General features: G+C 45.8%; 5 protein-coding genes, 1 non-coding gene and 2 pseudogenes across 34 annotated transcripts; 3 read left to right on the top strand and 5 right to left on the bottom strand.

Annotated features, from left to right (window-relative positions):
• The first annotated feature begins 24,764 nt into the window (after positions 1 to 24,764).
• On the top strand, positions 24,765 to 25,479 carry LOC114495470 (annotated as a pseudogene).
• Positions 25,480 to 38,610: 13,131 nt separating this feature from the next.
• On the bottom strand, positions 38,611 to 40,824 carry LOC114494927 (annotated as a pseudogene).
• Positions 40,825 to 64,648: 23,824 nt separating this feature from the next.
• On the bottom strand, positions 64,649 to 68,976 carry ZBTB9 (zinc finger and BTB domain containing 9). 2 transcript variants are annotated; one of them, XM_036023958.1, is made up of 2 exons: positions 68,749 to 68,976; positions 64,649 to 68,591 (listed from the first exon to the last, which is right to left on the bottom strand). In XM_036023958.1, exon 2 carries the CDS (start codon positions 68,508 to 68,510, stop codon positions 67,107 to 67,109), a length of 1,404 nt encoding a protein of 467 aa, XP_035879851.1. In that variant the 5' UTR covers positions 68,511 to 68,591; positions 68,749 to 68,976; the 3' UTR covers positions 64,649 to 67,106. The 2 variants fall into 2 exon arrangements, with proteins under 2 accessions (XP_035879851.1, XP_035879852.1); XM_036023959.1 differs by having other exon boundaries at positions 68,812 to 68,975.
• An 894-nt stretch (positions 68,977 to 69,870) lies between these two features.
• SYNGAP1 (synaptic Ras GTPase activating protein 1) lies at positions 69,871 to 101,227 on the bottom strand. 19 transcript variants are annotated; one of them, XR_004902709.1, is made up of 21 exons: positions 101,028 to 101,129; positions 97,776 to 97,897; positions 95,081 to 95,186; positions 89,007 to 89,098; positions 88,503 to 88,624; positions 86,571 to 86,724; positions 86,256 to 86,354; positions 84,190 to 84,816; positions 83,907 to 84,051; positions 83,576 to 83,720; positions 81,816 to 82,052; positions 81,494 to 81,695; positions 81,108 to 81,286; positions 80,368 to 80,409; positions 78,918 to 79,977; positions 78,369 to 78,542; positions 76,527 to 76,738; positions 75,411 to 75,514; positions 74,510 to 74,589; positions 72,414 to 72,531; positions 71,650 to 71,778 (listed from the first exon to the last, which is right to left on the bottom strand). XR_004902709.1 is itself a non-coding variant. In XM_036023938.1 (20 exons), the coding sequence occupies exons 1-20, from the start codon at positions 101,092 to 101,094 to the stop codon at positions 74,438 to 74,440; spliced, it is 3,921 nt and encodes a 1,306-aa protein (XP_035879831.1). In that variant the 5' UTR covers positions 101,095 to 101,129; the 3' UTR covers positions 74,157 to 74,437. The 19 variants fall into 19 exon arrangements, 13 of the variants coding, with proteins under 13 accessions (XP_035879832.1, XP_028366458.1, XP_035879829.1 ...); XR_004902706.1 differs by having other exon boundaries at positions 75,411 to 75,501; XR_004902707.1 differs by lacking the exon at positions 72,414 to 72,531 and having other exon boundaries at positions 71,648 to 71,778; positions 75,411 to 75,501.
• A 2,124-nt stretch (positions 101,228 to 103,351) lies between these two features.
• Positions 103,352 to 104,979, top strand: CUTA (cutA divalent cation tolerance homolog). 5 transcript variants are annotated; one of them, XM_036023956.1, is made up of 6 exons: positions 103,352 to 103,470; positions 103,876 to 104,084; positions 104,260 to 104,319; positions 104,431 to 104,476; positions 104,593 to 104,642; positions 104,757 to 104,979. In XM_036023956.1, exons 2-6 carry the CDS (start codon positions 103,903 to 103,905, stop codon positions 104,881 to 104,883), a joined length of 465 nt encoding a protein of 154 aa, XP_035879849.1. In that variant the 5' UTR covers positions 103,352 to 103,470; positions 103,876 to 103,902; the 3' UTR covers positions 104,884 to 104,979. The 5 variants fall into 5 exon arrangements, with proteins under 5 accessions (XP_035879849.1, XP_028364664.1, XP_028364662.1 ...); XM_028508863.2 differs by having other exon boundaries at positions 103,359 to 103,605; XM_028508861.2 differs by having other exon boundaries at positions 103,391 to 103,667; positions 103,815 to 104,084.
• Positions 104,980 to 105,077: 98 nt separating this feature from the next.
• PHF1 (PHD finger protein 1) lies at positions 105,078 to 110,567 on the bottom strand. 2 transcript variants are annotated; one of them, XM_028508859.2, is made up of 15 exons: positions 110,036 to 110,567; positions 109,123 to 109,297; positions 108,949 to 109,030; positions 108,726 to 108,821; positions 108,197 to 108,297; positions 107,948 to 108,096; positions 107,678 to 107,773; positions 107,419 to 107,487; positions 107,166 to 107,289; positions 106,988 to 107,055; positions 106,716 to 106,820; positions 106,404 to 106,590; positions 106,221 to 106,315; positions 105,870 to 105,950; positions 105,078 to 105,716 (listed from the first exon to the last, which is right to left on the bottom strand). In XM_028508859.2, exons 2-15 carry the CDS (start codon positions 109,279 to 109,281, stop codon positions 105,428 to 105,430), a joined length of 1,701 nt encoding a protein of 566 aa, XP_028364660.1. In that variant the 5' UTR covers positions 109,282 to 109,297; positions 110,036 to 110,567; the 3' UTR covers positions 105,078 to 105,427. The 2 variants fall into 2 exon arrangements, with proteins under 2 accessions (XP_028364660.1, XP_035879846.1); XM_036023953.1 differs by having other exon boundaries at positions 105,870 to 105,947; positions 110,036 to 110,271.
• Positions 110,568 to 111,229: 662 nt separating this feature from the next.
• On the bottom strand, positions 111,230 to 122,911 carry KIFC1 (kinesin family member C1). Of its 5 annotated transcripts, none has more exons than XM_036023948.1 (11): positions 122,476 to 122,649; positions 117,977 to 118,117; positions 117,733 to 117,832; positions 117,173 to 117,226; positions 117,002 to 117,052; positions 116,401 to 116,801; positions 115,038 to 115,817; positions 114,101 to 114,391; positions 113,939 to 114,012; positions 113,694 to 113,810; positions 111,230 to 111,421 (listed from the first exon to the last, which is right to left on the bottom strand). In XM_036023948.1, the coding sequence occupies exons 1-11, from the start codon at positions 122,485 to 122,487 to the stop codon at positions 111,418 to 111,420; spliced, it is 2,025 nt and encodes a 674-aa protein (XP_035879841.1). In that variant the 5' UTR covers positions 122,488 to 122,649; the 3' UTR covers positions 111,230 to 111,417. The 5 variants fall into 5 exon arrangements, with proteins under 5 accessions (XP_035879841.1, XP_035879845.1, XP_035879840.1 ...); XM_036023952.1 differs by lacking the exon at positions 122,476 to 122,649 and adding an exon at positions 122,671 to 122,911 and having other exon boundaries at positions 111,235 to 111,421; positions 113,735 to 113,810; positions 116,401 to 116,798; positions 117,977 to 118,114; XM_036023947.1 differs by having other exon boundaries at positions 111,235 to 111,421; positions 113,735 to 113,810.
• Positions 122,912 to 134,183: 11,272 nt separating this feature from the next.
• Positions 134,184 to 134,315, top strand: LOC114495862. The gene has a single exon (XR_003684526.1). It is a non-coding gene; the product is annotated as a small nucleolar RNA SNORA51 (small nucleolar RNA).
• Positions 134,316 to 141,283: the final 6,968 nt, after the last annotated feature.

Here is a 141,283-nt window from a genome sequence, read left to right as displayed (position 1 = left end):
CATCTCACAGCGTTCTTCCCCTGAGCCCCTGCAGCCCTCATTCCCGGGAACTCTTTCACTGGGCCCTGTCTTTTGTGGTTGCTTAGCTTTTATAAGAATTCACTTTTCAGAATCCCGGCCAAGATGGAGGTGTAGGTAGACACACTGTGCCTCCTCACACAACCAAAATAAGGACAACAACAATCTAGAAACAAAAAACAACTAGTATTGACAGAAAATTGAATTGTATGGAAATCTGACAACCAAGGAGTTAAAGTAGACACATTCATCCAGACCAGTAGGAGGGGTGGAGTTGGGCGGCCAGGCAGAGAGGGGTCACAGCAAAGTGGTGGCTGTCGGATCCCAGGTGTGCAAGGCAGCAACCTGTGCACCCAGGTGCACACCGCCAGTGAGGCGGTGGATTGTGGAAGGCTGCAGCACACAAGGCGGCTGGCGGACCGGGCGGTCCCACATTTGCTCGCAGATAAACCAGGCAAAACTGGGGAGTGGGACAGACCACGCAACCCAAGGTCCCAGCTCAGAGAAATAAAGCCTCAAAACACCAATTGAAAACACCTGCAGGGATTGAGGTGCTGGGAGAAACTCCCAGCCTCACAGGAGAGTTCGTTGGGGAGACCCACAGGGTCCTAGAATGTACACAAATCCACCCACATGGGAATCAGCACCAGAAGGGCCCAGTTTGCTTGTGGGAAGCAGGGAAGTGACTGAAACCGTCAGAGAGCGAAGCAAGCATCATTGTTCCCTCTCAGACCCCTACCCCACATACAGCATTACAACACAGTGACTGGATTGCCCCACCCTGGTGACACCTAAGGCTCCGCCCCTCATATGTAGCAGGCGCGTTAAGACAAAAAAAAAAAAAAAAACCCAAATAAAAGAACAGATCAAAGCACCAGGAAAATTACAACTCATCGACGAAGAGATAGCCAACTTGTCAGATGCACAGTTCAAAACACTGGTAATCATGATGCTCACAGAACTGGTTGAATTTGGTCACAAATTAGATGAAAAAATGAAGGCTATACTAAGTGAAATAAAGGAAAATGCACAGGGAACCAACAATGATGGGAAGAAACTTGGATTCAAATCAATGGAGTGGACCAGAAGGAAGAAAGAAACATCTAATCAGAAAAGAATGAAGAAACAAGAATTCAAGAAAATGAGGAGAGGCTTAGGAACTTCCAGGACATCTTTAAATGTTCCAACATCCAAATTATAGGGGTACCAGAAGGAGAGGAGGAAGAACAACAAGTGGAAAAGTTATTTGAACAAATAATAAAGGAGAACTTCCTTAATCTGGCAAAGGAAATAGACTTCTAGAAGTCCAGGAAGCTCAGAGAGTCCCAAAGAACTTGGACCCAAGAAGGAACACACCAAGGCACATCATAATCACATTAGCCAACATTAAAATGAAGGAGAGAATCCTAGAAGCAGCAAGAGATAAGGAGACAGTAACCTACAAAGGGGTTCCCATCAGACTGTCAGCTGATTTCTCAAAAGAGACCTTGCAGGCAAGAAGGGACTGGAAAGAAGTATTCCAAGTCATGAAAGGCAACGACCTACATCCAAGATTGCTTTATCCAGCAAAGCTTTCATTTAGAATGGAAGGGCAGATAAAGTGCTTCCCAGATGAGGTCAAGTTAAAGGACTTCATCATCACCAAGTCCTTATATGAAATGTTAAAGGGACTTATCTAAGAAAAAGAGGATAAAAAACATGTATAGTAAAACGACAGCAAACTCACAATTATTAACAACCATACGTAAAACAAAAACTAAGTAAACAACTGGAACAGGAACAGAACCTCAGGAATGGAGATCCATATAGAGGGTTAGCAACAGGGGACTGGGAGGAGGAGAGAGTGGGAAAAGGTACAGAGAATAAGTAGCATAGATGGTAGGTAGAAAATAGACAGGGGGAGGGTAAGAATAGTATGGGAAATGTAGAAGCTAAAGAACTTGTAAGCATGACACATGGACATGAACTAAAGTGGGGAATGTGGGTGGGAGAGGGTGTACAGGGTGGAGGGGAGTGGAGGGGGGAATGGAACAACTGTAATAGCATAATCAATTAAAATATATTACAAATAAATTTTTAAAAATGCACTTTTGAGCATACTGAGGGCAAGACCCATGTGAGGGTCTTAGCAAGTGGGTTTACCTGGCATGGAGTAAACCCGCAATAAGTGTTAGCTATTCCCATCTCCCCTGCCACCCATCTATATCCCACGGCGCCCACAAACCTCAGTAAATTCTCACTGAATATCCTTTCTCTTGATCTGGTGTTTTCTAAAAGTTTGGCTTACAGAAAAACCTAAATAAAAAAAGCATTTTATGGTAAAAAATGTTCATCTGTGACAAAATTGCAAAGAACTAAAAGTTAGGACTATTTTAACATTAGGGAAATGGGCAGTTTTTGTGTTTTGTTTTTTTTTAGATTTTTTTTTATTTTCAGAGAGGGAAGGGAGGGAAAAAGAGAGAGAGAGAGAGAGAGAAACATCAATGTGTGGTTGCTGGGGGTCATGGCCTGCAACCCAGGCATGTACCCTGACTGGGAATCAAACCTGCAACACTTTGGTTCGCAGCCCGTGCTCAATCCACTGAGCTATGCCAGCCAGGGTGTGGTTGAGCAGTTTTATTTATTTCTTTATATTACACCTTGGTTCAAAAAGGATTCAGGGTCTTTTACAGTGGCCTAAACCAAGAAGCTAGATGAAACGTATTTAAAACAAACAAGAAAGGCAGGCAAAGGGAAAAACAAAGATGGCGGCAAAGTGAGAGGGCTAGGAGTGGGTTTATTATTCCCATTCTAACATCATGTATTTTGTCCCGTATGATTTGCTCTAAGCTTTCTAGCAGCCTATTCAACTAAAATTCAAAACTTGTAAGGTCCGTAGGCCAAAAACTAAGCAATTGCTCTAGAAAAGTTAAACTCTTCTTGAAAGCAAGATCATAAGAACATCCTCTTTTGAGTAGAGAGAGCGGCTGCGTCATCAGCAAGCACCGTCCTCCACGGCTGCTTGGAGAGAAAACAGCATTTAGTCGAGGATCCGCTGAGACACAACTCTGTCCCCATAATATGGAAGGGCCATTTTCCGAGCTCAATCCAGGTGATGATATGAAATGAATAATGGGTGATAATCCAGTTAATGGACTATCACAATGCGTGTCAGAGTATGGTGGGGACGCGGATTGGGCGTTTACGTGAAAGCATTAAGCGGAAAAACTAGAGAAGACAAAAACTACAAACATAGCAAACTATGTGTAGGAAATTATTGAAGTAAAATTCACTAAAATATTAACAGTTGTGATTGCTTTTTTTCTTTCCACTTTCTTTAAATGTCCAAGGGAAATACAATGGAAAAAAGGGCTTTAAAAGATGATTCACACAAAATCTGAACCGGATTAAGCCAAGCCTCACGTGAACGCCGCCTTGCATTCTCACCCGGGAGGAAACCTAGACCAGCGCCGTACCCGCCGTCCGGGGCGACTCCCAGACACTGAGTTCCGCTCCGCAACCTGAAGAGGGTGGAGTCGGCCGGGGGCGGGCCGGGGGCGGGGCAGGGCGGGGCGGGCCCGAGTCTCCTCGGGGGCGGGGCCGAGGGCGGGGCTGACGCGCCTTCACTGTGTGGTCGGCGGGTGGGGCGGGATTCCGCTGCTCCACGCGACGTGTTCCGCGGTACGCTGTGGAGAGCGGGCGACCTGTACCTTATCCTCTGGTCTTCCCGGTCCGTTGCCGAGCCGTGTCGCAGCGCCTGAGGTGAGCGGCTGCGGGTCCCGAGTTCCGGCGGGGTGGACACCGGCTGCGCATTTCCTCGTGCCCGGGTCGTCGGCGGCCCTCGACCGCCTCTTCTAGTCCCGTTCACCCCCCTCTCTGAAGCCTTCACCCCTGCGTGTACTTCAGGAGAGGTGGGAGGTGGAGAAACCTCCTGTTCCCGGAACAGGTGACCTCCGAAGATTTGGACGTGGGCTTCAGATACGAAAGGTGGAAGCCCCTGGACCGCCCTCGGAAGGCGTTACACGGACGTGATGCTAAAGGATTGTGGGAAAGTATCTCACCGACTAGGGACTCGCGTGTGACCCCAGTCCGCCGGACTGGAAGGCTTAAGTGCAGTGTCTGCCTCACCAGCCTTCCTCCGCAATCCCCTTCCCTGTTCCGGAGCGTCGCGCTGGAGAGCCGAACGTGTCGGGATAGACACACCTCTGAGCTCAAGTTTCTAGTTCGTGTTTCTTTTACTTTCCTTAGTTCTTTATATTACGTTTTTTAACTGTAAGATACTCTTTTCTTATTTTATTTTATTTTATTTTATTTTATTTTAGAGAGAGGGGAAGGGAGGGAGAAAGAAAGGGAAAGAAACATCGATGTGTGAGAAACCCGTGGATGGGTTGCCTTTCACACGCTTCCAACTGGGGATCTGCCCCGCAACCCAGGCATATCCCCTGACTGGGAATCGAACTGACCAGCCCTCAGTCCACTAAGCCACACCATCCAAGGCCTCTTTAATTTATAAACGTATCCAAAGTTTGAAAACTTGGGGGATCTCAGGAATCCCAGTAGTCAGTGAATGCACTTCTAAGTATTACATTTCCAGGCTTCCTACACATCCACTCTGACTGCTTCTCCAAGGGGGGCAGGGTATGGGAGAGGTTAGTAATTCTATTTATGTTGGCTTCCTCTTTCTTAGCCTTCCCTCTCATATCTCCAATCACCTCTGTCACAGGAACACATATAACCAGTTGGGAAGTGTTAAACTGACAGTAAAGCAAAATTTAGAGTTAAAGGCAAGTGTTTACCAAATGTGTTTAAATACAAGCAAGTGAATGAAGAACTTTAGGTTCAAAGAGCCAAATAATCTTTATTTCTGAGAAATCTCAGTTTCTCATTCGATGAGTATTTGCACATTGTATTTTGCTGTCACAAACCAAGTGGGTATACATATTTGAGTGTTGATCTATCACCAAAAGATTGGAATTAGGTAGAAAAGGAGTCCCCCACCTCAGGTGTTGAAGAAAGTATGTAAGAATGGGATGGAATTGAACTCCATCCTTGATAAGACAGTGTGGTAGAAAAGAGGTTCCCAGATATCTACAAAGGAAAACTGAAATTATAGACCAGGCTCTAATTCCCCATTGTATTTCTGTAGTGATCAGCAGAAAAACCTTTAGAAGCTTTTTTACATTAGAGTGGACCGCAAGAAAGTGGAAAGCTGTGAAATGTACAGCTCGTCATGGGGAGAACGGGAAGAAGGAAGTGAATGGGGTATCTAGAGCCAGTTCGGAGGAACCAAAGAGGACCACAGTTAGCTTGCTTGGGGCTATGAAATTACTGGGGCTCACCAGCAGACAGTTGTCCAGATACCCTGATTCCTTAACGTGTTGACCCTGTGCCCACAAATAGGATGTTCAGTTTATAAAACTGAGGTGATAAGCCGTTTGGAAAGAGGGGAAGCTTTGTGTATCTGAGCTGGATAAAAACTATAGCCAAATGCATGAGTGCAGGAATGCCCTTGGGGCCCCTGGCCTGGTCTGCCTTCAACTTGTACTGATTACACTAAGTAATTTTAAAGGCTTATGGGTTCTATTGTTAAAAATATAGGCTCTTTCTAATTAGTTTTCTCCTGGTTGGTCTTATTATTACCAATGTTTATCCAGCCTTTTTCTCTCAGGTCTTGCTCTGGTTCAGAGTTCCTGTGAAGGAAGGCTTAAAATGGGTTTCTTTCCACTTTCTTCAGTTACCATGGACTTAGGATTTCTAAGCGAGCAGATGTAGCATTTACAGTTCATATGTGCTCTATTTAGCAACTGCATCTTCATTTTCATTTGGAAATGGAAACAGAATAGAGAATGGGACTTTGGATCTGGAACTCCCAAATTCTCAGAACCCTCATGTTCAGATAAGCTTCACTGTGGATCCAGTGGCCCCTGTTTTGACAATGGATGGAGACAAGGTGTCTGGATGATGGCGATGGGAACTACACCCTCCTTTCTCACCTCTGCCCTCCTAGTGAAATCATGGAGACTTCTCATCCATGGAAATGGGAAGAGGACCAGGAAGTTATCTTAACAGGAATGGCTATTTTGCCTCTTAAAGGTAAAAACCTTCCCTGGCTGCTTGGAGGCCCAAGAGCCTGTGCCTGTTCTATGCTCTCCTGGTTGCGCTGGCTGGGCCCCGGCCCTGTTGCAGGATGGTTGCACTGCCCCGTGATCCACACAGTTCGGGCGTCAGTCCTCTCCATAGGATTGCTAAAGACAAAAGAGTATCTTTAACCTCCACATTTAAACAATTGGAGCTTTATTGCTGATAAGGTTAACTTAAACATTAAACTGTCAAATTCTCTTTAAAAACTAAATCCAATAAAGTTAGAGGTTTTTATTCATTTTTACCTCCATGCTCTTATGAGTTTGGAGGTTGCTAATGACCCTCTCCTGGTTTAAGAATGAAAGATCACAGCTTCCAGAAAACCTAGCATATCTATTTAAATAGTGCTACCAGGACTACATATTATTAAATAACCAATTGGAATTATAGACTTTAAAGATCATTTTCCCAGGGCATAGTAACAGTCTCTGAAGTCCAGAAGTCTCGAAAGACTCCTTAAAAAATAACATTGGTGAGAGCATGTGTATGACATTGAATAGTATTTGCTTTCCAGCAGCTGAGATTTTTTTCACCAGCAGTTGGGAAGACCTTTTCAAAGCCAGACTTGAAATTTTGTTAGTATGGGAGGAAGGAAAAGAGAAGCAAGTCTGAGAAGCTCAAAATTTACAACATAGAAGAGAAAAGGACTGAATAGGATAATTACCAAATTGAACATGAGGAATTTCCCATCTGTACAATCTGAAGGATACTTGTTAGGTAGAATGCACATCAAATATAAGTCCCAGCTGGTCCCAGCAGCTCATGTGGCTTTTGAGCCATTGACCAACCTATAACCCCTGGGATCCAGTGAGGGAAGGGGAGAGAGGCTGGCCGGTAGGACAGCCCCTGACCCCTGCTCAGACCACTTGTGAGTTTCTGAACTCCCACTTTCCCTTTCTTTGTTACCTGATGCTCCTATTGGAATGGGACAGAGAAGCTTGCTGGCCATTGGGGCTGGCTGTACAGTGGCTTGTACAAGTGGGTCACCACAAGTGACACAAGGTCTGGCGCTCAGGCTCACACCACGAAGTTCACAAAAAGTCCAGTGTAATAGCTAATCTGCAGTGACCAGGACCGAACCAGCAACCGAGGCATGTGCCCTGACCGGAGATCGAACTGGCAACCTTTCGCTTTGTGGGATGCGCAGCCAACTGAGCCTTTCCAGTCAGGACCTGAATGATAATTTTTGAAAAATTACTTGCCCTGGCCAGGTGGCTCAGTGGGTTGGGGGATTGTCCCATGCACCAAAAGTTTGCGGGTGTGAGCCCCAATCAGGGCACGTACCTGGGTTGTGGGTTTGATCCCTGGTCAAGGTGTGTATAGGAGGTGACCGATCCATGTTTCTCACATCAAAGTTTCTCTCAATAAATGTATTCTTGGGTGAGGATTAAAAAAATAAATAATTACTGCTTATTTTCTGATTATAGAAGTAATTATTGTTCATTATAGGAAATTTGGAAAATACAGAAAAATAAAAAATTTACAAAAGTACAAATTAAAACAGTTCACTTCTAACTGCATTCTGAGACAACTTTATGCTTAGGGGTTCTGCCAGGGTTTTTTTTTTCTTTTTCTGGAAAAAAAAAATCACAGCTGGGATTATATAATACATCTGTTTTGTAATCAGATTTTTAAAATGTCCTCTATTGTGCCCTGACTGGTGTGGCTCAGTTGGTTGGGCATTGTCCAGCAAAACAAAGGATCGCCAGATTGATTCCCGGTTGGGACACATGCCTGGGTTTCGGGTTCAGTCACAGTTGGGGTGTATGTGGGAGGCAGCTGATTAATGTTTCTCCCATTGGTATTCCTCTCTCTCTCTCTCCCTCCCTTCCCCTCTATAAATAAATATATAAAGTTTGAAATGTCCTCTATTGTGAACATTTCCCCATGGCAGTGTCTACTGTGTTACATCATGTTTTATAATGGCCTCATAGTCTTCCACACTATAATGAATTTTGTTCTTAGCTGATTTTCCTATTATTGGACATTTATGTAACTTCCAAGCTGTTATAATTACCCAGCATGCCGATTTACAATGAGAAATATGTCTGGCGAGCAAACAAGACTATTGCTGAAAGTTGGTCACACATCTCTTCCCTGTAAGAAAGTATGTGGGAAATCAAACTATATCAATTCAAAAAAGGGGTGTTGGTCTTAATAATGGGTCAGCAAGCTATATGATAGCTGTGAATGTGTATTTGGACATGTTTGAATATGATTGTCTACACTGCAGCTTGCCAAGTTACATCAGAGATAGCGCCTGAATCATGCCTGTCAGGGTCTCCTTAGCTACTCCTGTAGAGACACCCCGCAGTGACTGGGTTCTGCAGGTGATTCATCTTGTTGCTCCTGACACTCTCCTGAGTGCTGGTCACCATCATCCCTCCACAGACTGACACCAGAAAAATCTTACGTGATTGTCCATTATATGTACATGCTACCTTGTAATCTCTCCCCCAAAACTGACATCTCATTTCCTTACGTGGAGAGAATCCATATCTTTGTAAAATCTAAGTATTTAATTGATGAATGTGTATTAGCTTTACAAACTGTTAAATGAATACATAGACTGGCAGAACACAGTATCCTTTTCTCTTGGAGACATTTGCAAATTGATTTAATGTGTGTGTATAATTTTTAAATTCAAGCAAAGACTTTGTTGACTGCTATATACAGTCATTCAACTTTTTGTGTGTATATACCTAGTGTGTATCAGGGACTATTTTAGATGCTTGGGATCATCAGTGAACAACAACAAAGACAAAAAACCCTTCTTTCATGATTTTATACACTAGCGGGGCGGGGCTTAGATGTGACTGAATGTCACTGTGTGGCATCACTATACTAGTGCCTGCTCAGCTGCTCTTGTTACAGTTCTAGTTTAGTGCGAGTCTGCCAGTTTGGACTGTTGTACAGACATTATCACTTCACTATGTTAAAAAGACAAGTTAATGGTTTAAAAAGATTTTTTAAATTTACTTTTAGATAGAGGGTAATGGAGAGAGAGACAGACAGAGACAGAGACAGACAGAGACAGAGAAACAACAATGTGTGGTTGCCTCTCACCGGCCTCCCACTGGTGGGACCTACCCCAAAACTCAGGCATGTGCCCTGACTGGGAATCAAACTGGCAACTCTCTGGTTCGAAGACTGTCACTCAATCCACTGAGCCACACCAACCAGAGCTTTAAAAGAATTTTTTTTGAAATGTTCTCATATATAGTGTGGAGAGTAGAGCAAGAAAGAAAATGAGAGAAGGAATTGTATGCAATAGGATGCTGAAGTGTTTCTTTAATGTGTGTGTGCAGGATTCTGGATATCTATATGCAGTTTCGTTTTGCTGTGCCTGTTTAAAGTGTTTCTAGAGTTGCCTCTGAAGCTGACACCTATATGTAGGCCTCAGGTGAGATAAGTCTTTACCTCCTGAGGATCTTTGAAATGTAGCCAAAAGTTGTTTAGTGGAGTCTGAAAACCAAAAGACTGACTGCTCAAGCTGGTGAATAGATATTTAATAAAAAATGTGGCCCTGGCTGGTGTGGCTCAGTGGATTGAATGCTGGCCTGCCAACCAAGGGGTAGCCAGTTTGATTCCCAGTCAGGGCACATGCCTGGGTTGTGGGCCAGGTCCCCAGTAGGGAGTGTGTGAGAGGCAACCACAGATTGATGCTTCTCTCCCTCTTTCTCCTTACCTTCCCCTCTGTCCAAAATAGATAAATAAAATCTTTTTAAAAATGTATGTGGCCCTAGCTGAGTAGCTCAGGTGTTTAATTCGAGTTTTGCACAGATATGCCAAGGTTGTGGGTTTGATACAGGGAGATCTGGCCAGACCACGGGGCAGAAGAGGGGCCACACGAGGGAGGGATTGCAAGAAACGCTAAAGGCTGCAGGGGTGATGCTGGGCAAGCGTAGCCTGTGACAGATTTCTCTACTCCTACGCTGAGAGGGGATTCCTGCTAGGAGTTTGCGCAGGCTGGTGAAGGTGATTTGACACAGGGAAAACCCCTCCTACTCCCTTCTGGAATATGGCAGGGAGGGAAGGTGCTGACCTGCCAGTCTAGCCTGGTAAAAGGATGAAATTGGCTGGGGAAGCTGGACGCTTCCGGAACTGATGGAATTTTGGGCCCGGGTTTTTAAACAGAAAGGGTGGGAGAAACGTGCTCTTTCCCCTGGTTGGAAGCTAGCGAAAGCTGAGCCCTGCGCGCCCTGGGGATGCTTGCCTAGGCAGCTGCCCGCGGGACACCACAGCCTGTTCCACGCTGTATGGATGGCCTCGGACTGTGGCCTTCTCTTCTAGAATCTGTGCACGGATGTGTGGGCTGGAGAACTCACGGGCCCCGGGGGCTGGGGCATCCTCGAGTGCTGGGACCTCACAGGAGAGAGCCCCCGCACGACTAGCTGCAGCAGTTGGCAGCAGCCGCGGGCCTGGGTGAGGGAAACTGTGGTGTAGTGATGGCGGTCCCACACACATGCAGACTCCAGGGAGGGAGCTTGAAGCTACAGTGCCGTCTGTCTAGCAGCCTTGGGCTCCAAAGAGGACAGATAAGAATGCAGCGGGATTTCTGGACATTTTTTGGTTCTGGGAGCGACTGGGTTCTGTGTGAGAATGGCTTAGAGCTAGCAAGTCCCCCATTTCTCCAAGTGGTGCAGCATTTTAATAAAGACTGTTTTCTTTCCCCACCAATCATTGCCTAAATCTTGTGTTTGGCAGCAGGTAGCCAAACCCCACTTTTGTTTGGTAACTAGTTTGCACCCCTGTCAAGGTACATACAAGAAGCAACCAATGAATAAATGAATGGGTGAAACAAGTTGACATCTCCCCACCTCTGTCATTAATGAAAAAGACAAAAAAAAAAAAAACCCTTTTAAAAATGCATGTGATGTGACCTGGGAATCTTTTGAACCTTAGGAGTAGAAGGTGTGCTAATTATACTCAGTGGGAGATTCGTTGTCATCGCTGGTCAAGCTTCACTTTATTCTGTATTTTCTTCTTAGCCCATTCCCACTCCCTGGGTAGACAATTCTTTATCCTGTTCAACATGTAACTTTTTGTTTATATTCTTAAGAAAGACATAAGACATACTTTTGTATAGGATACATATATTTTTGAAAATAGTTTTTATTATAAAGTCAAATTTGTGCAAAATATAAAAATTCAGTCAGCAAAGAAAGGCATAAGAAGAAAATTAAATTTACTCATAGTTCCACCAAACTATGAGCATTTTGATGTATATACTTCCATCCTCCAGACATTTTTAACACATATATGTGGCTACCTATACTTACTTAAAGTGAAATGATTATGTACAGGGTGGGGCAAAAGTAGGTTTATAGTCATTCATATGGAAAATAATGCAATAATAAATAATAATGCAAGAATAAACTGTTTTGCATACTCACAACTGTAAACGTACTTTTTCCCCACCCTGTAGAATTTCTAATAAAAAAATGGCTGTCTGTGCTCTTGCTTGCTTAGGGATTTCTTTTTTTTTTTTTTTTTTTTAAGATTTTGTTTATTTATTTTTAGAGAGGGAAGGGAGGGGGAGAGAGAGAGAGAGAGAGCAGTTGCTGGGGGTCATGGCCTGCAACCCAGGCATGTGCCCTGACTGGGAATCGAACCTGCGACACTTTGGTTCGCAGCCCGTGCTCAATCCACTGAGCTACACCAGCCAGGGCTGGGGTTTCTTTTTTAAATTTTTATTTTATTTATCTTAATTAAAAAATTTTTGAAGTATATTTTATTGATTATGCTATTATATTTGTCCTATTTATTTTCTCCCCTGTACTCCCCTCCACCCTTTACTCCACCCCCACATTCCCTCCCCACTTAGTTTATGTCCATGGGTCTTACACATAAGTACTTTGGCTTCTCTACTTCTTATACTATTCTTAACCTCCCCCTGTCTATTTTCTACTTACCAATTATATTTCTTATTCCCTGTACCTTTTCTCCCATTCTCCCCCTGCCCCCCCCCCCGCCCCGCTGATAACCTTCCATGTGCTCTCCATTTCTGTGATTTTGTTCCTGTTCTAGTTGTTTGCTTAGTTTGTTTTTTAGGTTCATTTGTTGATAGTTGTGAGTTTGTTGTCATTTTACTATTCATAGTTCTGATCTTCTTTTTCTTAGATAAGCCCCTTTCACATTTCATAGAATAAGGCCTTGGTGATGATGAACTCCTTTAACTTGACCTTATCTGGGAAGCACTTTATCTGCCCTTCCATTCTAAATGATAGCTTTGCTGGATAGATAGCTTTGCAAGATTTTCTCATAATCTTGGATGTATGTCCTTGCCTTTCATGACTTGGAATACTTCTTTCCAGCCCCTTCTTGACTGCAAGATTTCTTTTGAGAAATCAGCTGAGATCTTAGGGGGACTCCTTTGTAGGTAACTGTCTCCTTTTCTCTTGCGGCTTTTAAGAGTCTCTCCTTATCTTTAAACTTGGGTAGTATAATTATGATGTGCCTTGGTGTGTGCTTCCTTGGGTCCAACTTCTTTGGGATTCTTTATGACTCCTGGACTTCCTGGAAGTCTATTTCCTTTGCCAGATTGGGAGAGTTCTCCTTCATTATTTTTTCAAATAAGTTTTCCATGTGTTGCTCTTCCTCTTCTCCTTCTGGTACCCTTATGATTCAGGTGTTGAAATGTTTAAAGTTGTCTCAGAGGTTCCTAAGCCTCTCCTCATTTTTTTCTGAATTCTTGTTTCTTCATTCTGTTCTGTTGACTTTTTATTTCTTCCTTCTGGCCCAAACCATTGATTTGAGTCCTGGTTTCCTTCCTATCACTGTTGGTTCCCTGTACATTTTCCTTTATTTCACTTTGTATGGCCTTCACTTCTTCCTTCATTTTGAGGCCATACTCAACCATTTCTGTGAGTATCCTGATTACCAGTATTTTGAACTCTGCATCTGATAGGTTGCCTATCTCTTCATGGCTTAGTTCTATTTGTGGAGTTTAGATCTGTTCTTTCATTTGGGCCATATTTCTTTTTCTTGATGTACCTGTTGTAAGGGGTGGAGTCTTAGGTATATACTAGGGCAGGGCAACACACATGGCTGCATTGTGGTGCCATGTGGGGAAGGGGTCAGAGAGGGAACAATGCCACTTGCTCTGCTCTTGATCTGCTTCTAGTCACTTCCCCCACTGCCCACAAGTGGAGGGCTCTTCTGCTGCTGATTCCTGGGTGAGTGGGTTTGTGTATGTTCTAGGATCCCATGGGTCTCTCCAACAAACTCTCCTGTAAGGCTGGGAGTTTGTTCTGCTGCCACAATTCCCACAGGTTTTTATAGCCAGAGGTTTTAAGGTTTTATTTCCCCGCACTGGAACCTTGGGTTCCGTGGCCTGTCTTGCTCTCCACTTGTTCCTTTCAGTTTCTCTGCATACAAATGTGGGAATGCCCAGTCTGCCTGCCACTACCTTGCCCACCTAGTCCACCAGCTGCTGCCTTGCTGCACATCCTCTGTGCCCTGGCTGCCTGCCTCCACCCCTCCTACCAGTTTAGATGAATGTTTCTTCTTTAACTCTTTGTTTGTCAGATTCTCATACAGTTTAATTTTCTGGCAGTTCTGGTTGTTTTTTGTTTTTAAATTGGTTGTTGCCCTTCTTTTGATTGTACAAGCAAGCAAAGCATATCTACCTATGCCTCCATCTTGCCCGGAAGTCACCTTGTTTATTTATTAATTTTAAAAAATTTTATTTCTTGATTGATTTTATAGAGAGGGGAAGGTAGGGAGAAAGAGAGGAAGAGAAACATTGATATAAGAGAAACACTGATTAGTTGCCTCTTGTATGAGCCCTGACTGGGGACCAATCCTGCAATCTAGGCGTGTGTCCTAACCAAGAATTGAACCAATGACCTTTGGCTTTTCAGGACTGTGCTCAACCAACTGAGCCAACCAATCAGGGCTTATTTATTAACTTTTAGACTGAGAGGAAGGGAGAGAGGAAGGGAGAGAGAGGGGGAGACATCTATGTTTTGTTCCACTTAGCTATGCATTCATTGATTGATTCTGATCGGGGATTGAACCTACAACCTTGGCTATCAAGATGACACTCTGACCAAGCTATGTGGCCATGGCAGGGAGTTCTGATTTCCAGTTGTACATCTGATGTGGCTCTTTCTCAGTAGTAAATGCTCATGGTAGAGGTTGTTCGGTCATGTTAAAGAAGTCAGGAGGAAGGTAGTTCCAGGCAGTGTGTGGCTCCATGATGCCTTCTGTGCCCCCCAGGCTCCTTTTCCCCCACTGCCATTCTTAGCATGTGGCTTTCAGAGATCACATTATGGTGAAAAAAATGTCCACTGTAGCACCAGCCATCACATTCACATTCGAGGCAGGAAGAAATAGGAAGCTAACTAAGTCAACTCCCCTTAAAGCAGCATTCTCAGAATCAACAGGGGATTTTGTTAAAAAGCAAATCCCAATTGTGTAGGTCTGGACTGTTGCCCAAGATTCTGCATTTCTAACAAAGTGCCATACTTTTAATAACAGGGTTTGAAGCGCTTTCTGGAAGCTCTGTCCAGTGACTCTTGATTTCATTTCATTGGCCAGAATTGTATCATGTTGCTGGCCCTGGCTGCAGGAGAGGCTAGAGATGTGGTCTTTTATCTGAGCACTTTGTCACCCTGAATACAAATGTGTTTCTTTTAGTAGGAAAGAAGAGAGTGGTGTTGGCAGATTACTAGTAGCTTCTGACAGAGTGCTCAGGCCACGGTGGAGAAGAATTTAATTTAATCTAATTTAATCTTTTTTGGAAAAGCTTTTAAAAAAATCTGTCCCATTAATAGTTACAGTTCATTTTTGGTAGTAAGTATGATTTCCATTGCCTACCCTTTATGGAAATTTTTTTCCGGAGATGTTCTCAGTGAAACCAAAATAACTTTGTACTATACATGAAGTGATGGGCTTTTCCAGATATAAATTCTCTCTACTATAGTTTTTCCACTCTGATTTGTGAAATAGGTGGCCTTTAGGAGGAGCTGAGATGGACTAAGAGAGACCAGCTCTCCTGCATGGCTTTCCTTCCCTGGTCATTGGGAGTCTGTCAGGGTGTTACAAAATCCAAGTTCGTGTGCTCGACGCTTTCAGAGCTCGGGGTAAGGGAAGGTTTATTGATCAAGAAGGTGATCATATAGAAGACAGGAGACCTAACATGCCTCAAATCCATCCTGCCTGTTGGACTTGGTTAGGGGTTTTTAAGGAGTTTGGGGGAACACATGTGTGGAAGTTCTGGTGGGGCAAGTTTTAATTGGAGGATCTTGGAACTTGACCATTTATGGTAAATGGTGTTAGCACTGGGTCTTCCTAGAGAATGGACCCTTGGCTTCTGAAACGGTTCCAGTGTTCAAGTTCAGTCATGTCCAAGTCTTTTGGTTCTGTGTGTGTGCAAGGGGAGGGGCAGGCAGTGGTGAAGGGTCTAGACTTTGGTTCCAGGTGCAGCTGAAGGTTAAAGTCCTTTCCTGTGTGCATGCTTCCAGGCTGCATAACATGCAGCTTTGGCCAGCTATCTCTAAAAAACAACTCAATATCTTGTTCAACAGGATAGGATCATCCATCTTCAGCAGGTCTGTGGTTACTGACAAATACACAGAATAGGGGAACTGCCTTATTTTTTCTATCTTAACTCAAACTTCCCTAGTCTAGCCACTCATGGCCCCACAATATCCACCCTCTGCACAGGAAAGCCACAAGGCAGGCCAAGTTGTGGCAGCTGCAGCCCCAATACTGGAGTCTGGTAAGACTAGCTTCCCTCTGCTGTCATTCACATGGCCTTGCCTTGCCACCCAAATAAGGTTTGCATTTTTTTCCTGTGGTATAATAAATATATTGGGACTTTATCCTTGACTCATGGCACAGAGCTCTTGGAATTTTCTGAGTGGTAGGATTTTCTTATTACTTATAATAAGCCCCTTTTGAGTGTATGTGAGTTTATGCTAATGAGATGACTTTGAGTGGGAACCCCGGGTAGACTCAGGATGGGGCTGGTCACCAGAAAGACCTAGTGATTGGAGGGTTGGAACTTCCCCCCAACCTCCTGACCTCTGGGAAGGGGAGGGGGCTGGATATTGAGCTCTATAAAAACAATGAGATTAGATGAGCTCTTCTGTGTTGGTAAACAAGAATGCACCCACTTGCCAGGAGGGTGGCACCCCCTAAATCCACTGGGGACAGAAAGTTCCTGCCACTCTGCCTATGTATCTCTTCATCTGGCTGTTTATTTGTATCTTTTAATATCATTTGTAATAAGCTGGCAATAGTAAGTAAACTTTTCCTGAGTTCTGTGCACGGCTGTAGCAAATTAATGGAACCTGAGGACGGAGTCATGGGAATCTCTAGTTTACAGCCAGTCAGTCAGAAGCCCAGGTGACAACCTGGACTTGTGATTGGTGTCTGAAGTAAGAGAGCCTTATAGGCCTGGGCCCTTAATCCCTGGGACCTGATGCTGTCTCCAGGTAGACAGTGTCAGAGTTGAGTTAAATTGTGAGGCACCCAGCTGGTGTCTGAGAATTGCTTGGTTTAGAACGCTCCCATCCACACCCATTTGGTGACCAGAGGTATTGATGGTAGAAGAGGAAAACAGAACTCCCTTGCACTTCCTTTGCTGTGGCATCTGCTGAGCAAGACAGCCCTGACCATTTCCTTCCCTGCTGGAAGAGTCTTCCTAGATGTGGTCCTTGGCCTATTGTCCCATACTTTTCTTGCTCATCAGACACAAACACATACTCAAAGCCTCCTCTTTACCCTGCTGAATCTGGTTGTCCCTCAGGGGTTATTCCTCTAGTGGCAGCAGGAATCATGTGTTCAAGGTATGGGTGACCTTAGAAGATGCATGAGGCCATGGCCATACATGGGGTACTGGCACTGTCTGATCTCTCCAGGAGGCATCTCTGTTAGGATGTGATGATAGAGATTTTTGGGCACATGATCTGACTCAGTTCACCCATTGCTAACCAAGTTATTGCTTCCACCCATTTGTTTGTATCCAGGGTCTAGCATGGGTGTCCAACATTTTGGCGTCTCTGGGCCACACTGGAAGAGTTGTCTTGGGCCACATATTAAATACATTGAGATCCATAATAAAAAATATATCATAATGTTTTAAGTAAATTTATGATTTTGTGTTGGGCCGCATTCATAACCTTCCTGAGCCATATGCACCCCGTGGATTGCAGGCTGGACACCCCTGGAAAGAGTTCATTTCAGTTTTAGTCTATGTGTCCTTGCAAGCTGCATGCTCCCTCCTGATGAAATGTGGACTATTTCTGCTTCCTGTTAATGTTGGGTTTTGATATTTCCCTCGCTGGAGATGGGCAGCTTTCCTGTGCTCTGAGTCTGCCCTTGCTTCTCCAATCCAGATGATCCACCTTTGTATTGAAGACCCTGCCTGTGGGATGGTTACTTTGTCCTGAAATAGCCGTCCCCTTACAGTGCAGCCCTGCCCATCTGCTTCCCCAACAAGCCCTTCGGTTGTTTCCCCAGTTGTACCGGTTTCACATTGACACAAGGGCTGAGGCTCATTGCAGTCTCTGAAATGCCCTTTCCTGTTTTCAGTGCTATGAACAGAATTTCATTTTTTCCAACCTAATCTGATCATTATCAGATTAGCACAAGGGGAAGCACAATGAGTACCAGATCTGTAGGCAGCTAAGGACAAAAAGCTTTGCTCACACAGGGGAGGGAGGGAGGATCCATAGCCCCCTCCTTGTGCAGCTCCTTCCCTTGTGCGTTGAAAGTGTCTGAGAACCCAGGGCAGAACACTGGTTTTGGTGATTCTTCATTTTCTCTTGGGCTGTAAGCCACCAGGTGGAAATCTGAAAGGAACCCCATGTTAATACCTTACAACACATTCCTTTGCTCTGGTTGCCATCTGCACAGAGAGACTTTGGCCCTCAGCTATCTCCCTTTATGTGCTCCCTTGTTTTCTCGCCCCTTTCCTTCGGGGGTTGACTTCCTTTATTTTCCAGGTATTTTGTTTTGGTTTTTGTTCCCTTCCTCATACTCTCCTTTGTGTCTTACCAGTGTCCTCAGCCTTCTTTGTCCACTGGCTTTTGGCGGTGTCCGTTTTGCCTGTTCCCAGTCTTCACTGTTACAGTTGTAACGATGAGGGTGGCACACTACTATTCTCTCTTTGTACATGATTATTCTGTTTTCTCAAGTTGATTTTTTCTCAGAATGGGGATCAGGTCATGTGTTTTTATTTGCCAGATGGTGAGAGCAGAGCCAGGAAGGTGGACTCCCCCTGAAAGTATGGCATTTCTGAGGTCACTAAGTGTGGAGGGAAGGTGTTGGCAGAACTCCCAAAGGTTGGGCTCCAGATATCCAGTTTTGAAGAATCTTGCAAATTCCAAGAAACCACAGGCATCTTAGAAGAAAGCATCCTCCAAGTGTGATGTGTGCAGTAATAGACCCACAAGCACGTCACAACCTACTGCTCATAAGAAAACGCACTGGAGGGAGGTTTGTGCTCACATGTCCTGCAGCCCAGATGACTTCTCAGGGGAAGAGTCTTGTAGTTAGGAAGTGTGAGAAAACGTGGAGAAACAGACACTTGTTCTCACCTTCACACCCAAGAGAAACCCCAGGCTGGCATAAACTGTGGGAAACTGTGTCCAGGGCTGTGACTATCCACAGCAGGGAGAAGGCCTTTGAGTGTGAGCAACGTGGCAAAACCTTTAGCCCTACCTCACAGCTTACAACACACATGGGAGGCAGTCAAGTGCTGAGTCACTGAAGCCACTCATTAGTACTTCGTAATGGAAAAGGCTCCATGAATGTAACAAGTGTAGGAGAACCTTCCAGGACAAGGCCCTTGCTCCCCATCAGCAAGCACACACGTGATGGAAGGAGCGTATCTGGATATCTGCAAGGAGGGTGGAGAGGCCTCTTCTCAGGAGAATACTTTTATTATTGATCAAATGGTTGTTGATGTAAGAAATGTTCAAACCTGTAGAGAATTTTTATGAGTTTATTTGAGCCAAACTGGTGATAGTTGCTGGGAAGCAAAATCTCTTGGATTAAGAAAATGCTCTGGAGAATGGCAGTTTTGCAGCTTATTTTATACATTAGAATAAAGGAAGAGATGCAAAAGAGGTTACACAAAATCCACTGGTGGCAGATTTAATAGATTAAGGTGCAGGGCAAGAAAGCAAAGTGGGGAGAAAATTCCCTGAGACTGGGTAAAGAGTAAAATGGAGGGACACATACTTCTTTTCCACTGGTGGGTACAGAATAGTTCATGGTTAACATGTACAGCACACGGAGATGGTGTGCAGGGAACAAGACAACAGTGAGGGGCTCTGTGGTCTCTGCTCTGGTGCCTGTGGTTGTGCCTTGAGGCATCTGGAGAAGGAGATTACTCTGACATTTCAAAGATATGTTAGCTCAAATGTGAAACAGTAGTCAGGCTCACTTGAGGTACAGGCTGACCTTTGCCTGGAAGCTACAGGCTTAGGGCATGACTCCCCACCATAATTTGCTTTTAGTTAGGAATTTTTATGTTCAGACCATCCTATGTGGTTACTCTCAGTCTCTGAGTTTGTAGGGCCCAACACGCTGGCCTCCTCTGAGCTTGTCAGGTTTATGATGTGGCCCCTTTTTTTGTCCACTCAGTGGACACTAGAGAGAAGCTGATTAGAACATAAAGAATGTAGGAAAAAGTTCAGAGACAGTCACACCTATTACATGCCAGACAGTTCACAGCCTAAATAGGCCATGTGCATCAGGCATAAGTGTGGAAGAGCTTTGATGTGTTACACTGTGAGGAAGGAGGAAGGGTTCCTTTACCCTCAAGTTTCTTTTGGCTGGTCTGATAATCACATAGACATGAGACACATTAGCAAGAGAAAATAAACAAGTTTAATCACATACATACGTATGGGAATCCAACATACGTGAGAAGTTCAGAGACAAAAAGGAACATGGGTTCTGACATTCTGAGCTAAGGTGAGGTGCCTTGGGGGCTTCAAAGGGCCATCACAGAGAGAACACATGTTAGTGATTAGTAGTTTTCCCTGCCCTGAAGATAGGTCAAAAGAGGTTATTTCCGGTAATCTCTTCTTATGGGCAAGGCTCTTAACTCAAGTTCTTCTAGGTAGTTAAGGAAGGGGCAGAAGTTTCTCTTGAGCCGGTAGGTGCTGCTTTTAGCATGAAATGATCTGCATACCACTGAGGCACATCTTGGTGGCTTGTTCTGAACCCCACAGTACTAACTACACTGTGGAGTTCACAGTGGCGAGAAGCCCATGAGTGTAAAAGCCCCCAACCCTTGGTTCCTCTGAGGATTCACTCTGGAGAAAAGCCCTTCTGTCCCAGGCGAGAGTGCAGGGAGATGTGCCAGTCCCATGTCATCATCACCTATCACAGTATTCATACCTTTGAAGGAGCATTAAGGATCCAGAGTGGGAATGCTTTCAGCCAAAACTGGACACTCAGGACCCATCCAAGGCCACACAAGAGAGAAACCTGGAAGTGTCACAGATGTTGGAAGGCCCTCATGAAGCATAGAACCTTATTAATCAAAGCCTCCTCTTGAGATCAGGAGGGAGGAGGAAGGTTGTTAATGATCGTGGAAACCTTCATGAATGTAATAGGATTCACACACTTTCAAAGCCCTTGAGTGTGATAAATGGGAAAGCAGAAAAAATTACACTTTGCCCTGACTGGTGTGGCTCAGGTGGTTGGGCATTGTCCTGTAAAACAAAAGGTTGCTGGTTCGATTCCCAGTCAGGGCACATGCCTGGCTGTGGGTCCGGTCCTGGTTGGGGCATGTGTAAGAGGAAACCAATTGATATTTCTCTCACACATCCATGTTTCACTCCCTCTTTTTCTCCCTCACTTCCCCTCTAAATAAATTCTTAAAAAAAAAAAATAAGGTCACATCTTACTCTATTCCAGAATAGATTTAGAACAGACTGTGCAAACAAATCATGGAGGGGCAAGCCTTCACTGTACCTTATTCAAATGTTCCAAAGCCAAGTCAGCAAGCTGTTTCTGTACAGGGCCAGGGAGTAAATAAGTTTTTCTCTGTGGGCTCTCTGGTTTCTGTCACAGCTACTCGGCTCTGCTGTTGGTGCATGGACAGCCAGATGGTGGGGACACAAATGAGCATGGCTGTGTGCCCGTGAAACTTCCTTTACAAAAACAGGTGGCTGGCCAGATTTGACCCAGGGGTCATACTTTGCCAACCCATTCTAGAGAGAAAGCCTTGCTAGAAGCCTTTCTAATCAAGGACAGAGTCACATGGACTGGATGTCTTCTGCAGAGAAATCCTAGAGGAGCATGATCAGTGGAATGAGCCATCGGGGACCTCCCACCTTGTCAGGGGGATTAGGAGACACATGGAAGATCCAGAGACCAGGTTCTGCCATAAAAAAGCTGAGGGACTAGCACCCAGTCACTCAAAAGCCACAGGGCTTTATGAGAAGAGCAGGAAGTAAATCTAAAAGTGATTTTGAAGTGAATATGGTAAACACATTTAAAATGGGGTTTCTACCTTGGCTAGGTTGCTCAGTTGGTTACAGCATTTTCCCCTACACCAAAAGGTTGTGGGTTTGATTCTCAGTCAGAGCACACACCTAGGTTGCATGTTCGATTCCCAGTTGGGGCATATATGGGAGAAAACTGATTGGTACTTCTTGCTCACATATATGTTTCTTTCCCCCTTCCTCTCTCTCTAAAAATCAATTAAAAATATATCCTTTGGTGAGGATTAAAAAATAGATAAAATAACCCTGGCTAGTGTGGCTCAGTGGATTGGATGCTGGCCTGAGACCCAAAGGGTCTCTGGTTTGATTCCTAGTCAGGGCACATGCCTGGGTTGTGGGCCATGTCTCTGGTAGGGGGCACTCAAGGCAACCACATATTGATGTTTCTCTCCTTCTCTTTCTCCCTCTCTTCCCCTCTCTCTAAAAATAAATAAGACAAAATCTTTAAAATAAATCAATAAAATAGGGATTCATATAAAAAGATTCACTCTTTCTCCAAAGAGTTTTTGAGAGCCCCTTGTGTGCCAGATTCCTGCAGAGGTCAATCCCAGAGTGTCTACCATGTGGATGGTGTTTACAGCTGTGAAACTGGATGATTTCACCAAGGGGATCTATGAAGGTTGAGCTGGGGCCTCTAACATTCAGAAGTCAGGTAGAAGTAGTGGATCCAGCAGGAAAGACTGGGAAAGCATCCTATGAGGCAGGAACACAGCATGTGGGGTCATGAAAGCAGAGAGGGAGGCATCTGAAGGATGGATAGCCACCTCCAAGTGCTGCTGTTGGGTGGGGTGGAGCAGGACTGGGACTGCACCACTGGATCTGTCACAGTTGGTGTGTTAGTTCCCCTGGGGCCACCATAACAAATTGCCACCAGCTGGGGGGCTTAAAAGAACAAATTTATTGTCTCACAGGTCTGAAGGCCAAATGTCCAAAATCAGGATATCTGTAGGGCTGTGCTTCCTCCAGGGACTCCAGGGCCTGATCCTTTGCCTCTTCCAGCTCCTGGTGGCTCCAGGTGTTCTTTGGTTTGTGCCTCCATCTTCACAAGGCCCTCTATTCTGTTTCAGTGTCTCTTAGGACACTTGTCATTGGATTCAGGGCTCATCCACTAATCCAGAATGATCTCATCTCAAGATTCTTAATTGCATCTGTAAGCACCCTTTTTCCAACTCAGTTCACATTCATAGGTTTCAGAGTTAGGATGTGGGCACACCTTTTGTAGGGGCACCATTCCACTGCAGGTTTTGTTGGTTCTGGAGAGAGCGGGGGCAGAGGGAGCGCAGACAGCAAGCATATCTAGAGCTAGAGGGTAAGACTGAGTCACATTTGCTCACTGAAAGCAAGGATCCTGCTATACTCAACTCTTCAAGTTGGATGCAGCATTCCACACACATTTTCAGAAGAGGGGAAGGATGAGGTGGGGAGGGGATGTGTCACAGTATTCCTGATACACAGCTATGGCCTTTCTGGAATCAGCTGTTGCAGTGGGTGCACTGCATCAGGATCTCTAAAGGCCACACAAGCTTGCCTGGGGGTGAGAAGATAGCACTGTCAAGGCTGGTGGACAGGAGGTAGAAGAGGTAAGTTCGAGCTGGCATGGGCACCTCTGGCAGCCTTCAGCCTGAGTCAGGGACTTGCAGAAATCAGATGCCTTCCGGCACTGAGGCAGCATCCATAAAACAAATGCATGATCTCCCTGCAGCCACAAGAAACTTGTCCTCACATAGCAAATCCCACTTCCCAAGCTTCCACTGGAAAGAAGCAGTCTCCTTGTATGCAGGGCACTTGCCTAGGCTTGGCATAAAGCCAGCGTCCAGATGGCCGGTGGTAAAGCCCACCCCAGCTCTTTTGCATATAATTTCTTAAACAGGGACACACAGTGGTGTGCTTTGAGTAATGGTGGATTGAAGACATCTCAGCCTTGAACAAAAGAACTTAACAAGGTGTTAGGAAGGAGCCTGGGCCACAGGATGTGTAGCCAAAGATAGTGATGCCAGGATGCCAGTTACTCGCTGGAAAGGGGTAGCACCTTTAGGCAGATGGTTTGGGGAGAGGATGCATTTCAAGTCTAGTTGAAACATATATTTATCAAACAGGTTTTCTGAGACATCCTCCTAAGTAAGTTGTTCTTTCTGTTCTTTCAACCCACTTTTTCTAGGGGGAATGAACTGGAGGAAAAGAGGAGGGAGATATAATCAGCTGTCTCCTGTATCTCTGGAAAGGGCTTTGCTCTGAGGAGATGTCCAGGAGGACCACTGCCATGTGCCACCTGCAGGAGCTGGTCCCTGAGCTCTGGCCTGGGCACCACACCAGTGGTGGTGGGAGCAGCGGTGGTGTGGAGGGAGGGTGGCTGGCCCTCTCCTGGAGTCACTGAAGATGGGGTGTGTGCAGCCCTTTCCCACAGGTTTACCTCACTGGCCTCTGTTGTCACCACAGCAATGACTCACCACCTTCTAGTTCTTCCCCTTCTCTGCCCTCATTCCCAGCCTGAGGAAAGCCAACGTGAAGTGTTTCCTTGCAGTCGCCTTCTGTCCCCTTCAGCCAACCGCAGCTGAAGGAACGTTGCAGGGATGGCAGTGGGGTTCCCCCAGCACAACGTAAGCCCCCTCATCCCACTCCATTCTCTGCAGGTCACTGTGCTTCAAATCATGTGATTACAGCAAACATTTCTACTGATTTTACATGTGCTGCTGGTAGTGTGTTTATACACCAGTATCCCACTACAGATAAGATGGGCCAGGTACTCAACTGTTTCTGCAGTTTGTCGTCAGAAATGAAATTACTGGAAAGGCACACTTTCTTTTTTTTTTAAGATTTTATTTATTTATTTTTTAGAGAGGGGAGGGAGGAAGAAAGAGAGAGAGAGAGAAACATCAATGTGCGGTTGCTGGGGATCATGGCCTGCAACCCAGGCATGTGCCCTGACTGGGAATCGAACCTGCGATGCTTTGGTTCGCAGCCTGCGCTCAATCCACTGAACTATGCCAGCCAGGGCAAGGTTCACTTTCTATGCCATGTGCTTCTAATGTATTTTGTAATCAGAATGAGAAACTAAAGCTTTTTTCTGGTCCCCCCAACCCAGTGCCACCTGGCTATATGAGCTCCAGGCTAAGCTGCTGTCATTTCCTTCCCAACTCCTTCACGATCATCATCCAGGACCTCACCAGGCACAAAGAGATGTTCTCCCACATCCACAGCATCTGGGAGATTGCAGTCAGACTGTGCCTGGAGCCGGAGGGGAAGATGGTCAGTAGGACAGAGGTGACATGGATGACTCACTCAGTGGTGGAAATGCCTCCGCTGAGGACCCCAAGGGCACAGTAGTCACTGGTGTTGGTATTGTCACAAACCATTATTTGCAGGAAACTCGCTTCACAAAAGAAGCCTACAGGAAGCACATCAAAGCCCTGGCCAGGTGGCTCAGCTGGTTGGAGTGTTGTCCTGCATACCGAATGGTTGCAGGTTTGTCTGGTCAGGCATACTGGAGGCAGCCGATTGATGTTTCTCTCTCCCCCTCTATCTCTAAAATCAATGAACATATTAAACCATTACAAAGATAAAGAAGTACATCAAAGATTACATGAAATCAATCAAAGGGAAATGAGAAAAGACCAGAAAGAGTAAAGCCTTTTATGACAGGGGCTGCAGAACAAAGTAAGCATGCCATTGCTAATCTCAAACATTACCAGCTCTTTATAGGTGTAAATATGAATCGAGATGCCATGGTTGTTCTGTGGGACTATGGTTGAGCGTGCTGGGACCGTGTATATGATTCTCAATAAGGATGGTTTAGAAATGGACAAATGTTAACAAATCTGGCAATTTGGATCTATCATCTGTCAGAGCCTACTTTAAAAAAAGAACCCTTCCCTCACCCCCACTTCAATAACTAGAGGGATCAGGGAGCCCCATATCCCAGTGTGGGGTGGGGGTGAGGGGCTGGGCACACAGATCTGCCCCCAAACTGAAGGTGACACTGGTATCCAGTGGTGGGAAAAACAGGTTTATGAGCCTCGAAACCCCCTGAGATGAGGAAGGAATATCCATAAAATCCAGGATTGCTAGAAAGCCACAGACTTGCTTCTCCAAAGTACTGAATAGAGAATGGAGAATACAGAATCAGAAGTGCAATTCATAGCACTGGGAGTGACAAAGGAACAGGCCATGTGTGCATGTCCTGAAAACTGGAAAATAGCCACATCATCCCAACGTGTTACGTTCCAGGTGCTGAACTAGGCAATTTGCTCTTATTATTTCATTTAATCCTCATAATGACCCAAGAAGACAGGTATTACCACCTTATTTTGTGGAGGAAATTCTCGTATGTTTAGCATGTGCCCCAAGTAACACAGCTGAACCGGGTTGTACCCGACTCAGGAGGACGAACGTGACTACTATGTCAGCAGCTTTCGAACTTCAGTTTGACTGAGACCCACAGTAAGAGACGTATTTTAGATCTTAGCCCAGCACATGTAGATGTGCATGCACTTATTACCTCTGTGTGTTCCCTAATATTTTTAATTCTATTTTTTACACTTCATTTCAAAGGAAGTGCTGGTCATGACCCACTAAATGATTTTTATAATTTGTTAATTGGACAGGACCCCCCAGCTGGAGAAAAAACATTGCCACATCAGGCAGTGGACCCCAAAAGAGGGCTTTCCTAGACTCCCCTGAATTGCTGGGTGAAGGGAAAATACCCTCCTTGGATAAACAATGAGAACTGTCAGCTCATGTTCTTGAATGAACTGGTCCTGATAAACTCCATCACAACCGAGAGAACTTGCCTCCCAGACTTTTGAGGAGGAGTGCTACACTGACGCTGGCAGCAAACTGTGAACAAATAATTTAAAAAACAGGAAGGGGAGCTGCATGCATTCCCAAGGAACAATTCAGGCCAGATTGACCTCCTCTGTGTGAAATACTTCCAAGAGTACTGTAGACACGATGTACTTGAATTTCAGCAAAATATTTGACTAATTTCCTAACAATCCCAAGGATAATTTGGAAAACAGAGGATGGTTTGTGGTTCAGTAAATTTATTCCTGTTTGACACCTATCCCAAATAGGGCTCAAAAGAGACAATTAGTGAGGGAGTTCTTTGTCAAACCAAAAACACTGAACAAGTGTATGTTATAATTTCTAACATGTATTTAATTACATCTGTCTCCTCCATTTGAAGGTGAACCCTTTCAGGGAGAAGAACTCATCTCATTTGCCACCTCTGTCTTCCCAGCACTGAGCCCAGCTCAGGCATTGCATGCTCCTTAAGAACATTTATGGAACTTCTGGCCAAGATTGAGGTGCAGGTATATATGCTTTGCTTCCTTGTACAATCAAAAAAAGAGACAACAACCAATTTAAAATAAAATTTAAAAAAAAGAAAAAACGGAACTGCCAGAAAAATCAAACTGCATGGAAGTCTGACAACCAAGGAGTTAAAGAAGAAACATTCATCTAGACCAGTAGGAGGGGCAGAGAGCCAGGAGCCAGGGTGGGGAGGACCCCCCGCAAAGCATCACCTGGAGGACTTGGCAGTCCCACATTAGCATGTGGATAAACCGGGAGGAACAACTGGGGAGCAAGACAGACCACACAACCCAGGGTGGGTCCTTTGTGACAAGTATCACAAAGAAATAAACATGCAAGTCTAGGAAGCTCAGACAGTCCCAAACAAGTTGGACTGAAGGAGGAACACAGGAAGACACATCATAATTAAATTACCAAAGATGAAAGAAGAGAATCTTTTTGTTGTTGTTGTTGTTGTTGTTCCACTTATTTATGCATCATTGCTAGATTCTTTCATTAAGTATGCTTTATTGATTATGCTATTACAGTTGCCCATTTTTCTCCCCCTTATGCCCTTCTGCCCTGCACCCCACTCCCACAAGCATCCTCACCCCCTTAGTTCATGTCCATGGGTCATACATATAATTTATTTGGCTTCTCCATTTCCTATATTACTCTTAACCTCTCCCTGTCTATTTTGTACCTACCATTTATGCTTCTTATTCCCTGTACCTTTTCCCCCATTGTGTTTTCTCCCCACTCTCCACTGATAACCCTCCATGTGAACCCCATTTCTGTGATTCTGTTCCTTTTCTAGTTGTTTGCTTAGTTTGTTTTGGTTTCTGGGTTGTTGTTGTTTTTTTTGGTTCATTTGTTGATACTTTTGAGTTTGTTGTCATTTTGCTGTTTATAGTGGGTTTTTTTTTTAAAGATTTTATCTATTTTAGATGAAGGGAAGGGGAAAGAGAAAGAGGGAGAGAAACATCAATGTGTGGTTGCCTCTTGTGTGCCTCCTACTGGGGAACTGGCCTGCAACCCAGACATGTGTCCCGACGGGGAATCAAACCAGCGACCCTTTGGTTCACAGGTTGGCACTCAATCCCCCAAGCCACACCAGCCAGGGCTGTTCATAGTTTTGATCATCTTCATTTTCTTAGATAAGTCCCTTTAACATTTCATGTAATAAGGGCTTGGTGATGATGAACTCTTTTAGCTTGACCTTACCCGGGAAGCACTTTATCTGCCCTTCCATTCTAAATGAAAGCTTTGCTGGATAGAATAATCTTGGATGTAGGTCCTAGCCTGTCATGATTGTGAATACTTCTTTCCAGTCCCTTCTTGCCTGCAAGGTTTCTTTTGAGACCTTTCTTTTCAGCTGATAGTCTTACCAGAACTTCTTTGTAGGTAACTGTCCCCTTTTCTCTTGCTGCTCTTAAGAGTCTCTCCTTATCTTTGATCTTGGGAAATGGAATCATGGTGTGCCTTGGTGTGTGCTTCTTTGGGTCCAACTTTTTTGGGACTCTCCGAGCTTCTGGAACTTCATGGAGGTCTATTTCCTTTGCCAGACTGGGGGAGTTTTCTTCATTATTTTTTCAAATATGTTTTCAATTTCTTGCTCTTCGTCTTCTCCTTCTGGCACCCCTATGCTCTGGATGTTGAAATGTTTGAAGTTGTCCTGGAGGTTTGTAAGCCTCTCCTCATTTTTTAAATTCTTATTTCTTCATTCTGTTCTGTTTGAATGTTTAGTTCTTCCTTCTGTTCCTAATTATTGATTTGAGTACCAGTTTCCTTCCATTCACTCTTGATTCCCTATATATTTTTTTAATTTCACTTTGCATAGCTTTCACTTTTCCCTCTGTTTTGTGACCATACTCGACCATTTCTGTGAGCATCCCAATTACCGTTTTTAGAACTCTGCATCTAATAAGTTGCTTATCTCTTCATCACTTAGTTCTACTTTTGGAGTTTCAATCTGTTCTTTCATTTAGGCCATATTTCTTTGTCTCAGTGTATCTTTTACATTGTAAGGGGTGGAGCCTTAGGTATTAGTCAGGACAGGGCAACTCACATTGCTGTGTTGTGGCACTGTATGTAGGGGAGGTATCAGAGAGGGAACAGTGCCACTTGCTCGTCTCTTGTCCCACTTTCAGTCACTTCCCCCATTACCTACAAGCAATTTGGACCCTTCTGGTGCTGATTCCTGGGTGAGTGGGTTTCTATACAACCTAGGACACTGTGGGTCTCTCCAACAAACTTTACTGTGAGGCTGGGAGTTTCCATTGCAACACCCACAGGTCTTTACAGCCACAGGTTTGAGGCTTTCTTTTCCCATGCTGGAACCCTGGGTTGTGCGGTCTGTCTTGCTCCCCAGTTGTTCCTCCCGGTTTATCTGCATGCTAATGTGGGACTGCCAAGTCCTCCAGGTGCTGCCTTGTGGGGGTCCTCTCCACCCTGGCTCCTGACTCTCTGCCCCTCCTACTGGTCTAGATGAATGTTTCTTCTTTAACTCCTTGGTTGTCAGATTTCCATGCAGTTTGATTTTTTCTGGCAGCTCTGTTTGTGTGTGTGTGTGTGTGTGTGTTTAATTTTAAATTGGTTGTTGTCCTTCTTTTGGTTGTGTGAGGAGACAAAGTGTATCTACATATGCCTCCATCTTGGCTGGAAGTTCAGGAGAGAATCTTAAAAGCAGCAAGAGAAAATGGGATAGTTACCTGCAAAGGAGTTCCCATATGACTATCAGCTGACTTCTCAAAAGAAACCTTACAGGCAAGAAGGGGCTGGAAAGAAGTATTCAAAGTTATGACAGGCTAGGACCTACGTCCAAGATTACATGTTCCAGCAAAACTATCATTTAGGGTGGAAGGGCAGATAAAGTACTTCCCAGATAAGGTCAAGTGAAAGGGGTTCATCATCACCAAGCCTTTATTATATGAAATGTTAAAGGGATTTACCTAAGAAAAAGATAAAAACTATGACAGTAAAATAACAACAAACTCACAATTATTAAACTGAATTTTAATAATCAAAAACCAAAACAAACTAAGTCAACAACTAGAACAGGAACACAGTCACAGAAATGGAGATCACATGGAGGGTTATCAGCAGGGAGCGGGAGAGGGGAGAATGGGGGACAAGGTATAGGTAGTAAGAAGCCTAACTGGTAGGTACAAAATAGACGGGGAGGTTAAGAAGAGTATAGGAAATGGAGAAGTGAAAGAACTTATATGTATGACCCATGGACTTGAACTAAGAGGATTAGGAATGCTGGAGGGACATGGGTGCAGGGCGGAGGGGGATAAAGGGGAGGAAACATGGGGCAACTGTAATAGCATAATCAATAAAATATGCTTAAAAAAAGAATGTTTGGTGGAATGTTATCACTAATTTATCAGTGTCTACCTGAATGAGGCCTCCAGCCCAGGACCCAGTCCAGGGCTCTGGCCTTAGTCCTTTCATGTCCCATGTCTTACCAGTTACTTGGACAGGAGAATGGATGGATGACATAGTATCCATCCAAGTTCCAGGTGGAAAACACTAGGACAGCCAAAGTGTTGGATGATAGAATCAATGTCCAAAAATAACAGGAGACTGGCATGGCAGGCTGAAGCAAGATGAAGCATAATAGATCTGCACTCTGCCTGAAGATCTAAAACAACTTCACAAGCACAGAAGAAGGAGGTATATGTTTAGCAGCAAGACATGTGAGGGACTTGTGCTTTTTATTGGGAACTGATAAATGAAGCAACTTGTGAAAACACAACCTGGTGAACAACAGAGGCACGTCAGAGACCCACTGTTTTGTGCAGGTCAAATGGTGCTGGAAGAACTGGTTTTGTCTGAACTGTTATTAAGGACAGTACTGACACATTTCAAACTTTCCAGAGGAGAAAAATGTGTTGAATTTGCCTGTATCAAAGTTGAGGATTTATGTTCAGTAAAGATCAGCATAAAAGTACTGATTGGATGGATAACAGACTAGGAAAAGACATTATATAAAATTAACACAGAATTTGTAGCTAGAGTATTTAAGGAACACCTGCAAATCAAGAAGAGAAAAACAGGAAACTGTGAAGAGTGCACAGGGAACACATAGGCATTTCACACAAGAGGAAATGTGAAATGCTACCCCTATAAGAAGAGGTGCTGGGATTCACCACTAATCAAAGAAGTGCAAATTAAAACAACAGGACATCTTTTCCTGATAATAGCAAGAACACTCTCCAGCAACCCTCCTGCTGAAAACAAGAAATAATATAGGAAAAATGTTGACAACATCCTCTGTATAGAACTGACAGGATGGGACAGCATCACTCTGTAGGTCACAGGAACCAAGGAGGGGGCAGACAGGGCCTCTCATTCACATCTTCTGCCTAACAGGAGAGAGTGAACTCACCTTTTCATGGTCTCCTCAGGTGACTAGTTCTCCATCACAGCCCAGGGCCTACCCAAAGGGAGATGGGAAGTCTACCAGGAGACCCATTCCCCCTAGTAAACCAGGATGAGGGTAAACTAGAAGTGTATCAACCTGCCAAAATCACAGCCTCCCTCTGCCTGGGTGACCCAGGGATTCCCAAGCCTTGCCCTGGGTAACTCAGCATGGACAATGCTCCCAGCTCCTGGAAGAAGCAAACACAAATTCTCTGTGGAGGAAATTACCTTCATTCTGGCCCTCAAATTATTGCTATAAATAATTTTTCAAATATAATGACCAGCATATGAGACACAATTTCCTTGTGTCTCGACTCAAAGATAACTCGAGACTCAAGGAAATTGGGCTCCAGCCCACTGACTCAGAAGCCTAATTTCAGGGGCTCCCAGACTCCAAATCTGACACCTGGGGGCAGGGGTGGCACAGAGTGTGGCCATCAGCAGCTGTGTGCCCCAGGGCATAGGGGATAGTGTGGGTACATGTGGGTGCCACCAGAGTGCTGGAAAGTTCTCCCTGGTAGAGTTAGTCAAGTTTTGGGAAAATATTCTAACTTTTCAAAAAAAATGTGCTTGAGGAAGGGCTTGACACTTTTTTTTTTTTGAAGATTTTATTTATTTATTTTTAGGGAGGGAAGGAAGGTGGGGGGAGAGAGAGAGAGAGAGAGAGAGAGAGAGAGAGAGACATCAATGTGCGGTCGCTGGGGGTTATGGCCTGCAACCCAGGAATGTACCCTGGCTGGGAATCGAACCTGGGACACTTTGGTTCCCAGCCCGCGCTCAATCCACTGAGCTACGCTAGCCAGGGCTTGACACTTTTTTTAATAACCCAACCTAAAGACTTTAGATATGGAGCTGTTGAATACCGATTATAAAATAGGTAAATTTATTATTTTAAAGAAATAGGTTGAGTATATCTTCAAGAAATAGGAAACTAGAAAAAGTAGTATGATAGATTTTTTTGAAGAACCAAATTGAACTTCTAGAAATGATAAATCCAATAAATGAAATGAAAAACTCATGTCAGTGAGATAACCACTTTATACCAATTAGAGAGACAAAAGGTGGGAAATATTCAACATTGGCCAGGATTCAGGGAGGTGGAGAGGCACCTGTAGTGCTTCCTGTAATCAGCATATGTGCCCACTGTCACCTAGCAGTCCTGACCCTGGGTCCTGACACATGCAGAAGCCTGTGCAAAAAGTAGCGTGAGAACCTTCATCCCCGGCTTGTCCAAGGTGAACACCCTGGTGTAGGTGGCAGCGGCTTTATTAAGACACATATGGAAGGAATGTTTTCATTTGGAATAATTCACTCTGTAACTTGTGGAAACTGAAAAAAGGAAAAAAGCTTCTCTTCCTTTTTAAAAATTATATTTTACTGTTTATGCTGTTACAGTTGTCCCAATTTTCCCCCTTCCCCCCTCCACCCAGCCCCCCACTCCCTCAGGCAATCTCCACATCATTGTCCATGCCCATCAGTCATGCATATATGTTCTTCGGCTACTATTAGGTTCGCCAAAATCTTCATTTAGTTTTTTCTGTATAATGGCTCTAGCAGTGCTTAGTTGTCTTTAACTTCATTCGAAACAATTTTGTTAAATTCTATTGTGGCTGCTTTCATATCAGTGTGCATTTTAAAAAAGTTATCAAAACTGGTGAATTTTTGTACAGCTATTTTAATGTTGAAGATGGAAGAAAGCACACAACATTTTTGGTGTATTATGCTTTATTATTTCAAGAAAGGTAAAAATGGAAAAAAAAAAGATTTGTGCAGTGTGTATGGGGAAGGCACTGGGACTGATTGAATGTGTCAAAAGTGGTTTGTGAAGTTTCTTAGTATTATTGACATTCTGGCCAAATAATTCTTTGTTGTGGGATTATCTTATCCATTGGAAAATGTTTAGCAGCACCCCTGGCCTCTACCCACAAGAAGCCAATAGCAGAAGATAGCCAACATACTCAAAATATCCAAATCAATGAACTTGTTAGTGAAAATGAAAAATGTGCCTTTTATTTTTATGGAAAAAACTAAACAGACTTTTTGGCCAACCCAATATATTCCTTATGCTGTACTTTACATCCTCATGACTGTTCTGTAACTACCAACTTGTACTTCCTAATCCTGTCACCTAGTATGCCCATCTCACCACCTCCCTCCCATCTGCCAACCACAAAAACACTCTCTGTGTCTGTCTGTGCTGTTTCTGTTCTGCTTGATTGTTTGTTTTCTTTAGATTCAATTTTTGATAGATATGTATTTATTGCCATTTTATTGCTCATATTTTTATATTCTTCTTAAAGAAGACCCTTTAACATTTCATATAATACTGGTTTTGTGGTGATGAACTCCTTCAGCTTTTTCTTGTATGGGAAGTTCTTTATCTGTCCTTTGATTCTACATGATAATTTTACTGGGCAGAGTAATCTTGGTTGTAGGCCCTTGCTTTTTATCACCTTGAATATTTTGTACCTATCTCTTCTTGCCTGCAAAGTTTCTTTTGAGAAATCAACGGACAATCTTATGGGAGCTCCCTTGTAGGTAATTAAGTACTTTTCTCTTGCTGCTTTTAAGATTCTCTGTCTTTAACCTTTGACATTTTAACTATGATGTGTCTTGGTGTGGGCTTCTTTGAGTTCATCTTTTTGGGACTCTTTGTACTTCTTGGACTTGTATCTATTTCTTTCACCAAGTTAAGGAAGTTTTCTGTCATTATGATTTCAATTTCTTGCACTCTCTCTTCTTCTAGAACCCCCATGATGCAAACATTGGTATGCTTGAAGTTGATTCACTCAAACTATCTTCATTATTTTGGATTCCTTTTTCTTCTTGCTGTTCTGATTGGACGTTTTTGCTTCCTTATATTCCAAATAGCTAATCTGATTCTCAGCTTCATCCACTCTACTGTTGATACCCTGTAAATTGTTCTTTATTTCAATTCAGTTAGTGTATCCTTTCTTTTCTGATTGGATATTTTTTATGCTGTAGCAGTTCTCACTAAGTTCCTTGAGCATCTTTATAACCAGTGTTTTGAATTCTGCATCTAGTAGATTGCTTATCTCCATTTTGTTTAGTTCTTTTTTTAGTTTTGTCTGTTCTTTCATTTGGGCCATGTTTCTTTGTCTCCTCATTTTGGCAGCCTTTTTATATTTGTTTCTAGTATTAGGTAGAGCTGCTATATCTCCCACACTTGGTAGAATGGACTAATGTAGTAGGTGTCCTGTAGGGTCCAGTGGCACATCCTCCCTCATCATTCAAGCTGGGTACTTGAGGTGCACCCACTGTTTGGACTGTGCATGCCTCCTCTTATAGTTGAGCCTTGATTGCTGCTGGCATGTCCAAGGTTAGTTATTACCTGTGTTCTATCCAGGGCTACCTAGGATGAGTTACAAAGCGATCTGTGGATGGCTGCTCCTTGTGTTGGGCTAGAAGGTGCCCAGATGAGGCCAAGCTGTGATCCAAGGCTGGCAGCTCCTAGTGTTAGGCCTGGGGCCACTTAGCAATAGGTGTGGGGCTTGCTGAGGCCAGATGCTGCTTGTTTGAGAGAATTTAGGAAAATCTGAAGCATGAGCCAAGACAAGCTATTCATATTGAAAAGGCACTGAAAACAGCTTGGGTGGGCCCAAAACTCGTATGAGATCACCAGGGTGGCACAAACAGTATAAGCCAGGTTGATGAAGTCTCACATATGGTGTCCACCTGTTCTTTCTCTGGGCAAAGGGGTCAGAAAAGGAACAATAGCCTTTGCCAGCACTCCTGTCTGGGAGAAAGCTGGCCCCCAGCTCTTGCCCTGATGCGGGAAATTCAGTTTTTCCTCACATGTCTCTGGTGCCTTTCAATCTGCTGCCCCCATCCTGGAGCTCAGAGGGAATGAGTCCGAGTGAGTCTGTGTGCAGGCCTTTAAGAGGAACTGCCTGGGACTCTAGAATTTTCTGTCTTCTAAGGCTTCAATACCTGCTATTTTTTATAGTTAGAAGTTATGGTGACTTATCTTCCTGGGACTGGAATCCTGGCTGGGGGATCTGGTGAGGGGCTGGGACCCCTTGCTCCTGAGATATCCCTCCTCATTTAAAAAAAAGATTTTATTTATTTACTTTTAGACAGAAGAGGGGGAGGGAGAGAAACATCAATGTATAGTTGCCTCTTGCATGTCCTGTATTGGGGACCTGGCCTGCAACCCAGGCATGTGCCCTGACTGGGAATCAAACTGGTGACTCTTTGCTTCACAGTCTGGCACTCAATCCACTGAGCCACACCAGTCAGGACTCCCACCCCGTATTTACCTGCCACATGTGGGTAGGGACCAGGTGTTTTCATGTGTCCTCCTCTCCTACCAGTCTTGATGTGATTTCTTCTTTAATTCCATAGTTGTAGGACTTCTATTCAGCTCGATTTCTGGTGATTCTGAATGATGGTTTTTCTGTAGTTTATTTGTAATTTTGATGTGGTTGTGTGAGGAGGTGAGCTGTATTCATCTATGCTGCCATCTTGACCAGAAGTAAAAGCTTCTCTTTAAGGGGCTCTAACTGAATAGGAATCCAAGGTGATTTTTTTCATGTTGAAATTATTATGAAATTAAATTTTAACAATATTTTATTTGTACTGTTGTCATGGTATTAAAATCATTTAGTTGGTCTCGTTAATGTGATTGTACATTTGTTATAGAATACATAATCCAGATTATATGATGTGGCTGTTTTAGAAATATAAAATAGTTTTATCATGTCAGTACTTTCTTTATAATGGTGGCTGGTCTCCTCAGAGTCTGACAAAATAAACTTATGGTCAAAATGCAAAACTGATCAATTAGTTGGGTAGAGTTACTCTCCCACTGACTCCAATTATTTGTATCATTTATTTTTGCTAAATATATGAATAAAACCATCTTTTCATATTTTTGGTTAATGGTTAAATTTAATTCTTTAGTTAATTATTTAATGCTATGAAAAAATTTTAAGTCCACATAATAAAATATAACCTAGAGCTAAGTCTGAGATGTGAAGAGCATGTATCAAATATATATATCAGGATGTGAGGGTGTTACGGTAGCATGAGCAGCCAGAGGGGAAATAAAGGCAGGGCCTTCACCACTGCAAACTAACAAAGAACTTAATATAGCAGGTTAAAAGCAAAAGCTTACACATTGATCCAGAAACCCTGAGCCTGGTCCAATAAAGCAGGCAGGCATTCCAAATAGTAAGTGAAACTATGATAGTGTGGGAAGTGGGGGAGCCCTTGAAAGTCTGTGTATATCATCTCCACTGTCTGGGAAAAGGAAAACCTTGAGACTGTATATTCATCCCAAGGTCTGGAAGGGAGAAGGGGAGGCGGACTACAGAGTTCCAGGAAAAAAACCATAAACCAACTTTGGTTAACTGCCTGTCTCTCGTCATGTACAAAATGAATAAATAGAGTCTAGAGCAAGATAAGGATTCAGACTAACAGACCCCCACACATACCTATGTTTGGGTAGTCACGTCTCCCAGGAAAGCTGGCACCACCTTTACCCATCACTCAATGTGTAACTCCCTCACCCCCATCCCACCAACTATATAAGTCCTCAGAACAAAGGACTCACTCTCTTGGCTTCTTGGTTCTTTTTGCCACATGGGGGGACCCTGGCCAGCTGTCCTTTGGCCGCTCAGCTCCTAGCCACCTGGCTTCTAGCCACTCTTGCTCTAGCCACCCTTGCTTTTGCTTTCTTGTTAGAACTTAGTATTAATAAACTTTGCTTGTACACTAATGGCTCACTGACCTGTAATATTTTACTGCATCAGTGAGGAAAACTGAGTTTCTGGGAGTTTCTCCCATAACAAGGGCGATCTGGCTGTGACATCTGTTACACCATTGGTTGCCAGGTTTGATTTGGCTGATTTGGCTGGCTGTGCAGCTATCCCTTCCTCCCTCACCATTCTATGTGCCTCACTCCCAAAGCTGTGCACTTGGTTGAGGAGGATGACTTTCCCAACCAGACGAGAGGACTGGCCCTCAGTCAAGGGTATATGAGTAGTTGTGTTCCCCTGCTAGAATCTCTAAACAAGCTCTCAAATATATGTCAAATAGCAAGCTTTAGCTTCCAGCAGAAAGTTGATTAAACCAAGAGACCCAGAACAGTACTTTAAATGAACTTATACCATATGTTTTTTAAACTAAATATGTAGATATAGTTGATTTGTCAAGAGTAAATGACAGCAATATTTAGAATGTTCAAGTACAAAAAATGAAAAATTATATACCAATGGGTGTTAAGAAAAAGTTAACTTTTCTGAGACTACTAAAACACTGTATTTAATTGTCCTTTAAGATATAAATTATCTAAATTTTTATATCTTTAACATTCAGATGTTTATAGATATTTTATTCAGAAATATAAATATTGTTAATAATATGGCTCAATCTTATTATTTTTTTCCCCTGGAAGACAGAGTTTTCAGCATCAACTATATAATGCATCATAATGAGCCTGGCTTGTGTGGCTCAGTGGAGTGAGTGCTGGCCTGCAAACCAAAAGGTCACCGGTTCGATTCTTAGTCAGGGCACATGCCTGGGTTGCAGGCCAGGTCCCCAGTAGGGCATGCGCAAGAGACAACCACACACTGATCTTCCTCTCTCTCTCTTTCTCCTTCCCTTCCACTCTCTCTAAGAATAAGTAAAAATAAATTCTTAAAAAAATAATACATCATAATGAAAATACTGTGATAACACCTAGATTCAAAAACACTTATAACTAGAAAAACTGTTTATATACTTGGATGTTTTTACTTTTTGTTTCATCAACCACAGTAAGGCGTACTGAAGCACGGAAAGCCATCATGTTATATAAACTTTGATACAAAAGCTTAGGATCATGTTATCAACTGGATATTTATAAAAAATAAAAAAGTTCCATAAGACTATAGAAAGGTTAGAATTTCAGGTACATAATACATTTTAAAACATATTCCCAAAATTGTATCTTTATTATGTACAAGTTCACCTTAGAATATAAAAGCTATTGGACAGCCATAACATGAACGAGTTTGGTGTTTTCAATGGCTCTGACACTGCTCTGTGGCACAATGCTTTGTAGAGTGACCATAAGTGGGCAGCAGAAGAAATGATCTAGATTCACGACAAACCAGCACCTTAAAAACTTCCAACCACAATGGATATGTTATATCACCCACTCTGGCTTATGCATTGACCTTATACTTAAAAGTACTTTTCCATGAATGGCAGTAACTGACCACTTGCCAAATGCAGAATAAGTGATATAGCAAGTAAAAACAGCAAGATACTTCAAACATTTTAATAACTTTTGCTTGAGATGACCTTCTGTTATCTGGAAACTTTTTTTTTTTTACATAAAATTGAAGTTCTTATGGTCCTTGTTCTTCAGGTTCCCATCAATTGTTGTAAAGGTCTGGTTTTGGTATACCTTGGAAGTAGCTTTCTTTTTAGAGAAAGAGACTATTTCTTCTTCCAAAAGTCTTCTCTTTTCTTCAAGCTTCACTGTCTCTTCCTGGCGAACTCCTTTAAGGGGTTCAAATTCAGCCTGTACCTCTCTTTCAGCTTCTTTCAGTATGGCGTCTTTCTCCTTTACTCCCCGTACAAACATCTGCTTCATCTCTTCTTCCTTTCCTGGATGGGCATTCCCCATAAAATCTGTGTCTTTGGCACTGTGAGTCTCTAACACTGAGTAGCTTACTCTCTGGGCCCATGTCCCTAAAGGCCATTTCCTCCTGTTTGCAGCACCTGTACAGTTCGCAGTGCCTAGTGTGGGTCTGTCCTCACAGACCCTCCATGTTTGTACAAATGAGCATTCCTGGAGCTTTACAAAGTAGCGGTGGTTTTCATTGTCCACTTGTGCATAACCCATACTTTCTACAACTGCAAATGGTAAGTGTCTGTTCAATGAAACGCTGATTTTTAGCAATAGTTTCATCATCTGTTGGGAATTGGTATAGTTGGGCACCATTTTACTCATGAAATGAGTGAACTGACCAGTTCACTCATGAGCTTGATCTTAAACTTCTGTAGTCCAGTTTTAGAAATTGCGTCTGCTTTGGCAATCACTGGTACAATGTTCACCTTGTCAAGGCTCTTCATGGTTAAGAAATCAAGTGTCTTCAGAGATGAAAGAGGCACATGTGGCTATGAGAATCATGGTAGTTAAAGAGAGGATGCTTAGTCTTCAGTTTTTGGACTTGGCCTCAAACTGAGAATCTATGTAGTCAACTACTGGTTGGTAGCTCTCCTCTTTGTTTATTTGGTTATCGAATCCCACTGTATTCACAATGGTCAGTTTCAATCAAACAGTTCTTTCTTGGAGTTTATATGTCTGAGCTTTAAGTCTAACATGTGGGTGAAAATGTGAGGATTTGCCCACATGTTTGCACACCTGGCTGGTATGTTTTGGTATGCTCAGGTGCCGACCTGAAAAGGGTCACCAGTTTGATTCCCAGTTGGGGCACATGCCTGGGTTGTGGGCCAGGTCCCCAGTGCAGGGCATGCAAGAGGCAACCATGCATCGATGTTTCGCTCCCTCTCTTTCTCCCTCCCATCTTCTCTCTCTAAATGTAACTAAATAAAATCTTTTTCAAAATGAAAATGTGAGGATTCATGGTCTTCAAAATTAGTGTTAAACAACGTATCAATTAGCATTGATTTTTCAATTCCAACCTCCTCAACACAGAATATTAAAACAGAAGCCTTGCTGAGTTTATCTGTTGACCAGCTGATTAGGCATACTCTCAAAACCAAAATGGACACAGTTAAAAACTGAAGATTTGCTCTTGTCTCTATTCATCACCAGATACTTCTTAGGACTTATAAGGTTTTGTTGCCCTGTGAGACTGAAAGAGCCCAAATCATACAAGCCAGTAAGCTACAGACACATGTCTGACCTGACTGCAAAGCTAGTGTTCTTTCAACTGTCCCAAGTTGTAAACCAAATACATATTCACTGTGCAGGTGCCATGCCACCTCAGATGGCATGGTCCCAGTGGGAGCTGAGCACAGTGGGCTAAGGGCAGGTAGACAGTGGTCTAAGCCCCACCACAGAGAGGCTGAGGGAGCTAGGGACAGGGAGGGTTTAGCATGCAGGCCAGGCTCACACCATATGTTTTAAGTAGTGAATTGAATCAACCTTATTAAAATCAGATTTCTTTACTCCAAACTCTAAATGCAATTTATGCTGATAATATTTAAATATTTGGCGATTCTTGAACATCCCTGGCTGGTCTCTGGAAACTCATCCCTGGACAAGCTCAGTAGGCACACCCCAGCAGCCTTTCTGTGGCTGGGTAACAGGACTTATTCTTGAAATGTATTGCCACCAATCAGCCTTATTGTTTCTGGTTTGTTGAGTAAAATTGTATTGAGGCTACATGCACAAGCTCCTCATTAAGGCATGGAATCTACATTGGTTTGCTGTGGTGAACTTGGAATGCTATTCTCAGAGATATTTATTAGATTCTGGAAACTCTAGGGGAAGGGTGTCCAACCTGTGGCCCATGGGCCGCATGCAGCCCAGGATGTCTATGAATGTGGCCCAACACAAAATTGTAAATTTACTTAAAACATTATGAGATTTTTTTGTGATTATGTGTTGCAGTGTATTTAACATGAGGTCCAAGACAACTCTTCTTCTTCCAGTGTAGCCCAGAGACACCAAAAAGTTGGGCACCCCTGCAGGGATTTCTGAAAAATATGATTCTTGTGATTGCCTTTTTTTGTACATAGAAAAAATCCCAAATTGGAAATATGAAAAAAATTGGAAACAAAAATTTCTCTAATTAAAATGCAGTTATTTTATAGTTTTATGAATTCTTTTTCCTTTTTAAAAAAATGATTTTATTTATGTATTTTTAGAGGGGAAAAGAGAGAAAAAGAGAAGGAGAGAAACATCAATGTGTAGTTGCCTCTTGCACACCCCACACTGGGGACCTGGCCTGCAGCCCAGGCATGTGCCCTGACTGGGAATTGAACTGGCGACCCCGTGCTTTATAGGCCAGCATTGAATCCACTGAACTACACCAGCCAGGGCTCTTTTTCCTTTTTCATTAATTACTTAACACATTTTTATGATCCATTGGGGGTAACTGGCCTGAATTAAAACTAAAACTGGGAAAAAAAATACATATATAGTCCAAGCGATGGTGTTTTTTTCCCCCCAAATAGTTCTGAAGAACAATGTGGAGAATTTGCAAGGGCATGAGCTTTACAGTCATTCAGACCTGGGTTAGCTGAGGCTCCCAAATTAGTTGTAGATTAATAATCCTGTTGCAGTTTTCTTGTGTGAAACAGATGGTCCCTTCCCTTGCAGTTGTATGAAGTTTGAAGATAATGTAAGTAAAGTGTCTGGTCTGTGGAAGATAGGTTTTGTTTTTGTTTTTGTTTTTAAGATTCTGTTTGTTTATTTTTAGAGAGTGGGGAAGGGAGGAGGGGGAAAGGGAGAGAAACATCAATGTGTGGTTGCTTCTTGTGCAACCCCCACTGGGAACCCAGCCGAGACCCAGGCATGTGCCCTGACTGGGAATTGAACAAGCCACCCTTTGGTTCACAGGCTGGCATTCAATCCACTGAGCCACTCTAGCCAGGGCAGAAGAGAATTTTTAATAGTATTTCCTTGTATGATTCTTGCCAGAGTTTGATAGTTCAAGCATGTCACTCTTGTAGGTTTTTTATTTTATTTGTTTTTACATATAGCATGAGCTGGTAGACTGTTCTTGCCCTTCTATATATTTTCACTGTGATTTGAGACATAGGTTCTTATGGGTTAATTCAGCTAATCTTCAACATAGCCTACGAAGGTCTGTCTAAATCCACTGACATAACTCACCATCCAAAATTAGAAAACCCACAGGGAATTACTCCATCAAAAATGAGTTTGTCTGCATAACAAAGAGCAGGATTAGACCCTCAACCACTTCAGATAATGGAGTTACAAGATTCAAGCTATACAAATGTTAAAAATTACTGAAGTCATAAAACAAAGAATCAAAAGCAAGAAAAGTGAATGGGGTGCAATAAAAAGGATTAGACAGGTATCAATGATTACAAATGATTATTATAAACTCAATAGATGGGTTAAACAAAAGATTAGAAGTAGCTGAGGTTAGAATTGGGCACTGGAAGATAAATCTGACAATATTATAAAAAATGTATCTCAGCCCTGACCGATGTGGCTTAGTTGGTTAGGAATCGATCTGCAAAGTGGAAGGTTGCTGGTTCAATTCCTGGTCAGGGCACATGCCTGGTTTGCAGGTTTGGTACCTGGTCCTGTTGCATACAAGAGGCAACCAATTGATGTTTCTCTCCCTCTCTTTTCTCCTCCCTCCCCCTGTCTCTAAAACTAATAAATAAAAAATATTTTTAAAAAGTAGCACAGAAAAATTAAGAGATAAAAATGTGCAAAAGAGAGGAAGAGGCATAGTGAATAGAATATGTTTTAACAAATGTTTGAAAATATTTGGCAGGAGAGGATAGAGAGAATGAGGGGGAATGGAGAAAATTCTGATTATTTACAAATGTATTCAGCATCTATTTATAAGCCCCTAATGTGTTCCAGGTACTATTTTAGGCTCTTACAACAGATAATGAAATGATGAGAAGAGATCATTGTTGATCATCTTCCAGAACTGATTTTGGACAAGAAATCTCAGTCTCAGGAAATGAATCCAATGATACACTGAATCCTCACCCAGACACATCAGAGAGAAACAGAACTCAAAGATGGGGGAATATTTGAACAGTAATCAGAAAGAAAACAAATGTTTTCCACAAAGCAGCAATAGCTGGACAAGTAGCATATTTCTCAACTACAGAAATTAGAAAGCACAGGAACATGGCTTTCATCGTCCTTAGAGGGGATACCTGGCAACTTAGAGGATGACACCCAGCTCTCCCATCATCCGGGAATGAAGACGACTTGAACAAACCAGCGGTATACAGTCTACTCCTGTTTAGAGTTACCTAAATTCTTTCCAATTTTTGTTTGATAATTGGAGAAACATAGATAAAGACTGAGTATTAGATGGTATAAGAAATTATTTCATTAGTGATAATGATGTTATGGTTAAATAGGATATGTCCTTATTTTCATAAAGTGAATATTCAGGAATTAGAGATGAAATATCATGATGTGTGTAATAACTTTTTAAAAACCATAATAAGATATTATTTTACATAATTACCTTGGAAATTTTTTTAATCTGAAAATATCAAGTATTGGGGAAAACATGTGCTGGTGGAGGTATAATTGGCTAAATGGAGAGTGATTTGGTACCAAGTGGTAAAGTTGTAGATGCAAGTTCCTCCTACCCACCCATGCTACTTTTAAAGTTTGTATCCTAGAAAAACTCTCCTACATGTTGGTTAGGAGTTGTGTCTATGTGCCCCATTGTCCTCAGCATGTATTTTTTCCAACATTCCCCAGTCTCTTGTTTATTGTGTCACAGTAGGGTCTATTACACAGAAATCTATTTTCCTGAAAACCATTAACAAAGGGCACAATCTTGCATAGAATTGATACAAGAATGTTTAGATAACATATTATTGTGTTCTGATATGAATACTACATCACCTGTGATGTGGTCTGGCTAATAATGCTTGAATTACATCTAATCAAGCATTGGCATCTAACTTACAGTGTAAAGGAAATGGAGAGGAAAAAGGACCATGTCAAACACCACCACACAGAAGCAGTCAGACCCAGAAGGTAGGATACTCCACAGGAAAACCAGTGTCATGGAAAAAGGGATTGTTTGACATTAAAGGAAACTTAGGGGACACAGTCCATAAGCTGATGCATATGTGTTTTGGATTGGGTGTGATCTGGAAAACCAGACACTATTGGAATAATTGGGAAAATATGAATATGGAATGAATATCAGATGATATTAAGAAATTATTGTTCATTTACTTAGATTCATTCATGTTAATTTGGCTATGTGAGCAAAAGATCTTTTTAAAATGTAGATACAAATATTTAAGATCAGAATACCAAGACATGTAAAATCCTGGATTTTAAAAATATAAAGTAAGTTAAATCTATAAAATGAGGGTGAAATAAAGTCATTTTTATTCCAAGAATAACTCAGAGTTTATCTTGCATCCTCAGTGAAAGTTCCCTCAGGGATGTATTTCAGGATGAAGGACACTGAACACTCTGATACAAGAGACCGGAGTGTACAAACGAGGAGTTGAGCACATTTAAACAGCTGTTGACTGCATAAGGCAATAACAATAACATCAATATGGGGCATATAAACTAAGATCCAACCGAAGGCTGGGCATTTACCACCAGATGGAAGGGAGGTGGTCAGTGTTGTAGCAATCAGAGGCCACTACTGTTCTGAAAGAAGGTACAGAAGTTAACCACCTTTAGACTATCAAGTATGCATGTTAAAATATCAAAGACATTTACTAAAAGAATAGAAATAGAAAGAATAACTTCTAAACCACAGAAGAGGAAATAAAGGAGAAAAAGAAAACACAATCATTCTAACTGCAAGCAGGAAAGGGGAAAGAAGCAGCGTAGGAAAACCACAGAATGACACACAAGACCAATCATAAATTCAAATATACCACTAATCACAGTGAGTATAATTTCCCACCTTTCCTAGGATTGTTGGATTGGATGATTTTTAAATATCAAACTGTATGCTATTTACTACAGTGCATTTCAAACAGAGGCACCAAAAAAGTGAAAATAAAGGGATGGAAAAGACATGTGAGACGAAAATCTAACCAAAAGAAAGCATTATTGGAAATGAAGAGAATCTCTACATAATCATAGATGAATAATTCACTGGGAAAAGTAAATAATTTTTAACTTGTATTTACAAAGTAATATAGCCTATAAACATAAAATCAAATACTGACAGAATTAAAAGAAGTGTATAATCCCCAATGACGATGGGAGATTTTAACATACATCTCAGATATTTCTAGATCAAGCAGAGTTGCTAAGAAATATATTAACACTGCATAAATAAGCTATCTTTTTTTAAATCTTCACCTGAGAATATGTATTTTTCTAATTGATTTTAGAGAGAAAGGAGGCAAGAGAGTGAGAGAGATTGAGAGAGAAATAACAATGGGAGAGAGAAACATTGATTGGTTGCCTCCCCTATACTCCATGACTGGGATCAAATCCACAACCTAGGCATGTGCTCCAATCTGGAATCGAACCCCTAACATTTGTTGCATAGGACAATTCTCCAACCTGACCAGGGCATAAATAAGTAATCTTGCATACAATAATTAGAGAATTCATATTCCTGTCAAGTACAAATGGTACATTTACAAAAATGGCAAAAATTGACTATATACTAGGACATAAAGTAAGTCTTAACAAATTGCAAAGGGTATCACACAAAACTGTATGCTTAAACCACAATGCAATTAAATTAGAACTTGATTTTTTTAAAAATTATAAGAGAAAGTGTATTTATTTTTTATTTTTATTTATTTATTTTTAAGATTTTGTTTATTTATTTTTAGATAGAGGGGGAGGGAGGGAGGCAGAGAGGGAGAGAAACATCAATGTGTGGTTGTCTTTCACTCACCCCACACTGGGTACCTGGCCCACAATGCAGGCATGTGCCCTGACTGGGAATCGAGCCATGATCCCTTGGTTTGCAGGCTGGAGCTCAATCCACTGAGCCACACCAGCCAGGGTGACAAAGTGTATTTAGAAAGTTACAGAGACAGCAGAAGTGAGCCAGTTGGGCTGTGTAGGCTCAGGAAGCAAGTTACAGAGGCAGATAAAGGGCCCTTGGAGTTTAGGAGAGGGAAAGGCAAAGGTAATTTGCCTGCAACGGGGCGGGGATGGGAAGGGAGAGGCATGGGTGGGCTCCCTAGAGGGAGAGTGTGGCAGAAATGGATTTTTTAAAAAGATACTTTTAAGGCTCCATATTTTTTTAAGATTTTATTTATTTATTTTTAGAGAGGGAAGGGAGGGAGAAAGAGAGAGAGAGAGAAACATCAATGTGCGGTTGCTGAGGGTTATGGCCTGCAACCCAGCCATATACCCTGGCTGGGAATCGAACCTGTGACACTGTGGTTTGCAGCCCGCGCTCAATCCACTGAGCTACGCCAGCCAGGGCTAAGGCTCCATATTTTTTATAAATTAAACACACACACACTTCTAGATGAATCATAGGTCCAGTAAAAGATATTGCGATAAAGAGACTACATCTTACATGTGGACAGCAGCTGTAATCAGTCGCCACCAGATTAAGTTTACAATAGTCCACACTCATTTGTGTAAGATCCACCTGACTATCGCACAATCCAAACTTGTGAATTAAATGTGAGGGGTTGGGAATCACTAGCCCTGCTTCTTTCAAGTCTTTGATGGGCTTATTAATGTCTGCATTTCCCCCAGGGATGCAGTATTGCTTCTGGTTTAATTATCTTGGCAATGGGTGGAAGTTCTAGAGGCTTTCTCTTGGCCCTGCCTACCATAGTGACCCCATAATGACGCCATAGGTCAGAGGCAATGTGGAGATTCTATCAATTACCAAGTATATCTATTCTAATTAATTTCCAGTAACCAGGAAAATAGCCACAGGATGAGTTCGTCAGCCAACTGGGCCCACTGTGACTCGAAATGAGTTGAGATTCTATCTATCCCCTGTCCACCGTATACTCCTACTTTGAGTGGTGGGCCACAGTGGCATTTTGAATCCCAAAGAACTGGCATCAATTCAGAGCCAGTGTCTTGTAATCCCGGCAGCTCTGGGTATTTCCTTTTCCCCAATGCCACTTACTCTAGTAAATGGCTGCAGGTCCCTGTAGGGAATGCTGAAGGAAGATTGAAGTGTTTATTGAAGTGTTATGAAGGACCCGGTGATGCAGGGTCCTCCCTCAAGGGAAGCTGACCTCTTGCAGACTTAAGTCTGGAAACTGGGTGAAAAGGCAGCACTCTCTACTACGGTGACTAAAGTCAGGTGTCTGGCACCAGCCCTAGAGTTTCTCCTGTTACATAGATCAAGCATTATTCCAGAAGGCCAATTCTCTAGTTCATTCCTGGGACACCATGATCAGTTAGCCACCACTGAAGATCTCTGCAGGGCAAGGTGTTCTGATTACTGAAACGTCCCCGATGCCCTTTACGGTTGATGTGCCCACCTTGTCTTTGATGGTTAAATGCTCCCACTGGACCATGCTACAACGGAATATCACCACCCTCACTGAAATCAGGAGCCCATCTTAAAGGTGGCATGTACGGTCATAACTGGCCTATAATGGGAGCAACCACAGAACTTTCCAAGGACTCAGGAGATCTCCTCACTAATATATTTGTCACTGCCTTAGTAAAGGGACTGTCTTCTCAGGCCTTCACACAGAATGTAGTTAGGGGATATAGGTCACACCTGATCTGTCCAATCTAACACTGCAGTCTCCCCAAAGCACAAATAAGGATTAAGACAAGGAAGCACCCAAGGGCTGCCATGACCCAAACCCATAAATTTAGTCCATTGAACCAGTTTTTAGGGTTCAACCATTGAACATTATGGGGCACTGAGGGGTTGTTGCCCTCTGCAGGAAGCGCTTGGGCCTCGGCCCCTGTCATTGGGGCAGGCCTCATCCTCCTCTGTTGGCGGATTCAGGCCTGTGAGTGATGGTGTGAGTGTTCATTTTCCTTCTGGTTGTTCAGGGTCAGCTGGGCCATCTGGTCTGTCAGTCGATTGGTTCTCAGCTCCAGGTAGCGGAGGTTGGTGTCTGTCCCACTCATGATAAGGCTTTATTCTTTTGGTTGGAAACTGGACAGGACCTGTAGGGATGGAAACACACACATACCCTCTTCCCCAAGTTAAGAGATCTACTGGGCCCTGCCAAGAGCCATCTCTCAGCGAATCTCTATATAAAACCTGAGGATAAGATGGCTTTGGCTCTTTCTTCTGAAAATGTTTCTCAATTGGAGTACAGAGTGGTTTATCCCAATTTATAAAATTATATGTAAACATGGCCAACATAATCAAATTTTGAGGGGAAGGACTCATGACTCCCCCTTTTTCTGTTTTTTAAGAAGATTTTTAAAAGTATGACGTTCTACAATTTGCCTGACCTGTTGGACTGTAAGGTATTCCTGTTTTATGTTGGATATTCCAATGCTGAAGAAAAACCTGAGTAGAATGGACAAGGTATCTAGGGCCATTATCAGTTTTAATTTGCTGAGGCTGTCCTAAATGACCAAAGGCCTCAAGCCAATGGGCTTGTATATTTTTAGCAGATTCTCCTGTTAAAGCAGATGCATGTAGGGCACCAGAGTAAGTATCAATAGAAATATGAACATATTTGAATTTTCCAAAGGGAGGTAATGAGTGCCATCTGTTTGCCAAATTATTTGAGAACCTAGTCCTTGAGGATTCACTCCTGTAGATGGGGGTGCCTTGCTAAGGGCTTGGCAATCAGGACATTCTTTAATCATTTGCTTAGCTTGGAAAGACAGGCCCCCTGCTGTTTCTGCAAGCTGCAATGAGTTTAAGCAGCAAGTTAATTGCCCTGTTGTTCTCAGGACCTGGTAGCTCCTAGGTTCAGAGTTTTCAAGGGAAGTGGGAAAGATGGGGGGGTGGTGCTCTGCTTAAATATGTTTTAGACAAAAATGGGTATGCGCCAAGGACCTTTTGTGACTCGATTGACTAACTGTCCCTCTGGGAGAATAGCCAGTTCTTCCCCAAGGAAACGATCCGTGTTTACAGGTACTGAGTTAAAAAGTGGTACTTAGTCTTCTGTGGAGGAGGGCTAGTTCTCCCCAGGAGACAGTACACCTAAATTTCATTTTGACAATAAAGAGTCATGGCTCCAGAATAAACAAGGAGGATTCTTAATATTTTTCAACATGCCACAACCCCCATTCCACTTATAGCTTGCTTTAGATTGACAAATTTATGATCATAACTTTCAGAAACAATTTTTTTCTCTACTGGTAAATACATTTACTTTTTTTTTGTTGTGGTTAATTCTGATTGATTACTGCATTCCTTGAGTGTGCTCAAAAGTGAGCTGTTTCATTATCTAGTGCCCTTGACAACTTTAGGGAAACTGGAGAAGAGGGAGGGAGGATGTTAAGTTCCACATGCCTTGATCCTAGGACTAAAGCAGTCCCTGGGCCTCCATAAGGAAAATTCAGAGTGGTTAAAAGACACATTTTCTCGCTATTTTTCTTCCTGTGCTTTTTACTATCTGAGGAAAGTGGGGTCTTATTCCTTTCTTTAAACAATCAATTTAAATTCTTTCTGAGTAGAATCCTTATGATGTAACAACATTAGAGATCCTATTCTATTTACCAGAGGTTTAGCAAAATATTTTGAGACTGAGCAGTTCCTTTCAAAACAAAAACAAAATTCAAGCAAACCAGTATTTTCAAATTAAATCCTCTAAAGGAGGGAGTGAGACACTAACCTAGAATCTTATCTCACACTACCTCGTGCTATTTCAACTTCTGCCCAACTTTTTCTTAGATAAATCTAAAGATCCCTGATCAGGGAGACATTCAGCAGCCCCCAAACGCTGCTGAACTAGCTTCAGACATTGCTCTTGTTCCCCGGAGTCCGTTTCCCATGGTTGAGGATTCACAGAAACCTTTAAAGAAATTTTTTAACAAATGAAAGAATCTTGTTCTGAAATTCCTCCCACCGCAAGTACAAGGATTACAAAACCAGTCTCAATTTGCCTTTTCTCCACCTGTGCCTTTAAATCCTTATGCCCGCAGATGGAGGCAAAAGACAAAACTGAAGGGACCGCAAGAGGTGGCTTAAAAGAAAGTATTTGCTGAGATGCTTGTAAAGTGTCCTGTAACTAGCTGATGTTTTTAAAGCTGATTAAAGGGAAAATCTTTGCTCTTTCTCCCAAGCCTAGACCTAGCTGGGGGTTGTGCTGCGGGGATGGGCTTGAGGGTGTTTTTACAGCATTGCAGCGAGCATCCTTGCGGCTCTTAACTGCTCGACCCGAGCCCACGAGGTTGCAGCAAATAGTTGGGAAAGAGAGCAAGGCTCCTGCTTACTAAAGAAGGTACAGTTGCAAAACGGTCACAAGAAAGAGCAACCTAGGAAGAAAACCCTTTTCCTCTGAAATTCAACACACCCTACGACCTACCCGAATAGCACTCGGGGTCATCAGCCCTTACATGGGCTGGTGCGCGCAAACTCCAACCAAGTTGGTGTGTCATCCACAATGACAGCTCATAGCCCTGGGTCCCTGTTCATGGGCGCCAGCTGATGGGGACCCCTTGAGCCAAGGTCCGAGACATTGTGGATGGGGGAGAGACATTCACACAGACTACTGAGTCCTGTGGAGGAAAAGGGCAAGCATAGCTTCTCTCTCAAGGGGAGCAAAAGCTGTGGCCTCCGCCATGACAGGCCTTTATTTCTTTTTCTGGGCATATTACATGATGGTCCTCATTTACTATGCACAGGTTCGCTTTAGGTGGTTACCTTTCACAGAAAACAAAGGAGCCAATGCGGCTAATCGCATCACAGAAGAGGGATATTTGCAAATGAAAAGGGAAAAGTGGTTGAACCGGTTACACTCATCCTTGGAAGGTTTAGCATGGATTTTAGGAAGTTACAGTAAGCACTTGCTGTCTCAATTCTCCCTCAAGGGTGAGGGAGTTTTAGCAAAAGCAAGTCTCAAAGTGGCCTAGGTATGTTGCAGGCCTGATTCCCCACAGGAAAACCTATCCATGGGCGTGGGTCCTGTGCATCTCCGAGTGGGAGCTAGGCCCACGGCACACAGAACAGTCTCCTACACAAACTTTTTAAAAATTGATTGATTTTAGAGAGGGGGGGAAGGGAGAGAGAGACAGAACAAAACAATCAGTTTGTTGTTCTACTTACTTATGCATTCATTGGTTGATTCTTGTATGTGCCTGACTAGGGATTGAACCCACAACCTTGGCGTGTTGGGATGACACTCTAACCAACTGAGCTACTGTGCCAGGGCCCTCTACATGAATTCTTGATACCATAAAGGATACCTGGCCCTGGGAGAGTCTGCCTAGGGATGGCCAGTAGTGTGCAGGTTCTTGACTTAATGCAGGGAAGATTTCACAACATGAATCCAGGTGACTATGAGGGTATGTTTATTAAAACTGGGGACAGTGAAACAAGGAATGGCTTAGCATAGAAGAAGCAACAGGAGAGCTTAGGATGGGCTGCTTTAGTTCACTTGGAAGTCAAAGAAAGGGGGCCTTGGGGACAGGGTCAAGGTGTTAACCTGAGATAAACTGCCACTGCTTATTGCTCCCCTGGCTGTAACTCTCTTGGAGACCGTGGGACTTCTGGAGATGCCTGCCTGTGGGGGAAGGAGAGCGGAAAGTGAAAGGTGCAGCAGGCATGCTCCTGTGCACTGGAGAGGGAAAGTGTACACTTGGTCCTTGGTTTTGAGGGTTTTTAAAGGTTAGGAGTTTAGGGGAGTCTTAGGGGAGGGTCTCAATATAATATTCATCAGCTTATGCAGATGTGCCCAAATGAGATTTATTCCCTCAACTTCATCTCTTCGTGGATGTGGTTGGCACAAATTGCACTAACTGGATTTCTGCTATCTAGCTCCCTGAGTAGGGCTATTTAAGCTATTCACCCTCTGGTTGGAGAGGAGAAGTATAAACCATTTACTCCTAAGTGTCCTTGGTTAGGGAAGATAAGATTTTGAGATTTACCTGGTGGCAGTAAACTGCTTGGCCATTTAACTGCCTGTCTCAGTTTCCCTGTTCCACTTGTCTTGACTTACTGGCTTGTCTCATTTTGAAAACATGCTAAGAAGCCAAACACAAAAGGCCACTTTTGCATAATTCCATTTATATGAAATATTTAGAGTAGGCAAATCCACCTTGGCTGGGTAGCTAAGTTGGTTAGAGCGTCATCCCCCTTGTGCCAAGGTTGGAGTTTTGATCCCCAGTCAGGAAACATACAAGAACCAGCCAATGAATGCATAAACAAGTGGAATAACAAATCAATGTCTGTTGTCTGACTGTCTGTCTCTACCCCCCTCTCTAAAATCAATAAATACAATTTTTTTTAAAAGATAGGCAAATCCACAGAGACAGAACAGTGTGAAGGAGCTGGTGGATGGGGAAATAGGGAGAGACTGCTAATGCATACAGGGTTTCTGTTTGGGGTGGTCAAAACGTTCTGGAACTAGACAGAGGTGGTACTGCAAGTTGTTTCGGATGTGTCAGGATGGGCTGGGTAGGACAAAATGGTGCCTGGACTACCGTCAATCATGGCGGCTGAACTACAACCTGGAAGAGATGGCTGACGTCAAACCAGGATGAGAAGGGAGCCACCAATGATATGTTACTGCTTTGTTCACAAGGAACCAATCCCCAGCTCCCACGAAGAGCCAACCCAGAATAAAACCCTGCCATATTCCCTGCTCAGGGCGACTTCTCTGATCCCTTTTCTCTGGATCAGAGAACTTCTCCCAGGAGCACAAACTCCCAAAATAAAGCTCTATTCTGCCTAATTTTGTGGCTAATTAGCATTTATTCCTTGGTGGGGTCTAAGAAAACCTTACAGGATGTACTTAATATACAATATTACTTTAAAATAGTTAAAGAATTTAAACACATAGTTTAAATTTGTGTATTTTACAATAATAAAAATACTATTGATTCAATATCATAAAGTTATCAGTTCTTCCCAAGTTAATTAATAGATTTAATGTACTCACAGGCAAAACCCCACCAGGTATTTTGTGGAAATTGTCAAATTGATTCTGAAAAGTGTATGGAATTGCAAAAGGCAATGGGTAGCAAAAAAATCTTGGAGTAAAAAAACAAAACTGGAGGTACCATGACTCACCATAAAAATATAATCATCTTTAAGATGGTGTGCTATTGGTGCAAGGATTGACAAACTAAAGTTATACGTTTTCTGTATCAACTCCCCACATCAGAAAATGAAAATGACTGAAGTGGGAAAATGGTGAAGACTGCAAGTGAACTTACAAGACTGGAAAAGCATGTATATCTGAAGTGATAAAGTCTTCTAAAGGTGAAAGTATAAAAAGATATATGCATGGCCATGTTCACATTTCCACTTACCATGGATACCATACTTCCTGTGTGTAAGAAAATAAAAACATTACTAAAATGAAGTTGACTATGCAAAAGTTTACAAATATCCTTCCAAGAAACATATTCCATTGGAAGAATAATGTTGGGAGGGACTAAGTTGGAAGAAGAGGAGCGCCATGGACTGAGTAGTGTCCCCACACAGTTCATATGCTGAGGCCCTAATGCTCAACATGACTGCATTTGGGGGCAGGGCCTTTAAGAGGTAATTAAAGCTAAATGAGGTCATAAGGGTGGGGGTTCATCCAACTGTACTAATGTCCCTGTAAAAATGGAGACACCAGGAGTGTCTGTGCACTGAGAAAGGCCATGTGAAGACCCAGAGAGAAGGCGGTAGTCTGTAAGCCTCAGGAGAAACCAAACCTGCCAGTACCTTGATCTTGAGCTTCCAGTGTCCAGAGCTATGAGAAGACAAACATCTGTTGTTTAAGGTGCACAGCCTGTGGTATTTGGTAATAGCAGCCCTAGCAAACTAATACAAGGAGCCACTGATAGTTGACAAGAAATATTTAAATGAAATTTTAGATCGTGTAGAGAGGACAGTTTCTGTTGCTTACAAGAGATCATAATTATGACAAGAGCAGAGAAATCACATTAAAAAATGCAGCTTCCAGCACAGCACAGGGTTAGCAGAAGCTGCATAACATAAGCAACGGGAATGTAACACTTGTCCATTTTGCACTCCTTGTCAGCTTTGTCAATACTTTCACAAGATGACTCACTTCTGAAAACTCCATTGCCAAGGCAAGCAGACTGTCCACTAGCTTCATGGATCCAGGCCTGCATGGGCCTCACACGTGCCTCACACGCTTACTGCTTCACTCCTTCTGAAGCTCTTTCACCTTTACCCACCACTAAACGACAGCATTGACTACAGCCTCCCATTCTCCCTTCTCACCTCCAAACCTCACTCAGGAAACACTGCAATCTTCAGTAATCATGTTTAAAAACTTGTCTTGTTTATTTTATCATTGCTAAGTGTTATCTGCCTCCATTATGTGTCTTTAACATATTCTTTCACTGTTCATTTGCATTACAGCACACGTATTGAAGTTAAAAGGAAAATACGGTTAACATTCAATAATGTTCTTGCACAAAGAAAGTCATTAATGAGTAAATTAAGTGTTGAACAATTGGGTAACTAGTGTTTTAAAGGCATTATATTAAGCAAAAAACCCTGGTGAATTGTTACATGTATTTTTTAGAGTGTTTCAAGTACTGAGGGAAATTGGTTGGGGTTTTTAGATGTCCTGGGAATAAATTATTATTATTTATTCATTTTAAATAATTATGTACAGAGTCCCACTATCTAAAAATTCACTACCCAACATGTTTTTAGGAATGGATTGTATCCTCCGAGGGATGGCTGAACTAGGAAACAAGGTACTGGAAAGGACAAAGGCATATAGTTATCAAGTTGCTGTGTACTTAATGTTGCATTCCATTAGAAGACATATGATCAACCATTTGTAATGCTAAGGCTGACCCCCCAACTGAGAGTGGTGACAGTTTGATCACTTGGTTTACAGTTAACATTTCTCTCTTGAGACTAGAAAGTACTCTGTGTGGTGTAACTTTGGCTCTACATGAATGTTTACAACCCTCAATCATCTATTGGTTTTAACACCAATTGATAATCTTGCCCAAATCAATACTCTTGTGGAAGTTTGTGAAATTTTGTTTTTCTAATTATTTTATTTCTTTTACATTGTTTAACTAGAATTCTGTGAAGGTTTTTTTTCATTGACTAGGATTATTTGGTTATCCAAAAATAAACTTTTATTGGCACACCAAAATAAATGCTTACTATTTTTTCTTTTATTACCAATTTTCAAAATTAAGTAAACTGTTTTTAATAGTTGTCTCAGATGGTAACAAAGCAGACTCTTGATTTACTCTCATGTTGAGTCTCAGGGTAGAGCTGCTTTGACTCTGTCTTGGTAGTGTGGACTAATGTAGTTGTGTCCTGTAGGGTCCAATGGCACAGCATCTCTTGTCACCCAAGCCGGGTACTGCAGGTGTGTCTGTGGGCTGAGTACACTCTCCTCTTGTAGTTGAGCCCTGGTCGATGTTGGCAAATCTATGTGAGGGATTTACCCAGGCCAGTCAGTTGCAATGACTGGCTGTGACCACTGACCACCAACCTCTGCTGTCTGTGGAGGATCGGCTGTGCAGGAGCAGGGTGGTGGTGCTCTAATGTGGTCTGTAGCTGTCCACTAGTTGCGCTGGTCATGGAGTTTCCTGGATTGTGCAAGCCGAGGTCAGCCCCCACCTGTGTTGCCTGGGGCACTCTGCCTGAGCTGTAAAGCAATCTGAGATGACTGCTACTTGTGTGGGGCCTGGAGTTTCCCAGGTGAAGCCAAGCAGTGAATCTAATTCGGCTGCTGCTAGGGCTCACTGAAGCCAGCTGTCACTTGTTTGATAGAATTTAGGGGCCAACACCAGTCATTCTTATGGAAAAGCAGCTTGGGTGGGCCCATAAATTGGATGGGGTAGAGCTTCTGGGGATCTCCAAGGTGGGTCAAACAGTGTTAGCCAGGTTGATGGAGTCTCAGATATAGCACTAGCCTACCTACTATGGGTGGCGGGGGGCGGAGGGGTAGGGTTTAGCAAACAGACAATGGCCTCTGCTTGCCTTGATGCCAGACATTTCAGTTTCTCCCTGTGTATCACTGGTGCCTTTCAAGCTGCTACCCCAGTGCTGGAGCTCAGAGGGAGTGAGTCTGAGTAGGTGATTCTGAGTGTGGGTTCTTTAAGAGGAACTGCTTGGGGCTCCAGCAGTTTCTTCCACTGACTCAATCCCAGCCAGAAGCTGTGGTGATTTATCTTCCTGGAACTGCAATCCTGGGCTGGAGTGGGTGCTGGTGTGGGTCTGAAACTCCTTGCTCCTGAGATATCCCTCTCAAATTTTTACCCCTGTGGGTGTGGGACCAGCCCATTCCACATCTGAACCCCCCCTACCAGACTGGATAGATGTGATCTCTTTAATTCTGTAGTTGATAGACTTCCATTCAACTTGATTTCTGATGTTCTGAATGATGGTTGTTCTATATTTTAGTTGTAATTTTGATGTAGTTGTGTGAAAGGCAAGCCAGGTCTGCCCACACTACCATCTTGACCTGAAGCCTCATTATTCTTTTAGTTGCTCAGATTGTCACAACTTTGTTCAATGAGAAAACTTTCATATGGGTTCCCGGGCCCTTTTGACACGACATTATCTCCAAAAGCTTTCTAGCTTCTTAACACAACAATGTGTCCCAGGCACAACTTGTAAAGTGCCTGCTATAGACTTGAATCAGAGGTTTCTAGAAGAATCCATACTTTGTTTTCGTGGGGAATGGGATTAGAGATTACAACATGGGCACTGGGGGTGCTCATTGCTTCTAGTTCATTGTATAGAAGCTGATGTGAACAAAACCATCTCCATCTTTGTGTCCTTTCATTCTGTGACCTTTGAGCAACCTCACTGTCCTTAGTGAGCATACCAAAGCTTGCTAGTTGATGATTATCTGTGTTCCTTAAAATGTAGCTAGCCACAAATATTCTTGTTAGTAACACCTGGAATGGCATGACAACTGAGATAAACATCAAACTGGTAAGACTATGAATTATAAACAATCATCTATAACAAGGTGATCTTGTTAACAAGGTAACAAGATAACAAGGTGATCTTGTTATAGATGATGGTCTCTGGTGCTACTGCATTCTTTGTTCCTTTGTCTTTTGTCGTTCATCAGTACCTGCGTTATACTATTTAGAAAGTACTGGAGCAAGAGTCTATTAGCAGAAAAGTTGTGCAAAACTACTGGACTGTCTATCTGCTCTAGCCCAACGTTCCTGTAAGTAAATTACCCTATAATAAATTCTGTCATATTCTATGGAATTGTGATGCGGGTGTCCGTGGCATTGTGGATGAGACGAGACAAATTCACACAGACTACCATATCCTGTGGAGAAAAAGGGATGGCATGGCTACTCTCTTAAGGGGAGAGCACCCCGATCCTTGCCTTGACAGGCTATTATTGGCTTTCTAAAAGCATACATCCAAGAAGGTTTTCATTCATTATGCTTAGGTTTGCTTTAGTTAATTACTTTTTACAGATAACAACAGAAGGGATGTTACTGATCATTTCTTACAGATTAACAAGGAAAAAATGTTGCAAATGCAAGAGAACAATAACAGTAGTTGGTCTGGTTACACTTTAGTCCTTGGGAGAATTAGCACAGACTCCAGACTCCAGGAAGTTACTTTAAAGATATGCAGTAAGGATTTGCTGCCTGAACTTAGGGTGAGGGAGTTTTAGCAAGAGGAAGTCACAAAGCAGCCTAGGTATAATGCAGGCCTGATTTCCCATGGGAGAACTGATCTGTGGGTTTGGCTCCTACGTGCCACAACGCGCCTACTGGGCTTTTCAATAGGGATGAGCTACAATTGCCATTGTCAGACAGATCGGTTCCCTGTAGAATTGTCTGCTCGCCTTTCATTCTGAAGATACCTTCTCATTACAGTGACCAGTATACCTTTGCCCCACCATAGGACATCCATTTCAATGGAGAGGGACAGAAAATAGATATTTGAAAACTCATGAGTTTATATTGATTTTTAATTTTTAATACTATTATATTTTCATGTTTTCACTTAGTTTCTTCGGTTATATAATTATATATCTTTCACGGTAAAATATTTATTCCTTATATTATTAATATAATTACTAATGTCATTTAACCTATTTATAAGAAAATACTGTATTTTCAAAATTTCAGTACTGGTAATACTATGAACAATATAACTTAGGGGAAGTTTAAAATTTAAGCAATTTTATTTAATATTTAAGAGTTTAAAGTTCGAAATTTTAGTTGGAGTTTTTCTTTTGGGGGGGTGGTCCTTAAGAATACATCCCATTAAGGATGTAAAGTATTTAGAATTAACTCTTTCTATGTGATTCTATTGCCAAGGTAATATGGTTCATCTGTTCTCAAATTAAAATAATTTAAAATTTTTGCCCTAGCTGGTGTGGCTCAGTGGATTGAGCACCAGCCTGTAAACCAAAGGGTTGCTGGTTCTATTACCAGTCAGGGCACATGCCTGGGTCGCAGGCCAGGTTCCCCAGTGTGGGGTGTGCAAAAGGCAACCACACATTGATGTTTCTCTTCCTTTTCCCTCCCTTCTCCTCTGTCTAAAAATAAATAAATAAAATCTTTAAATAAAATAAAATAAAAGTTTTTACTTTTATTTTTGATTAGGTAATGGAATACATGATTCAGAGTACTGAAAATTCCACTTTGGTGGTATGATTTGGTCATAAGCAAGGACTGTACATGCCACCATTATTCAATGTCTATACTTCTATAAAGACTGTGAAATACAAAAAAAAAAAAGTACACAGAGAGGAATCTTAAAGCACAGTAGTCTTGTTTCTGGGCTTACCTAACTTCCCATTTTACTGGTTTTTTGTTTATTGTAGCAGTGCTTCTTTTTGCAAATATAAGCAAATATTATATCTTTATTTCCTCCCTGCCCTCACTGTCTCTCATATACAACATAGCATGCTTTATATACTATTCTGTAGTTTGCTTCTTTCACTCAATAATATATACTGGAGATCTTTCTACATCAATACATAGAGCAATTGATTAAGAATCAAGAAGAAAGTCTTATTAACTTGGACCAGAACACAAACCAGAATGTATTTATAATATAAGATATCTGATTAGACATTCTTAAAGTGTATATAGCTATTTCCAAATTTATTCTTAATCTTTGAAAAAAATGGACTATACATACACAAGTTATAATTTAACTTATATCGCTATCTAGAGCTCATATGTATATTTGGCATTTATATTCAATCCATAACTATGGATAAATTTATCTAATCATAAATAACCAATGCCATAAAAAGGGCCCCTTTAAACCTTAACCACAATACCAGTATCACTACTAAAAATTTTCATGATAACTCCCAAATGTCAACAAGTGTCCAGCTAGTGGTTTGAGTTCCCAGTTGTCTCATAAAAGCCAAGTTTAAAATTTTTTTTAAAAACTATGTTCCAAATAAGGTCCACACATTATAATTGGTTAATGTCCTTTAAAATCTTTCAAACCTTAGGTTTTCCTTCATCACTTTTTCCCCTTTGCAATTTTTTGATAAAGAAAATGCGTTGTTTGTTCCTTAGTATTTCCTACAGTCTAGCTGTGCAGATTGCATCACTGTGGTGTGATTTAATGTTTCCCTGCCCTCTGCGCTTTCTGTGAACTGGTAGTTCTATCTTGACACTTGACCACATTCAAGTTCGATATTTTGGGCCAGAATAATTCATAGGTGGTAGTGGTGGTAGTGTTTTCCATAAGAAGCAAATAATGTCTGGTTGTTTCTTTTTTTGTGGTGTTAACAGCTACTAATGCCCAAAATCTAGATTCATTAGGTCATTAGTGGTTCATTTATTTATTTTTATTGTGGCAAAATATACATAAATTTTACCATTGAAACCAGTGGTCCCCAACCTTTTGGGTACTAAGGACCAGTTGAGTGGTATACAATTTTTCCATGGACCAGGGTTGTGGGACAGAGGAGGCAGAGCTCAGGTGATAACTCAAGCGGCATCCATGGACTGGGCGGAGGAAGACTGGGGATCCCCGATTTAAACAATTTTTTAAAAAAATTTTAAATTTTATTTACTGATTTTAGAGAAAGAGGCAGGGGGTGGGAGGGAGGGAGGGAGGGAGACAGAGGAAGAAGGGGAGAGAGAGAAACATTGATTTGTTGTTCCACTTTTTATACATTCATTTGTTGATTCTTGTATGTGCCCTGACTGAGGATCGAACCCTTGACCTTGCTGTATCAGGATGATACTCTAGCCAACTGAGCTAACTGGCCAGGGCCTAAACCATTTTTAAGCGTATATAGTTCAGTAGCACTAAGTCCATTCATAATGTTGTGCAACCATCACCACCATCTATCTGCAGAACTTTTTTCATCTTTCCAAACTGAAACTCTGTACCCATTAAACAATCACTCCTCATTTTCTGCTCCCAAGCACCTGGCAACCATCATTCTACTTTCTATCTCTACAAACATGACTGCTCTAAGTCCCTTCGTGTAAGGGGAATCATAAAAGTATTTGTCCTTTTGTGGCTGGCTTATTTCACTTAGCATAATGTCTTCAAGAGTCATTCATGTTGTAATCTACGTCAGAATTTCCTTCCTTTTTAAGGCTGAATAACATCCCATTGTATGCATATATCATACTTCATTTATCCATTCATCTGCCAGTGGACACGTGCTGCAGATGTGATGTTTCTTAATGAATTTAATTTAAAATCACAAGGCAAAACAGTGCTTATATGTGAAATGTATATTGCAGCCAAGTCATCAAAGTTGCTTAACTAACAGGTAATGTCATGCTGTTAGGCACACTCCCTGTGCTATCAAAAGTTAAAACATAAAGCAAGATCTCTATTCCCACATAAATTTGCAGCAGATTCCTCTGACTGAAAATACAGTCCCAGCAGTGTTTTCTGGACCTCAGTGTAACTACAAAAAAATTTCCTGTACTTAATTTCACAGTTAAGGAGCTTCCACCTATCAATCAGATGTGATTAATCTACAATGTATTGGCATGATAAAAGCTATCAAGAGAAGAATATAACAGAATTCTATAAATGCCTTTTAGGTGATGAATATGCTCAATTAAAATAATATGCTTTGGATTGATTATTAGTATTTGGCTGTGCTGTGTGAAGACATTTTCAAAAATGAAATATGTAAAATCTCATTACAGATCAGCAATAAGAAAGATAAACATTTGCAATTGGTTTTGATGATAGGGAACACTAACTTTGAATCCCAATTAAGTAGCGGACCTGTATTACAAAAATAAATTGTACTCAATTATATTTTGAATTCTGCCAATAAAAATTTTGATATTTTAACTTTTATGTGCTTATATACTTTATTTTGCTTCTTCTTCTTCTTCTTCTTCTTTTTTTTTTTTTTTAGAAAGGATGGGGGGATAGTGTACTTCCCCCCCCGCCAACATTTTTTTTAAGATTTTATTTATTTATTTTTAGAGAGGGAAGGGAGGGGAAAAAGAGAGAGAAACATCAATGTGCGGTTGCTGGGCGCCGTGGCCTGCAACCCAGGCATGTGCCCTGACTGGGAATCAAACCTGTGATGCTTTGGTTTGCAGCCCGCGCTCAATCCACTGAGCTATGCCAGCCAGGGCTTATTTTGCTTCTTGACATACAAACCCTAACATTTACTATATGGTCTCATAGATTTGCCAACCCTGGTCTGGAAGGACACTGGAAAGTTATATTAGGCTGCCCATTGGATACCTCTAGTCATTCAAACAAAACCCCTTGATCTACTCCCAAGATCTTCTATTCTTGTCTTCCACTCATGAAATAGCCTCTAGTTCAATTGCTCAAGTAAAAACTCTAGAGTTCTTCCTTGATTTTTACTCTCTCACAGTATCTACATTAATTTGTTAGAAGTCCTGTGTCATTCCCACCTCCAAATATAATACCCCTAATCCATCTACTTCTCTCCCCATCTGCTGCTTTAACCTGCACTACTGAATTGGTTTCCCTGCTTTCACCTTGCCCCCTAATGATACAATATTCACTCTGTAGCCAGAGTAATTTCTTTAAAATGTTACTCCCTGACTTTAACCTCTTTTTTGCCTTCCTATTGCATTTAGAATAAAATCCAAATTCCTCATCACAATCTGAAGGGATTTTAATAACCCAGCCCCAGCCCACCTCTTCAATCACATCTGCAATGGACTTAATGTTTGTATCCTCCCCACCCCCAATTCATACGTTGAATTCCTAACCCCCAATGTGAGGGTGTTAGGAGGTAGAGCCTTTGGGAAGTGATTAGGTCTTGAAGGTGGAACCCTCATGAATGGAATTAGTGCCCTTATAAAAGATAACCCAGAAAGCTCCTTTTCTCTTCCTTCCATGTGAGGATACAGTGAGATGAAGGTCTATGAACCAGGGAGCAGGTCCTCACAACATGGAATATAGATGCTTGATCTTGGACTCTCCAGCCTCCAGAACTGTGAGACATTAATTCTGTTTATAAGCTATACAGTCTATGGTATTTTATAGCAGCCCAAGCAGACTAAGACAACACCTCATTCCTCTGTAGGTGCACTGATTTCCTTGTGAAACATCCCAACCCCTTTCTCTTCTATTTATTTTGTAAGGTTTTACTGATTTATTTTTAGAGAGAGGAAGAGAAGAAACATCGTGTGGTTGCTTCTCACACACCCCCTACTGGGGACCTGGCCCTGCAACCCAGGCATGTGCCCTGAACCAGGACTTGAACTGGTTACCCTTTGATTGGCAGGCTGGCACTCAAACCACTGAGCTACACTGGCCAGGGCCCCTTTCTCTTTCTTGACTTTTGCATTGCTAAACACTTGACAGGAACGATCTTCCTGGCTCTGCTTTGCATCTCTGGATTTTTCTTTTCCTTTGGATACCAGATCAATGTGCACAGTATACCTTCCTTTTGTTACTCTTCACCTTATTACCTGGTTTATTTCCTGGCAGCACTGGAATGTAATCTTATGAGGGCAAGCAATGTCCACCTTGCCCAAAACAGCATTTACATGTAATGGGTAATAGCGAATAGCTGGCAAATACTCACCAAATAAAGGAAATTCCAAGAAAGTCTCATGAGATGGGAAAATAAGAATAGAGCACATAGCACAGATCCTAATGATCATGGAGATTTCTAAAGGAAGTGATGTTTAAGCTGATATCTAATGAGAGTAGGAATTATCCCATTGAGGGTTAATTTCTGGGTAACTATTCCAGGTAGAGGTGAGCAAGAGAAGCAGGGGAAGAGCAGAGGCCTAGGGGAGACAGTAATGAGCAACAAGACCAGATAATTTGGACTTCATGAAAGAGCAAGAGCAGGCAAATGAAATGTTTATGCTGAAGAAATGGTGAAACAGTACTTTTTCGCTTTAGGAAGATCACTCTGGCCATAGTGTGTGGAGTGAAAAATAGAGGAGAGCAAGACAGAATACAACCAGTTAGGTTACAGTAGCGGTAGTGAGAATGAAGGTATGCATCAATTTGAAATATTTGGGAGGTAGCATTGGTAGGACAGGTATAGGAGGTGAGACAGGTCTTAGGCACAATCCTAGGTTTCAGTCTTGGGCATTTGAGATAATAGAACCATTACTAAACCTGGAAAAAGTGGAGAAATAGCTGGCTTGAGGTGGAGTAGAGCATTTTAGATATGTTAGGCTTGAAACATCTATGAAGTATCTACATAGCTAGTTTAATATTTGTCTCTTAAAGTGATAATCCCAGGTCTAAGCCCTTGTGATTCCTTCTGCTCTTTTTAGCAGTCCCTGGTACACAGCAGGCATTTATTGTTGAAGGAAGGAAAGAACAAATCTAAGAGCACAGGTGGCAAACACAAGGCCTGCAGACTGAATCCAGCCCTCCACCTTGTTTTATCCAGCCTGGAACCTTGTTTTCCCTTGGCAGCAGTGCCAATCTCCTTGCCTCTAGTTAAGGAGCAGTTACATTTATATATACAGTCCTAAAATTACATTCGGTCCTTTGAAGGCAACCACAAGGCTGATACGGCCCCTGGTGAAAATGAGTTTGACACCCCTGTCTAAGAGGGCCTGGGAGTATCAGGTAAACTGGATATTAAATTAAGGGTCATCAGTATGTAAATGGTTTAACTCAGATGAGTGAATAAAAATCACCCAGGAATGTATAAAGTTAGAAGGTGAAAAGAGCCTTGAAGAACTCTAGTATTTATGAAAAGGGTAATAATAGCAACGATAACATCTAATCCTTACTGAGTGCTATATGCCTCCTTTCCCTTTTAGTTGAAAATATTTTCCCTTTATGTAAGTGATCCCTGAGAGAACTACTCCCAGTAAAGATGTGGGTAACTGACTAATGTTCTAACATTTATTGAGTTTACTGAGTGCAAAGCACTGTTCTGAGCATTTTGCATGTATTCTCAAACCCTATAAGCATGATTAACTGCAAATGACGAACTACACAGAGTGAAGACACAGGACAGAGGGGATAATTACACAAAGGTTCTGAGAAGGGGTGAGCCTTGGACAGTAGGAGGAACATCTCTTCCACTAAAGGAGGAAAACACAGAGGCAGAAAGGTACACATTAAGTTTGTTTAAAATAAACTCTTTCATCATGAAAACGGTTTTTTGTACAATACCTAATAACTTTTAAAATAAAACTCTTCACATGGTGTGTTACTTGGCTTTACAGAGTAATAACAAAGTGCTATGGGGATTAAGGAGAGGGCAGAAACACTTCTGCCTTAAGTTCAGAAGGCAAAGGTGGAAGTTGGGCAGATTTGACGTATCTTGAATACCTATCAAGTGCCAGGTATAGCTGAGCCTTTAAGGACCCCAAGGTGGGTAACATGTAGAGATGGTCTGGGGTGGGTCTCTGTCCTGTGGTCTGGCTAGCAACCATTCCCCACTCTTCTATCCCAGGACTTCAACTGCCCCCTCAGGATTCCATGTCCACTGTTACTTTGATGAAACATATGATCAAGGTGCTCCGGCCAGAGTTCTAACCTGGGAAATTTTGAGTGACACAAGAAATAAGAAGGACTGGGTCATTATCCCAAAACATATCACCTGAAGAGATTCCCAGGAGTTCTTGCTCCCTGAACTCTCAGATGTGACCCAGGCCTTGTCCTTCCAAAGGCTGGTCCCCTCATCTCTTCCCTCCATTTCAGGACCCACCCCACATCCTTTCATAGGTTCATTTTGATAAGGTTAAGTTAGTGCCAGCTTATATTGCTTAAAACCAAAGGATCCTGGCCATCTACAGAAGTGTGCCAAAAGAATGGCAGGTGGGTGGGGTTGCAGTAGATTGCAGATTGGAGCCCACTCCCTGACTCTTTTCCCAGTGTGTTCACAGTCCTTAATGGTACCATGGAATGGCTCTTTTAGAGAGGCTGACAGATACCAGCTACAATTCACCTTCTAGGCCATAAAGTCCTATTTTTTAGCCTCTCTGAGTGCCATACCTAGTAATTTTTGAGGACTATGCTTTGGAAAAGTAAAGTTTTGAGAAATATGCTTTGAATACGAGTGACTTCAACTCATGTTCACCATTTCTACATCAGTTCAGTCACCCACACCCATTGCACATGGAGTTCTTTGTGAAACCTCTGTGGACCTATAATAAGTCTTGGCTCAGCTTTCTCTGTGCCACTACAGTAGCTAGTCCTGCCCAATATCATAGACTTGTCATACTACATGGTCATTACTTGTCTAGCTTCAGTAGTAGCTGTGAACTCCTTGAGAGCAGAGTATAAATCAGAGTTTGACACAGTGCTTTGCACTAAATGTTTGTAGAACCAAACATTATACAAAATACATGAAGATGAACAATATTGTAGGTAAAGACCATGTAAACCAAACCCTTTTAAAAAAGGTAGAGAACCAATTAGGACATACATACCATCCCACCAAAAAAAAAAAAAGAGTTCAGACTCTGAAAGATAAGGTAAGTTACCAGAGGTTACTTGGTGGCAGATCTGGGCTTAGAATCTAGCACAATGAAGTCCAGAACTGTTTTCTCTGCACCAGTGTGAAACTGTCCCCATTCTTCCATTCTTTCCCCATCATAACCCAGCTGCAAAACACATCCAAGTCTTGGCAACTCTTTTTCATGTTGTCTCTCTCACATAAATTACTCAGTCCAGCCCATTGTCAGCTCTCGATTTCAGGGCAAAGTTTATTTGAAGAAATTAAGTAACCTGCTACAATCTCCCCACTTCAAAAGCTGCCCTTCTACCTATCAATAAATGGGCTGCTGTGAGTGGGTGGGGATGGAAAGATAGGAGGTGTGGTCCCATTATGCACTTACTCTCTAGCCTTTAGTGTGTGCTGTCTCAGCCCTGAATCCCTCTGACCAAAACCACTTATTCAGAGCAGTGGTGCTACCTCGAGAACATTTTAGGTCAGTGGCCATTTTCTGAATTCACTGGTCACATTCTAGTCACTGTAATCAATATATGAGTGATCAGTAGTGGTCAAAGTAGACAAGAGGCACAGGCTGTTGAGGGACCCTCTATTAAAGAGGGTTCTAATGATACATGGAATGCGCAATTTGTTAAAGTGCTCAACTACAACATAAAAATAAAGGTGTTGGAAAGATATCTACTGGTGAGATGGCAAGTTGTAATCTGAGGGGCTTCTAGAAAGACATAATAAGGAAAGTACATAAAAAAGAACTGTGCTCACATTTCAGCAATGAAGAAGGAAAGAAAAGTTTAGAGCTTAGTCTCTGAATTACTAGAACTCTAAATCAAACGTATCTCTAGATGGAGACCAGCTCCTTTGACTCCTCACAGAGACCAAATGAAACCTTTATTATGTCTTTTTTCTCTAGCTCTTTTCCAAATAAACTTCTAATCTGAAATCTGGTTTCCTGTATGAAAAGGTCTATTATGGGCAAATGACCAATTTACATATGACCTGTAAACCACTTTCCTGTAAGGTGATTAATAAAAACCTGGAGATGAGAAATCTGTTTCCAAATCTGCCAGGAACAAGAAGTCCATAATATTTCTATCCTCTTGGCATAATTACAAGTTCCACAATGGGGGTGCCATGGTAGCAAGGGGTAAGTATCCATCAGCAGCATTGGCTCTTGTCCTAGAAGTTAGTGTATGGCCTCAGTAGTCATTTGTAAGTCCAGTGAGCTGTGGCCCAGCCCTGACCCTTGCACAGGTCCCGGTGGCGAAGGAAACAAGCATGGACTCGGAACCGACGACCACAATGAGGACAGGCATGCAGGGCTCCTGCATGGGTCTTCATATGCTCTGTCAGATGATGCTTCAGCTTGAAGCGCTTGTTGCAGATGCCACAACCAAAGGGCCGAAGGCTGAAGGTCAGCATAATGTGCCGGTCACGCTTTGGTTTCACAGCAAACCTCTTCCCACACAAGCAACCAAAACATTTTCCATCTGCAGGGGGTGTCCCCCCTAGCTTCACAGGCCCATGAACAGCCTGCCCTGTTCCCCCAGGTCCCCCACCCCCAGACAGGATTTCATTCCCATGAAGATCCACTGGTTTCCAGGATGGACCTCCTCCTCCTCCAGATGCTGCCCCTGCTCCTGAGGGTGTCAAGAACCCTAGCTCTTCAGTCCTTTCAGTGTCCCCTCCAGGAAATACTGTGGTCTCCTCCTTTACTCCTCCAGCCTGAGTTCCACCTCCTGATATTTCCTCCTTAGGCTCAAAGGGTTCCTGCTTAATGTAGAAGATTTTAGGGGGTGGTGCAGAAGGGGTCAGAGAGTCAAGTGGTGTACTCTCATCGTCTGAAAGCCTTCGGGGAGCAGCAGGTATGGGCAGGGGATGGGATCCATGAGGATGGGGAACCCCTGATACTCTTGCAGGTTGAGGAGTCTGAGAGAGTGCTGCTGACCCCTGGTCTTCATCATCATCATCATCATCTTCCTCCTCCTCCTCCTCAACTTGAATCCGTAACACGTTTCCTAATTCACTCCCGTCCCCTCCAACGGGGTTCTGGGTAGAAGCAGAAGCTTGCACAGGAGTCTGGAATGGGGAAGAGCGAATGCACCATCCTCCTGTTGAAGATGTGGTGGAAAGAAGTGTGTGATAGGGGGTCACTCCACGGGTTGAAATTCCACCACCTGAGGTTTCTAATTCTCTAAGAATCTCTGAGCACTGATCTACTACTTGCCACATTTGGAGGCCACTGGCCACAAGGAGGTGGGCAGGGAGAGCATCCAGTGGCAGGCGGAGGCGCCCTGAATAAATGAGCTGGAGCAGTCCCTCGAAAGCATCAGCTTCAATGACGCTGGGCAGGGTGAGACGTGGAGCATCCCCCAGAAGAAGCTTGTCGTGGAAGTAAGGAGAGGCAGCAGCCAACACTGCTTTGTGAGCTCTAAGTTCTCGGCCCTGCACCAAAAGGGACACATCACAGAACTTTCCCTCTAGTCTGTGACGGTTCAGGGCTTCCAGAAGCAATGAGCTATGCTGAGAGAACTCTATCTGGATAGTCCGTGGGGCTGGGTTGCAGTTCGAGGACTGGGGCACAGGAGGCAAAGGTGTCGAGGTATCCATGGCCCCCTCAAAGGAGATCCCAGAGGATCGAGTACCGGACAGGAGATGAGGAACTGGGGTAGACCCCGCGCCAGATGAAGGCTGTAGAGGAAAGGAGACGGGGGTTACGGAAGCTCTGAATAAAACCGTACCGCCTCAAACACCACATGCCTCCCCAAGCCCCCGACACGTGGAAACTTTTCAGTGAAATTAGCTCCGCGCACTCCCCACCAACAAAACAGAAACAACCAAAACCAACCTGGGGTTTAACTTCCAGGCCTGTGAAAGATGAGGAGGTCCTTCAGCCACGAGCCTCACTGACCCCGTTGGCCCGGAACTGCGCCTGCTGCCGCTCCTTTTCCCCTACGTTGCCCACAGGGCCCAGCTCCCGGGAAGCTGGGGCCGCGGGAAAGCCACGAGCGCCGGCAGACCAGCCGGAACGTAGTACCTCTGCAGCTACCGCGCCGTCGCGGGCCGGAAGCCTCCGCCTCCTCCGGGACGCCAACGCCGGAAGAGGCGGGAGGGGTTAGGAACAGCCAATTGGAGGCCTACAAACTGCGTGTTGCTAGGTTGCGCGGGCGGGAAGGCGGTGATGTGAGAGGCAGTGCGGTGAGAAGCGGTGCTGGCCTTGCGGTGGTGGAGTGGTCCTGCAGAGCACCAAGCAGTCGGAGGGTCAACTAGTAAGCCACTGCATATTAAGTATGGCGCCCGCACCCCGGTAGGCGCGAAGAGGGCGAGATTAACTGAGCACCTGAAGTGTGGGCTAGCCGTTGTCCACATCACCCTATAGCTTACCCTCTCCCTCCGAGGTCGGGGTTACCGTCCCGGTTTCTGTGGCCGGCAAGTGGCGGGTCTGGGATAGAGCCCAACTTGCTAAGGAACCATGTTCTTTCCTCCATTCTGCATGGGAGCGTTTTAACTAGCAATAAACCCTTATTTCTAGATGATTATTTCAAGGCATGTATGTAGCTAGATATTTGAAATCTTTTACCAGATTATGTGCTATTCCTTAGCCTCTTTACCTGGAGTTAAGTGAGGCATTAGTGAGGGGTGAGCTAGACTGGGTGTTTGGCCAGTGCAAAAATAAATAAATAAATACCCTGTTGAAAAACAGCAGGTCCAAAACGGAGTCACTTGTGCCAAGCCCATGTCTGCAAACTACAACTTAATATTTAACCTAATTGCAGTTTCACTTGCTTCTCAGAATGTAATCTTTAACCAGTCAGCCTCGATCACCTCAAGTACTAGTGAGGTAAACTATCTGATCCCTTCCATGCCCCTTAGGAGGGCAGCCTTGCCTAAAACAATGCTTTCTTTGCTCATGAGCCTCCAAAGCAGATATTATCACCCAGCTGGTGGTCCCAGCTTAGGAAAGTCAGCATAACGATAAAAGAACAATCTCCGTTTATTAAACATGATTTTTCTGTTTCACCACACACTCCAGAAAAAAAGGAAATGGGGCTGGGAGTGGAGAAAAAGAGGCAGTGGTGGGGGTAAAGAAGGCTGGGAGTGGGTTTGGATAGGGAAGGAGAACCAGAGAAAAATAAAACGAGTAGGAAGAGCATCTCCCTGCCCTTAGGGTGGTGGGTGGGGAGGGGAGCATGGGGGAGGGGCCCAGGAAGCTCTGTACACAGGGGTTGCCCCCAGCCCCCACACACACACCCCAGATATGTACAGTACAAACCCCAATAATTACAACAGCCAAATAAGAGAGGAGGAAAGGGGGTCCCAGGTGGGGTCTGAGGCTGGGAAAGCAAGGAAAGGGCACAGGGATAAAATTTCACATATTTACAACTTTTATATAAGTATAAATTTGGCCCCAGCTGGGTGTATGTAGTTAGGAGGAGACTGAAGGGATAGTGTCCATACAAAACAAAGAAGGGTGGAGTCTGCGAAGAGTCTGAAACGCATGAAGGGATGAGGGGGCAAGGCTGGGTAGGGGGCAGCAGTCAAGGAAGAGGGGGTGTCAAGGAGGGGATTCTCCCCTCCCTGGACCTACCCACCCCAAACCCCATCCATCCTACCTCCCCTATCCCGCCAGAGAGCTATGTACAGAGAAACACCGAAAAATTGTGGAGCTGGCGGGAGGGAGAGAGGTGGAGGGAGATTGGGGGTGGGGAGGATGAGAGGGTAGCCCAGCCCTGTCCTACCTCCCCTAGGGGACAGAGTCATGGAAAGGGGCCCCCAGCACCCCTCTTCCACACAGGTCCCCCATCCTGGGGGAGAGGGACATGGCTTTTCCTAGAGTAAGTTTCCCCCCTCCCCCTGGGAGTAGAGGCCAAGAAGAGAGAGGGGAGGGGCACAGGGGGACAGTGTGTGTCATGGTAGGGCAGATCAGATATTCTGTCCTCCCCAACATACACACCCTCCTTAAACCCTAACCCCTTACCTAACCTCAATTCCACCCCACCCAACACACTGGGGGAGGGGGGGGCATCAGCCCCCTCACCCCGCTCTGGGACCAGCCAAGAGCAGATCAGGTGTGGGAGGAAAGGGAGACAACTCCCATTTCCCCCCTTGCCGCCCCCACCCTGCCCCGGTGGCCCCACCACCCCATCTGGGTTCTGGGTAGGGAGGGAATAAATTTAAGAGTGGTAGGAGAAGGAGTTTGTGCGTGCTGAGCCCCCCCAGACGCTCCTGAGAAATCAAGGGGTAATAGGGTCCCCTCACCTGGGGTCCCCTCCCCATAACAAGGGGGACAGGGGAGGCCAAAATGGGGTAGTGGAGGGAAGTTAGATTGTCAGCTCTGGTTACTGCTAAAAAATCACCCTGAAGTTGAAAGTTTGGAGGTGCCACACCCCCAGGGTGGGTGTGAGGGTCTGTCCCCCAGTGCTCAGGGGAACGATGAGGCAGAGGATGGGGATAGCACCCCGGAGTGAAGGGGTCAGTGTGGGGTAGGTGGTGTCCTGGGGTAAGGGTCCCTGGGGGTCACAGGGGGAAGCACCCCAACAGAAAGGAAAGAAGAGCAGCTAAAGTTTCGCGCTTTCCCTCCTGGAAATGGTGCGGTGGGGCGGGGGACTGGTGCCCCCAAGGAGGCATTCAGGGAGGCAATCCCGCTGTCCTTCAGCGTCGTCCAGTCCTGGTGGTTGGTGCTGTTCCAGGGTGGGGTGCATGGGCAGGGAGGTCTGTGGTGCTGGGTGGGCTAGTGGTCCGCGGTGTTTCGGAACTCGCCGTTCTCGGTGATCTGCAGCCTGGGTGGGGGGGGTGGGGCTGGGGGGGCCAGGCCGTTCCAAGGTGGGGCCAGCGTCACACGCGGGTTTGTTGGACCCAAGGGGGGAAGCTGCCTCTCCTGCAAGACACCAAAGAGGAGAGCGCGGACTTATTGAGACGCTTCGCAGGGGCCTGGATGCCAGGCCCCTAGCAATGGGGCCTCCCCCATAACCAACCCACTTCATAAGCCATGTCCCATCCCCTTCCCCCAGGACAACCCCCGCCCCCACCTCCTATTTTGTTTCTCACCTTCAGTAGAAGTTACATCTTCTGGGATCAGGGAGAAGAGAATCTTACCCCTAGATTCCTAACAGGGGCCTTCAACCCAGGGAGTCACACCAGGACACCAGTTCAAAAGAAGCAAGTTCCTACCGCCCCCCACCCCCCAACCTAACCCTGGTATCTTCCCCTGCCCAGCCCACCCCCAATTCCAGGTAGGAACTTTGTGTTGAGGGAACAGGGAAGGCAGTACAGCAAAACCTCATTAATCCAAACACCCATGGATTTGGAATTTTTTCATAATTTGAATAAAAACTGGGCTTGAGTTTTCCTTTATGTATGAAGAAAGGGTGTGCTAAGCAAATTAATGGTGGAAATGTATCTGTAGGAGGAACATTTAACCTATACCAGAAAAATTTCAACACTATCTATTCATCAACGCATGCTCCCTAATGGCCTCGAATGGAAAAGCCTTATTCATTGAAGTTTACTTACTGTATATATTTTGAAGACATGCATTTCATTAAATAGACACTGTCATTCAGTTTTGTCACTTATTCAGAGTGGCCATCTTCTCAAATATAACATTCCAAATTAGAGAGGTTTAACTGTACTGGGGGGGAAAGGAAGGGGATTCAGGGAAGTGATGTGGGAGGGCTGCCTCTCTCTCACGCTAACCAGAACGACTAGAAGCTTCTGCAGGGACACAGCATGCCCCAATCTCTGCACCCACAGGAAGCAGAAATGCTTCATTCCTTTCCAACCCCACATTCCTTTCAATCCCTCCCTGGGCTCCTACTCAAAAGGTGAGGCATACCAGACCCTACTCCCATCCCTGGTCCTATTTGATCTCTTTCTACTGCTCCTGGACCAACTCCTGGCTGCTGCCCTCAGCTCTGGCTTCTGTTCCTCTGCTGGGAGAGAAGAAAGCCATCTGTACTATGCTTCTGGTTGCTGCTTACTTGCCTTAAAATAAGGCAACAAAATTAATTTTTAAAATAATGGGTAAGTTGTAGAGGCACCAATACCTGAAAGTGGCTTAGCAAAAGTTTCCAAATTATTTCCTGGGTGACAGGGCATTTAGGGCTGGCAACCCAGTTATGTCTGACCTTATCTCCAGAGGATACAAAATCATTCCCAGTAGAAGCTCCCAAATCAGCTCTTTCTTCCAAATCAAAGAGCTCCCCTCCCAGAAGGTCACTAAAACCCCAGCCATAAGCAAAGCTGCCTGCCTTCTTAGCTTGCAGAGCATCTCACACACTTTCCACAAGTCAGCAAGAGAGGAAATGAAGGATGGTAGGGGATCCTGAGCATGGCTGGAGAGCAGGGGAGGAAGGAAGCCTTAGATTCCCTTCCCTCTGCTTGTCTGCTGGCGACAGCACACAGGCAGGCCCCTACACCCCCATGGACCCAAATTTAGAAAGTAGATAAATTAGGGTGCCATTATTCATTTTACAAAAGAATTCACTGCAGGAGTCTTTTAAATGGTGAGGTCCCCTGGTGCCTTTCAGCATCTGTTTACAGATCACTAACTACTCTGACAGAGAGGCTGGGCAGGCAGAGTGTTAAATTACAGTGCGAGGAGCCACTGCCCGCTGCAGATCAATCCCATAGAAAATAAAGCATCTCAGAAATGATGTCAGGGGCCGGCAGGTTCCCATTTATTAGTATTTTAGGTAGGGTTGTGTCTGGCAAGGCCACTGGGTGGTGGGAGAAGGGGAGTGAGTGGTATTAGCAATCCTGGGATGTGAGCTCTGACAGGAAGAGAGGTTATTTAACATGCTGTTCCTGGCACCTCTGCCTGGGAATCAACATGCCCACGGAGCCCATGATTTTATCCAGGAAGTGGTCTCACCCCACTTCCAGCCGTCACACCACACGGGCCAGTCCACATTCTAACGCCTGTCATGGCTCCTTTCTTGCTCCTCGTTCCCCTCGCCCTGACTACCGTTCTGCCATCTGAAAAGCATTCTTTCCAGCCCCCCCAAAGCCTCCCTGAGGTAACTAGCTTCTCCTAATTCCCACCTAATGGAGATGAACAGAAGCCCCAGATGCCTTCTACCTCACAGATGGAAGGAGAAAAAGAGAGAGAAGCAGGTGAGAGGTAGAAGGAAGCAGGGATAGAGAACAAAGGTTAGGGAGGGGAGAGGAAACCCCAACCTACCTGCTGTAGTCAGAACAGCCCCTCTAGCCAGGGTCCCCCAATCCATCATCACTGCCACCCCTTAACAAACCCCACCCTCAACACCCCAACCCCCAAGGACGCTCTGGTGAAATGGGGGGTGACAGACATACACTGGAGAGGAAAAGGAAGAGGACTAAGAGTGAGGAGGAGGCTAGGGGTAGGTTTTGTAGGAAAGGATGTGATCTGAGAATGTGCTGGCCTGTCCAGGCATCACTGGCATTGGTAAGGTATCACTGAACTGGCGGGGAGGCAGCAGAAAGTCCTCTCTCTGGCCAGTGCCTTCAGAGATGGGTCTACGGGGGAGGTATCAGGAGGGCAGGGTATGTGGAGGTTCTCAGGTGTGGAGGGCAGCAGTGAGGAGGAAGAGGCTGTAGAGAGTTGGAGGGGAGTGGGCTTCACGACCAACCTGCAGTGGTCCGGAGTCACCTCCCCCTGGGTCCTCCACCCGTGGTCAAAGCAGAACCAGGAGAATTACCTGATGAGGAGCTGCAGGGATAGAGAGTGGGGTCATGGGGTCAGGAACCTTGGAGGTGGAGGGGAATCCGCCTGGCCTTCAGAGCAGGAGGAGGAGCATGGGTGGGAAAGTGAGCAGAATTTGGGGAGAGCAAGGGTGCAGGAGGGAGGTTCTAAAAGCTGGCTGGTGAAAGACAGGGAGGGCAGCAGAGAAGTGTAGAGCTAATTAGGTGTGAGGATGAGAGGGGGAAGTAGGCCAAAGGAGGTTGGACTTAAAACATTGAGGGAAGGGGAAGCTTACAGGGTGGGAGCGATCGAGATCTGAAGAGTCAGGAAGACTCTGTGTGGGGGATGCCTAGGAGTCAGGAAAATTGGGGAGCCAAGAGGATCATCCAGAGCCTCGGGAAACTAGAATTCAAACTGCCTCGTGCTCTATTCTGGTGAAATGCGGCTTCTAGCCCTCCTGGCCCGAGAAGAACTCAGAGAAAGATGAACTCCCTGACTGCACAGGAGCAGGTACTGAAGAGGCAAGGATTCCAGGAACAGGGTGTAGTGTGGGGGCGGAGAGAGTCAGGTTCTGATAGGTCCTGAGACGCAGACAAAAGTGGGAAAGATAGGGTGGGAAGGCACAGGGGGTGGGGCTGACACTGCCAAGAGTGACAAAGGCACAGACGATGGGATGAAGATGGGGTCACTGAGAGGCGAGGCTGCTGGGAGCAGCCAGTGGACAAACGGAGGACAATGGGAGAGACAGACAGCAATGGGGCTGGGATGCTGGTGCAGTGAGTGCACAAAGGACCGTGGGATGGATGGGGATGGGACACAGAGAAGATAAATGACATTGTAATTTCCACCTGAGCGTCGAGCAGCCTCTTCTTGGGTTCGGGTAGCGGCTCAGCCATGGTGGGGTGGTCCCGGCGCAGCTCCTCCTCCACCAGCATCAGCCTGAAGGGACGGGCTTCAGTGGGGTTAGTGGCGGGCACTAACCTGCCCATAGAACTCCAGACCCCAGGGAACCCATACAGCTCTTAGGCATCCTCCTCCCCTGCCCTCATAATCCCTCCACTGTCCTTTATTCACTTCCTCCCAGGAACCTTCACATTTCTCTGCTAAGGACAGTTTTCTGAGCCTCACAGACCTCTACAATCCAGATACCCCTGTCCCTCCACCCTCACATTCAGGACAGTGCTCTCCCACAGACCCTCTGTGGCCGAACACCTGGCTTCCATGTCCCCCATGCTACCTCACGGAGCCTAGGCCATCTCCTGTGCAGCCCCAGTAATGACGCCCAGAGGGGTCTCTACAATCACTATTATCTCAGCATTTCTCTGCCTTTGATAGAGATTCTCAAGGAGATTTCTTATAAAGGACAGCAATTATACCAGTGGTTTTCAAAAAAAGTTTCAAATGACACCTTATTCTTCTAATGAACCTTACTCAAAAACATTTACAATGGATCAAAATGAAGTTGGCTGGAATGAGGCCCAGGGCGCCACCCAGTTCTCAAGATAACTGAGGAGCTCCACAAAGCAGCTGAGAACGTGCACAAGCTTTATAAAAGGGGCATTCCTTTTCTAATGGAATACCCTTCTAAGGCTGGAGAGGAAAGGGTGGTTAGGATGGGACAGTCAGAGGCCATCCTGGCCAGGGATCCCTACCCAGGTTTGAGGTGAGTATCACGGGCTCTGTTGAAAGTAATCAGTGGGGAGTCCCAGCCTAGGCTGGGTCCAGACACATAGTGATTGATGGTTGGATACTAACAGGCACATTTTCCAAGGACTTCAGAAGTTACTCTATCAGAAAAGAAGTTGGGGTGTAGTAAAGGGACACTTGCTACACTAAGCAAGAGATTGCCTCCCATCTGGTGATGGGTTAAGTGTGGGGGAGTGTAAATTTCTAGACTTGGGGTCTGAGGGGCTCTCTCCAACCTCAAGCTTTCCCTTGCTACCCCTCCCCAGGCCGCCCCTCACCTGCCAATGATGCTCTTGATCTGCGAATCCTTCTCCACCTGCTGCTGCCTTAGCCTCTTCTCGCTCTGCTCCAGTCGGGCCTGGTACTGCATCAGGATTTTGCTGGTCTGTTCTTCCTGGGAGAGCAGCCTCCGCTCATACTCTTCCAGCTTCCGGTTGGACATGTGCAGCCGCTCCTTCAGTGAGTGGATCTCCTCCTCGTACTCCTTCACCTGCCCACCGGGCACATGACCCCGCACTGTGAGAGGTGCCCTGCCCTGACTCCAACACCCAGCCTCCATCCCTGCCTGCCAAGCACAGTTGCTGCTGGATGAGGAACATCCCAACCATCTCCTTTATCCCTTTCCCCATCTGTTGATCATACATACAACACACCCACTTTTTTGAAGGCCCTTTGTGGAACTGAGGATCCCTCAAAGTGGAACATGGCCATAGACTCCCACACCCTGAGAGGTATATACATGTCCTCATATGTGCAGCTGGACAAATGAAGACCCATACAGGAACCTAGACAGGCTCATGGACACAACTTGAATGACTGTACCCAGAAATTAAACTTAAGGTAACTCCTTAGCCCCAACCCAGGCCAGAGAGCACATGGGGGAGACCAGGAAGTAGAGACATCGGCTGGAGAGAAAAGACTCTACCCTGGACAGAGGGTCTGGACTGCAGGTGAGCCCAGGCTGAGAATCTATGAATGCCTCTCTCTTGTTAATGACCCTGGAATTCTGAGGCTGGAAGAGCGCAGAGAGTCATTTTGTCTGCCCTGTTGGCTCTAAATTCTGGAGCTGTACTATCTAATACAGTAGCTACTAGCCATGTGTGGCTATTTAAAAATTAAACTAAAAATTCAGTTGCCACCAGCCACATGTGGCAATGGCTACCATATTGGCCAGTGGAGATCACAGTCATTTCCATCGCTGCATAAAGCTCTACTACACAGTACTAGTCTAGAGCCTTTCCCAACAAAGATTCCTCATCTGAACCACAGAACAGAAAACAATGATTTGAGAGACTCTTTTCCCATTCTCTGAACAGTGCGCACACATAACCAACCCTATCCTAGAGGCCAAGAAAAGATGCTAATTCACTACCAGTAGGGCTTAATTCTCTCATGAAGCTTGCTGAACCAAGTCCACCTAAAACAATCCCAACATTTTCCTATGTTCAAACCCCAATTCTCCCAAGTAAGCTCTCTCTGCTGCCCATGTTGGAGCCATACATTATCAACATTAACCTAATTCTGCAACCACACTCTCCTTCAGGTTCTTGGAGTGATGGCTTCCCTAAGGAGCTTTCTGCTAAGTTATTTGTGTGTGCCCCACAGCTTTTGCTGTCTTTTGCTCTGGGCCATCACCAGCTGAGAGTCTGAATGGTCTTTCCACACACCATTTTGCAACACCAACCCTATGTCACCTATGCCCATGCGCAGTGACTGGCTCAACCGGACATCACTTATAGTGTAATTGCAACCCACCTAATCCCGCCCAATTTATCAGCTCACACTGATAGTAAAGTAACTTTCCTTTTCCTGAGCAGTCATAGGAGCCAGGGCTTATGTTGTTCCTGGGGAAGAACATGAAGATAAGCCCAATATAGAACATGTTTCTCTCCAGATAGTCTATGATGTGTTATAACCCATGAAACAAAGAGTTGGAACTGAGTTTCAACAGACTGATTGTATCTAGCCTCTCCTAATAGACTGAAGTCTTCTCAAGGGAACAAGTATTTTTTCTTTTTTTCACATAACTACCTGATCCTGGATGCTTCCCTTGGCAGTGAAGAGCCCTTCCCTGTGGGTAAAAGGAAGGACAGGGGCTTGGGGCTGGTAGCCTGGCGTACCCTGTCCAGCCGGCTCTCATCCATCGACTTAGAGTACTCCTTGAGCTTGTACTCTTCCCGCTCAATATGGGCACTTTCGATGTCAGCCGACAGGTGAGGCATATTGGAGACCCAGGCCACTGTCCGCTCAGAGGCTGGCATTGTGGGGTTCAGTGTGGATGGTGTCTGAGAGTGCTGAGACAGGATGAGGTGGGGACAAATAGAGAAAGGTGGGAGAAGGCAGGGTGCATTTAGAGTGAGCACAGACAAAAGAGGGGTCCCGATCCCGGTTCCCTACTCTAACTCTGAGCACCTTGTAAATGCCATGCAAGCTATTCATTGTATCTCCCCTCTGAATGTGAACTCCATGACGGTAAGGATTTTTGTCTGTTCACTGCCAAATCCGTGGTGCCTACGGCAGCACGTGGCACACAGCCGGCACTCTGCACACATTTGTTTAACAAATGGAAGGAGGTGAGGAAATTGTAATTTAGACCACAAACTAATCTACCTTCCTCTACCCAACCCATTCCCCTCTTCCCTTCCTGCCTTCCTTCCACCCTCACCTACCTGCTTGGTGATGGAGGGCTTGAGCCCCCCACCCCCTCCGCTGCCCCCGCTGCCCCCAATGCTGCCCTCCTTGCTGAGGCTCTGTTGCCGTGGACGGGCAGGGCCGTAACTTGGCTCCGGCGACTGCAACAGATTTCCGCTGGATGGCCGGGGTTTCTGGGCAGCGCTGACTGTCAACTGCTGCGACTTGCCCCTCTGCAATGGAGGCGGCTGACCCCCGCCACTGACCCCTCCGCCGCTCCCACCTCCAGGCCCTGAGGGAGCAGGCCTCTGGGGACCAATGGTAATCTGGGGAGGGGACAGCATGTGCTGCAGGTTGTCCTGGAGTGAGAGCTGCCGACGAGTGAAGTCAGTACCAGAGGGTCCAAACTCATCACTGTAGCTGTGACTATGAAGGATGGAAGCGGCAGGGGGCTTGGGGACCCCTGAGGAGAGGTCCTCGCTCTTGCTATAGCCATGGAATGGGGCGAAGGTGTCCCCTGGGGGTTCTCCACCTCGGTGGTGGTGATGGTGGTGATGGTGGTGATGGGAGGAGGGTGGGCCATGGCCACCACCCCCTCCGTGGCCCCCTGGGGGACCTGGCCCATCAGCAGCCATGTGGAAGAGAGGGTTCTGGAAGGAGAGGGGGATGCGCAGTTGCTGGGCGGGGACACCGTCCGTGGTAACACCCATCTGGCTGAGGCGCATGCCAGCCGCTGTGATGGACGAGCCACTCCCCTGGGAGAGGCGTCCAGCAGGTGCAGGCCGCAGCCCCAAGGCGGCTGTCAGGGAGGCCTGACTCGAGTGCAGCAGGTCCCCGACAGCGGCCAGATTGGATACACTACTGCTGTTGAGGCGGCCACTGGGCCCATCACCCTGCAAATCCAGCATGGAGACACTCTTGTTGACACTCAGCATCTTCTGCTCCGGCTCTGTAATGTCTGAGCTACTCGTGCAGTATGCTGGCGAGGAACGGGCCAGGGGTGGACGGCTTACATAGAACAGATCTTTTCCCCCACCAGGGGGTGGTGGGGGCGGCTTTTCCTTGGTTGGGGAGGGGAGGCGAGCCATGTCCATAGAGCTGTCAAAAGGGAAGGGGCACACAAGCAGGAGGTAAGGCAAAGGCTACTGGCAATTGAGCCTGCTGTGGTTTGGCCCAGGCCCTGGGGTAAAAAGTGGGACCCACAGGGAAGGGCTGAGAGCTGATGGTGGCAGCTCTGGACAGGGCAGGGAAAGCAGGAGGGGATACATGGGAAAAGGAAAGGATAAGGCCCCTTCAGGAAGGGAGTGAGGCTCAGAGGAGGGCAGATGGGGGCAGCCAAGAAGAGGTATGAGGGTCAAGTCTGGGCAGATATGGAGGAGGTGAGGGTGCATGGAAGAGGAGAGGAGAGGAGAGGAGGAAGGTGAAGGCCACTGGAGTGGGAGAGGGGAGCACACAGGAGAGGAGGGTGGGGAGGGGAGAGCCCCTCACCTGTTGAGGCCTCGCGCCATGAAGGACTGAAGGTCGATGGAGCTGGAGAGAGATGGAAAGAGGGGCAAGCACAGACAGAGAGAAGGAGAGAGATGGGCAGAAGGCATGAACAAATGGAAGGAGAGGCAGGAATAGTGGGATGGATGTGGCGCCATGGAGGGAGAGACACAGGCAGAGGAACAAGCAGGGCGGTCATCAAAATGATGAACAGCAGCTGAGCCAAGCACTGCCCATCAGAACAGCTGCGGTGGCTTCAGTGGCCCTGCTAGGGTCCAGGTGTCACTGCTCTAGCGCCGGGTGGTGGTGAGGTCTGCATGATTCTGGTGGGGGCTGAGGCAGTGCTCATTTCTAATTAGTACAGAGATATCTGAAATGTTTGGACACTACATGGCTGACCCAACATGTGCAGGCTGAACCTCAGCCCAGGGACAGGCATGGACAAACATGGGGACAAAGCAAGTCAGAGCTGGCAGTGGAACCCCCTAGGCTTATAGCAAGCTGGAGCTGGAGAAGCCCCTGCAGTTTTGGGGGGTTCCACGTTTCTTGCTCTGCCTGGCTTTAAAGGGCTCTCACAGCCTAACTGCTAACTGTATCTGTCTCCTTACCATTTTCTCTGACACCTGCTTCTTTTTTCTTTCTTTCAAGCCCTACAGAGGTACACGTACAGCCCCGTGAAGTCTATTGAAAACAGAAAAGCAGGGGTCCTAGGGAACAGGTGTGGGGGGTCCCAAAGTGCTCACCTGTTGAGATCCCGCATCATGTAGCCCTGCATCTCAGCCGACGGGCCCCGAAGCACCACAGGCTGAGGCCGGGGTCGGTCACTCTGGCGGCTTGGCTGCCTTTGGATATTGGGGTTCCTCAGAGCTGTGCTGATGTCGTTGAGGAGCCGGGGCAGTGGGCCCAGCTTCAGGAGGGCTTCCTGTAAGGGTGAGGCTTTTACCTGGGGGCTAAGTGCCCAGCCCCATGAGGGCCTCAGAGGGCGCACACGGAAGGTGTCTGAGCTGGGGAAGTGGAAGTGATACATCTGGGAGCACGGAGGGGAGAAAATTCTGTGCAGGGGGTGGTCTCCCAGGCCACAGAAGCCTCTGGAGACAACTGGGGATGAGACAAAGGGGCGTTTGCTGACCTTGCTGAGCTGGGGCAGCACCTCCCAGAGCAGGGCATGAAGTGTGGAGAGCTCGCGGCCCAAGTCGATGTAACCCTCAAAGCTACTGCTATTGGTCAGAGTGTCTAGGTTGGAGATCTCATACAGGAACTGCTGCATGGAACCCCACTCCAGCTCCAGAAACTCATTCATGAATCCTAGAAAGTCCTCCTTTGAGGTAAACCTGGCCAAGGAATCCAGAAAGTAGAGGTCACACACACACACAAGGCCTTACACCCGCACCTGTCTCAACGTCTCAGGAGATCCTTGCTGCCCACCCTCAGCCTGAACCTTCTTCCCTTACTTGGAAAAGTTGGCCAAGTTCTGGATGACCTTGGCGATGAGGGTAAGGGTTCGTGAGGTCTGCTCATCTGGGTACTCCTGCATGAGCCCAAAGAGACTGGGCGACATGATGGCTGGGCAGAGGAAGCGCAGGAAGAGTGAGGCGCTGATCAGCCTGTCAGCAATGTCTTCCCGACCCCGCTCTGCGCAGCGCAATCGCCAAGAAGCAAACACCTCCTTCAGCTCCCTCGGGAACACGCTGAGGGAAAAGGGTAGGGAGACAGAGAGAGAGAGAAAGAAAGAGAGAGACCGGGACTGAGCCCCAGAGACCCTCAGCTTCCAGGGAGCATGCTGAGGGGGGTGGCAGGAGGTGAGGGTGTGAAAACAGGTGAGAGAGACAGGTAGCGGGGGGCCGCAGGAGGAGACGGGAGGCTGCCGGAAGAAGAGGGCTATGGCAGAAGTAACAGACAGATTAGGGGAGAGAAATGGAGGGGGAGAGAAGGTGAGGGGAGAGGACACGCAGGAGAGACAGGGGTCGTGTGAGAGAGACAAGGAAAGAAGAAAAACAGACACCAGGAAGAGACAGAGATGGGAGAGAGATGGAGGGTCACTTGAGGTACAGGGAGCTCAGACCCCCCAACCCTTCTGAATTCCAGGGAAGTGAGGAATGATCCCCAGTCCCTGGAATGGCTCAAGAGCTCACTCCCTCCATCTCCCGTTCCACGGTCCACTTTGATGTCCCACTGACACCTTGAACTCTGACTCTGCTAAAACAGAGCTCACCACTACTCCCATACCTCCAACTGGCTCCTTCTCCTGACTTCCCTGGTTCTGCCAGTGAAGCCACAGGTCTCCCAAACACCAGCCTCATGGATTCTTGAGTCATCCTGACTCCCCACAGACATGCCCCCTCCTTTCCAATCAGTTGACAACTGCTGCTGATCCTTTCCTCAGAGGTCCTTTCCCACAGCTCTTCTACACTCTGCCTGCCACCACCCTGATCAGGATCCCATTTCCACGCCTGGCTGGTTAACAGTAGCCCCCAACTATTCTGGACTTCATTCCCCCTGCTCCAGTCACCCCCACCCCCACTCGGCCAAAGGATTAATCTCCTCAGTCATGATACTTGGCACCAGCACCATTAACGGCATCCCATGACCTACCAATGAACTCGAACTCCTTCACCAGGCCACGGAGGCCTTCCAGATTCTAATTCTAATCCCCTTATCCAGACATCTGTCCCACCACTCTCCATTATGAGCCATGTGCTCCATTAAACCTATCCCAATTGTTGTCTCTTGAAAGCTCCTGAGCCCTCTCATATTCATGCATGTGCCTGCTTCCATAGCCTTCTCCTGAAATGTCCTCTTTCCCCACTATATCCAAATATAAGAACCTGACCCAGTTTTCAAAGCCCAGCCCAGTCCAGCCCAGGGGACACCTCCTCCACGAAGCCTTCCCTGCTTTATCTCAAAGCTCTGCCTTCTCTGACCTTATGTTACATTGTGGTGGGGGAGGGGGACACCCTCACTTGGCACTTAACTCATCCTACAACAGTTATATGCATCTTTTATGTTATGACTTTTATGCATCTAACTTGTTCCTACTCATCCTAGTGGAGGTCTTCTGGAGGCAGAGGCCAGGCCCCATTTTACAGCACCCCACACAATGCTTTTGCCCATAAGTGGTCCTCAGTCCTCTTTGAGGATGGACAGATGGATGAACAGATGAACACATAGCTCCCCCGACCCTGGCCCCCCAACCCAGCGTTCCCAGTCTCACCAATGGGAGTTGACCACCTTGCACAGGGCCAACTCACAGCACATTCGCAGGTTGGCCTGGTGCTCTGCCAGACTGGACGCCGTGCACTTGATGGGGTCCACCTCACAGTTCTCCTCGGACTCATACAGAGCACGGATAAATTCCCCTGGAGGGTAGCACAACAGGGGTGGTCACACCCTCTAAGGGCAGAGACAGGGGCTATTGGATTGGGAGAATCTAAGAACCAAGTGGTTGGAATCTTAAAGCCTGAGGAAGGGTGGACTTGGGGTCTGAAGTAGCCAGGTTTAGGACTGGGGTAGGCATTTGGTAGGTTTAGGAAGGTGGGCCATACCAATGGCATCCTTGAGGTATTTCTGACCAATCAGTCTCATGTACTCTTCTATGGCTTTAGTGGCGAGCGTGTTCTCGCGGAATATGAGATGCTCTCGTTCCATGAACCGGTCCACCTCCGACATGGCCATGTCTGAAAGGAAGTCCTGAGGCCCGGGAAAATCCAAACATCAGGCTCTGTACCACCCAACCTCAGGAAGACAAAAGTGCCCTATCCTCACTGTACACTCCCTCAAGGAAGTGCCCACTCCCAGGTCACCTTTTTCTGAGGGCACAACACTCACCTTGGCCTTGCCTGTACTCTGCAAGATGTGAACCAGTGCACTGGCTACCTCCTCCTTGCCTTTGACATTCAGGGCGGGCTCCAGTACTGCACAGAGCATCCGATAATGGTTGGTGACATACTCTGCAAACTCCTTATACAGCTCCATGGGCAGGATGCTCATTGTCTGGTAACGTGCTTTCAGCCGCACAGCTGGGCAACCTCCTTTGCCTTTGCCCCCTGAACCGCCCCCTGAGCCCCCTCCCCCTCCTGAGCCCCCCATTCCCCCAGAACCCCCGCTGCCTGTCGGCAGGGTCACAGGGTACCACTGCTCTGTGAAGTGGCGCCCAGCCAGGGTGGCCACAGGCACAGTCACCAGGCCGACGTAGCCTGCCTTGTCCTTCTTGCGCTTTTTGTCTGAGTCACGGTACAGATGTAGCCGCAGGGCACGGACAGCTGGCAGGTTGTTAAACTCGAAGTGCTCGCCCCAGAAGACGGTGTCCCCTGAGGCCGAGCGGGGCTTGGAGGTGGTACGTGCATACAGCATGTCATCCAGGCAGAGCTCACAGTAGTACCGCTTCTTGGGCGGCAACTCCCGGGCCTCTATGATCCACAGCTTCAACACATTGTCCACCCGGCGGCTGTTGTCCTGGCACGGTGGGGTGGGCATGGCAGAGAAAGTGGGAGGGGAGAGAGACAGAGACATTGAAAGATGAGATACAGTGAGAAAGCAGGCAGAGTATCTTGAGACAGAAATCATAAAACTGAGAAATTCATGTTCACTTGGAACCTTTGAATGTGACCTTATTTGGAAATAGGGTCCTTGCAGATATAATCATATTGAGAAGTGGTCATACAAGATTAGCATGGGCCCCAGACTCCATGACTGGTGTCTACATGGAAAAGGAGATTTGGAAACCAGAGACACAGAGAGAAGATGGCCATGTGAATTCTGATGGTGGCAGAAACTACTGGACAGGTGCAGTTCAAGTCAAAGAAAGCAAAGACCCCCAAGCAGCCATCAGAAGTTCTGAAGAGACAAGGAAGGATTCTTTCTAGAGCATCAGAGGAAGCAAGACATCGCCAACATCTTGATTTTGGATTTTCAGTCTCCTGAACTGTGAGAAAATAAAGTTCTGTTGTTCTGAGCAGTCCAATTTGTGGTAATTTGTTACTGAAGACTTAAGAAACTGATATAGGTAGCTCATACATCAGACAATGGCATCAGTATGGAGAAAGATTTTAAAAGCTAGAATAATAAACCAAAGATACTAAGGTAGAATTTAAATGGGAGAACTGGGAAGTTCTTCAAAGACAATCAGAAGTTAATTAAAAAAAATAAAAATAAAAGAACTGCATAAATACAGGAGACTATACAGTTAGTGTGAAAAGGGCGTGGAGGAATGTAATTGGCCATCAGACCTTTGTGAGGCGAAGGTAATGCTGCACCATGAAAGGAGCAGGGGCTAGATCGTGTCCAGCATCTTGGGTCTAGTTCTTTAAGAAGGGCACTGAGAAAGAAGGGTTCCCCCAGAAGAAGGCCAGGGGGACCGTATGTCACTGGAAAATGGGATACATGGAACAGCTGATGGGATTGGCAGCACTTCTCCCGGGAAATATAAAGTCTTGAGAAAAACAGACTCCTCCCATTTGTGAGCCAAAGGGACCTTAGAGATCATGGAGTTCAACTCCACTCCCACCAGTTCTACAGAGGGGAAGCCAAGATCTAGAGACTTGTCTGCCTGACAGTTGTATGCGTCCTACAGAAATGCTGTAAGCAAGTGACTGGGTGACCCCCTGTCAGGGTATTGGTGGAGCATTTCAGCTTGCAGGGTAAGACAGACAGATCAGAGGACTTCAGGAGCCCCATCAACTCTAAATCTATGATTTCCATAGCAGGGAAACAGATCATGAGGTAGAAAAAAAGGGAAAAGAAAAGAGGGGCTCAGAGAAAAATGGGGGTCACCTCTTGCTCATCCAAGTCCCCTCCACCTCAGTTCCCTCTTTCCCCGAGTCTCACCTCCCCCCCACCCCGCCCCGTGATTCCCCATGGCCTGACCTTTGCCTTGCCCCCTATACTCCTAATACCTTGTTTGGTTTTACCGCCCTCTGTAGATTCTCAATCCATTTGTCCCTTTCGGCCGCAGAACGACAGGCAAAACATTTTGTTCCTGATGATGTTGTTACCTAGAGAGGGGTGTGGAATTAAGATGGGCTGAAGAGGAGAGGTGATTCCTAAGGACTGGAGACTCTACCATCATCTCTTCCTCCCTGGCCTTTTTCCCAGCCCCTGAGATTTCAGTTTCCTCAACATCCCCACCTGTGCCATTTTCTCGAGGCCTCTCTGCCCTCAACCTCCATCACCCTACCCTACAGTCCTCCCCAGCACACCAGACCCAGTACCTCAAAACAGAACTCCTGACCCAGGATGGAGCTGTGCACTGGTTTGATAATGGAATCTTCATCCAAGTTGAGCTCCAAGGCCTCGGCTGCACTGCTAGGACTCAGCAAGGACTCATGAGAGTGTGATTCCTTAAAGCTCTGCATCAGCCGGGCCCTAGCAAGTGGGAGGTTCAGGAGAGAGGATCAGGGCCCCTACTCTTCTTATACACCAGGGCCTGCATCATCAACTGGCTCTAGGACAGAGGCTTGGGGAAAGCACCTCCTGAACCCCCTTCCCACAGAAACACAGACGGAAAGAAACCAGCCTATCCCTGTGGAAGGATGTGAGGGATGTGAGAAACTAGAACCCTTAAAGAAACCCCTTGGCCCCTGATTCACACCTAAGGGATTGTGAAGACTGGGGATACCTAGAAATATCTCAACCCAGACATGGACATGGCAAAGAAAAAAAAGGAAGCTGGGTGGGGCTGGGACACTTCTAGGTGGGACTTCCAGGTGACCTCCAAAATCCAGAGCCTCAACATAAGGAAGACAAAGTACAGGTAAAGAGCCAAAGTGCAAAGATGTCTGTTTGGGCCTGGCACACAGCAGGTGCTTACAAACATTTAACAATTCAAAGAATAAACAAGTGAGGTAAGAGGGCAAGCTTTAGCAAAATCAGGGTTTGTGGTCACTTGTTACAACACCCAGGGAAACTCAGAGGAGAAAATGACAAGACAGGAGAAAGCTGTGGGCAGGAAAGTGAGAATAGAAGAGAATGAAAATGGGGACTGGGGAAGGAGAGAGCTAGGTCAGGTAGAAAAAGGGGAGGCAAAGATATGTGCAGAAATACAGAGGATGGGGGAAGGTGAGGAGGGGTAACTGGAGAGGTGGGTGTGGGAACAGAGACGGGGGACAAGGGGAGGAAATATGGGGGGGAAGCAGAAGATAAAGGGCTGAGGGATGGGGGGTGGGGGCACAGAACACAGGAGCAGGGTAGTGAGCACTACGAAAACGAAGACGGCTAGGGGATGAGGAGTAGAGAGCAGTAGGAAAGCGGGAGGGGGAGCTTGGGTGTGGGAGCCTCCATGAAGCTATTTATAGCAGCCCCGTCATCTCCAGCTCCACTGCCGTCAGCGCCACGCTCCCCCGGCCCCCCGCCCCCACGGCCAGGAATACCATGCCCTCACCCCCCCCCACCACCAGTCCCAAATCCAGCTCTGGTGACACAGGAGGGGGCAGGGAAAGGTGTGACTCACCTACCCCCAATTCCCTACCTGCCCAATCCTGGGGGTGGCCAGACACAGGGGGAAAGGAGGACAGGGTTCTTTCTTGGGAGTGACTGGGTGAGGGGGAAGCCCAAAGAGAGGCCCCAAGAAGCCAGCAATAGAAGCAGACATCAGATGTCCCTCAATCCCAGCCTCCGTGACACTGCACCCTGGACTTCTCTGAGGACTTCCTCCTCACGCTTGAGTCCCTGAATTAACCCCATAGCCTCCCCTCCCCAGCCCTCCAGCCTGTCCACCTGTGCCAGCCTCCCCATCACTGTCATGCTCTCAGCTGTCCTTCCCCTCACCCATTAGTATCTGTCAGCCCCAGTCCCGCTCCGACCTGCTGCCTTCCCCTCATATACCCTCCTATCTACATCACACTGCTCCTCTCCTACCAACCCCCCCCATTCCCTCCTGGCTCCACCACTCCTCTGTCCCTCCGTATAGCTCCTTCACTCCTTGGCCGGAGCCTATCTTCGTTGGCCAGAAGAGTCCCTCCTTGGCTTCAACTTCACTCTCTTTCCTGCCTCTCTGCTTGTCCTCTCCCTGTCCCTTACCCCGTAACATCCCACAGCCAATCTGAGGCCTTCAACCTTGGTACTCAGATAACCCCCATTCCCCAATCTCACTATAGAGCCCCCTCTATTGCAACCAGCTCATCCCTCCCGCTCTAGCCCTGTACCGGTCATGGTCAGCACTTCGGAAGCGAGGCAGGATCTGGCGAAAACTGCTGGTCCGGTCAAGTTTGGGTTGTGACTTCGTGCGTTTGATGGAGCTTTTTAGCCTCCGGCTCAGGAAGCCTTGCTGGGGGGCAGGAAATGGGGATAAGGGTGGGTTGGGCCAGGGTCAGTCCCACCTACTCAGCCCACAGCTGGTAGAAGCCCTGGGTGGAGGTGGGATGGGGGGGCGAGGAAAGGCAGGTAAGAACCCTGCTACCAGTTTGTCTTCCTTTGCCCCCACAGGTGCAGGTGCACACGCACACGTACACACACACACCAGCTTCTGAAGGTGGGAGGGCTGGTCTGAGAAGCAGGGAGGGCAGAGCAAAGGAGGAGGAACCAAAGAGGTGAGTCTGTCTCTCTCTCCCCCCTCCCGCTCCTATCCTTTTTCTCAGAATTCTGGGGCTCCAGCTGAGAATGGAAGGGGGGACCCAGCTGAGCCACATTTGCCAGGCATCTTCACTCACCGAGGGCCGGAAGGGTGCAGCGGGGGCGGCCTCCATGCTGTACTGCTTTCCCCCTGGGACGCTCTTCCTCCTGGAGCGACCCAAGTGGTATTCTGGAGGGAAGGAAAGGGCCAGAGGGAAGTTGGGGAGGGGGTCACTGTCAGTCCAGGTTTCCAGCCCTGGCCCCAACACATTCACCCACCTCCCTCTGTCCCTCACTCCAGCCTCACCTACCCCCCGGGAAGCAGCAGGAAGAGCAGCGGCGGCTGAGAGGCTGGCGGTGGGAAGAAGGGGGCAAGGAACCCGAGCCAGAGCCCCCAGAGGGGGACGGTGTGGGAGGCCTTAGGCCCATGACTGGGGCTGGCAGTCAGCAGAGGGGCATGGCTGGAGGGTCAGTAAGACCCAAATAATAAAGAACACGGATCCACGGAAGACAAGTCCTCGGTGCCCACCCCCCCCAGGAAGAGGCTAGCTGGTGGGGGGGTGTTGGGTTAAGGTCATTGCCCATAGGTAAGCTTTCCTCTTCCCTCAGCTGGGCACATCTTGTACCTGCCCCCCTCCTGGAATCCCCGTCTGTCTGGAGGGCCAGGGCTGCCTCCCATGACCCCCTCCCTGGACTGGAGGGGGAAGTCTTGGATGAGACGGGTGAGGGAAGAAGCCTGAGGACAGAAAATTAAAGGAAGGGCCAGGTAGGGGGGAGGGGAGATGGAGGCTGGTTCCACTTGCACTGCAGTGGCAGGGACTCAGAAGGGAAGGAGTGAAAGGGAAAAGATTAAGATGCAGGGGAGTGGGGAAAATGGGCAGTGGGGGTTGGGGCACTCCCAAGTGAGGGCTGGGAGAAGAGGAGGAGGGGAGGTGAATGCGGATGAAGCTTAGGACTGCCAAGAGTCTAGAGGGGTGGCAGCTCAAAGGAGGGAAGCAGAGGCTCTGCTCTCAGGGAATTTAGGGGGGCGAGGGGCTAGAGGAGAATGAAAGTGAGGGATGCCAAGCTCCGGCTCCTGCTCCAGAATGGCTGCCCAGGCCTGGGCTCCCCCCTCAGTCCCACAGTCACCACTGCAGCCAATGGGGGGGCAGGTACTGCATCAGGGGCGGGGCTACCATCTCCAGGGCAACAAGAAGCTACAGGCTGGAGGGGGTTGGACCGGAAGGGCTGCCAGTTAACCCTCTAGATTCCAAAGCAAGGGAGGGCCATAGCTACTATTTCACGTCTGCTTCCAGACTTGCAAATTGCCCTAGAATCAGTCCCCAGGTTCCCTTTGCCTACCCAAGTGTTAGAGGGTCTGCACACAAAAATGTGGATCCCATAAAATAGGAGTCCTAGTCAGTCCCTCAGGAATACAAGTGTAAAGCACAGAAACATGTATTGAGCTGTGTGGGTACATAGATATGGGAACCACGATGCAAAACTAAATAGAGATCTAGGTGCTTAGAAGGTGTAGAGACAACTGTGGGCACAGGGTGCTGCTGATCGACGCATGGCCCGAGTGCTTCGGGCAATCAGGTAGGCAGCACATTACAGAAATGGACATCTAACCCCGAGATGCACACATGATCATGATACATGCTCGAGCACACCATGCTCTCGGCCACATCAAGCTGTCTCTGAATCTCACAAGCACCAACATCTTTCATTCACATGGAAAGTACAACTACAGCCACTCTGTCTCAGGACAGCCCCTTCCTCTCCCCTCTGCCCCCGCCCTTCCCTGATTTCAAATAGGCATCCATGATTGCTACCAGGATAAAGAAGAAACAAGGAGTAACTGTGTTAATTATCCTCCTGTTATGCACTCAACAATGCACATAAAGGCCCAGAATATCTTTGTCCTAGCCTCTGCACTTCTCAGGTATGCTGTCTCACTCTCATTCCAGGGAACCTAGCTCAGCCATTATTTTCAGAAGAAAGCTCCTCTAATAAAGGCATAAAGTCTAACTTTAAATCCACCCAAGTTTTGCTTTGGAACTAAAGAATTAATAGAAAGAAAGTCACTTGCTAATTGGTTCGCTTGGTTCTTAGAAGTAATATAACCTTCCACATACGACCAGGAACTAAGATACATGAACTCACACCTAAGTCACAGGTACACAGAGGATACATACACATATGCTTACAAAGGCTCACTGCCACAAGAGTCAGAGCAGCAGAAACACACAGGAAAAGGGGCAGAGAGACAGAAATCCAGTTCATTTTGGTGTCAGTACTGCATGCAATGACATGTATAGAAAGCATAGCACACATCCGTGTACGTGCACACAGCAAACGTGATTCTTGTACATTGTGATCCTGGGTCTCCATGTCCCATCCCTGGCACGACGTATACAGGCATGCACACACATAACAGCCACCTACACAGACCCGTAACACAGGCATTGTGCAAACACCCACACATGTACACACCCTATATACACACACAATTGCCCTCACACGCACACACAGCAAGAGCTTGAACTCCTGCCTCTTCAACCTCTTAAATCTTGCCCACCCACAGAATCTCCCCCCTGCCTTGCAGTCCCCTAAATACAGAACCTTCCCTTTGGCCTTTCTTCCTTGTCACACCCAGCTGGCAGCTTTCATGGGGAGCCAGGGGAGTGAGGTTGGCAGACCAGGATAAGGAACAGAGTTGGAAAGAGAGCAGAGAAATGCAGGGCAAAACACTTCACTGGGGACAGCAACCTCTAATGACATCCCTACTGTGAAATGCCTCACTATGAGCCAGCCTGAGTGGCCTCCCCTGATCATACAGGGCCTACGTGAACCAATGCCGTCTTCTATCTTCCTACTTCCTTCTCTCAGAGATCACTTTACCAAAAGGCTTGACTTCCCACCCACTGCCAAGTCTCCAGGCCCCTTCTCCCACTGTCTCCACCCAGTTCCCATCCTAAACTCTTTTATCCTCTCCGCTGTCTTCCAAATCTGCTCAACTGTGTTCCAGATTCACAATCTCCAGCTACTCTTTCTCCCTGGCTCTTTTCTCCTCTCCAAGCCTCTCTCATTCCCCCTCTCCTTCTTTCTCCCCACTTTTCCTCTCTACCCCACTCTTCCCCTTTTCGGCATTTCTGTCCCTGACCAAGTAGGGGCTCACATCTGCCTAGGCCAAAGGTGTTTCATATAGAGTAGGATTCCAAGGAACACCCCCCCTTGCACACCAGACACACCCTGGACACCCATGCTGGGACTGACACACATACCCAGATCAGTGATGAAACACACATGCACAGACACACACCTGCCACCAGGGACACAGAAAATCCTGCTCATGCAGCTACATACATCCCCCCACACAGGAGACTGACCAGAGTTGAGCCCCAGCTAAGGACATACATGCTCAGGGTCAAAGTTGACATGTACCAGTATGGTCACCGACTGCCCCACAAGCCAGTGGCCAGTCCAGCAGCTCCCTAGACAGGAAGGGGACAGAGGCAGGATAAGACAGGACAGGTTTGCACCACTTAGCTGGATGCACATGTGTGCAAGAGTAACTGGGCCCCGTGTGCACATGGCACCGACACACACGGGACACGAGTATGGGCACAAACACAAACGTGGACACAGGGGCTGCCACCTCCACAGAACGGGGTTCCAGGACCATCCCACACCAGCCACCCACGCGCGCGCACGAGACTCTAGTCCCCCACGGGCCAAGACTGGTCCCCAAACCCCCCAACGCCCCCGCGGACCTCCACTGCCCCCTCTCCAGTTACCATAACTCCCCCCACTCGGAAGATGCAGCGAAAACATGCGGAGGGAGCAGCTGCCACCGCCGCCGCGGCGGCTTCCTCACCCCCTCCCCGATCCCACGCACACGCGCACCTTCGCCCCCGCGCACCCCCCCACGCGCGCTTCCTGTCCGCCCGGCCCCGCCCTTACCTTGCACCCGCCTCCCTGGGGGGTCGAGGGGCGTCCCAGATGGGGGAGGGGCCCCGCCCCTGCGCGGGGGAGGGGCAGGGTGCGGCGGGAGAGGGGGCGGCGCGGCCTCGCTCCAACCGCCCAGCGCGGTGGGGGCGGCGGCGGGTCCCGGGACTGCCGGGACGGCCGCGCGGTGACGGCCGCGGGAACCGTTCCTTCCGCCGCCGCTCCCGCCGCTGCAGCCGTTGCCCGGGCCCCGCCGCCGTTGCTAGGCGACCGATGCTGCCGTGGCCGCCTCTGTCACGAGCCCCGTCGCCCGGAGACAGCGCGAGAGACGCAGGAGGGGGCGAGGGGACCCCCCGAAACCAACCGGGCCTCCCACTATCCCCTCAGAGCAGAACCCCCCCCGCGCCAAACCGCGGAGGGAACGAGGGGCGGCGGCTCCACCCAACAGAGGAGGAGCCCTGGATTCCAATGCCCCTCAAAGGTCCGACGACCTCTCCTGGGCTCGAGCCTCCATAGCCCCAGCAGACACCTTCGCAGACCCAAGCCCCTAGGCCCCAATGTCCCCTGCACATCATACACACCCCTTGCACTTTCCACATCCTCCTGAAAACCGCAAAGAGCTATCAACTCTTTCAAGAAACCTCTCCCCCAAATATATATACCCCTGGGCCCCCAGGTCCCAACCCCTACCGAACCCCAACTCAACAACCTCCGCATACCATCCCCAAATCCAAACACACATGGGTGCCTCCCCACAGCGGATGCACAGGAGACTCACACTAGACCCCAGACACTGAGGAGTCAGGGTAAAGAGAAAGATAGGGAATATATGAGCAGAGAAACCAACCACCGGACATATGAAAAACATGTTCCATGAGCACGTGATCATTCTGACCTGGACACACAGGTGTTCACACGTGCACACAAACCTTTCCCAGACATGGACATGACACACACAGATGTAACAGACACACATATTATCTGTATACAATCTACCACCACCACCATCACCACTTGGCTCTGCCTCAAGAGATGTACTACCCACACACACCCAGGGTCAGAGGTTTCCATGACAATGACACACATCCTCAGCCACCCACCCACCCAGGGTCTCAGCGCTGGCCCCCAAGGGCATTGAGGCCTGGGCCTATCAGAAGAGGGCTGAAGGGGAACCAAGAGACAGAGACAGGCCACTGGCTCTAGAGGAAGAGAAACTGAAAGCCCGAATCCCTGAGGGGAGGGGAGCTGGTGGAAGAAAGGAGTCACCAGGGGGGCGGGGGGGGGGGGCGAGGGTTGTGGAGAAGATGGAGGCCCTGGATCCTTGGTCCTGGAAGGGGAATGAATGGTAGGGGGCAGTGAAAAGGGGGTTTCGGGGGCGGGGCTGAGGGTGTCTCTCTGCACCTTGGCTGCAAATCTGTGTTCTCTGCCTTCAGCTCCCCTCACTGTTCCCATGGAAACCTTTTAAGTGAACTTCTCAGGAAGACAAAAATCTTTTTTTAAATGACTAAAGAGGGGGGTGGAAGGGGGCAGAAAGAGGGAGGGAGGCGAAGAGGCAGATGGAGGAAGAAAGAGAGAGAGGTGGAGAGACAGACTGAGCAGACAGCTTTACAGACAGACAGAAAGGAGACAACCTGGGTGGGGGTCTGATGGCGTCCCACCGGAAGCAGGGCGGAGAGACAGAGGAATCAAAAGGGAGAGAGAAAATAAGAGAAATCTGGAGGAAAGAGAAAAGGGGTAATGAATTGTAGGAAAAAGAAGCAGGTGATGAGAAGTGGGAAAGGGGGCAAGAAAAGAAGGGCGGCCTAGAGTCCAGGTCCGAAAGAAGAATCAGGAACGTGGGGGTGGGGCAGAGGTGGGGGGGTGGGGGAGGGCAGGAACTAGGTTATTCTCTCCAAGATCTCAGACCAAGGGAGGGGTAAGGATGGGAACACTCGAACGGAAGCTAAAGATCTAAGGAGACTATTTTTACAAGCACCAGGAAAAGTCAAACTTCGCTGCTGGAGAGGAAAAGGGAACGAAACGGCAAGGACTGTCACCCGCAGCCCCGGTCCCGCTCCAGATCCCAGAGGAGGGCGCCTTCTCCTCCCAGGCTCCAACTCTTAGGACGCCAGACTGTCTCCACCTCCTCCCAGCCAGAGACTGCTCCTTCAGTTCCCCTACTTCCTCCGCCCCAGCAGCCCCGTCCACCTTCAGCCCTCTCCCTGCGACTGTCCGGCGCACCAGAGCTGCTCGGCCGCCATACCATGCTCGCCGTGGGGCCGCCCCTCCACCGGCACGGAGACTGTGCGTCTCAGCAGTTTGTTGCGGCTGGACTCGCTCCTCCGGTCCCGAATCAGAAGGGGGTGTATCTAGGGGGATGCGGGGTGTGTCAGAGCTCACCGCCCGAGCCATCCCACCTCTCCCTCCCCCACCAAGCAGGCTGAACCTCCCCTTCCACCAGGCCTACTCACCTTCGGCCCCTGCCCCACCACAGTCTAAGTGTCTCTGGGTGAGTCAATTTCTCTTTCCTCCCCCTCTCCTTCACTCCCCCCAGTACCACTTTCCTCTCTTCTCCCTCCATTTTTCTGAAACATCTTCGAGGGAATTCTCCCAAACCCTACTCAGTTCTTCCGGGAACCCTCCAGGAGTTTGCTACTCCCTGATCCACTTTCCCCTTGACCTTCAAGTCCTCCATTCTCCCTGCTTTAATCCCAACCTCCACCCCCCCCACCCCCCCCATCCCCTTCCCTTCCTCTGTGCCTGTCACAGGGGTAGCAGAAGCTGCATTTATAATCAGGATCCACAGCTTGTCTCCCTCCCACGCCGGGCTTGTGGCCAGACCGGGACCCAACCTCCCCACACCCCAGAAGGCCTGGTCACCCCCCTCCCACCTTTCATCTCCCTTGCCCCTTAACTCAGCCTCCCACTTCCCTTCTTCCCTTTAGCCATTACTTCTCCCTGAGCCTCATCCCCATCTCCCCCTTGCCCCACCTCCTTCCCAACTGCCCCCTCTTGGAGCCCTCAATCTCCTCCACCCCACTACTCCCCAGGCACAGTTCCACAACCCATCTAGTTCTAGCCTCTGCTGGCCCTACACACTACTAATTTTCCCAATTCTATCCCCCACCCCCTTTCTACTGGACTCTGGCCACTCCTGTTGCTCCTCAGCTTGCTGGCCACTGGTCACCTCAGGCCCCTCAACCTGTCCTCATCTCTCTCATGCCTTCATTACCCCATCCATTGTCCTCCCTCTTCATCCTCACATCTCACAACAGTCCCCACACTTATGGTTCTGGTTTTCCCAATTCATCCTGCAGACCCCAAACCCTTGGTCAAGACTGGTGACCACTAGTAGAGTCACTTACATGTCCCCCAAAGCCTAAAACTTTGACTACCCAAACCACCTCCCCCTTTAAGTCACCATTCTTTCCTAGGTGCCTTGACTTTACTCCAAGGCCTGAAACCTTCATCCGGCCATCTCCACACTCTCACTTGCCCCCTTCAGTTCCCTCAAAACCCTGGTTAACCCCAACTCCAAATCTAACACAACCTCCCCAATAGCATTTTAAAAGAATTTTATTTATTAATTTTAGAGAAAGGAAGGGGGATGGGGGGAGAGAGATAAATACCCATTAATGCACTCATTGGTTGCTTCTTGTACGTGTCCTGACCGGACATCAAACCTGCAGTCTTGGCATATAGCTCCAGCTAACTGAGCTATCTGGCCAGGGCCCCAAAAGCTTTTGGGGCTCATCTCTCACTCTCTCTCTCTGGTCTGATAGGCTACCTTGTCACTCCCCCTAGCCCTGGCCAGTGTGGCTTGGTTGGGCATTGTCCTGCAGAACAAAATGTCACTGGTTTGATTCCTGGTCAGGGCACATGCCTGGGGTATGTACTCAGTTCCCAGTTGGGCGTGTATGAGAGGCAACCAATCAGTGTTTCTCTCTCACATGGATGTTTCTCTCCCTCTCTTTCTTCCTTCCTCTCTCTCTAAAAAATAAAATAGTAATAAAGTTGGCCCCCCAAATAACCCTACTCCCACAATCATACCCCTGGGCATCAACCCTTCATAATAGCATCTCCTTTCTCTTACGGACCCTCCACTGCTGACCCAGCTCCCAAGTCTGAACCATAACTCCCCTGGCTCTCTAATCACGCTGCATGACTACCACCTCCCACAGGAACCCTCTGTTCATTTCATGTCTTTCGCGCTCTGGCTAGTCCCCTCCCCCATCTCAATATTTTTACTCTTTTAGACAACTTCCCATACTTCCAGTTCCCCTCATTTCCAGGCATCTCCTCCCTTATATTCCTTCCTGATGTCCCTGGTAAAAGCCCTCTCAGGGTCTCCCTAAACCCTGATCTCAGGTACCTTCCCAGTCTTCCGCTCTCCCTGCCAAGATCCGCTGACCTCTGTCATCTCTCCCAGGACCTCCCAGCCCCTTCCCAGTTTCCCAAAGACCCCACTATTCCCTGCCTTTTTTCTGAGTCTTTCAATCCCCGCTCCCTGCACTCCACCCCATGATGGAGAAAGGACTGAGAGTGGTGAGTGATAGGTCTTGCTCAATGGGGGAAGTGGAGGGGTTCCCAAGGCTCACTTTAAAGGTGATTCCCTCCAAAGTAATCGCCATTTCTTCACCCTTCAGTTTCTCTTTCCCATCCTAACCTATCCCACAATATGGGCAGGTGAAAACAAGCACCCCCAAATCTTCAGAACCACATCTCTTCCCCAATACTGCACATGGCCCTCAAACACCCCCTAACAAAGGTGAGAGAATGCTTGCCCCTTTCCACATCCCAACCCAGATCTCAATGGCCACCCTCCTCCCACCACTTGCAAGTGTCACTTTGCCTTCTCTGTCTCTTGCCCTTTCACTACTGTGAGTTTTCCCCATCTTTGTCTCTACATTCTCCCATGCTACCCAATGGTCATTTTATAGCCTTCCCACCCTGCTCACCTCGTCCTCATCCAGCATGAGAAGCTGGTTCCCCGAGATGATGCAGAACCGAGGGTTCCAACCAGGACGATCATATGGGGAATGGACGTATTGGGTTCGGTGCATAGGGGGTCCCCGTACATCTGGGGGACAGAGACATACAGAAACAGTAAAGGGAGTTTCTATGCATTTGGGAGACAGAGGCCTAAAATTGTGAGAGCCCACAAAGTGGGAGAAGGGGACCCCTCCTGCCTTGAGATCACAGATGGGGTTGAGGCACCTGGGAACTTTAAAAGAACAGAAGATAAGCCTCTTATCTGGGGAAAAAGAGGGACAGGAATCACATCACAGGGCTCTGTTGACCTGAGGAAATAAATAGGAAGGATGGCTCAGGGAGAGGAATTATATCATGACAGAGAAGGTGCAAGTTTAGAGGTAGAAAAAGGTGAAGAAGCTCTCCATCCACTTCAAAAAAATAAAAAGGTGGAGGGCCGCAACACTGGCAGAAGGAAAACACAGACAGGTTGATGGCAGGTGTCTGGGAAGAGGGAGGGCATCCAAGTAACTGAAGAAGACAAGAACTTGGAAGGGGCATGAACCATCTGCAAGAGAGAGGAAAGCTACACAGCTGTGGGAAAGGATGTGGGTGTAGGAACAAGTGGGTCATAAGATTCTAAGAGCTAAACATCTGGAAAAGAGAGTGAGGGAGTTTACCTCTTCAGAGTCAGGGATATGAGTGGGCCCCCCCTCCTGCCCCTCCTCTCTTAGCCCAACCCTGTTCATCCTTTGGGTTCTTCAGATGGTAGAGGGTGGAGGGTCTTGTGAAGGGGCTGGGGAATGAGGAGGTAGGAAATATGTCCTCGTTTGAGTAGAGACTGAATTAATCTCTTCCCCCACTTCATGCTCAGAGATCAAAGACTCAATCCCCCCCCCCCCCCCCCCCCGCAGCACACACACACCTAGTCTCCATAGTGTGGAAGCCAAGTCCAAGGACATAGGAACTTTCCCAAGGTGCAATAAGGAGCTTGAGGAAGAAAGAGGGGAGGAAAGATAGGAAGGTCCAGGCCTGTGACAAAGGGGGCCTCCAACGACTGGAGCTTGGGTTGGAGACAAAACTAGAACAGTAGACCAAGGATTGCCCATGCTCAGAGGTGCCCCCAGGGTCACCCTTCCCCAGCTCTACTGTTCTTCCCATGCCACCATCTACATATGGCCTCTTCTTTAAACCCGAATGCTACACACTGTCACAGGGACAGGCCCTATGGAAGAGAGAAATCAAATTGGTGACATCAAAGTGATAGAAAAGAGGCCTAAGGCATCGAAGTGTGAGAGAGTTTAGAGGAAGACACAGCAAATTCTGTCATCTTTACAGGATAATTAATCATGGGTATATTGCAGGAGGGAAAAACTAATCTTTGAGCTTCATTCCAACTGAATATCCTAAGTAAAAGAGTTTTGAAAAATCTAACCCCTTTCTGTCCACAAACATGTCCTTCATATTTACCCAACCTGTAGGTCAGTCAGAGATGAGTCCCCAGAATATAGATATCTAGAAAACCCCAATACTTTGAAACTGTTCACTATCTCAGGGACGCTATAAGCAATATCCTCTATATACACAGAGCTCACCAAGGCTCCGAGTCTGCAGACACTGCAGGCAACATGCCCAATGCACTGAGACTCTGAGGACCCCCAGAGGACAAGTCAGTTGATATACATAAGCATTATGGGAGGGACTGGTTCAAGCTACAGCCACAGGGAGGCAGGTTAGACTTCAGGGGCACTTTCCTGGTAGCAGGGAAGGACACAGGGAACTTAGGAGCAATTCTGGAAACACACATATTGTCTGGATTTAAGTAAGGATGATTCTGGGAGGCAGATGCAAGAGACAGAGGAACACAGCTGAAAAGGGAAAGGCTTATAAGGATGAGAAATCACACAGAGCTCAGATGGAGGTCTCTTGTGGTCCCTGTTCCAACCATCAAAACCTGTGTCTTTTCACCCCAAATCTCCAGGTCAAAAAGTAGAGGAGACAAAAGAGGAATGGGTGACGAGCTGGAGTATTAGGGGAAATTGTGTAGACACAGACTTGTGATGACAAGATGGGGAATGGGGTAGGGAATAGAAGATGGGCTGGGGGACAGATGACAGGGATGGATCTAGGAGAAGAGGAGGTAGAAATTATGGCAAATTGCTAGTGACAAGGAAATACACCAGAAGGGCCCAACCGGACACGGGGCAGAGGAAATCAGGTAGACCTAATAGGAATATTAAGACAAGAGGGTCATTAAGGAGGAGGTGAAGAGGTGGTAGAGATATAAGGGAGCTACTAGAAAGAAGAGAGAGAGAGAGAATGGACCGCAAAGAAGGGACTGATACAGGGAAAGGACAGAAGGGGGACTCTCATAAGGAACGGACACCATATAGGGGGAAAGATATAGGTGATGGACACCAGAGGAGGGAAGAGGAATGGAAATAAGGATTGGAGGTGGGGGAGGGGGTAAAAGTGGTTACGTGAATGGAACAGATGAGACCCCAGGGGTTGTTACACTGGTCAAAGCCTTAATGAGGGTCGATGTCTGGGCAGTCTGACCTGCTGCCCTACTCCTAACATTCAATTTTACTAGTATTGCGCCCCCCGCCCAACAAACACACGTTTGTCCCTCCCCCTCCCCTGGTCTCTCCTCCCCCAACCCATTCCCTCTCTTCTCTTCCCTCCATCTGGACCCTCCATCCCTTCCCCCTCGCACACAGCCTCCCTCTCCATCTGGCCCCTTATTCTCTCCCTCCATCCTCCTCTCTTTTTCTACCCCATACCATTCTTTGAGCCCCGCCACCATATTCTGACCCCCATCTTCTTGGCTTCTCTTTGCACCTCTGTGTTTTCATTTCCCCCTCAAAGCCCCTCTCCTGACTCTGCCCTTCTATTTCCTGGATATTTTCCACATCTCTCAGTTCCCACCTCCAAACTGTTTCTGCCGCTTTCCCCCCAACCCTATCTTCCCACCCTTTCTGGCGATCTCTTTCCCCTTCACCATTTTCACCTCAGCCCCCTTTAAGGCCTGTTTCCTGGCCCCTCAGGTTCCTATCTACCCCTGTGCTGTGGCCTCCAATCCCTTCTTCCTCATTGCTTCTGTCCTGTCTTCCCAGTCCTCCTGTCTCCCTCCATTTCAGCTGCTCTCTTCCCTGGCCTCGGCTCTGCCCCCTCCTCCGCCCTGCCCCTCCCCCCTTTACCCCCTCCAACTGGCCCTCCCCCTCCCCTCACCAACGTACCTCTGAAGGGGGCATAGGACATCGCGGGGATGCTCCCCCGGTGGATGGAGGCGCGAGACCTGCTCATCAGGCCTGGGGCGGGGGGGCGGGGAGGGGGCGGGGGACGGGGGAGAAAGAGAAGAGAGAAAGGGGGAGAGAGAGGGGGAGAAGGAGGAGGAGGTGGAGGAGGAGGAGAGAGGAGGAGAGAGGAGCAGAGTGGAGCAGAGAGGAGGAGAGAGGAGGAGGAGGAGGAGAATAGGAGCCAACGGCAGCAGCGGCAGCCGGGAGAGAGAGAGAGGGGGGCGGGGGAGTGAGAGAGAGAGGAGAGAGCTGGAGGAGGAGGAGAGAGAGACTGCAGCCCCCACCCCTACCCAGTGAGAACCAGAGTCAGAGACCCCTGACTCAAAAACACCAGATACAGAAAGGACACTTCTAAAGATGCAGACCCAGAGAAAGATACCTTGACGCCCCGGGGGCGGTGGGGTGGGGCGGGGGATGGGGGGTTAATCTGAGGCACAAATCCAAAATCTAGACGAAAACGGACCTCAAACTCAGTTAAAAAGAAAAGAAAAAAAACCCAATTCCCCCAAAATCTGGACCTCCTTGAGAGAGGGGTCAAAATCTGAGCAACCAGTCTCAAACAGGTTCTCCATGGCCACAGAAATCTTAGATTCTAGACTCAAATGGTAATTTCAGACACCAAGACCCGAGGCCTGGACTCAAAGAAAAAAGACCCATATTCAGAAAGAACTCAGATATCAGAGACCCCCAATTTAGATCTCACAGAAGGGAAACTGCAGATTCAGAAAATGGTAACTCAGAAAACTCCAGACCTTGGGGTTGGGGGTCAGGGAAGAAGGAGAAGGGGGAGAGAAAGAGAGGAAGGAAGGAAGAAGGAAAGAGAGCTAGTCCAGGGATGAATGAACTCAGTGACCTCAAATTCATAAAGAGTTTGAAAGACCTTGGAGAGTGATCACAGACCCAGAAAAACAGAAGGAAACCCAGTCCTGAGAAAGAAACCAATGCAACACTGAAAGACCACACAGAAACGTATCTCAGAGGCAAACTCCAAACCAGCGACAGAGATCTCGGGGAGACCCCAACCCCAGAGAGGCAGGTATAAAAAGTCTGATACCAGCCTGGGAAATGCTCAGTCACGCCCACCCAGCTGACCCAAGACCCCAGACCTTGGAGGGAGGAGGAATACTGGGGTAGAGGGAGTGGCAAGAGCCTTTTTCTCTACTTCGTCCTCTTATTGCTCTCTCCTCTTACTGGCCCCTCTCCATTTTTTGGTCACAGGATGTGTAGGGCAGGTCCTGACTTCTAGGGGGATGCGTTCAGGGAGGGAGACCCAAGGCTGACAGGTAGACCAGTCCTGAGGAGTGAAATAGGAAGGGGAGATGGGACAAAAGATCCATCACTACTTCCTCGTGGTCTCTCCCTAATTCCCAGCCTGTAGCCCTCATCTCTACTTTTCCTGGATTCACCCATCTGTCTCCAGTTTGGGGGTTTCAAATTACAAAGGCCAAGGCGCCCGTAGCCCCATTTTATCCCATTTACGGGGTCTTAACGCTGCCCTTTTAGAATGAGTCTTTTCTCACCCAGCCATGGCCTAGCCAAGACAGTGCCTACCTAATCACTACCCCCTGGGATAGTTGGCTTCTCAGACTATCATTGTTCGTTCCCAAACCCAAGCAGGTGTCGGTCCTAGCCAAAAGGGCAGGGGGCGCTCTTTTCACCCCGGAGGTTCAGCTTTCTCAGACCCTCCCACTCCTTCAGGTCTTGGGAACAGTGTAGGGCTTGTTAGGAGGCACACTCTTTTTTTTTTTTTTTTTTTTTTTAAGATTTTATTTATTTATTTTTTCAGAGAGGGAAGGGAGAAAGAGAGAGAGAGAGAAACATCAATGTGCAGTTGCTGGGGACCGTGGCCTGCAACCCAGGCATGTGCCCTGACTGGGAATCGAACCTGCAATACTTTGATTTGCAGCCCGTGCTCAATCCACTGAGCTAGGCCAGCCAGGGCACGAGGCACACTCTTGGGATTAAGAATGAATCCCCCACTCCACAACCTGACGCATCCAGTCTTAGGGACCTACAGCCCCGCTTATCACAATTTTTTCATCACACGGCCTGCGAAGCTGGCCTGCGATTGGCTTCTCCGCGTCGCTCACTGAGATGTCACCAACCAAAGACCGACCTCCTCACGTGACATTAGAACGCAGCAGCAGCAGCCCTGAGCGTGCAATTGGCTCTTTCCGGCTCACGCGGAAACGGGCGTGCCATTTCCGTACAAGCTTGCAGATTGGCTTGTCGATTCGTCAGCTCCCTCTTCGCTCCTCCCCCACAAGGCGGGGCAAGCTGGGCCACTTTAGAGCCGGGATTGGCTGGATCTAGAGGCTCAAGTGGTGCCTGTCCTACTGTCACGTGGTGTGCGTTGTTTTCTTATCACGTGGCTGCCACCCAGGTAAGAAGAGGCCGCTCTTCCTGGGTATGGGGTCCTTTCTCGGCATTACTTGCGGCCTTTGATATTCAGCCCTCCTCTAGCAGCGTAGGCTGCATGAGGGGGGTGCGGGCTCCCGCAGTCCTGCTCGGCGGAGGGGTGAGTGACCTGCCCCGCCCCCCTGGACCTCGAGGCCTTGCCCACCACCACCCGTACCCAAAACTCCAGAGTTGGCCCCTGAGGAGGGAATAAAAACCGAGCCTTTCCCTTAATTTTTTTAGGTCTCTCTCTCTCGGCTTCAGGGGCCTTTTCCTCCGGGGTGCATAAGAGGGAGGGCAAAAGCCGAGTGTCTATCCAAGCAAAGGATTTCCGGGGAGCAGTTGCCTGGGGTATTTGTGGGGAGACACCAAATTCACTGCCTGCCCCCAGGCTGCTCTGCTCCTGTCTCTTCTTTGGATGCCGGCGCTGCTCTCCGTGGCCTCCCGCCTTTTGTTGCTACCCCGAGCCCTGCTGTCAATGGCTTCAGGAAGCCCCCCTCCCCAGCCCTCGGCGGCCTCTGACTCCGGCTATGTTCCTGGTTCGGTCTCTGCAGCCTTTGTCACCTGCCCCAATGAGAAGGTCGCCAAGGAGATCGCCAGGTGGGGACTCCAGTGTGGAGAGAGGATGATCTTGAAGGGAGAGTTGGGGGTGTTAGAGAAGAGTGACCTCCCGCTGCTTTCTGCCTGCTCTAGCTTTGGAAACCTGTCTCTGGGCTAGCAGTGCAAAAATCCGGGTCGTGGGGTGCTATAAATGGGGCTGTCTCTTCACCTTCAGGGCAGTGGTGGAGAAGCGCCTGGCAGCCTGTGTCAACCTCATCCCTCAGATCACATCCATGTGAGTCCCAGGAATTCATGGTTAATCTAACTCTAGGGGCTGACTGGCAAACTTTTTCCTTAGGGGAAAAAAATCTTTGCTCCCATAATACTCTTTCCCTGACCTTTACAGCTATGAGTGGAAAGGAAAGATTGAAGAAGACAGTGAGGTGCTGATGGTGAGAATCATTTCCCCACCCTACAAAACTTCAATTCTCTGTTCCCTTTGACCCCTTGCCCTCAAGATCACAAAATCAACCCCACTGTGGGATTCAACCTTGTCTTCACCCCTTAGATGATTAAAACCCGAAGTTCCCTGGTTCCAGCTTTGACAGATTTTGTTCGGTAAGAGCTTTGAGATGGCTGGGGTGAGGGTGGGTACTGTGGGGTGGGACTTGCAGGGCAGTCTGAGTGGGTGGGCTCCTTTGAGTGACACCCCTTCCCCATCTTTTTTTGCAGCTCTGTGCATCCTTATGAAGTGGCTGAGGTGATTGCATTGCCTGTGGAGCAGGGAAACTCCCCATACCTGCATTGGGTGCACCAGGTTACAGAGTCAGTTTTTAACTCCAACACAGCTCTACCGTGATCAGCCCTGCCCCTGCCATGTTCCCCTCATATACTTCCATGCTCTGACTTCCAGAGGATGACTGGGCTTCTAATAAATCCTGTCTTTGGTTCTTTCTGCCTTTTGCCTTTTCTTGTCAACATATGTGAATTTGGTTGGGAAGATTAGAAGTGCTTCTAGTACCTGTGCTCTCATCTTTCAGAATGACTCAGCTGTTAGGTTTGTTTATCTTTATTTCAATCATACAGAACCCGGGATCCTTTATCATCCCTCCCCTCCTCAGTCTCCGTCCCCAGGGATTAAATAATTTTTAAAAATATTTTAAAAGCTGTAACAAAATAACATCACAGGAAATGGGAAAGGGGGGTGGGGGGAAGCTCAGGAATCATGAAGGGAGTAGAGAAGAGAGAACCGCTTCTCCACTCCCCAACCTGGATTCCGCCTGGGCGATAGGGAGAACGACCCCCTACCCTCCCCAGGTACATCCCAGCTGCAGGTGAGGTCAGAGGTCAGGGTACGAAAGTGCCGGTGTGTGTGAATGGGGAGGTGGGCAGAGGCAGGCTATTTAGAAGATGCCCCCACCTCCCCACTCAACCAGGTACTGCACAGAACCATCAGGCCGTACTCTCCGAGCAAGGACCCTGACTGGATCCCCTCGGGACAGATAGCCAACCCCACCTCTGGCTGCTCCCCCAGTACCTGGAGACAAACTACGGCACAAGGGAGAAGAGGTTGCTAAGCGTCTAGGAAGACCTGGGGAGGGAGCTGGGACTGAGGAAGATGAGGCAGTCATCAAGTGGGGGGCACTTTTAGGAATGTCTGTGGGGAAACCAATGTGAAGTTCCAGGGGTGACCTAAGGAGAGAAGGCAATTGTGAGTCCAGCCACACAGGTAATTACTGACCAGAAATGGAGACAACATATAGATCAGAAAAATGAAATAGTTGGAGACTGAGGACCTTAACACAGAGGCCGAGTAGTATCAAAGGTAAAGGGGTAAAACCTCACCTGTCTGGGGGTTCACCATCCCCAGAGGTCCCTGCAGTGTTGGCAGAGGGGTGGAAGGAAGCGAACATCCTGATGGGACTGCTGGGATGGGGGAGGGAGAGAAGTTAGGACCCGAAGCAGGGGAACAGGACGTTCTACCCAAGCACAGAGCTCAAACACTGCCCCTGAAGGATCCCCATCCCCAAGACACTGGGGTTCAGACATTGGTTCTAGAAGTCTCTCTAGGACAAGAAGTGGGTAGCCAAGGGGTAGAGGGAAAAGAATTCTGGGTGAGAAAGTTCAGAGGGTATATATAATTGGAGGAGAGATTGTCAAGGAGCAGATCTAGTTGGAGTGGGTAGAAGCACTGACCTGGGCAGGCAGCGGGCATCTGTGGGCCGGAAGTTGTAGCCGCTGCTGCCCTGGTAACTCTGGTTAGGGCTGGGGGGTGGTGGAGACACTGAGGCCTAGAGGTAGGAGCAAAGGATTGAGAGATAATCCTTGATTCCTTCCCATATGAGCATTTTCCCCATGGGATTCCCCAGGTCTCTGTACCTGCAGTGCTTTCTGCAGAGAGGCCCGCTCCCTCTGCTCCTGGGGCTCTGACTGATTGTGCACTGCTGAAGGTGGCCCCAGCTCCTCCATCTTCTCCTTCTGCCTCTTCAGGGGCTCTGGCTCCAGCCTCCGGCGCTTCCCCAGGGGACGTGGAACCCCTCCCCCTGGGCCCTGCCCTGAAGGGAAGCTGTAAGAGGCCTCCTTATCCCCCCAGCCCCCTCCCGGACCACCCCAAAGACCTCCCCATCTTCATATATCTTTACCCCCAGATTAATACCCTGAGAATTTCCCCACGCCCCCTGGACCAGTGACCTGGTAGGGGCTCCATCTCCAGTAGGGGGCTCCACAGGAGGAGGGATACGAACATGGAGACCAAACAAACACTTCCTCTTCTTAATCTCCCTCCCTGAAATGAAACTGGGGTGAGGGGAGAAATGACACAGATTAGTACTGCAGAAAACAGCCCCTCTTTTGCCATTACTGAATCTTCTCCAGAGATGATCTTCCAAATAGATTGAAGCACCTCCCCTCCCAGGCTTCCATATCCATATCTCCATACCTTTCTAAGCCTCTCTTCAACTTACCGGTCCTTGTGGCTGTTGAGTGCAGAGAGGAGCTTGGAAGAACGTTCTCCCTTGGGGGTGTCTGAGAGCTGGGGAAGAGGAGGGAAAGTAGGCTCAAGGAAGCAGTGATCCCTCCCTCCTTGCTTTTCTTCACATCTCCTTATTCCACCATAACCCCCAAAGCTTCACTACCCCTTACCTCCCCGAGGAGCAAACTGTCCCAGTTCTCAGAGGTGAAGGGGAGGATCTCACGGTCAAAATCAAAGTATTTTTTCTTACAGCAAACACTGAGGTGATACAGGACAAGATGGGCCACATCCACCCTGGAGAAGAATTCAGTTGTCAAGGTTGTGGAAGCATCACAAAAGCCAAGGGAGTCCAGAGTGAGAGGTTGGGCAGGTACAGTGAAAAATGGGGTGTTGAGAGAAGGGTTACACTGAGATCATGCTTACCAGCGAAGCTGTAGTCTCCTGACCTTCTCAGGCCCCCCCCGACACACACAGCATTCAAACTCATAGAACCTGGGGGTGAGCAAGAGGGAGAGAACATACATCAAACAGGAAAACGGTGTTGTGGAGGACTCACGAAGTAAGAGTAAGGTGAACTAGTGAGGAACACTTCAGAGGCTGGGAAGAGAACAGATGAGACAGGCAGAGGTAGGGAAACAGAGGGTGGGGCAGATTACTCCTGGAGAGTCTGCCCTGGTCTCACCTGTCCCCATAGAGGAGGGGCTTGCTCAGACATTGGGTGCAGGCCTCATGGAACCACTGCAAGCAGCTCCGGCACTGCAGCATTTTCAGGTTCCACCTGATGGGGCACACAGAACTAGTGACCTCCAGATACTTGCCCCCTTAACGGCCCCAAATCCTGATCATTATCTATTGCCATACCCTCCCCTGTTCTTTCTCTTGCATTCCCTGGGATTTCCCACATCACCACACCGCATCACTGGTTCCTTAACCCCCACCCCTCATTACTCACTCCCCGGGACCACCACAGTAACAGTAGCTCTGCTGCCGGTTACTCAGATGTCCAGCGTCCCAGTCCAGCCCCTTCAGTCCATATGGCAGAGATAGCTTCATACCCAGCATGGCCCGGGCATAGGGGCCCTTCTTCAGTGCACCGCCCCTCTGCAGAAATAGAACAGGCAGGCCACCTCAGAGGGTGGGTAGAGGAAAGGTTGGGGAGAGGCTGTGGAGGTGGGAGACTCTCATAGGAAGGTGCCTTTACCTTGGTGGCGATGGCAAAGACGCACTGGCGGCAGACCCAAGACGTGCCCTCTCCCTCTCCAGGGGCTGGGGCCCTTGGAACATGGCAGTCCTGGTGATAAGCTGAATAATGATATTGATGGTAGAGCACTTACTGAATTGTAAACCTGTGTACTAGGTATTAGGAGAAGAGTCTTCTCTATCTCATTTAATCCTTGACCATGTATTGTCTGTGGGGGGGGAGGTTATTACCCTTATTTCACAGGTGAGAGAACTGAGGGTCCTAGTACTTTAGAGACTTGCCCAAAGACATATACTTAAGAAGGAGTATTTGAACCACCCTCTGCCTGTGAAGTTCACACATCCCCATTCCATGGCTGCCTCTCCTTGTGTTGAAGAGGAAGTAAGGTTATAGAGTTGAGGAGACTGGTCAGAGCAGTGGCCTGGGGACTCGGGCCAGGTGGCATAAGGACCAGTACCAGTGGGAAGGGTCAGAGGCAGCCTGTAATGTCCAGAACAAGCTGGACCATTCAGGTATCCTGCCCTCTCACCGTGGCGACACTTCTCACAGCTGACCAGCCGGTTCCCAGGGACCACAGTCTCAGAGCGACAGACACAGCAGAGTAGTTCCTCCCCAGGGAGGGCAGCTGTGAGGGAACACAGTGTTAGGGTTGGGGGTAGGGGGATGGCGTCTGTTCTTAAGCCCCTTTCTGTCTCCCAAGTCAGGTTTCTGTCTTCCATGGGATGCACACTCTCAGGCCTCTGGGGTCTCACCAGGGCTAATGTCTTTCCATAGAACCAGAAACTGGGAGTCATCCTCAAACTGGACCAGACACACCTCCCGAGCACTGTCCACCTGGAATGGGTGAGGGCAGAGGATAAAAATGGGAATCAGAACTAGATAAGGGGAATGGGGGAAGGTGACAGGTCAGAGGTCAAAAGTCTTACCTTCTTGATGGTCCCCAAGTATAAGAGCCCATCTGTCCATCTGGCCAGCACATCTTGACCCTCCCAAAGTCGAGGCTTGGGGCCAGAGGTGGGAGCAGGGGAAGCTGGATCCCAAAGTGGGGGGGCACCAGAGCGGCTCAGCCGGGGGGGCTGTGCCATTGCATCCTGGGGGGGCCTAGCCAGGAGTGGAATGTGAGGTTATGAAAGCTGAAAAACACTCCTTATTTTCTTTGCCTATTTTTCTGTCAAGGACTGAAGCAGCTGTGGCCCCAGTCTCCAAATCCCTGAGACACCTGGATAGGAAACACTCAATACCCCTCCTGAGCTTCCTGACTCCCTCTCTCCCAACTATGGTGACTGGGTCTCCTCCCCTTAACAAGCACCCTCCTCTAGTTTCCCAGCTTCCAGAGCCCTCCTGAGTATTATATCCTGGCCTTGAGATTTTAACAGAAATGATGGTTGCAGAAGCAAAGGTTACTACTCAGTTTCTGCTGTCACCTTCTCCTGCAGTTTAAAGGTATCATCATCGGGGTGCTCTGTTACGCAGAGAATATTTTGGGAGCTTTTCTGGAGATGTTTTCCAGAGTAGAAACAGCTACCTCCCCGGGCCCGCGTGTATCATTCAGAACAATCATCCGGGTGCCAGGTTATGTCAGGTCACCCTCAAATTCGGGGTTCCCTGCCCTCGGGTTAGATAACTTCCCTGAGAGCCTTGGGAGGGGGGCGTGTCCCAGTCTCGGTCTCTACTACCCACGACCGAGAGTCCAATACGGGACTTGAATCGGCCCAGCCCAACCCGACGCTAGGGCGGGGAGGCTCTCCCGCCCGCGCTCTGCGCGCTGACCCCGGGCTCCCAGCCGCACCGCCCCCCCTCCCCCGCCCCCACAAGGAGCACCTCCCGCCGCTTCCTTACCAGTGACAGCTGGGGCCGTCGGGAGCCGGGCAGAGGCAGACTTGGGACAACGAGGCAAAACCTCTGCGCAGGGGAGGACGTCTGGGCGTCAGGGGCGTGCAGGCAGAGGCCGGGGGGTCCCCAGGCCCAGCCCCTTCGTCCCGACGGCTCTGGGGCGTATGACGCAGCAGCCAAAGCAGCGGCAGCGGCAGGAGGAGGAGGCGGCCGGGGGAAGGAGGGGAGAAGAGGGGAGGGACAAACCGGCTCAGGGGGAGGGTGGTGGGAGGGGAGGACTGGGGAGGAGGAGCCGGAGGGGTGTTGGGGGCGGCGCGGGCACCACCTCACCCCACTTCCCTCACCTCCAACAGGCCTGGAGGTGCCGGGCCAGCGGCGGCCTGGCTGCGGTTGGGCAGGCGGACAGTCGGACCCTGCTGGAAAGGGAATCCCTGAAGCCCCTTCCTCCTAAGGGAGACCTGCCCTGGCGGCAGGAGGGAATTCACCGCTCCCAGCAGCCCGTCTCCGGACTGGTCTCCGCCCCATCCCTTAACTGTGCCCCCAACCTCCATATTCACTCTTAAGTCCCGCCCCCCACCCCCCTGCCACGACCCCACCCTCCATTCACCATTCCTTTTGCCCCTGCCACGCCCTCCTCTCCCGCCTTTGCCCCGGCCCCACCCTCCTGGTGGCAAGTCAGCCCCATGCTTCTGCGCAGGCGTGACCCCTCCCGCGAGGTGGAACCTAGGAAGACCAAGCCCCTCCTTTCTGGGGAGGTGGCCTTTGTCGGTTGGCGGGAGGGGCTCAGCAAGCGAGATTCCTGCCCTGCATTTGCAGGGCAGGGGCACAGACCAGGAGGGCCAGCAGCGAAGCCGTGACGCTGCCGAGAACCAGCCAATGGACAGCGGGCAGGGCCAGCCCTGGCAGTTCGAATGGGAAGGCAGGGAAAGGGCGGGAGGAAAGAGCCGTCAGTTAATGGGAGAGTGAGTGAGTCCGGTCCTTGGGCTCTGGTTTCCGCTTTTCCTGGGTTAGGATAGGCTGCGGCAAGAGGGAGAGCTAAGTGTCACACCTCCTACAAGTGGAGGATAGGGGTATGGGAGCTGAAGGCTACCCGGACTACAGAGGACAGTTTGTCAGGAGTAAAGAGGCTGTAACTCTGCAAAACACACGAATGCTGGGTAGAGTGACAGTTCCCATCTTTACAGATATGAAAAAAACCTCTTTTCTTGGACAACTGCTAACAAAATCTTTATTAAGAAAAAAAACACAACTTTTATTTGCTAGGCCCACATAACAGTGTACCCTCCATCCCCCCAAAAGCATCCCTCAGCCCCACCATCATCACCCCCAGAGGATCTGGATCTGTCTTCATTTCCTGTTGGCCTGGGCAGTACCAATAACACATTGGTTCACCTGCGGGCAGGGGTACAGACAAGACAAAAACGTTTTCAGAGTAACCAAGAGGCTCAGTTTCTGAAGATCACCTCCCAGCCCCCAATATTAGGGCTGTACTCAGAGAATACTGAAATGAGGGCTCTGAGGACAGGCTCACACTGGTCTCAGTCATAGTTAGCTCTATGGTCACTAGACACACTAGGTCTGCTCGAGGTGAAAAGGTCTGAGTAGGGACGAAGACCAGCACAGAAGCAGAGACAGAAGGAACTTTCACTTCTAGCAGTATCATGGACTAGAAACCTCAAAGCCCTCCCACCACTAATGTTTAATAAACTAAATGGCACAATAACAATACTCATTTAGGAATCAAGACTCCTTGGAAAATCAATGATTCCTAGTCTAGGACAGAAAATGTACAAGATAAACCTGGAATAAAGACTAATGGGGACCAGTCCAAAGGACACAAGAACTAAGATGAAGCGCCCCACTGGATAAAGATAAAGCAATTTAAGCATCAGAAACAATGACAGCTGCAAAGGGCACATATCAAATATATAACCATCTGTAAAATGGTAACACCTAATGAAAACTCACTGGTCACCTTTGGAAGTTGCCGGGGTATCAATTTATAACACTGAAAATTGATCAAGAATTCAGCACTTATCCTGCCTTTCCTATATGGACTGAATTTCAGAGTAACCAAATAGATGGAAAGGGGAAGTACTTTACAAAACCTGACTAATAAATGTAGAACATAGAAAATTAGAAAAATCAACATTTTAACATTCCCTAATGAAATAACAGACCTGGGTATAATCACTGCTTGATAAAATCACTGGGTGAAAAAGTTGATAGGTAGTTTTTTAATGGATAGATCAGGCTGACAAGACCCAAATCCAATGATTAATATTTGTATCATTAAACGTGAAAAACTGGGTATTAGTTGCCTCCTGATACGGTGCAATAGAGAAGTGACCACCCTGTGTAGGTTTTCTTGCCATGAAATTTAAACCTGATTCAAATCTAGTCAACAAACAAGACAACAAAAATTATGAAGAGGAAGCAAATCCAGAATATGATTATTCTATAGGACAAATGGTCCCATTTCTTTAACAAATAAAGGCCAAAGGGGGTGGGATTATTATGGATTAAGAGATATTTAAGAAATAATGTCAACTAAATAATATGGGTAGCCCTTGCTTTGATCCTGATCAGAACAAGCCTAGTGTATAAAAGACCTTTCTGAGACAATCAGGTGAAATGTAATATAAACTGGATATTAAAGAATTCATGTTGTTTGGTGTTAATATAACTTTAATTGAATTGCCAGATAGCAGGGGAAACCCTGACCAAGGCAGAAGACCAGGGAAGGGTGCTAAGGCGGCTGACTACTTCCACAACAAAGGCTCAAGCCCCAGTGTAGCAGAAGGGCACACCTGATCAGAGACCCTGAATAAAGCCAGAACCCATCATGAGGCTATAGCCTCAGGAAAATGAGTAACCAAAGAGAAAAAATTACCTTTCAGAGGCAGACAGTAAAGACACTTAGTTCTAGTGGAGGGAGCATTAAGTCTCCTAGAGAATTCACGGCCATGGCCATGGCCACAGCTGACCCTCATGAGGGTTGGAGCCTGAACTCACACTATTTGGAATGGTGTGAAAAACCTGTAAGTCTCTTTTGACCCAGCAATCCCATTTCAAGGAATCCTTCCCTAGATGGTTAGACGTAACTAACAAATAGAAAATTATATACATACAAGGTCAGCCAACATGGCCTTGTTTGTAATAGAAATGGGTGGAAGGAATTTAAGTGTCCAGTAGGGGGAACTGGTGAATAAACTTTGGTCCATCTACACAGTGGAGTCCTAGGCAGATGTAAGAACAGTTGGATGATCTCTGTGTTCTAGTAGGCAGTGATCCTGAGGCAGTCTTGTTTAGCAAAACAAAGTGCAGAATAACGTATATGTAAAACAGGGGGAGAGATGTCTTTTATATGAGGAGGAGAATGAACACATGCATATTGCTTATATTTACAAAGGAAACATTTAGTAAAGTGATAAATGATAAAAATGACACATGGGGAGGAAAATGTGGATAGGAATGTATAGCTTTTTATGTAATTTTGACCTTTTAACTACCTATTTTTAATAACTTAATTGAAAATCCCCAAAAGCCAATAGTTAAAAATCAGTCTGTGCCACAGATGACCGGTCAGTGTAAATCCTTTCTGGATGAATGTGCCCCTGGCCTAAAGGACTGAAGGGGTTGGGATGGAAAAACCCATAGTCACCCAGGTGTCCTGACAGGGCCTGGGCTTGGTGGTACCCGCACCTTGGAGGCAAAACGCAGGGAGTTGAGAGACTCAGAGGCGTTCTCTTCTAGGGGGGATATGTTCACAAACATGAGCCTGTGGAGAGAGGAGAGGGGGCCAAACTCCAGCATTAGTGGCCAGGTGGGACCTGGACCAGGTCTGAGCCCACCCCTGACCCCATTACAGTTCCCACACGATCCCTTCCACCTATTCCTTTCACTCACATCTTAGCACTGCCACCTAGAGAGTTCTGCAGCAGATAGGTGAGCTTGCTGTTCCGGTACGGCACATGGGACTCCTACAAGGTTGAGGGGAACAATGATTATGATTGGACAGGGTTCAGCACAGTTAGCCCCAGTTCCTACCTGCCCCAACCCCATTCCCACCTTGTTGCTCAAAGCCATGATGACGAGCCCCAGTGTGGACAGGCTGCTGTTAATGGCCTGTGTTTCCCGAAGGCGTTCCCGCTCTCCAGGACCAAAGGCTAAGCCAGGGTCCAGCCGTTCACTCCCAGCCAGGTCCACAAGATTGAGGGGGGCCCCACACTGTAGGCCTCGTCCAGCATGCTCCCCAGAGATCTGCAGCTGGAACACACTGTGGCTGCGGGATGACCGCTCATTCTGGGCTGTGCGGGCTACAGCCCGGTTCTGGCGGGCCAGATGGAGCAGAGCCTCTACCTATGGAGGGGGAAGAGCAAGGGGTAAAGGTAGGCAGGAAGTCAGTACAGAGCAATGTCAGGAATGGCAATGAATAAGTCAGCTCCCGCCCTCTGGGATCTTTCTTTCTAGCCAGTGAAGAGACAAATAAGTAAAATATACAACATGTCTGAGAGTACTAAAGAGTAAAATAAAACAGAGAAATAAGGAGTATATGAGGATGAGGTGAGAGTTGCAATTTTAGACAGGATGGCCAGATCTTAAGGGAGCAAGCAATTCCAGAAGACGATCATTCAGGCAAAAGGAAGTAGTAAGCAAAGGCCCTGATACAAGACAAGAGTATGAATAGCAGGTTGAGGAACAAGCCAAGGAGCCAACACGGCTAGAGTGTAGTGAGCAAGGGAGTAGGAAATGAGGGCTAAGAGGCAGTGGGCAGGGGGCAAGCACAGCCCCGCATCAGCAGGTGTCTCTCTCCTCCCCACTCCCCAGTTATTAAGGCAGATCCACCTCCCAGTTCCCAAGGCCAAACTGACTGTGGCAACTGATCCTCACATCTCCCCTTCCTTTCATCTTCCAACATTCTCCTGCTCCTTACTCCATCCACCTCCATCTCATGTCACCCTGTCACTCCTCCCCATTTTCCAGTCACAGTGCCATCAGTGCTTACCTCTCCCTCACAGGAGACAGGAACATAGCGGGCATTGGTGACAGTAAGCTCCTCGCTCCCTGGCCCTACCCTGCGAATCTCACAATCACCCCCCTGTCCTTTCCGAGTCCCAGTGGCCAGGAGGTCTCGAACAGTCTCATTGTAGATCTCCACGTAGCTTGCCACAAAGCTGTAGGTCCAGCCCTGGCTGCTCAGCTCCTGGGCCACAGAGAACAGGTGCCGTAGGGCCCTGGGGATCAGCCCCTCCATCTGGGGGTCTTCCCCAGGCCCACCCTCCATTGTGAAGGTCTTGCCACTTCCTGTCTGGCCGTAGGCAAAGATGCATACTGGGTAGCCATCCAGGGCTGACTGGACAAGCATGGCAATCTCTTCAAACACTTCATCCTGTCCACTCCCTGGTGGGAATACCCGATCAAAAGAGAAGTCATAGCGGGTGGGGGCGGCTGGCACCCCACTCAGAGTCCCACGCCGCTCATCAGACCGAAAGAGGCTGACATGGGTTGAAGGATCAGAGGGCCCACCAGGGCCAGAGGGAAACAGGAGGAAGCCAGGGGGTGGAGTGGGCTCCCCTGGAAGGACAGGGCGGACCCGACAGAAAACACGGATGTTGCCTTTGAGCTCCTGTAACTGGTTGTGTAGTCGTCGGCGCTCCATCTCTAGCCAATGGAGACGTTCTCCCCGCTCAGCTAGTAAGGCCACCTGGGCTGCAGTTTCCTTGCGTAGAGATGCCACCTCCGCTTGGCTGCCTGACAGAGCTGCTTCTGATGCCTGAAGCCTCTTCTGCCCAGAACAAAACAGACACAGAGGGCAAGATGCAACCAAGAATCAGAACAAGTCATGATGGGGGGTGGGGGGTGGGGGGTGGGTCCATGCCTCCAAGGACTTCACAGTCTGCTAAAGAAGGATTTAAGAAAAGAGGAATCATGGTATTAGAATAGGGAGGGCAATGGGCCTATCCAGAAGATTCACAGGAAGGTAATGTCTAGGCTGACACCCAAAAGTATAGGAGTAAACCAAGGAAAGGATGTAGTATAGAAAGAACATTCCACAAAGATGAAAGCACATATGCAAAATTCCCTGAGTGAGAATTGAGTCACTTCAGACAATTGAATTTGAGTAATTCAATCCAGTTGGTGCTCAGCAAGGAGTTGAATGGACATGAGAAGAGCAAGAGAGAATGCTTGGGGGGGTTTGATCAGGAAAGACAGAGAGGGATGGAGGAGCAGAGGAGACACAGACTGGGGAAACTACAAAAATGGAGGGGAGAAGAAGGGTTGAGGACAGAGGTATGCTACTGGACAGAGGAGGTCAGGGATTCTAAGCCCAAGCCTAGAGCACTGTTTGGTGAGAAGCTGGCCCTCACCTCCTGCTCCTCTAGCCGGGTGGCCAGTCCCCTCCGCTCCTCCTGCAACCCCAGTTGTTCTTTCTGGAGCTCTTCTACCAAGCTCTCCTGTGTACTCAGCCGCTCTTCTAGCTCCAGGACATGGGCACTCAGGTTCCCCAGCTCCTGTTGGCCCTGCTCAGCCTGGGCCCGTACCCTGGACAACTCCCCTTCTAGTGTCCTGCGCTCTGCCCCCAGGTCCGTGGCCTGCTGCTGGGCCTCCCTGAGCTGGTCCCGAAGCTGTTGGTTCTCCTGGTCCAGAGTCCGAGTCTTCTCACGGCAGCATTTCAGCTCTGCATTTAGGTCACATAACTGACCCTTTAAGTCCCAGGCTGGACGTTTGCTGGGTTTCTTCCCTTCGAGCTTGGGAGGAGCAGCTGCTGCTAAGATGGGCACAGAAAGGACAAAAGTCAAGGGAATCTTGGTTCCCTACTTCTCCTCCCTCCTAGCCTTTAGGGCCTCCACACCTGATGCTACATCTCCTACTCCAGATAGGGAAGGGACCAAACAGATTCTTCTAGGTACTCACCACCTTCTCTTCCCTATCCCAGCCTCTCACCCAATAGTTGTGTTTGTCACCTACTGCCAGGCTTCTGGGCAGGAGCAGCAGGGCCTGGCTTCTGATTCTTCAACACTAGAATATTGGGGAATCGACATCAGGAATTATAGCACAGTGGCCTTCCGCTCCCATCATCCTCCCTTTACACGCACTCAAACCCCTTCTCAGCCCAGCTCTTAAGGACTGACTAATTACCTGTGGCAACAGCTGTGGAACATCGGAGTCCTGTCTTCTTGGGAAGTTTTGGAGCTGTCGGGAAATGAGAGGGAGGTAAAAGAACCATCATTCTGAGGATGGCATGTACTCTGGCCAGGCCAGGGGCAGAGGAGTTTTTACTGAGGATTAGAAATAAGAAAACTTCCCTCTTCCCCTAGCTCCTACAGATATCCTGTCTTAGGACCAGAAATTATTGAACATGCCAAGAAACAAGCTGGACCAAGAAAAGCAAAAAGAGCAGGGGTCAGGACCATATGAAAAATACAACTGTGTAAGAAAAAAATGCTGGGGGACATGTCACACTTGCTTGAATGAATACACACAGGACATCCCTGAAAGGACACACAGTTGTCCCTGGGGAGGGAAACTGGGTGGCTGGGGGACAGGGGTAGGAGGGAAACTTTTCAAAAATATAACAGCTTTTGTGCCTTTGAAATTCTGAAATAAGTGAAACATTACCTATTCAAAATAAGCTAAAATTGAAAGAAAAGCAAAAGTGAGCTGGAGAGCACTGACCTCTGTCCACCTCCAGAACCCACCTGCAGTTTGGCCCTGTGTTGGTGGCACTGTGGTGCGGACTGGTGCTCTGGGCTGGGACGCAGCAAATTTGGAAGCTGTACCCGGGCCTCGTGTCCTTTTCTAGGCAAACACAAGGAGTCTATAGTTATCCTCCCTGATTGGTTTACATACACTGTCTCTCCCCACCTCTCTCTCTCACACACCCACACACGTGTGCGCGCACACACACACACACACCTGTACAGCTATCTAAACCCAGCTCACCTTCTCAGGCTCCACGACATCCTCCATCTGGTCACGTCCCCTCTTAAAACTGCTTCCTGGGAGAGGCAGCCGGGAATGGGCCTTGACCAGGGGTCTCTTCAACTCTATGTTCCCCTTCACTTCCAACAAGGGGGACCTCTGCTGGGAAAAGAGAGACAGTTAAGACAACATTCTGGAGCTCAAATGTCCAAAGAACTCCTCTTTGTGGCCCCCCAGCCTAATTCTCAATATCACCAACAGGCATTAACTTTGTACCTCTTGTGCCACAGATTATGTGCCAACCAAAAAGCATGGAGAAGTGGGACAGAATGCAAAAGTGGGAGCAATCTCTAAGGGAGAAGCTGGACAGATGTCTGACTTCAGCTAACTCTAACAGTAGTACTTAAACGAACAGAGAGTCCTGACTGGTGTGGTCAGTGAGTTGGGCGCAAACTGAAAGGTCTCTGGTTCAATTCCCAGTCAGGGCACATGCCTGGGTTGTGGGCCAGCCAGGTCCCTGGTTGGGGGCATGCAAGAGGCAGCCAGTGGATATTTCTCTCACACGTCTATGTTTCTCTCCCTCCTTTCCCCCCTCTCTAAAAATAAGTAAATAAAATCTTAATAAAAAAAAAACAAACAGAGAGAAATGGACACTCCTTTTAGAAAGCAAAAACTCAAACAAATACATAGTAAAAGGGCCTAGGCCCTTTTAGCTAGAGCTGAGATTAATAAATAAGGGAGAGAGTGGATGCTTCCAATAGGTAAGGCTAAAGACTGGGCTGGGGGAGGAAGTAACATTTACTAGGAAATGTTTTAAATGCTTTATCTGTTATCAAATTAATCTTCACAGCAGCCCAGAGGAAGTGCTATATTATTGGCCTCATTTTGCAGAGGAGGGAAGGAAGGCACTGAGGGATTAAATAGTCTGTCTAAGGTCATCAGCCAGTAAAAGGCAGAGCCAGGGTTAGAACCTAGACAGTCTGTTCTAGAAGCCATGTTTTAACCATTAAGCAACACTGCCTTATAAGGCTTTCATGCCAAGCTAAGGAGGAGTTTAGGCTTTAGCTCTGCATACATAGAGAGCTAGACACAGTTTCTGATTAGGTATATGAAAAATATGCAATGGGGGTAAAGCAGGAGAAAGTGGTGGTGGTGGGAAAATAGAGACAGCTGTATTCAAACATCAATTAAAAAAATAATAATAAAAAGAAGAACATGCAGAAGAGCCTATGATAAAAAATGAGTTGTAAATAGACTGACTTACATGGGGAAAACTATGGAGCTGCATGACCAACTTGGGGACCACTGAAGTAGAGGTATGAGGTGGGGGCAGTGGGAAAGAAAGAGAGCCTCTCTTGTAAGCAGTACAATTTAGTGCCTGGGGATTATGTCCACCCCATGGTTACAGACCATTCTGATTTGACCAGACAGTTAAGACAACATTCTGGAGCTGAGAAGTTTCTTAGGACACAGAAATTTCAGTGCTAAAACCAGATCATTCCCACCCAAACAGAGAGAATTAGTCATCCCACTCCTATCCCACCACCAGGAAACCACCATGTATAGATCAACTTCTGATTTTCACTGGAGGTAGCTTAATTCCAAGGCCAGCCTCTCTCTTCCCTTCAGTTTACCTCATTCAATCAATGTGTACTAAGTGCCTTTTAAGTGCCAGGAAATGATCTGAGTTCTGGAGTAACAGCTGTGGTCTGTGCCCACAAGATGCTCATGGGACACTGGGGAAGGGAAGCATTTAAAGAAATGATTAAACCTTTACTTACTAGTATCCTAAAAGGATCCCAGAAGATGGGGTGGGCATCTAGTTTAGATGGGGAGAGTGTCAGAGAACACTTCTAAAAAGTGTTCTCTGAGGAGCCTTGCAGGAGCCTAGGAGGAGCCTTGAGGATGAGAAAGAGTTGGCTTGATGGGTTTGAGCCAAGAGTATTTCAGGTAAAAAGCAAAGAAGAGTGCATTCAACAAATGACAAATTGTTCTGTTCAGCTGAACACAGGGAACTCCATTGAGAGTGGGGAGATGAGAACAGAGGCAGAAGAAAAAAAGATTGCGGTGGTCAGTATGCCACGATAGACTCCAGAGTTTACCGAAGACAAGAGGAACCCTGTTGACTTTTTAATCAGGAGAAAAATATGACTAGATTTGTGCTGAAAAAGTGAACCATCAGCAAAGTAAAGAATGAATATAAGTAGAATATGAGGGGTATCAGAGGCAGAGACTGCATCATCATTCATTCATTTGTTCAACAAGGATTTTTGCATTAAGATTTGTTGGAAGACAGTTCTGTAACAGACACTCTTCTAGGTACTGGAGAGTAATGAACATAAAGTCTCTGCTTTCCCAGAGCTTATTTTCTAAGGCAGCCTTTCCAAAATGGGGTACCACATGAGATCTAAGCCCTGCGATCTATTTTCTCAGTTCTCCCAAAGATGTATACAGCTCTTAACATTCTAGGTGCCTAAGAGAGAAGTTAATTCACTAGATACAAAGGATGCCTTAGGGCATTAGAGTTTACTTAATTCTCACAGAACTCAGTTGAGAAGGGCTGTTCTAAGAGTTTAAGGGCTAAGTAGAAATCCATCTGAGAGAAGGTCAAAAAGGGGCTGGATTACATCAAACCAAGCAGAGTAGTTCCCCCCTCATCTGCATATCTTCCAAGATCCCTAGTGGATGCCTATAACCTCACAGAATACCGAACCCTGTATATAATGTTTTTTCCTATACCTACACAACTATAATAAAGTTTAATTTAGAGATTAATAACCATAACTAATAAAACAGAACACTTTTAACAATATATTAGCTTTGGAGTCATTACTGAGTAAAATAAGGGTTACTTGAACATGAGCACTACAATACCCTGACTGTTGATTTGATAACTGAGACGGCTACTAAGTGACTGACAGGCAGGTGGCGTATACAGCATGGATAGGCTAGACAAAGGGGTGATCCATGTACCGGGCTGGACAGAATGAAATGCAATTTAAAATTTATGAATTGTTTATTTCTGGAATTTTCCATTTAATATTTTTGAACCACAGTTGATTGTGAGTAACTGAAACCACGAAAAGAAAAACTTCAGATAAGAGGGACCACTGTGTTGACCTAACTGCCTTGGGGAAGGGAGACAGTGGGCAGGCAGTGAGGAAGATGCGGGCGCCCAGGCTGACTCCAAAATACCTGCTATGGTTCCATTAATTAGGATCACAGAAGGAAGGGCTGTGTTTTGTTTTATTTTTTAATTAAGCTTTTCATGTTAGAATAATTGTAAATTCACATGCAGTTGTAAGAAATAATACAGAGAGATCTGACAGTATCTGAAAGGCTAGTTTGGGAGGTTCAGCTTTGGGAAAGTGACTTTGGGCAACCTATGATACAAACAGCTATAATCAAGGATGTTCACAAATCATTGCTATAGAGAAAACTCTGAAACAACTTGTTACTCTGGTTTCCTAAATTTTGGTTTATTGGTTTACTGTCTATCCTTATATTAGATTATGGGCATCATATGAACACATCTGTTTTGTTCACAACTCTATAATTAGAGAGCCTAGTACAATGTCTGCTACATGGCAGGACTCAATACATTTTTAAAGGAATAAAGATGTTCATCAGTGGAAGAATAATTAAACTGTAATACATCTACACCATCGGCTTCTTTACAAATAGAAGGGGAGAGGGAGGAGGCATATTTCCCCCCCTGCCACCTGCAGAAATGTGCACAAGGAATGCTTATTTCAATTTAATTTAATCAAATGTAGTGTGAAAACCAATTTTTTTCTTTAAATTTTCCAAGGTCAAACACTGAATTTTCTTTAATAACCCATGTCCTGCAGTCTCTCTATACTACCATAGCGGATCTACTAAAGACCTTCCACCATGGAATTTGTGTGGGCTCAGAAAATGTGTTCAAAAGTTATTTTATTATTCAGGACAACTCCAAGAGTACAGTATTTATCTTTCTCCCATCTATAAAGCTAGACACCATGACTCCCAACTTTGCACAATCACCATAAGCACTTAGGCTGTAAAAATAGTAAATCATCCAACCCTTCCTATACTCACTTCCCTGCCCCTGAAGCAACCTCTCATTGAGCAAGAGATCCACCCCTTCACCTACTCACGAACTTCAGCAATCCTTCCTTCTCTCCTCTATCCTCTACATCACCAACTTTTCACTTTCTCCTCGTTCATTCCAATCAGTATGCAACACACGCTATTCACTTCTTCCAACCTAAGAGTTTCTTGACTCTGCTTTCCCTGCCAGCTACTACCTTTATTCTGTGTTGCCCTCTGCAGCAAAACTCCTCGCAAGTGTTGCCTACACAGTACTCACCGCGTCCAATTTCTCTCCTAAACCATCCCAACCCGGCTTTCACTCGGGACGCACAGATTTCGCCCTCCAAGCAGGCTGGAGCTAGACAGATTGGGCGTCCGGGGGCGGAGCGGGGGCTCGCAGTCTTCCGCGCTGTCCGGGCCAGGAGACCCGCGCCGATCCTACTCACCTGGGACTCCATGTCCAACTCCGTGCCACACGTGTCAGGGAGACTCAGTGCAAGAGGACAGGGTGCCTCGGCTCCCGGGACCCGCGTTCTCTAGCCCCCTCGCGACGCAGAGCCCCAGCGCTCCAGGATCCCGCAGCCACCAACCCCGCGCCACACCCGCCACTTTTGAATTCCAACGGCTGCCACCAAACTCACCTCGCTCGGCACGCAGGGACCAATCGTCGCCGTCGCCCCAATTGGGGACCAATCGCAGCGCCCTCCGCCTCCCGAGGCCACACCCGCCGGCCTGGCGCCTTCCCTTTGCAGCCTCGCCGGGCGCGCGGGAGGCCGGCGGGTTAGTTACATTTCCGGCCTCACTTTTCCTGTTAAACCGGGTCACGCTGGGCTTCCGCTCGACTCCAGCAGCCGCCCGCAACCTCAGAAAACGTCTGGAAAAGCCCACGAACGTAAGTGCTGTTGTGGGCGGGACGCTGAAGGAAAGTAATCGCGCGTGCGCAAACTAGGACCCCTGCGGGGCTAGGGTCGGAACGAGCGCCTCTTAGCGATTGCAGTAGGGAGCGCACTTTTGCCCCTAAAGGGATTGCAGCGTGTTCGTGGCGTCTCCCCGCGGAGTGGAACTAGCGCCCTCACGCGGATGAGAGGGTGGCGGCGTCAACCCATTCCCGGGTTGTTTGGGCATTTCTTAGGAAATTTGAGGACTTTTGGTGCAGCTTGGCGCTCCATGGAAGCTCCTTAGTGAGGGTTCGAGGCTCAAGGAAGGAGTATTTTTTCTGCAGACTTCTCATCACACCTCCGTACCTGGACGCCATTTACTGGTGCTAGAGAAGCGGTTTAGGACCTTCAGAGCCTCCAACCCACAGAGGCTTTACTGCTTCCATTTATGGGGTATTTTATGCCTTTTTTTTTTCCAGACTAATCTGCACGTGCATTATCTCGGTTTAATCGTCTCTAAATTAAGTGCTTTTCATACTTATTTGCAAGCTGCATGAAGGTTTAGAAAGGTTAAGTATGTCAACTTGAAAAAATTAATTGAAGAGTCAAGCATTTATTTGGGAATCTAAAAGTTCCAATTCCTGAAGCACAGATTCAGGCAGAAACCTAAACAGTATCCTAATTACATGGGGAAAGCACAGGATTTTCATGAGAGAAAAGGAATAATTATATGAAAAGAAAAAAAATCTTACAAGCTGAGGACTCTTGGCCATACAGAATGGCTTCCTGGTTCTATCTTCAGATAGGTCTGTAATCATCAGTCCTTGTGATCAGCATGTCTGCTTTCCTGCTGACTTCATGTTCCAGGGGTGTCCAACCCCCTGCCCAGGATTACTATGAGTGGGGCCCAACACAAAATTGTAAATTTACTTAAAACTTTTTTTTTTTGCTCATCAGTTTTCGTTAGTGTTTGGGTATTTAATGTGTGGTTCAAGACAACTTTTCTTCTTCCAGTGTGGCCCAGAGACGCCAAAAGGTTGGACACCCATGTTTAAAAGAATTGGGATTTAGGCCAGTCCAAAGTTTCAAGGAACAAGATGAGCAATGCAGTTCGTCTAGAATGATTGCCCTGACTCCATTTAAAAATGGCTCCACAACAAACAAAAAGTGCTAAGGAGGATGTGGAGAAAGGGGAACCCTTGTGTGCTGTTGGTGGGAATGCAGATTGGTGCCACAACTATGGAAAATAGTATGGAGTTTCATTAAAAAATTAAAAATGGAATTCTCTTTTGACCCAGCAATTCCACCCCTGGGAATTTATCTGAAGAAACCAAAAACACCAATTCAAAAGAATATATGTACTCCTATGTTCTTTGTGGCATTATTTATAACAGCCAAGATTTGGAAGCAGCCCTTGTCCATGCGTAGGTGAGTAGATAAAACAGCAATGGCCCTGGCTGGCGTAGCTCAGTGGATTGAGCGCAGGCTGCGAACCAAAGTGTTGCAGGTTCGATTCCCAGCCAGGGTACACACCTGGGTTGCAGGCCATGACCCCCAGCACCACACACTGATGTTTCTCTCTCTCTCTCTCTCTCTCTCTCTCTCTCTCCCTCTCTCCCCCCCTCCCTCCTTTCCCTCTCTAAAAATAAATACATCAAATCTTAAAAAAAACCAGCAATGGTACATTTGCACAGTGGAATACTACTAGGCCATAAAAGAAGAAAATTTTACCTTTTGTGACAGCATGGATGGACCTGGAGAACATTATGCTAAGTGAAATAAGTCAGTCAGATAAAGACAAATACCATATGATTTCATTCATATGTGGAATCTACTGAACAAACTGAATGAACAAACAAAATAGAGACAGACTCATAGAGAGCGGGATGACACTCCTGGGATGGGGGTGGCAGGAGCAAATGAAAAAGAAAAAAACTCATGGACAAGGACAACAGTGTGGTGATTGTTGGGGGGAGATGTGTGGAGGTGGAAGAGGGTATAAGAGTGATAAATGGTAATGGAAAGAATACAATAAAAAATGGTTCCATTTATGCCCTTTTACAAGTAATAAGTACAGAGTCACACTGATTGGGAGTGGATCTAGATTCTGTTAGCTTTAAATACAAGCTGGTAACAAAAAACAACCTGTGAATAATTTGCAGAGTTGTTCTACTACATTTATTCACCTGCATTTCCAATCAATCCTGGTGGTAGGCAGGAGAGAGATTTTATGTATGAGACTGAAAGGCAGGGAACCTGATACATAATTGGAAACTGACAAAACCAGAACTCAAGCCACCTATCCTCTGATCCAGTGCTTTAACTTTGATCCACGCCTGCTCGTGGAGGGGAGCTGACTGTGGGGGGATGACACTTATAATGCCTGAAAATCCTGTCCTGATCCCCCAACCTTTGGTATCTTAGGAAACCTAAGCTTGAAAATAAAAACCCGGGACCCGAGGAGTAAATGAGGAAACTGGAGAAGATCAATACTTAATGGATGGGTTAAGAGGAAGAACTGAGAAATGAAACCTGAGAAGAAATGTATAGCAAAAAATATTAATCAAAAAACAAATGTTAGGAGAAATATGGACACTTTAGCACATTAAAGAAAAAATGTGTATTCATCTGAATTGATGTACAAAATAAAATGTTCAACATCCTTTGATATTAAAAAAAAACCCATAATCTAAAAAAGGACATCTTCAAAAATCCTACAGCACACATCACAGTACTGGTGAGACATGGAAAGCATTCCTCTTCAATGAAGAACAAGTCCAGGACGGCTGCTCTCAATAATCCTAGTCAATACAATAATGGAAATTTTGGCCAGTCCACAAAATGACAACAAAATATATATAAGGATTGGAAAGAAACAAGAATGTTAGTATTTGCAGATGAAATTATTGCATGTGTAGTAACCCCAAAAGAATATTCAGATAAAATTGATAAGTGATTTTAGCAAGGTTGCTGGGTACAAAATCAATATAGAAAAATCAATATACAAAATATATTGCATTTCTATTATCAGCACCCATCAGTTAGAAAGTATAACTTTAAAAAATATATTTACCATTTGGTTACATGAATATACTAGTATACCTATACGAAAGTCAACCTGTACACTTAGTTTGTGCACTTTATGTTACACTGCAATAAAAAGTTTTAATAAATATACCACTTGCAATAGCAACAAAATATGAAGTACTTAGTAACAAATTTAACAATAGGTGTCCAAACCCTTTGAACAATAAAGCTTTACTGAAAGATATTAAAGAGAATCTAAACTAGCAGAAACACAGACTGTGTACCTGCAGAGAAAGACTTCATATTACAGAGATGTCAATTCTCTCCAAGACCTTGGTGTTGGATTAAAGAGGATAATAGAGTTCTTAATGCCTGGTCTGGCTAGAGACCCTATCAGCTGCCCATCTTAGGAGCAGGTTGAGTGGGGCAGCCCTTGGTGGTCTTTTTCTCCAACCCAGAGATCCTGCTTACAAGCCAGGGAGGATTTTTTTTTTTTGCCTTGGAAGTAATACTCCTGAACTTTATGTGTCCTACCTGCCCACCCCTGGTTTTCTCCCTGGCTTCTCTGGCAGATTCCTTTTTTCCTGCCCAGTCTTTTGCAGGCTTTTCCACAGGTGGCAAGGTGCACAATGAAGTTACCTTGATTATGTATGAAGGACATCAACCCTTCATCTCCCCCCCTCATCTCACCCCAGGAACATCTTCTGTCAACTCTTGTGGAAGATGTGTCACTTAGGCTCTAGACCTTGCAAGTTTTTGTCTTCTACCTTCTCCCGCAAAGTTGATTATCACTGCCTTGACCCTAAGGCCCCTTAATCTCAAACTAGGAAAGCCCTATCCAGTTTGGGGCTCCTCTCCCCAGCTTGGGACTTAGGATTTTTTTAAAGATTTTATTTATTTATTTTTAGAGAGGGAAGGGAGGGAGATAGAGAGAGAAACATCAATGTGTGATTGCTGGGGGTCATGGCCTGCAACCCAGGAATGTACCCTGACTGGGAATCAAACCTGCGACACTTTGGTTCACAGCCCGTGCTCAATCCACTGAGCTATGCCAGCCAGGGCAGGACTTAGGATTTAGAAAGGTTTGCACACTTCTCCCAGCCCAACTGATCCTTGAACTAGAGCATCTTCCTTACAAGTCTCTCTCATAGACCCACTTGGAAATTCATACAAAGATACCTTTGCACATTTAAACCTTTCTTAGCTTATAGGGCTGTTTTTCAAAAATTATTTTAGAGAAAATCCCAGAGATTGTGTAATTTGCCTGGAAATCCCTGGCTGGTATGGCTTAGTGGGTTGAGCATCGATCTGCGAACCAAAGGGTTGCCAGCTCAATTCCCCAGATCAGGGCACATGTCTGGGTTGCGGGCGAGGTCCCCCCACACATTGATGTTTCTCTCCTTTTCTCTTTCTCCCTCCCTTCCCTTTTGTCTAAAAATAAATAAAATTTAAAAAATAATTTTAATTCACCTGGAAAATACACACATATTTATGATATATACACATATATAATGGCATTGTGGATGGATATACATATATACCATTATTATATATTATATACCAGCAAAATGAGCAAAAATTCCTCAATATCACCTAATAAGCAGTCAGGGTTTAATTTTTCCTAATTGTTCCCAACTATTTTTGGGAGGTTGCTTTACAATAAGGATCTGACAAGACCCACAGATGACATTTGATTGGTTTGTCTCTTCCCTCTCTTCATCACAACACCCTGCCAATCCTGCCCCACTACATACAATTTTAAAATGTCTCTTTATTGAATGAATGAATGAATGAATGAATGAATAAATAAATAAATAAATAGTGCATTGTATTGTGCTACTTTCTGACTTGGATCTATTGTAATTTTGTGGTGTCATTTAATGTGCTCTCCTCTTCTCTGCGAATTCAATTGCATCTGCTCACTTCTCTATCATCCTTTCATCCCCTAAGGAAAGAAGTATTTGGGATGAGAGAAAAGCCTCCAGATTGTCTAAGCTGAGCAGACTGTGAAGACCAAGTTGGCATGGTGACCACAAAACTCGAAATGTGTCAAGGCAGAGGGGAGTTTTTACATTTTGAACCATGTGAATATATTACATGATAACAAATAGAATTAAAAGGAAATGAGGAGAATGAAATATGTATCCCTGTCAAATTGGTACTCCCATACATTATTACTTACAGTATAAGTTGGTATTTCTTTCCTAGAAGTTTAGGAAGCTTGAAAGGACCAAGACCTCTTAATAGAGCATTCGAATTTAAGAATTTAGTTTAAGGGAATAACCATAAATAGGCATGAAAATTTACAAAAATAAAGTACTGGAAACAATCAAAATTTCCATCAATGGATGGAAAACGGAAGGTAGCGAAACTGTATTACATAGTGCAAATTTAATTCATATATTTATAATATCACATATATTACATCTTGTATATAACCTAACTAAGGAGATATATATACACACACACAACACATCTGCAGTTGGTGATTCAACCACAAGCCAAAACGTACATGGCCTTCCCCTTACAGACTTACAGTCAAATGATGAGACAAACATTAAACACACAGTCACACATTCAGTGTACACTTGTAAAGTGAGATGTATTCCATGAAAGAAATGCAGCCACTGACACTAGTGATTTTACAGACTCCATAGTAACATATATGGCATAAAAATAATTAGAAATTTAAGAAGAATGCACTTCAACCTTGGTTCAAATCAGTTATAAGACATGGTGGTATCTCATGGGATATGTGGCAAGAAAAGAAATTTGTAGACACAAGTTCTTTCAATGCAGGGTAGGTACAGGAACTATGTATCATAATAGACTCCAGGTCACAATGGACCAACATTTGGTCAAGGAGAAGAAGTTTTTTTTAAGAGTTGGTTTATGTGTCCTGGTTGGTGTGGCTCAGTGGATTGAGTGCCAGCCTGAGAACCAAGGAGTTGCTGGATCAATTCTCAGTCTAGGGCACATGCCTGGGTTGTGGACCAGGTTCTATCACACATTGATGTTTCTCTCTGTTTCTTTCTCCCTTCCTCTCTCTGAAAATAAATTAATAAATTAACTTTAAAAATAATTGTTTTATGCATGCTCTGTCTATAGTAAAGGTAACCACCATTTCATTTTAAAAAGTGGAATAAAGTCAAGTAGCCCTGTGAAAGTCTACTTCTAACTCCAGAAATTATAGCCTAAAGTGTAAGGCTTTGATTATTTGTTATAGGAACTTTCATTTGTGAGAATGTTTGTTATAGCCAATTGTATTTGCTCACTTCAAGTTAAGACTACACAGTATTTGTTATGTGAAGTTACACTAACATATCAACCTTATATTTATAACCCACTATTTAGGACCTCACTGATCTTGCTAAAATTAATCATATCTGTGTATTATCTTGCTAAGTTAGATTCTAAATCTAGAGTTTCCCTCTTGAGGGTTGTACAATTTTTAAAAGGTATTATTTTATTTGTTTCCTTTCAAAAACACACTACTACAGGCTTTGGTTCAAGATAGCAGAGTAGGTAACTATGACACTCACCTCCTCCCACAGCTACATCAAACTAACAATCTAACTGCAGAACAACAATCATTCAGAGCTGCCTGAAATCTAGCTGAATAGAAGTTCTCTAACTAAGGTTATAAAAAAGAAGCCACATTGAGACTGGTGGACTCAAAACAGGCTGGTTCTACAGCCACATGTGGCAATTAATAATCAGGAGGGATATCTTGGGTGTGTACGTCCCCCCTGAAGAGTGAGGGGTTTCAGCTCTACACCAGACCCCCCAGCCCAGGGTTCCAGTGCCAGGAAGGGAAATCCCCATAGCATCTGGCTGTGGAAACCAGCAGAGTTGCAGCTCAGTGATCCAGAGAGGCTGCTGGATCCCAGGTGTCTGCCTGTCTGTCTGTCTGTCTCTCTTTTTAAAATTTATTTTTATTTTTTCAATTACAGTTTACTTTCAGTATTATTTTTTATTGGTTTCATGTGTACCATTTGCAATAGTGTGGATGGACCTACAGGGTATTATGCTAAGTGAAATAAATCAGTCTGAGAAAGACAAATACCATATGATTTCATTTATATGTGGAATCTAAAGAAAAAATAAACAGCACTAGCCAGGTGGCTCAGATGGTTGAGGCATTGTCCCATGAGCCAAAAGGTTGAGGGTTTGATCCCTGGTCAGGGCACATACCTAGGTTGCAGAATCAATACCCAGTTGAGTGGGTATGGGAGGTAACCAATTGATATTTCTCCTGCATCAATGTTTCTCCCTCTCTGCTTTCCTCTTTCTCAAATCAATAAACATATTCTTGGATGAAGATTTTTAAAAAGAACAAAATGAATGAAACAAAACTGAAACAAACTCATAGACACAGACCAGACTCTCTGGTAATTGCCAGAAAGTATGAGGTTTGGGAGACTGAGTGAAAAGGGTAAAGGGATTAAGCAGTACAAATTGGTAGTTACAGAATAGTCACAGGAATATAAAGTACAACATAGGGAATATAGTCAAAAATAGATAAGCAAGTGTCCCTCTTAATGAGCCTGCCCACAAAATTACTTGGATTCATGCTCTCTGAGCTCCAGTGCTGGGGTGGCAGCTCCAAAGGCACCAGAAACATGAGGGAAGAAACTAAATTATCTGGCTTTAGGGCGAGGGCTTAAGGGTCAGCTTTCTCCCAGGCAGAAGTGCTGGCAGAGGCCATTGTCCCTTTGCTGAGCCCTCCTCCAACACAGCAAGCAAGCAGGTGCTATATCTGACTAACCTAACACTGTTTGCTCCACTCTGGTCATTCCCTGAGATGCCGCCTCACCCAATTTGCAGGCCAACACAAGCTATTTCCAGTATTCCATACAAATAGCCTGTCTTGGCTCATGCTGTGGAATAAAATATCTCGAAGTTCAAACAAGCAACATCTGACCTTGGCTTGCCCCATACCGCTGGCTAAGTGGCCCGTCTCTCTAAAAATAAATAAACAAAATATTTAATAAATAAATAAGTGAAACAACAAATCAGTGTTCCTCTCTCTCTCTTAAAAAAAACACACATGAAAGAAAAAGTAAAAAAAAGAACCAGTCAAGAATGAAGAATACAATAACTGAAATAAAGAATACATTAATAGAAAAATCAACAGTAGAGTAAATGAAGCAGAGGATCAAAGCAATGATTTGGAAAACAAGGAAGCAAAAACAAACAAACAAACAAACAAACAAAAAACCCACACCCAATCAGAACAGCAAAAAGAAAAAAAATGAATCTAAAAAAATGAGGATAGTGTAACGAGCCTCTAGCACAACTTCAAGCACACTAACAATCACATGCACCATGGGGGTGCCAGAAGGAGAAGAGAAAGAACAAGGAATTGAAAATGTAAATGAAAAAAATAACAGAAAACTTCCCTAACCTGGTGAAGGAAATAGACATACAAGTCCAGGAAACACAGAGAGTTCCAAATAAGATGAACTCAAAGAGGTCCACACCAAGACATATCATAATTAAAAAGGCAAAGGTTAAAGACAAAGAGAGAATTTTAAAAGCAGAAAGAAAAAAGCAGTTAGTTACCTACAAGGGAGCTCCCATGAAACTGTCAGCTGATTTCTTAAAAGAAACTTTGTGAGCCAGAAAGGAGTGCAAGGAAATATTTAGAGTAATGAAAAGCAAGGACCTACACCAAGATTACTTTACCCAGCAAAACTATCAGAATCAAAGGTCAGATAAAGAGCTTCCCAGACAAGAAATAGCTAAACCAGTTCACCACCATCAAACCAGTATTCAGAAAATGTTAAAGGGTATTTTTTAAGATGAAGAAAAAATATATAAACAATATAAATAATGAAGTGATAATAAATACATGTCCATCAGCAATTACTTCAAATGCAAATGTATTAATTACTTCAATCAAAAAACACAAGGTGACTGAATGGATAACAAAACAAGACTCTTACATATGTTGTCTACAGAGACTCACTTCAAATCAAAGACACAAACAGACTGAAAGTAAAGTGATGGAAAAAGATATTTCATGAAAATGTAAACAAACAAACAACAACAGAAAAAGCTGGGATAGCAATACTTAAACCAGACAAAATAGAATTTAAAACAAAAGTGATAAAAGGGACAAAGGAGGACCCAGCAATTCCACTGCTGGGTAGTTATCTAAAAAAACCCAAAACACTAAATTGAAAAGACATATACATCTATATGTTCACTGTAGCATTATTTCAATAGGCAAGATATGGAAGCAGCCTAAGTATCCATCAATAGATGAATGGATAAAGAAGAAGAGGTGCACATATACAATGGAATATAACTTAGACATAAAAAAAATGAAATCTTGCCATTTGCAACAGCATAGATGGACCTAGAAGGTATTGTGCTGAGTAAAATAAGTCAGACAGAGAAAGACAAATACCATATGTGGAATCTAAAAAGCAAACAAACAACTAGACCAGAAACCCACTCATAGATACAGAGAACATTTTGAGTTGCCAGGTGAGAGGGGGTAAAGTGATAGGTGGGTGGGTGGGTGGGTGAAAAAAGGTGAAGGATTAAGAAATATAAATTGGACCTTGGCCAGTGTAACTCAGTTGGTTGGAGTATTGTCCTGTAACCAAAATGTTGTGGGTTCATTTCCCAGTCAGGGCACATACCTAGGTTGTGGGTTCAATTCCGGGTCTGGGCACATATGGAAGGCAACCAATCGATGCTTCTCTCATATCAAAGCTTCCTTTCTCTGCCTCCTCTTTCTCTAAAAGCAATGAAAAAATGTCCTTGGGTGAAGATAAATAAATAAATAAATAAATAGTATGCCTTAAAAACAAGAAGTATAAATTGGTAGTTACAGAATAGTCATGAGGATGTAAAGTACAACATAGGGAATATAGTTAATAATATTCTAGTAACCATGTATGGTATCAGATAGGTACTAGATTTTTCAGGGGATCACTTCATAAATTTATAAATGTCTAACCACTAGGTTCTACACCTGAAACTAATATAATATTGTATGTCAACTATAACTGAAAATTTTTAAAAATTATTTTTAAATATTATTTCATCTGGATTTTAAGAAGGAAAGAATTTATGTGAGGTAAGTGAAGAAGACCGCCACCTTGTTTACAAACTACATTTATAATTATGTTTAGGGAAAAAAGGTGCATAAGAAAAAGAGTGCAGAAAAATAATCAAAATGCAAAACTTTTCACTGTATTTTCAAATGTCTGTAACATGGTTATCAAACCTAGGTATGAAAACATTATTTTTAAAAAGTTTTCTTGACATGAAGGAGTAAATCTCCCTCCCAAATGTTATCAATTGAAATATTTTTGAGAACATTAAAATCAGATGGAGGACACTGGAAAATTCCTGTTTGCACTTGTGGTCATCACCAGTGAAGCTCTGTAACACTGTAGAAAGAGTCATCAGAAGCAAGTTCACACATGACACAGTCCTTAGTAATTAAGTATTAAGTAAACAGTATTAGGGAACTGTGAGGCAAAGGAGCTATGTTGTTTCAATTCAAACAGATTCCAAAGAGTTATGACATTGTAAAATGATGATAGCATTGCTATTGTATTGGCCAAAAAGTCCATATGGTTTCTTCCATAGAATAAGACACATTTTTCACCCTGGTTGCTGTGGCTCAGAAGATTGAGTGCTGGCCTGGGAACCAAAGCGTTCCCATTTGATTCCTGGTCAGGACACATGCCTGGGTTGTGGACCAGGTCCCCAGTTGGGGGTGTATGAGAGGCAACTAATCAATGTGACTCTTGCATGTTAATGTTTCTCTCCCTCTCTTTTTCCCTCCCTTTCCCTCTCTCTAAAAATAAATAAATAAAAATCTTTTTCAAAAATGACACATTTTTCATTTTCAGCAATAACTTTACTGATTTGGGTATTTTGACTATGTTGGCTATCTCTAGCTATTGGCTTCTAGTAGGCAGAGGCCAGGAGTGATGCTAAACATCTTCCAATGCATAAGATAGCCCCACAGCAAAGAATTATTTGGCCAAAATGTCAATAGTACCAAAGAAACTTCACAAGCTACTTTTGACAAGTTCAATTAGTCACAGCACCTTCTCCATATACTGCATAAATCTCTTTTTGCATTTTAATTGCATTTTACCTTTCTTGAAATAATAAAGCATAATATGCCAAAAATGTTGTATATTTTTCCCATCTTCAATATTAAAATGGCTACCAAAAATTCACCATTTTTGATTTTTTAAAAAATGCATGCTGATATAGGCCTCCCAGTGCTTACCACAGGCTGTGTTCTTACACTGCCTGTGCAGAAAGAGGAGGCAGTGTAAACCCACCCCATATACACCTCAGCCCAGGCCCTTTGCTTGATCTCTATTGTGAAAAGAGGGACATGGAGAAAAAAGAAAATAAATAAAAATAAAATAAATATGCGAACCAGGTATCGCAGGTTCGATTCCCAGTCAGGGCACATGCCTGGGTTGCAGGCCATGGTCCCTAGCAACTGCATATTGATGTTTCTCTCTCTCTCTCTCTCTCTCTCTCTCTCCCTCCCTTCCCTCTCTAAAAATAAATAAATAAATAAATAAAATCATTTAAAAAATAAATAAAATAAAATAAATAAAATGCATGCTGATATAACTGACAGTTATCACAATACAATATAACAAAAATATTTTCAAATGAAGTTAAAGACTTCTAGAAGTCTAAATTTAAGCACAATTAGAGCCATTGTATGGGAAAAAAACTAAATGCACTTTTTGGCCAACCCAATATATCTATTTCTTGGCAATGGGTGGTATAAAATTATCCAAGTGCTTATCTTTTCACCCATCAACCTAAATTTTCATCAATATGTCACTATATTTCACTTGGGCCTATGTATTTTGTGATATAGTTTTAAATTAATTTGTTCATAGATTTGCTAAAGCCCTGCACACCCTAGGTGCCACCCTGCCTCAACATATCCAAACAGAGCTCTTAGCTTTCCCCCTGGCATTTGCTCCTCAGTGTGTGCCTGTCTCCCACTGACTTTCTCCCTCCTCTACCACCACCAAACATATATCTAATCCTCCTTCATGTCCTGCAGATTTTTATGTGCTAAGCATCCCTCCACATCTCTGACCTCTCTGTCTCTCCACTGCTACCACTGAAGGTCAGGCTTCTCTTGCCTCTTACCTGGACTACTACAGCAGTATCCTAACTGCCCCCTCATTCTCTCCTGACTGACTCTTTCTCCATTTTGTAGCCAGCATGATCTTTCAAAAGTGCAAAAACCATCCCTCCTTGGATTAAGAAGCATTGCTTCTCTGGACAAAAACCAGGGGTGGGTGGAAATGGGATGCAAGTGGGGAGGGCTGGGTGGGTGAGCTGGGATGGGAGTAAAAGAAAATTGTATTTGAATAACAATTCAAATAAAATAAGAAAATAAAATAAATTTTACTAAAGATAAAAAAAAGCATTGCCTCTCATTGCTGAAGTCTCAAGTCTGAACTTCTTACCATGACGTGCAAGAGAAAGTGAAAGCAAGAGCATTGTTCTGTTTTTGGGTTTCCAGGGTATGGGAGGCAGGAGGAATTTTAAGAATGTCCTTCAACCCTGGGCTGAAGGGGTTCAGTGGGATTGAGCACGGGCTGCGAACCAGTGTCACAGGTTCGATTCCCAGTAAGGGTACATGCCTGGGTTGCAGGCCGTGACCCCCAGCAACCACACATTGATCTTTCTCTCTCTCTCTCTCTATTTCCCTCCCTTCTCTCTCTAAAAATAAATAAATGAAATCTTAAAAAAAAAAAGAATGTCCTTCAGCTCTTACTGGTGTGGCCCAGTGGTTTGGCCCTCGTCCTGTAAGCTGAGAGATAGCCAGTTTGATTCTCTGTCACAGCACTCACCTGGTTAATCAGCCAGGTCCCCAGTTGAGGGTGTGAGAGAAACAGCCTATTGATGTTTCTCATGCACACTGATGTTTCTCTCCCTCTTTCTCCCTCCCTTGCCCTCTCTCTAAAAATGAATAAATAAATTTTTAAAAAGGATGTACTTCATTTAAAAATAATAATGGGATGAGTCTTTTACCATCATATCCACAAACTGATATATTTGCCTTTGAATATCATTTATCTCAACTGATACAAATTTTCAGCTATCACTAAATTTCACAGATATCATTGTAATTTATCTGAACAATGTGTTGCAAACTCTTGCAACAACAAAATTATAAAATACAAGGTCTTTGCTATTTAGGAGACTTTTATTTTTCTTCTCTTTTGTTGCCAGAATCTTGAGAGCAGCAAGTGCAAAGTAAAAAATGTATTCACTTTGGGAACTATACTTTGTTTAGTGGGGTTTTCTGAATCTAGTTAGCAAGCCCTTTGCTAGTTAAGAATGGACTTTCATTCTTCAAAGGAAAATTCATATATCTGATTTTATATTTTCTTAGAAAATATAAGTGCTCCCAGTGGACAGCTACAAACCATGCCAGAGCACCATGACCCTGCCCCTGCACAGCTGATCCTCCACAGAGGGCAGAGGTTGGTGGTCAGTGGTCACAGCCAGTCCTTGCAGCTGACTGGCCTAGGTTAATCCCTCCCATTGATCTGCCAACAGCAACCAAGTCTCAACTACAAGAGAAGGGTGTACTCAGCCCACATGAAGGGTGCACCTCAGGTACCCAGCTTGGGTGAGTGGAGAAGATGTGCCAGTGGGACCCTACAGGACACCTACTATGTTAGGCTACATTACTAAGACATGGAGTCATAGCAGCTCTACCTAATACATAGAAACAAACACAGGGAGGCTGCCAAAATGAAGAGACAAACATGGCCCAAATGAAAGAACAGATCAAAACTCCACAAATAGAGCTAAACAAAATGAAGAGAAAGAATCTATCATATGCAGAGTTCAAAACATTAGTTGTAAGGATGCTCAAGGAACTTAGTGAGAACCTCAGCAGCATAAAAAAGACCCAGTGAGAAACAAAGGATACACTAATGGAAATAAAGAACAATTTACAGGGAAACAACAGTAGAGTGGATGAAGCCAAGAATCATATCAACGATTTGGACTTAAGGATGGGAAAAACAACAGATCAGAACAATAAGAAGATAAAAGAATTTTTAAAAATGAGGATAGTATAAGCAGCCTCTGGGACAACTTCAAGAGGTCCAATATTTGCATCACATGGGTGCCAGAAGGAAAAAAGAAAGAGTAAGAAATTGGAAATCTATCTGAAAAAAATAGTGAAAGAAAACTTCCCTAATTTGGTAAAGGAAATAAACCTGCAAGTCCAGGAAGCACAGAGAGTCCCAATTATGATGGATGCAAAGAGGCCACTCCAAGACATAGCATAATTAAAAGGCCAAAGATTAAAGATAAAGAGAGGCTCTTAAAAAGCAGCAAGAGAAAAGAAGTTTGTTACCAGATGGTTGCCAAATGGAAGGGGGGAATAGAATGGGTGAAGAGGTGAGGGGATTAAGTACAAATAGGTAGTTACAGAATCACCACGGAGATGTAAAGTACAGTGTGGGGAATGGATTAGCCAAAGAACTTATACGCATGACCCACGGACACAAACAATGGTAGAGGAATTGCCTGAGGGAGTAGTGGGCACTGAGTGGAGGGGTACAAAAAGGGAAAAATCAGGGCAACTGTAATACCATAATCAATAAAATATAATTTTTAAAAAAGTAGGCCTTACATATTTTTTTTCTTTCAACACAGCGTAAATAGTCCAATGTGCTGGTCCATGTCCACCTAGCCAAATCCACCCTCACACTGAAACCTGGCTACCGAAGTTACTATCTTCTCAAAAGTGCTACATTCTCTCTCATATCCAGGCCTTCGCATTTGAAATTTAGAACCATTTTCTTCCTTCTTTTTCTGTCTTTCAAATGATGGAATAGTTAAGTAGAAAACTACAAAGTATAGCCACAATGAACCTCACAGAATGATCGACCCCTTATCTGACACTAATAATTTGTTCTGTCTTTTAAAATCAGTAAAACATTAGACTTCGCTGATGTCCCTGCATAGCTCTTCCTAGTACTCTTACCCACTCCCAGAGGTAACCTCTAGCCTGAATGTGATTATCATTCCCAAGAATGGTTTTGTACTATTACCATATTTTTATGTATCTGTGAAAATATATAGCATTTTTAATGTGCTCAAACCAGATTTACTTATTAGCTAACATATAGCAGTTTGGTTTAATGCTCACATTACATTTGTCTGTTGCCCCTTTCCTTCACAAGTAATTTCAAGACTTTTTTTTTTGCCACATCAAAAGGTTTTCACTGCTACAAGTAGTTAACACAGAATTGAGCAAAATCTTGTTGTAGAAGCTTCGGTGCAAATATTCAAATTTCTTATTCTGTGTAAATTGTAAAATATCACAGAAAAGAAACACAAGGTTCCTTTTTTTTTTTTTAGATAACCTGGTGGGAGGTTCCAATAAAGAACTAATAAATATGGTTTGCCAAAATCCAAACAGGCTGTACATACACTGGGCCTTTTTATTGACTTTGTTGGGGCCAGGAGAACTCTCTTAATATACTTAAATAGAGGATACAATTGCTTGGTTTGAAATTTAAAAGATACAAAAGATCTATTTGGAAAGTCTACCCACCACTTCACCCTCATCACACACTTGCCTTCCCTGAAGACAACTGTCACCCATTTCTTCCGAACCACTTGAATGGGAGGGCACTCTAGGTGCCCTTCTGCAGTTTGCTTGCTTTTCCTATCAACCTTATACTTTTGAGAGTATGTATTTTGAAACATGTAGACCCAGATAGCTCATTATTTGTCTGTAACAATGCTGTCCATAAAACTTTCTACAATGATGGAAATGTTCTATATCTACACTGTCCATTATGGTGGCCACTAGCCATATGTGGCTGCTGAGCACTTGAAATGCAGCTAATACAGCTGAGGAAATAAATTTAAATTTTAAAACACAGAGTTAATTTTAATTAATTTAACCTAAGTTTAAAAAGCCAGATGTGGCATATAGCTACTATATTGGATGGTGCTGTTCTGTAATATTCAATTATATAAACTGACCACAAATAATGTATCCAGCTTTTTATTTATGGATATTAAAGTTATTTCCAATTTATCACTATATAAAACAATGCTTCAATGAACATACTTCTGTATGCCTTCTTGTGCAAATGTGGGAGAGTTTAGATATAAACTTACAAGTGGAATTGTATTATCAACTGTACTGGATATTGCAAAGCAGTTTCCACAGTGGTTTTCCAGTTTATCTTTCCACCCAATATAAGAGGGTCTCTATTGCCCCATAGGCTCACCAACACTTTACTCCTTTCCTACTTTTTATAATTTTTTACTTCCCTCACTCTACTGTGCTCCTATTCATCCCCTCTTTATTTCTTCATTCTCCTTCTAAAATGTTCAGTTACCTCTATACTATTCAAAGTGGAGTTTTATTCATGCTGGGCTCTTCTCCTTATTGTAATAGTATATTGTTGACTAAAATCTGTCCTTACCACATAACCAGTGTTCACCTTTATCTTTGCTATGATCCCAATATTCTACTCCTAGCCATATACCCAAGAGAAATGAAAACATATGTCCACACAGAAACTTGTATAAGAATATTTGTAGCAGCATTATTTATAACAGCAGAAAGGTGCCAACAGCCCAAAGTCCATCAGCAGACAAATGGATACACAAATTGTGGTATATACTCAGGATAGAATATTATTCAGCCAAAAAAGGAACATAGTACTGTTACATGCTACGATTTTGATGAACCTAAAAAATATTATTCTTTTATAAAGCTATATCCTTTTTAAAAAAGATTTTATTTATTTATTTTTAGAAAGGGGGAAAGGAGGGAGAAAGGGAGAAAAGCATTGATGTGAGAGAGAAACATGAATTGGGTGTCTCTTGCATGCACCCTGACAGGGCACTGAACCCACAGCCCAGGCATGAGCCCTGACCAGGAATCAAACCAATGACCTGTTGCTTTGTGGGCTGACTCTCAACCAACTGAGCCATGCTGATCGGGGCAGAAAACGTTATTCTAAGTATAAGAGCCAGACATAAAAAAGTCACACATTATGTGTTTATTTTTATATTATTTATACTGAATGAGCAAGTACATAGGGATAGAGAGCAGAGTAGAGGTCACGAGAGGGTAGTTCAGGGAAATGTGGAGTGATTATTTAATGAATAATCATGAAGTGTGTTTATGTGATGATGGCAAAGTTTTAAAACTAGAGAGAGGTAGTGGTCACACAATGTTGTATTGGGGTGGCAAAGAAGTCCTTTTAATTTTTTCATAAAATAAAAGATATTTTTCATTTTCACCAATAACTTTATTGATTTGGATATTTTGAGTATGTTGGCTATCTTCTGTGTGGTATAATGTTGATTGTTCTCAGTTAATGTCTCAATTTGATCACTATCAGCTGGTCTACCCAATTGTGGAGCCTTTTCCAGCGAGAAATCTCTAGCATGAAACTTTGAAACTTCTCGAACTTCTTTTGAATGAAGTTAAGGACAACTAAGCACTACTATAGTCATCTTATGGGAAAAAAAACAAAGGACTTTTTGGCCAACCCAATAAATACAATAAATATCTCTGAACTGAACACTTTGAGTTGGTTAACTGTCTGTTAGTGAATTTCACCTTTAAAAAAGATAACCAATTAAAAGTCTCCCTCATAATCCTAAGGCTGGGCTACTCTCGTACTCTTACCTCTGGGCTCCACGTTCTCAGAGGTAACATCGATGTGGACTAGAAACATCAATCTGTTGCCTCTTTTTTCAAAAAAATATATTTTATTGATTATGCTATTACAGTTGTCCCATTTTACCCCCTTCATTCCCCTCCACCCTGCATGCCCTCTCCCACCCACATTCCCCACTTTAGTTCATGTCCATGTGTCGTAAGTTCTTGAGCTTCTACAATTCCCATACTATTCTTGCCTTCCCCCTGTCTATTTTCTACCTACCACTGACGTTACTTATTCTCTGTACCTTTTCCCCCTCTCTCCTTCTCCCACTTCCCTGTTGCTAGCCCTCCATGTGATCTCCATTTCTGTGGTTCTGTTCCTTTTCTAGTTGTTTGCTTAGTTTCCTTTGTTTTTTTTTTTTTGTTTTAGGTGTGGTTGTTAATAACTGTGAGTTTGCTGTCATTTTACTATACATGTTTTTTGTCTTCTTTTTCTTAGATAAATCCCTTTAACATTTCATATAATAAGGGTTTGATGATGCTGAACTCCTTTAACTTGACCTTATCTGGGGGGCACTTTATCTGCCCTTCCATTCTAAATGAAAGCTTTGCTGGATAGAGCAATCTGGGATGTAGGTCCTTGCCTTTCATGACTTGGAATACTTCTTT

This window comes from Phyllostomus discolor, chromosome 4 (assembly GCF_004126475.2).
Source record: "Phyllostomus discolor isolate MPI-MPIP mPhyDis1 chromosome 4, mPhyDis1.pri.v3, whole genome shotgun sequence".
Classification (NCBI taxonomy): domain Eukaryota; kingdom Metazoa; phylum Chordata; class Mammalia; order Chiroptera; family Phyllostomidae; genus Phyllostomus; species Phyllostomus discolor.
This window is presented reverse-complemented; position numbering and strand designations above follow the sequence as displayed.

Coding starts and splice junctions, on each gene's coding strand:
- ZBTB9 (XM_036023958.1), bottom strand. CDS start 68,510: ATGGATACCTCGACACCTTTGCCTCCTGTGCCCCAGTCCTCGAACTGC.
- PHF1 (XM_028508859.2), bottom strand. CDS start 109,281: ATGGCACAGCCCCCCCGGCTGAGCCGCTCTGGTGCCCCCCCACTTTGG. Junction 107,488..107,677: donor CCCCTCCTCTATGGGGACAG/GTGAGACCAGGG, acceptor GCTCACCCCCAG/GTTCTATGAGTTTGAATGCT. Junction 107,290..107,418: donor AGGAGACTACAGCTTCGCTG/GTAAGCATGATC, acceptor ATTCTTCTCCAG/GGTGGATGTGGCCCATCTTG.
- CUTA (XM_028508861.2), top strand. CDS start 103,564: ATGAGGGGGGTGCGGGCTCCCGCAGTCCTGCTCGGCGGAGGGGTGAGT. Junction 103,668..103,814: donor CACCACCACCCGTACCCAAA/ACTCCAGAGTTG, acceptor AAGCAAAGGATT/TCCGGGGAGCAGTTGCCTGG. Junction 104,643..104,756: donor GCTTTGACAGATTTTGTTCG/GTAAGAGCTTTG, acceptor CTTTTTTTGCAG/CTCTGTGCATCCTTATGAAG.
- KIFC1 (XM_036023948.1), bottom strand. Junction 117,227..117,732: donor AACACAGGGCCAAACTGCAG/GTGGGTTCTGGA, acceptor ATTTCCCGACAG/CTCCAAAACTTCCCAAGAAG. Junction 116,802..117,001: donor TCCTGCCCAGAAGCCTGGCA/GTAGGTGACAAA, acceptor TGCCCATCTTAG/CAGCAGCTGCTCCTCCCAAG.
- SYNGAP1 (XM_028510657.2), bottom strand. CDS start 101,094: ATGAGCAGGTCTCGCGCCTCCATCCACCGGGGGAGCATCCCCGCGATG. Junction 89,099..95,080: donor GCGGCCCCACGGCGAGCATG/GTATGGCGGCCG, acceptor CCTTCCCTCCAG/AATACCACTTGGGTCGCTCC. Junction 76,739..78,368: donor ATGAGAGCCGGCTGGACAGG/GTACGCCAGGCT, acceptor CCCGGTGGGCAG/GTGAAGGAGTACGAGGAGGA.